At 39.4% G+C, this 121,896-nt stretch overlaps 3 protein-coding genes and 1 long non-coding RNA gene across 10 annotated transcripts; 2 read left to right on the plus strand and 2 right to left on the minus strand.

Moving 5' to 3' along the window:
- The first annotated feature begins 9,123 nt into the window (after positions 1-9,123).
- Positions 9,124-73,403, plus strand: CRYBG1 (crystallin beta-gamma domain containing 1). The gene is made up of 22 exons (XM_039379787.1): positions 9,124-9,226; positions 31,644-33,133; positions 37,373-38,834; positions 38,913-39,089; positions 41,563-41,610; positions 41,723-41,841; positions 43,202-43,364; positions 44,296-44,435; positions 47,591-47,717; positions 48,056-48,091; positions 48,501-48,643; positions 48,895-49,021; positions 49,111-49,256; positions 55,167-55,293; positions 55,472-55,504; positions 57,230-57,339; positions 57,565-57,694; positions 61,371-61,510; positions 63,807-63,930; positions 65,107-65,265; positions 68,139-68,301; positions 71,730-73,403. Exons 1-22 carry the CDS (start codon positions 9,191-9,193, stop codon positions 71,816-71,818), a joined length of 5,289 nt encoding a protein of 1,762 aa, XP_039235721.1. The 5' UTR covers positions 9,124-9,190; the 3' UTR covers positions 71,819-73,403.
- RTN4IP1 (reticulon 4 interacting protein 1) lies at positions 14,920-98,442 on the minus strand. Of its 6 annotated transcripts, none has more exons than XM_039379788.1 (11): positions 98,153-98,442; positions 96,326-96,477; positions 95,506-95,574; positions 95,143-95,267; positions 90,020-90,068; positions 88,382-88,518; positions 86,051-86,234; positions 84,598-84,690; positions 23,667-23,729; positions 20,177-20,344; positions 14,920-16,452 (listed from the first exon to the last, which is right to left on the minus strand). In XM_039379788.1, exons 1-10 carry the CDS (start codon positions 98,397-98,399, stop codon positions 20,180-20,182), a joined length of 1,284 nt encoding a protein of 427 aa, XP_039235722.1. In that variant the 5' UTR covers positions 98,400-98,442; the 3' UTR covers positions 14,920-16,452; positions 20,177-20,179. The 6 variants fall into 6 exon arrangements, 5 of the variants coding, with proteins under 5 accessions (XP_039235722.1, XP_039235723.1, XP_027587531.2 ...); XM_039379789.1 differs by having other exon boundaries at positions 14,920-16,455; XR_005562970.1 differs by lacking the exons at positions 14,920-16,452; positions 20,177-20,344; positions 23,667-23,729 and adding exons at positions 74,552-74,640; positions 82,650-82,755.
- A 114-nt stretch (positions 98,443-98,556) lies between these two features.
- On the plus strand, positions 98,557-113,820 carry QRSL1 (glutaminyl-tRNA amidotransferase subunit QRSL1). The gene is made up of 11 exons (XM_027731722.2): positions 98,557-98,658; positions 99,469-99,628; positions 100,765-100,863; positions 102,314-102,410; positions 104,029-104,205; positions 106,429-106,604; positions 106,712-106,824; positions 108,351-108,543; positions 108,940-109,057; positions 112,589-112,794; positions 113,285-113,820. Exons 1-11 carry the CDS (start codon positions 98,635-98,637, stop codon positions 113,494-113,496), a joined length of 1,575 nt encoding a protein of 524 aa, XP_027587523.1. The 5' UTR covers positions 98,557-98,634; the 3' UTR covers positions 113,497-113,820.
- Positions 113,821-114,621: 801 nt separating this feature from the next.
- On the minus strand, positions 114,622-117,659 carry LOC113993516. Of its 2 annotated transcripts, XR_005562982.1 has the most exons (3): positions 117,541-117,659; positions 117,344-117,406; positions 114,622-115,341 (listed from the first exon to the last, which is right to left on the minus strand). It is a non-coding gene; the product is annotated as an uncharacterized LOC113993516 (long non-coding RNA). The 2 variants fall into 2 exon arrangements; XR_005562983.1 differs by lacking the exon at positions 114,622-115,341 and having other exon boundaries at positions 117,283-117,406.
- Between the last annotated feature and the right edge of the window lie 4,237 nt (positions 117,660-121,896).

Here is a 121,896-nt window from a genome sequence, read left to right on the forward strand (position 1 = left end):
GTTGTGTCCCTGCCACGGGACCTAAAGGTCAGGTGTGTGTAGCAGTGCATCCCTCCCTGCTACCTCTGTTCCCATCCTGCACGAGCTTTCCTGCATTTGGCCAGTGGGAACTTGAGAGGCTTGTTTTGGTGTATGCAAACCTGTTTTATACCTTCTTCTGGGCAGAAACTGTTTTCCTAAGAATTAAAGGCTTTCCTAGGTGTTACTGGAATTGTGCTGTATTTAGAAACGTCGAGATGAATTGGACTTATTTGAAGTGGAACTTTAGTCTAGGGCAGATTACTGGATGCTCACAGCAGACTTTAAAGAATGAAGAGCACAAACTTTGCTAATTTTTTTCCAACTATCACTTTGAATCAAAATGTTAAAACTCACATAAAAGAGTGGGCGGGGGGGGAGTGGTGCAAGTGTGACTGTATATTCAGAAGTATTTCATGTCCCTAAATTTGTAAATATCCTTCTATATCTCTCCATGTAGCTGTAGAAAGGTGGAAAATTATGCCATAACATGATGTTTCTGTTCCTCAAGTCATGGTGAGTCAATATGAACAAAGGAAGACAAGCATGATGTGTTTAAAGAAATGACTGGTGCTGGCTTTGTGTCTCCTCAGTCAAACAGCTTCATCTGGTTCTTTGAGCTTCTTACTATATAAAATGAGATACTACCTTTGTTAGGTAAGTCAGTATGATGATTATTGTTTATACAATGCTTTAAAGCTAGGCCAGAGTATACATATCAAGACGAGCTTTTCACTCACATGAGACAGTCCAGTGCAACGCAGTTAAAACTGACCTTAGGGTGCAAGGATATTACTAGCGTGTACTTATTCATTGCCCACCAAAAGTGGAATTTAACCCTGCTTGGGCTTGCTGGATGCTGCTACAATATTAGACATGATTTATTTTGTATTACTACAAAGCAACAAAGTTTTTTATGTATCTTCTCTGGCACATCTGTCAAATCAATGTCAGATGCTCTGAAAAGTGCCAATACACATATATTTGAAGAATCAGGTTTCCCCTGATAGGTTTCTTCTATACTACTTCATTTTTCTCCAAAATTAGAAGTTGAAAAATTACAGTGGAAAATTTCAGGAATATTTTTCAAAGCCATTTTTTAGTAACCAACTTTAGCTGTCTCCCAAACATGGCTGCATACACGAAGCTGATGTAATGTCAACACTTGGCTGTGGGAGGAATGGAGTGTTTATCGCAAGCAACTTGGGTTTGTTGGGACACACTGGCATCTATGTAGAGGTGCCACCCAGTGGTTAGATGGTAATAGTTTTTCTGATGAATTAAAAAAAAAAGGCAAAAAGAAAAAAAAAGCACGCTTAAAGGAGTACATCTTACATTAATATTTATCTCAGTTTTAGGGTGTTTTTTAAAGTTCATGATCAGCACATGGGGTTCAGGAAGATACGAAATGAAATCTATTACAGATAATGCCTTAGTTGAGATTATCAGGAGGCAGAAGAGTGGAAGAGTGAAGAGCATCTGGTACAAGCCAGCTGTAGATCATGCTCTATGCTACTATTCATGAAGATTTTATCTAGCTAGTGGCATGGTTTCTGGTGCAGCTAAACCCATTATACACTGAGTTTCCAGATTACTTAGGAGATAACCTTATAATTTAACTCCAACTATTCTCAGTCAGAATTGTCTGTATTGGATTTTTTTCCCCAGTAGTAGAGGTGCTAAAGAAGTTAACTTTAAACATAATGAATAACTACCATAATTGCTATGACAGAGGGGCTTTTTGATTTTATAGAATGGAAAAGAATCACTTGAAATAAGAAACCAGAAGCTGCAGTGTATTGAAGATCTGGCTGCAGAGCAAAACTGTGTCTGTGTTAGGACTCAGAAAAATGTGTTTTGAAGGCCTAATGACTATAGTATTTCCAGTATATTGCATGCTGTTTGAAATGCAAGAAAGCCAGAAGCTTGAAGCCATTTCATCTCATGAGCAGTTGCTCAGAGCTTCAACAAACTGCCAAATGAAAACAAATACATTTAATAACCTGAAATTAATATATGGTACTGGGAAGGCAGTAGAAAGAAAAAACAAATACATGTAGGAATGGAAATGGACAACAAGTATGACAAGTTTGTGGTATTCGAGTGGCTCAGGCAAAGCTCTGTGCAGTTTTTGTGTGTGCAAATATATCGTGGAACAAAGCGACAAGGTAGCACACCTGCTCTTTGTGATTTTTTGTGTGGCTGGAGCAGCACATTGTGTCCAGCTCTGGACATATCTTTGCTGGAGAGGTGTTGTGAGAAGGAAACAGAGAGGAGAACGTGGGAATTCATTTACAGAAGGGAAGATAATGCTAAATCATAGCTGAGTGAGAGATGCAGCTGAAGCCTGCAAGTATTTAAATGGTGTAAATTTGCCAAACAAAGAAAGGAATTATTTAGGCTGACTTAGTAAGGCAGATTGGAGTAACTATAACAAAGGGTACTTTTAGGTGAAGTATTAACCCTGTTATTAAGATGTATGACAAAACACTTCGAAGTAAGCCAGTAGGAATACTTCTGTGCTGACAAGATGTGACCTAAGGTAGTTTAAACATACTTTTCTATCTCTAGGATCTGTAAAGGTGGAGGCAGAAAGGTAAAACTTGATTCACCTGTGAATCTGAAGCCTGGCCATTAGATGGCAGGGTGCTGGCACGAGAGGGTGCTTGCCTCCCCATCACTTCTTAATGCCATGCCCAGGGAAGAGCTGAGAGCCATTCATCAGTCCCAAGGCCTGGGAGAAGTTTGAGATGCTCAGTTTCCGTGTGAAAATGACACACACGCATCCTGTCGCTCCTACAACAGAAAGTCATATAGCAGCTGTCCCCCAAGCACATGTCCCTTCAAGGACATGTGTGTCTGCTCTGGATTTTAACTCCTCGAAACTCTTTGTGAGTAGGTAGGTACGTGCAAGAGGAGCTCCAGCATAACAACCAATTGCTATAGGAGCTGAAGTCAGCTCTTCTATAACCAGAGATACAGTAATGGGACTGCTGAGGCAGTGGGAAGAGGTGATGTAAATGTGGTACATAGCTTGCTGCAGACTGTTCAGGAAGTCCACATACTGGTTTTGTGGAAGAGATGACAGAAAGAATAACAAGCACTAGCTTTGTGTAGAAAACTTCAGCCCAGAGCAGGCTGTTTGAAATGCTCAAAAGATATTAGGACTGTAATGACAGCAACTCAAATAATGCACGACTAAAAAACCCTTGTTTAAAATAGTCTACAGTGCTAAAGGATCTGCCTCAGGGAGTGATCCTTATATATGTATCCACACCTCTTACATCTCTGAAGTGAACTGTTTGTGTTTGTGCTGCCTAACATTTGACCCGGGTCTGATGCCCCCATGGCTCTAAGATCATAATTATATTTTTGTGGCTTCAGTTCAAAGTGTCTAAAGTAATGTGAAGGCTGCTTTGCTGCCTGCAAGACTGGTGTTTTTATGCCAAAGGTATGCTGCATGCTGTGGGGTGTGGGGCATGCAGAGGATATCTGAGGGCAGGAGGCTAGTTGGGATGGTGCAGGGCAGGAGAAGCCACAGCTGGTCTAGTTCCATCCTTGCTGTGACATCCTTAAGGCAGTCCATCCACAGAGCTGCACCTTGACTTTTCCTTGGAGGGAAGTAGTTGGTCTCCTCCAGAGGAGAGTCCAAGCACACAGTGATGCATGTGTGGTACGGAGGACAAGGCGACCAGGACCAGAGAGTGAACCAGGGAGGTAAATTATTTGACAGTGTAGGTGCACTGATCATAGTGATGCCTTAAGCCCCTAATGGTTTTTTTATTTTTCTAATATTTGTAAGACTGGTAAGAATTGTAGGTTTTAAAAAGCAGAAACCCCTTTGTGCCTTGTTCCTTTCCCTTGTTTACACATTCCCTAACCCTTTTACCCCATTCTATGTTCCCATATCAAACCTACCCCTGAATTCAGTAGCAGTGTTTAGTCTTTTGTCAAGGCAAAGGCCTAGACTGTTTGGAGAACAGCGTATCAGGGCCTAAACCACAGAATACGGTCAAAAATTAGGTAAATATGTACCCTTTGTACTCTGATGAAGTTGAAGATGATGAAGTAAGTGGTCCCAAAAAGACCCCAGACTCAATTCTCAGGGGGAGGGCCCGGGGCGGACCAGAGGAAGGGCCAAAGGGTGGACACATCTGGGATTGGATGGATAATGCTATAAAATGTAACCTCTCGGGCACGGCCGGCGCGCGCGTCTATATCACCTACTGCCTTGGCAAATAAACCCTTTCTTATCTCACCCCTAATTAACTGCTCCGGAGATTTTTTCAGCACCAAAATACACAGGCAACAATAGTCACGAGCACTGAGGTGGTGACTGAACCGGGGAGAAGACTCTTACTGCTCTTCATCTTGTTCTCTGTTCTGTAGTAAATCTTTAGTCAGGTATTTTGTTGATCATATTGATATTTGCTGTTCCCAGGGAAAAATTCAAGTGCTGATAATGGTGTGGGAGGGGGAAGACTGGGCAGAGGATCTGAATAAACAAACAAAATGTCTTTCCATTTTAATCAAGCTGCTCTTGTTCATACATGCTCTCTCTCTCTTCTAAAAAATTATCTCATCGTATGTTGATTGAAAAATGGGAATTAATAGACAAGAACTCTCTACTGGGTATGGGCTGAAGACTGTTGTGAAAAATAGCAGGCTGGAAATGGATCTCAGGGCTTAATATGATTAATTATGAGGGAAGTCATGGCTGTAAAATTATAAGGATGCCAGTTTAGTAAGCATTATTAGTTTAAAATCTATGGCAATCTCCTCTTTTCTTCTTTTTCTTTGTGAGTTGTTTTCTTATTGGTCCTGTCTTACTGTTTTCATGTATTTATGTCTGCAGGTTCATTCCCTTCGAAATGATTTCTAATTGTCATATTTTAAGTCAGTATATTATGATGGGGCTGAACTGTGTGGTCTGCAACATAAAAAGAGCACTCCCCAGTTCAATTCCTATCTGATGATTTCCTTTCCCAGTCAGTGGTTCTACTGTAAATCAATATCTCTGTACAGGCGAAGAGAAGATGTGTATACCTACAGAACTTCACCTTCCTCCTCTTAGTGCCTCATGCTCTCTCCAAAAGCTTAGTAATTTCCAAGGCCTCCTACCTGCTCTGCCTTTGCTTCACTGTAAAATTAGTTATTGTTTTAACTAAAAGCTGTATGAAAACGTGTGCAGGTTTTGGCTGGGATAGAGTGAATTTTCTTCATGGTAGCTGGTATGGGGGTATGGTTTGGATTTGTGCTGGAAACAGTGTTGTTAACACAAGGATACTTTAGCTACTGCTGAGAGGTGCTTGCACAGTCAAGGCCTTTTCTGCCTCTCACGCCACCCTGCCGGAGAGGATGCTGGAGGTGCACAGGGAGCTGGGAGGGGATGCAGCTGGGACAGCTGACCCCAATTGACCACTGGGATTTTCCATATCCTATGGCATCATGCTTAGCATATAAGCTGGCAAAGAAGGAGAAAGGGGGGATGTTCGGAGTGATGATGTTTGTCTTCCCAGGTCACCGTTACAGGTGATGGAGACCTGCTTTACTGGGGATGGCTGAACACTTGCCTGCCCGTGGAAAGTTCTGCTTTGCTTGCATACACAGCTTTTACTTTACCTGTTAAACTGTGTCTATCTCAACCCATGAGTTTTCTCACTTTTCCAATGCTCTCCCCCCAGCCCCCCTGGGGGGAAAGTGAACAAGCAGCTACATGAGGCTGAGTTGTCAGCTGGGGTTAAACAATCACAACATGCCAGACACGCATTGCTGTAGACCAGGTAAACATACTCTGACCATTTTTGACATAATCAGTTGAACTATTTAGTAGTCAAACATGTAGTCTATGATAAATACTCACCCCTCAATATTTCCTGATTTAAAAATTCTTACCTCCACAGACAAAGCTCCTCTCCAATTACTTCTGACAATTGATGGGCCTTGCAAAATGTCTGAGAGGGTTTCATAATGTGCTTAGCATGTTGCAAGCACCCGTCTCCCCCCGGCCCTCAGGGCTCTGAGCGAGTGGGTATGGTTACACAAACAACTCTGGGTGAGAAAAGCAAGGGTGTGGGTTGGCAGTGCCTCAGCTTCTCTATGACAACTGTCCCCCCACCTGCCCTGGCCCCACGGTGAGTTCCTTCACCATGAGTTGGGGTGAGCTGCTCCACATTTGGGCTGGAAGGAGAAATTGGCTGGGCAGCTAGGGCAGAGGATGTACAGCCCTGTGCCTTCACACCTTGTCCTGCCCTCAGGAGCTTGTGTGCGTGCCCATGCTTTCAGGCAGGAAGCATACTGCAGCATTTCCCTGGAAAACTGCCTGATGCCATAAAGTAAAACTTCTAGGAGGCTCTGGTGAGCTCAGCTCATCAGCAGATTGTTGGGAGGATAGACGTTAAACTGTGAAGAAATTCAAAGACTGCCTTTTCTCACCTGTTTGGAAATTTGGAGTTGGCTCTTTTCCAGCAGAACGTCTTCAGGTTGAAACGTTTTATGCTGCTTCTGTGAGCTCTAGTTTTTCCAACTGCGAAGTTGTGTCCTTTAAAAAAAAGTGTCTGAAAGAATCAATGCTGCTTCATTATATGTGAAAGCAGCAGCTTCCTGGCTATTGCACCATGCCCTGAAGTCTGACGGTGTCTCCTGGAGTGGGCACCACAGTGTGAGGATGCCCCAGAGAAGGACCTGCCTTCATTGCTGGAAAGGAGCCAGCAGCTGCCTCCCAGGTGGATGTTGCTAGCTTGCCTGGGGACCAGCACAGCCCCCTTCTGCAGCAGGACACAGGGTATCCTGGGGAAACATCATGACTTCCTATCTAGGAAGTGTTTACTTCTGGAGCTTCCTCTTTTTGACATTTTGGTGGCATTTGGGATTGGTGGCATTTTATTTTCTGACATATGTTTCATTATATAGCACTTGGGGTGCAGATGCCTGGCACCAGCCCAGCAGCACCATTGTGAGTGGTGGCCTCTTGCAGAGTGTTAGTGTCACCTTAACACTTGACACCTCTTCCATCCACTTCCCATGGTGTGCCATTATTTTCTTCCTCCTTACCCTGACTTCTCATCCAGACTTCAACCAAGTACCTTCCCAGTCTCCTGCCCATACCATGTCACTTGTTCCATTGCTTTCAGTCACAGAGTTGATAGTCCTCAGCCTACTGTTACTCCCTCCTACAGAGGCCTCTGGTATCAACCTCAGACAGGGTAGGGTGCCACAGGATCTTTCAGCACTAGCTGAGCAGCTTTTTAATGTGATTTTTGAATTTTCTTGTATGCAACATGTGGAACCACCCCAAAAGCAACCTCTATCGGTGGAGGCAGAACATGAAAATCAAGATGGACAGCTCAAAGTCAGCTTTGTCTTGGGGAAGGTAGTCAGCTATTAAGAGTTTCTTCCTTAGAAATAGGTAAATAAACAAAATAATTGCACATGTTTATTGGGATATGTGTTAAAATGTCAAAACATTTTCACCACAATTATGCAATAAACTGAGCAACTCTATAAATATGCCTGAGGCTTTTCTGCTCACTTATTTACTCTTTGAAAACTCTATATGAAAGGCAGTTATAAAACTGAATTTGCAACTAAAGCTGTACAAACAGAGCTGGATTTGGGACAATGGGATGAGTCTGGAAAAGAAGCCTGTGGGAAAGGGGAGTTTTGATTCAACCAAAATGGAAAATATGCATATTTTAAGGACAAAACAAAACTAGAACATTTTCAGACTTTTTTTTTCTGCTGAAAGCAAAATACTTGATGAGGGTATTTTCTACCTAAAGATCTGTCAGTGTTTCAGACTGGGTGGGTTCCTCAAATGGCTACCAGTATGGTGGTTGCCTGTGAGACTCTGCTTACCCTGTGAGGAGAGTATGGAGACTTGGGCCTCGTTCAGTTTGGGAGAGGAGGCAGCTTTAGAGGGTGATGGAGACAGATCCAGACTTTTCACAGTGGTGCATGGTGGGAGGACAAGAGACAACAGTCAAAAGTTGATAAAGAAGGAATTCAGACTGGATGTAAGAGAAAACATTTTCACGGTTGTCGAGAGAGGTTGTGGTGTCTCTGTCCTTGCATGTTTTCAAGAGTTGTTTGGGTAAAGCCCCAGGCAACCTGCTGTGATCCCATAGCTGACCCCAATTCAGGCAGGACAGTGGACCAGAGGCCTCCTGGGGTCCCTCCCAAACTGATTTGTTCTATGATCCTCTGAAAAATACAGTCCAATTTTGAAATAAAAATATCAAAATACACATATTTTTTAAAAAGCTGAATTCTAACTCATTGTTGAATCATCTAAAGGACTAAATATATAAACTGTCATATTTATCAACCTTTTAATTAAACTGTATCTTCAGAAAACTGTATTCTTGCTACTTTGATTTTTCAGACAGTGAATTGAAAGAGATTATATAAATTGGTCAGTTTTTACTATTTTCTTTCTCTCTTAGGGGGAGGCTAAGTAAACTTTTTCACATTCTTTGGATTCAGAATTTCAAAATTGACACTGCAGAATAAACATAAGCAAAATTAGGTCCCTTAAGCTTTAGAACTGACTTGCTAAAAATTAATGTATTGTTTTAAAGATTGTGTGCACTTTCATTGTGACAGCGTTTTCCCACTAAGTGACCTGTTTTGAAAATTCAACTGACTCTTTTCTGCGAAAGCTTCCAGAAGGAAGGTGAACAGAACATGATGTAATGTAGAACTGTAAACCCCAAATGTTGTAATCTGCTGTCTCTGAAGAGGTGGAAGGACAGAAGATAAGACGACTAATTTTTTTGCCTTGTGGCTCTGATGTGGTTATCCTGCTGAGTATTGTATTTGGTTTTTGGTTGTTTTATTATCGGGAAAAAGCTGACAGCTTAGTCTCAGATAGCTAAAGAAGGTGGGATGAATTAATGTCTAATAAGAGGAACAACTAGTTTGGCTAAAATGAAGCAGTAAACTTCAGAAGTACCAGAGGCCTGGAACCACTACAACGGGAGAAAACATCTTAGTGTTTTGTCAGAAGTACAGCAGATAAGAGTTCAGACTTTATTTTGCTAGGGTGCATTAATTGAACAGTGTTTACTCTCCTTTCAGGTACTATGATGTATCGAGCAGACGCTACACTGTTCAAGAAAACCAAATACCATCAGTAATCTGTCCACACTCTTATGTTCTTCCAGCAATATCAATGTCTACTGCCTCATTACCAGCAGCACTTAGAAAGGTAAGAAAAAACTAAATACGTATGTCTATATTAAAAAATATGTATACAAACACACATCATAAAGATGACTATTCTGGAAACAGAATTTAACACTAGATATAATTGTAATCTTCCTTTAAAAGAGCTGTGTTTGAAGTACTGGAAAATTTTCAAATTAATATCGTATACGGAAATAAGGAAGGTACATAATGACTATAGCTGTCATGAAGAGACAACAAAGAAAATGGCTCAAGGGGATCTTCACATGCTCCCACAAACCATATGGCTTTTTCCTTTTGTTCATAAAAAATATATAAGCCAAAATAAAAAAAGAACAGCACCTACACTTCTACAGTTTCTCCCTTAACCCATACTGTTTTCTGTTAAGTTTTTTTTTCCCAGAGAAGGAGAAATGGCTACATGTTTGTTTTGAGTGTTCATTTAGCTCATGTAGTGTTACTCATTTGCTTGGCAGCAGTATTACTGCATGGAAGCAAGCTAGGGAAAATGCTAATTACTTCTGTTCTAATGTGAGAACTTAATTTCAGATTGCAGACAAAGTTGTGCAATCCCATTCTTGTCTTTATTGTCATCTTTCCATGGAAAGAGAAATACTGTTTTTCCACATTAACAAAAGTACTCAGCAGGCCAGTAATTGAAAAAGTTGCTTTCTTCTTAGTTGAGGAACTAATATTCCTCTAATATATTTGACGAAGGCTTAAAATATTCTGTCTTTAAAACAAATAAATTTATTTTCTGGTCTTCTCAAGCCAGCAAATCCCATGTACTAATTTCTGTATGAAGCGTTTGTAAAAGACTCATTGGTCTTTAGTTGAATACGCAAATAATACAAACCCCGAACATCCTTTGTGGTCTCACTCAGCATCTTAGTTCTATCGATACTGTTGAAACATCCAACAAAAAGGTATCAGTTCTTCACAAAACAGCAAAATGGCACACTACTGTGATGGGATGACATTTTCATTGTAGTAGAGCTAGCTGGGGAATTAGCTTTCCAACAGAAAAAAAATGCTGTTCACCATATTGTGGTCTTGGATGGACTTCCAAGGACTTTTAGAAAAGCAAGTAGATATTTGATATTTTGCAGTGAAAATTTAAGAATGGCAGAATTCAGCTGTTACTTAGTGAGCTCTGAGTTGGCATTTTGTTCTTCTTTTGGAATAATTTGTTCATACTTACAGCTAAATTAAACTGTTGGGGTGTCAGTTCTCTAACTTGGAACCAATCCATTTGTACTAAGAACATTTACAACCTTTTAAATGAAGCCTCTAAAAGTGTATGAGACCAGGCCACATAATTTTATACTTTGATGTATAACACAAAGGTCTGATTGTTGGATAAATCATAAAAATCAAGGAATTTGCGTGTGGTGTGTGTGTGTGAATTCAGCAGTTTCTTCTGTATTAGGATAATCTGCTGCTGTGTGTAATAACATAGTCACCTGCTGATGACAGATGGTTTATGGGGATTGGGATTTAATGAAGCCCTGCCTTCCCTCAGCATTTCTTGTGGGAGAGCGGTAGAAAATGGTGCATTACAAAACATAAGCTGTTTGCATCAGGCTCCTCTCTGTTACAGTTCTCTCTAGGGAAATCTGCTCATAAGCCTTTCAAAGGTAAATGAACTAAGTAAGAGTCTTGCAGACTAATGTACACAGCCTAATTTGTTTTATCCTCTGTTTTTGCCTAATTCATATTATTCCCTTTACCTTGGGTGATTAAGAGCTGACTCCAGCAATGACTAAGACAGGCTTTCGTACATTCTTGTATTAATTAAACAGTCCTCCTAAGAAACCTTGCTTATCAGTCTCTGGAGCTTGTAACATTTGGTTTTGTTTTCTGGGAAATAAAAAGGTAATTTTATGTTGCTTCTTTCCTTTTTCTTTTTGTAGTAGTGATTATTAAATGATGGAGTTCACTGTCACCTAGATTGCCTTCCTCTCTCAGCCAGTTCATGCCTGCTAGTCAGCAGAAGATCTAAAATAGCCACTCCCTTAATGGTTTTCTTCACCTTCTGAAGAAAAAGCTGTCTCCAGCATATTCTAAGAACTTGTTGGACTGTCTCCTTTTTGTATTTATTTTCCAACAGAAAAAAATACAGGAAGTAATTAAAGCCATCAGGTTCTGTCCTTTTGGATGCTTCCTTTGCTTGATCAAAACCCAGACTTCTCTCCACCCAATTAACTAGTGTATAATAAGCTTCTATCATAATATACCCTGTTTTTCCCTTTTCATCTTCTTCCAGGATTGTTTCACAGATCTTCATTGTACCTATTCCTGTACTTCGCAGCAACTGTTCTTGACATACAGTGCAACTTTATTTCTCTTTCTTTTGGTTTGACTTCTGTAAATACTGGTGATAAAACAGCAGGAAATTAAATAATGATTAAATCAATTGCTTGATAGTGTTGCTCAGGGAATAAATGTTGTGTTGCCCAAATTATAAGGCAAAATACTTCCTCTCACCACGTAATTTTTTAGGAAAAGAGTGACATCCTTCTATAACAATATTGTTTTCTTGTCAGATGTCTCTGATGTTGATTCAGATGTACTTCTAGTTTTGTACAAATATTTCCACTTTTTCCCTTTGCAAGGTTATCTGGAATTTATAATTTTGTTTATGGTGAGCTTCCGATTTAAACAACCAAAAATGTCAGCTATATAACAATGAAAGAGAGATGTTCTTATCAAATATATAAATAGCATATGTTTATTAAATCACTGGAGGTAACTGAGTCTTTGAAAAATTAAAAATCATACAAATTTTGAGTATACATTTCATTTTCGGGTTCAATTCACTCGATGATCCTTGTGGGCCCATTCAAACTCAGAATATTCTGTGATTCTATGAGATTCTTGACTTTTCTAGTCCTGTACTATTTAATGTGCAAAACATTTGTTTTACGAAAATGAAGGTTAGCAGTTTCTCTTTTGGAATTTTGGCAAATAGATGTTTGATAACACACTATTAAATATTAAAAAGCCCTCTGAAATAATTTCTGGATGAATAATTTCTAGATCCGCAAAATACACTATTTCTAGATTTCTAAAACTCATTTCTTATCCCTTTCCCAAATAATGCATTGCATCCCTGGTTGCATTTGCACAATCCAGTTTTGCTCAGTGGAGCTAAATAGGAGTATTTGGTGTCCTTGGATTTGTTTGCAACTGAGAGGAAAATAGCTTGATTAGATTCCTGTTTATATTTAGAATGTCTTTGTGGATTCACACTGAAGATTATTTGAGCTGTCATATAGCCTGTACTGCATGAAGTAGATATCTTTTAGACTGTTTAATTAATAAAACAATGTGGCCAGTGTTCTCACTATGAATGAAGAAACAACTTCCTGAATGTTTGATTTATTCCATTCACTTTGGATAAGTAATAATTCAATTCGAGGACCAAATCACAGGTAAATATATATTTTGCAGTCATACAGCTTCAATAGTGACAAAATACTAATACCAAGGGAGAAGGAGTCCTACCTGTGATATGGCAAACTCAAATGACCTTAAATTATGTAGTTAAAGACAAATAGGTGTTAGAGGCATTTATTCCCTTAGAGAATAATTTCAGATTTAGACTGGCTTCTGCTGATAGTAAAATGAGTGAATGAAAAGAAAGTTCTTAATGCTTCATTATTTGTACATTTCCTTTGCATTAGGAATAACGATCACAAAAATCTAGACTTTAAAATTCCATGCAAGATAATTAGGCCTAAACTTTTTTTTACACATCTGTGTACTGTAATGCTGTCTCTCCTCTTATATTCAGGTGTTGATTAGTCACATTTTCAGATTTATTAGCAGGTACCTGTCTAAAGGTTTCTCAGGATTCTCCATCTAGATAAGAGTTCTCACACCTACTTGCTCCCTGAACACAGTCACTGCCTTTCACACAAAGATTCAGTTCTGTGACATGAATATTTATCGAAGGAAACTGGGTGGAGTACTTCTAACACCCAGGTGTGGCTGTGGAAGCCCATTTTGATTCTGTGTCAAATTACTGGATTAAATGAGTTTATTCTATCACTGCCTTTGCCATATTCCTGACACAGCAGATATGCAGATGCCTAATTCCTTCTGCTCTTCTAACTCATGTTTGAAGATGATAGTTCATCAAGGTGTAGGATATTTTCATTTTAGGATTCCTCTTCTGCTTCTTCAATTTCATTGCTACCTTGCTCAGAGAAATGTTAGCAAGACATCCAGCCCAGGTCCTCATACACTTTTCCTTACAGTGGTTTATTTTCTCAAGAAATAGCAAAACCTAAAGTCTATTTGGGATCCATGGGGTTACTAAATTACTGATGTTTAAATGGTAGAAACAAAGCATTTTATATTGTCATTTGATAATCTTCAATACCAAGTAAGTGAGAAAGCAGGTGAGCCAATTTCCAAAGTAACAGACAACAAAGTTACCAGTTCGTGGATAGGTGAGAGGAGCCTGCCCTGAGGAAAGCAAGTCATTGCCTTAAGGTTCACCACAGTTTTTAGTAGATAAGGCCTTTCAGTGGTTAACCAATCTCCTCCCAAAACTTGAGACCGAAAGAAGAGAAGGCATCCTTCTCCATCTTGGAATCAGGAAGCTAAAAAAAACCTTTTAGCCAAGGTCCTATGAAGTAAGTCATACAGGGGCTGAGAATATTTCCTGGTGTTGGTGTTCGCAAAGGAGAAAAACCCCCACAATCTCAGAGCACAAACCTGACTTGTGCAAAGACTGAAGGGGGAAAGGGAAATCATATGACTGAAGCATTTTTTTTCTTTTGAGGTCAAGGGCAGGTATAGCAAGGCAGTCACCTGAGAGGGGCCTGGGTGAGGCAGGGGGCTGGGCTTCTTCCTCGTTTGGTTTTGTTTTCTTTTACAGTCTAGATACGTCCTCCCTATACTGCTCAAAATTGTTGCAGCAGGACAAAGTTTTACTGTATTACCTGAAAAAAAACTGGGGAAAAAGCCAGCTCAGTGCTGTGCTGGATATCTGGATTCTTGCCATAGTTTTTCTCTGCTTAACTACACTTATGTTCAACTTTGGTATAAAATGAGGCACTGTGATCTGTTGTGATTTTTTTTTTCTCTTCTTCAGTATAACTATTGTGTTCTTTACCTGGTAAAATTACTATTATTCCCTGTGTGGTAAATATAGCAGGGGTCACTCAGATTGGGTTGTAATCCTCACTGAGAGCATGTGTTCAGTGCAGACAGTTCATTTGCTACTGTATGATGGTTCCAGCCACCACCCTTCTCCAAGTGTACCTTGTTTCCCTGAAATAATGGTCAAACTTTCCACGTCCCTCCCAGGCTTAACAGGTTGAATAATTTTCCTTTTTTCTTTCTTTTTTTTTTTTAATCATACTAGTTGTTCCCCCTTGTTAGTAGATGCATAGATTCAAAATCCCTTGGATAATCCCCACAAAAAGCTGGCCTTCACTTACTCCCTTTTCAGTTAGTCATGTTTATGCTCACTCTGCTAGGGCTAGTTTTTAGTCATGTTGCTCCCCATAGTCATTCCTACAGATAAGAGAGAGTAGCCTCCCAGGTTTTAAATTTAAAGTGTAACTGTTAAATTTTTTATATAGCCAGGTCTGCCTATGAGAGCCACCTATATGTTATGTGCTTCTAGTGCACTAACTTATGGGAAATCTGGATAAATACATTTCTTTGATTTAAATCAATCAAAAAATACAGCAATAAAGATTTTTATAAGCTAAAATATATATAGCAATTTTATTTACATTTATATATTTACATGTGTACAGATACATATGTTTGGATGTATATTTAAATGTATATGTGAACTGAAGGATTTTTGGGGAATCTTATTCATAAGCCATGGCTTTGGGATTGCTCTTTTGATGTAGTTGTGCGAATTGAAGAGAATGGTATATAAACAGAATGGAAAAAAATCAGATATGGTGAAGCATGGATCACATAAGAGCTTTTGATAACACTCAGAACAGCTACATTATTCATTGTCTGTATGTCTTGTAACAGGATGTTATAGTGATGCCCAGCACAGTAATTCCTTATTGTGGTTTAAAATGTGTAGGAAAACATGAGAACGTTGTTATAATTTATCCAAGTTGTTGTGGTTTTTTTCCTTCTATCCTTTCTATACAATTTGTTCCTATTGTTGGGCTGCAACCATGACGAGAAGAACATTGAAGTCTTTCCTTCAAAATTCATGGAGGGGAAGTAATCAAATTTTTAAACCAAACCAGTTGAGTAGGGTGGAGAAATGTGGGAAGGGAAAAAGAATACTTCATTTTGCCCTGGCCATGCCAGCATTTCTTATGGGCTTGACGAAGGATTTATAAAATTAGCAAATATTTAATTTGTTCTGTTCTTTAAACTTTTGGAGTTTTTAAAGATGTTTAGCTCTGAGTCTTGCTGTGTTTTGCAATAATTTGAGATGATTAATACAGAAGTATTTTTTCAGAATCATTTAGCTGATAAATATGCAGTTCATAATTAAAAACATGACAACACCACAACCATTAAGAAACAAACAGAATCTAAATAGTACTAAATAGTAATCATTGTGGAAGCCAGAAAATACAGAACTGGGACAGAATTTAAATGCTGACAATTTAAGTCACAGTAATGTCTCCCACAAACACTTGTGTTCCAAGAAGCCCCTGTATCTTAAATTACTTGTCCACAGTATTTGGTAAGTAGTGTCATAAACCAGTAAACTGAAATGACATGGTAACTATTCAACCTCACAAAGTACAGGGGGAATAATATGAAGATAGCTTCTATCAAAGCATTTTCCACTGAGAGAATATTTAAGAGCATGGTCTAGAGACATAAGGACAGTGTTAGCTACCGTAAGTAACATTTACCATTTCACAGAAAAAGGTGCTCAGAATCATGGAAACAAAGCAAAATTGACCCCATATGATCTTTGTGTAATACCACCTGCTAGCAAGATCCCACATGTAGGTGAGCTCTTCCTAAAGAACAGTGCTAAATAAGAGTGGAAGACTGAACTACATTTTTGTTAATTCTTTCAGTTTTAATAACATATGGTACTGTCTTTTAACATAAATATTTCTCAACATTAACACTAAAAACTGTAGAAGTACAGAACCCTTATACAACCAATTTACTTTTAATAGTGCATGGGTACTGTTGTACCTGTAGGAATGCTGAATCAGGACACTTGGACAGCTAGCTGTAGTTGTAAGTCACCATTAGGGAAGCTTCTCGGGCTGATACATATCATGTCTGCTTTAAAGAAAAAAGGAAAGATAAATGTAAAATGAATTTGTGTTCATCAAGCCCATTTGCTTTTGGGCTGCAATAATTGTACGTCCATTGCTTTATCCATGTCTGTTTTTTGTTACGGCCTCGATAGGAGAAGGAGAGGGGACAAGAGGGATACCAGAGAGGAGAGACCAAAAAGATTGCACCAGAGCAAGGCAAAACCCCAAGGCAAGAACAATTAATTATTTATAGATTAAATTCACAGCAGATAGGAAAAGAAAGCTAACCCAAATACGTAATTAGAAGTGTTTAGAAGACTGAATAAGCAGTTTCTGTAATTTACAGTTACATGATAAAATGTTTGTTCTTTTCTAGGATTCTGCTGTAAGTCAGGTTTATTTTATGTCTTTCAAAGAACTACAATTCTGCTAATCGCATCCCCAGAAGAGTAAGCAATTCATAGTAGAATTGTCTTTCTAACGTGATTGATCTGTCTGAGACACATGGCAGAATTAAGAATTCCTTAGTTAAGTGTATCCATAATGATATAAACCCTTGGTTAAGTGTCATTCTTCCCAGGTTTCCCAGGACATAGCAAGCATTTATGAGACTGCAGCAGTTGGTCTATATGCAAAACCATAATTCTTTAATAGAAGAAAATGACAGGTGCCCTCAATTCAGCCATATTTGCTAATATTGAAGACAGAAGAACCAAGCAACTAGTTATACATGCAGTGTTGTACTTACTGTGTAGGCAGAGACCAAAATTCTGAGAAATCCCAATGTCAAAAAACTCAGGCATCAAGTCCACTATAAAACTATCTGATTATTATGATTTGGCTTTGTAACACAGCTCACCAAAGACCTGCTTGTCCTTTTGTCTTCCAAAAAGTCTGGAAATTTATGGCTTATTACAGCACAAGAGACATTCTCAGCTATCCATGACAAAACCTCTCTGAGTATTGCTCAACAAAATTACTCCTCTGCTTAATAAAATACCTGGCTGCTGACTAGACTGATGGCATCATGGCAGTTCCCTTGTCGGTCCACTTTTTTTCCATATTCCCAGCTCATTATTCCTCTTATCCCCGTTTGAACCACAAATTCATTTCAGTATTAACTTATAAAGGTTTTCATTTTGCTGTTTCCAGTATGGCTTAGGACACCAACTCTCTTATTTCCTAAAAATAGCACCTACTTTATGTCCAATTCATTTGGCTGGTTCTGAGAGACCTTGAAAACATCCTTTCCTCTTGTATTTCTGCTGCTTTTCAGTGAGTTCAATAGAAGAGCATTTATGCTATGGTTGATTGTAGGTATACAGGACCACAGCTGACAACGAACATGGGCCTTAGAGAAGTGCAAAAGACAGGAGGGATGATGGCATGGAGTTACTTGTCATAGAAGGAACATAGGTCCTGGAATATTGGTGCAAGAGGAATCTGTCTTGTAGTCTAACACTTTGGCACTCAAGATGGCAGTGGATGAACTGAGTTTAGAAGGTTCCCTTCACCCGTTTAGAACATATTTGAAGGCAGAATAGGAATACCAGTAAATTCTTACTCTGATAGACATCTTTCAAGTACTCACAAAGTTTACTGAGGAGATTGTTGGGGTTTTATATAGAGAGTTAAAAAAAAAACCCAAACCAAAAAACTGTAACTTGTGTCAGATAGCCTATGTGTATTTACTGTTGGCTGGTAACCTTAATACAGTTGTCACTTGGACAAGTCTCCTTCTAAGCAGTTCAGTACATTTGCCTTGATGCAAGTGAAGTATAAAAACGTTATGTTCAACTTTACATTGGACTTGAATCCTGAATAGTCTTCATGTTGAGCTATGTCTGGAATCAAATTTCATCTTAATTATTGCATGCTCCATATAATGCTCTGAACAAATTTAGTGGAAGCAATGGATGAAAATTTGTTTCTGTTTGAGAGGGTTAGGCTTTAAGTCATGTGAGCAGTGTTCCTGGACTGTGATAGTGCTGAGGTCTTCAGGACTGGATTGCTGAATAAACTACAGTCTCCCAAGCAGTGCCAAAATAAAAAGTCTGTCAAACTGGCACACTACTGCACTTTGCATGAGTGAGATAATGTGGATAGCCACATCCTCAGTGTGGTATTGCCCAGGGAAGGCAATGAACCATTCACGCATTGCAAATTATTAAGGAGATCTGTCATCAGTGATCAAGTGTGGACAGTACCTAATGGCTCTGGTAATGATGACATGGGAGTGTGCACCAGGCAGTTTAATAGTATCAGTGACCATCCTTTATCTGCCCCACCTTTATGTATCATCATGCCAAACACCGAGCTGCATAGCATTTCAACATTTCACAGGTGTTGCTTACGCTAGTATGTAACTCTTCTGTAGGATGACACTAGGCGCTTCACTGCCTTCTTCCCAAAGGGCATAATCCTCCCTTCTCTTTTCCTTGGTGGATATAGTCCTGTGAAGTTGCTCTTTGAATCACCAGGGGTTGTGTTTCTGTCCTCCACACTGGGCTAGTGTGGAGTGATCTTTGTGGAGAGCTGACACTGTTTTGCATCATGCTTTTCTTGTACCACTTCCACACTTGTGCAATGCGTTGGAATGGTTTTCAGGACCTTGGCAGCTAGCTCTGCTCTCTCCTTGGGTGTGACCCTATTACCATTTTGCTATGCTATGTGACCAGGTGGCTCAGCATATGCACGGTACATCTGAGCACCCTCAGATCTGAGAAGGTTGCAACACAAAGCTTTTACTAATAGTTCATTCCTCCTGACCAGATTTTTGCCACTCTACAAGCTATATAATGCATATGAAAATTAGGAATGTGTATATGTATACATATATGTGTAATTTATTGCTCTGTAGTTCCAGCTGCATATAATCATCATCATGGCTAGGCTTTGCGAACGAAGATTTGGGACTGCATATAATAATGGGTTTGCAAAAGGGTACTCAGGAAAAACTTCACCTTTCTGGTTTTATTGTCTCAAGAACTGAATTACAGTGAATCAGCTGGAATGCTCCTTCACTTATCCGCTTAAAACAAGCACTCAATCAGCCATAGCTCAAGATCTGCAAAAGCAAAGCATGATCCACTTAAAAAAAAATGCCCAAACTACTGTTTGAGTAAGATTTAGAGATTGTAAAAGAAATCTACCATTCCTACAAACTAGCATTGTTCATATAATTTTCAAAATCACAGTGGGTAATTTTTTACCAGGTAAGTTTTGAGTTTATTTTGGTGCAAGCAATATCTAAAGATTTAAATGGAATGCAATGTTTTGCACTACAAACATTGCTTTTTTTATAATGGAACTCTGACATCATAATTTCCTCTGAATCATACATTATGACATGCAAATAAAAATATATCCTCTTTTCCTCTCCTGTCTTTACAATTCCCCTCCCCTTTTTTTTTTTTTTAATTGTCTAGGAGGAAAATAGGGATTTAAAAGTGTAGCTTTTAAAAAGTCTGAAAAATCTGACAAACTACACCATAAATGTTTAGCAACCAGAATTTAAATAAAAAGAACATCAAGATCTGTATAGTTTTTTTGTATTTCATCTGGGGAAACTTGTGATTTTAAAAGGCTTATCAGTAGTAATTCTGGATATTCCCCTTCCTTCTTCTTCAGGGGAGTTTTGATTGTTTTGCTTCTGGAAACACTGAAGGTATGTTTTTTGTTTGGCCTGTAAGACTTAGTTTTTATCAGATAAATTTCTGACTCTTGGACCTGAAAAAGAAACTCACTTTTTAAACATGAAAATGGATAGACGGTTTGTAAGGGTTTTCTCCCAAGTGGGTGCCCGGCAAAACAGAAGCTCCCCCTGCTTGTTGGAGGCTGCTCTCCAGAGTCCTGTGCACAGCTGGGAAACTGAAGAGACTTGTCAGGTTCATCATATGGCCGGCTGGGAAAGCCTGAGTTGCAGAAGAGACAAAAAGATGGAGTCATTTGCAGACAAAAAGGGTGGGTAGCTAAAACAAAATCATACAGAGTAGGAGAGATTTGTCTTCCCACCCTTTCCCACCAGGTGCCAAGAAGGCATGGGAGGAACGCGGTAGGTTAGGAACAAAAGAGAGAAGGTTCATGCCTACTTTCTACTTACAGAAAACACTTGTTGTGTACCAGGTTTTTATGGCTGATGACCAGCTCCCTCCTACATGCCAAAGCACCAACAAATAATGGAGTAAGTTTATGCAAAGGGGAGCCCAAAAGTTTCTAATGGAGTGTTTTTACCATAATTTATTTAGAAAGTACCTAAAATAGTTTGAGCCCAACACTAGAACTGTTGTAGCTAAAACTGTGTTTGGTTAATCATGATGTTTTTAAGGGTTAGCTTTAGACGTACCTTTGTCATGATTTTTTTCTAAGCCACAGGCATCAAAGCCAATCATAAAGCATGTTGGATTGGCCTTTGCACAAACTAATATCTTCAGAAATTCAAGTGGGGAATCAATAGTTCTGTGTATTTCTTGGCATTTCCTGGAAATCTGATATTTCCGAACTGTACAATTTCATCCAGTTTGATCCAATTCCCTCTTGCATTATTGCTAATCAACGAAATATATTTTTAGAGGTAAGACCTGGAGACTTAGAACTTAGGAATAAGAATTTTGATCCAATCATCCACAAATAATAGTAGTGAGATATAAATGCTGTTGTAGTTATATCTCTTTAGCAGCTAACATTTAGTAGTTTGAGTGCTCAGTGGTGTAATGTGATGTGTCTCTAATAACAGATATGTAATAGCAGAAAAATATATATCTTTTTCTTCAGAACAATAATGTATCTGGTTTTTGGACAAACGTATTAATTATTTTAATGTTTTTTATAATTATTAGTTTTGTTTGGAGCCTAAAATAAACACACCTGAGAATGTAAATGCATTTCATTAAAACATTTCCTCTTAGAAGTTTCTCTTGGTTAATGGAGAATATTGCGATATGGATGTAATTGTGGGATTATTAGTAAAGAGTTTGAGGGACTATGCCACTTGATTTAGGTTTTGCCTGCAGCACTGCAGGGAACCAGTGGGTCTGGAGTCATTCTCACCTTCTTTATCCTGGTTTTATAAACTTTATTCTAACCAATATTAAGGCAATTCTCTGTAATAATTGTTATAAGAAATAATTTTAGTGAATTCTGGAAGCCTTAGGTGAACACTGTTATTTAGAATAAAGGCTAAATTATGGCATTAATTCAAATGTAAAATGAGGTGTCCAGCCAATTTTTATGAGGTCAGGATAAGGTATTTTAATAATAATAGTTCCTTGTACTTTAAACTCTTCATCTGTACATGATGAAAAATCCGTATATCAAAGAAGTTATCAAGGAGTGTAAACACTTCATACATTTCATAAAAGGGCTCTTTGAAGCACATAGACTATCAAACCAAAATTTTCCAAAGCAGCTGCTATGTTGGGTACCTTCATATTGGGGGGTTGACTTGAGACATATTTAAGTTGAAAGGTTCAGTGTATTTAAAGGTACAAAATGGTACCCTGGCATAATGTCTAATAGGAGTTACATTGCATGATTTTTATCTATTTAATGAGAACTTCTATGGAGAAGAGATTCTATTAATTTCATTTTAAAATACACTTTGACTAAATATTGTCATTTTTCATCCTGCTAAATGGTTTTCAGAGTCATAAGCATAAGGTAATTTTTTTTCTGTCACAAGACTATCACATCAGCTTTTCAAAGCAAGCATGTCAAATATGCAGTTCACTGCAATTGTTTATGAAATTTTGCTTTGGTCAGACTAGTAGTCCAATTTGCAGTTTGTTTACTGGTTTTATGCTTCTATACCTTTACCTCCTCACCTTAGTAACACAGTGCTGAGAATGGTGGCTTTCTGCCTCTTGCCCTGTATGCCTGTGACAGCCTGTATTCTACTGCACCCGACGTGGGGAAAGTCCTTGAGCTGCTAGCAAAAGGCTTTTAGTTTTCCATTTATAGCTGCATACTATCTGCTTTACTCAATGAAAAGATCTCAAGTTTTGTAAATTTTGAATTACATAACATGTTACATATATGGAGCTAGAGCTGCTGAAGGACACTTTGGTGTTTTAGTCACTTAAACTAATTCAGAGGCATATGTTCCCTAGACTGAATTAAAACTGCAGATAAGACCTAGGTTTCCTACTTAGTGCAAGCAAACAGTGAGGTGGTCAGTATCCTTCATCTGCTGAGCACTTAGAGCTAGCTGACCAGAAACACTGGGCATGGGAGCATATTAGAAATCCCACCTTGCTCTTAAGCTACATAGAATCATAGAATATCATGAGTTGGAAGGGACACACATGGATCATGGAAGTCCATCTTCTGGGCCTGCAGAGGACAGTCCCAAGAATCACATCATGTGCCTGTGACAGCATTGTCCAAACACTTCTTGAACAGTGGCAGGCTTGGTGCTGTGACCACTTCCCTGGGGAGCCTGTTCCAATGCCCAACCACCCTGTAAGTGAAGAACCTTTTCCTAACCTAACCTAAACCTCCCCTGGCACAGCCTCATGCTGTTCTCTCAGGTCCTGTCACTGGTCACCAGAGAGAAGAAATCAGTGCCTGCCCCTCTGCTTCCCCTCATAAGGAAGTTGTAGAATGTGATGAGGTCTCTCCTCAGTCTCCTCTTCTTCAGGCTGAACAAGTCAAGTGACCTCAGCTGCTCCTTATAAGTCTTCCCTTCTGGTCCCTTCACTATCTTTGTAGCCCTCCTTTAGATGCTTTCTAGTGGCTTTATATCCTTCTTATATTGTGGCACCCAAAACTGCACACAGGACTTGAGGTGAGGCCACGTGCAGCATCATGTAGAGATGCCCAGGAAAAGCCAGCTCAGATAGCCAGCACAGAGTAGCCATATCAGTGCTATGTTTGGCAAAGACTGAAAATATATGTGTCTCCTTAGGATTATTTCCTCTTTGTCTCATAATCATTTATTGTAATGCTGCAAGACTTTTTCAAATGTCATATACTTCGAAGACTGCGGAGCTCCTATTGACAGCAATTTTGTGTGAAAGCATTGGAAAGAGATCAAGATTGATTATGCTTAGGAAAGAGCTGATTTCCAGTGATTGACAGCTTAGTCTCTCATACATACACTCTCAGATGTGCAGGAAAAAAAAATCCTATTTCCTGTCTCTGGTAATTATACATAAATACTTAATCTAAAAGGAATTGGGAAGTGTTACAGTAAATTTTAGATCTAAATTAGGCAATTTATGTTAAATCTATACTTACCAGGATACGCCATTTAGAGTTAGTGACAGGACACTGTACACTTTCACAAAACAGAAGAGAGACCTACAAATGAAGAAGGAAGCAATCTTGTGAATCAAAACCACTTATGGAACAGATTCTTTATCATTCTGAATTGCATTCAGAATTAAAAAAAGGGAAGGAGTTACATTTATTAGTTGTGGCTTATGGTTTGAGGAGACCTAAAATACTTCCAATCCCCTCTCTTCCCCTCCAAAGTGCTTTTGCCATTTATCCTTTATTGCTCAACAGAAAGAGTACTTTTAAGATCCTCTCTCTCTTCGAACAAAACACATATAGTATGTGTTTATTTTCACTGTTTACTTTGAACGAGGTGGTCTTGCTGAATCTTTACACTGAGAAGATTATCTAATGATACAGCTCTGACCCAGCAGCAAGACTCAAAATCCTGAAAGGGAAGATGTGAGGCTAACTCATATCAAACTTCCTCACTTTCACTTATATTGAAACACAAAGAGTTACAAGGGCAATAATTTATGTTAATGCTATTTTTTTACATATAATAATATTTCTGAGAGTTTTCCAAGTTCGGGAGAGCTTAAGTATTCTCTCTGTTCTTCACTGTTGAATAATCCCCACTCCTACTTTTGGTGCTAGTTCTTTTCTGCTTTTTCAAGTTCCTTTTTAGGATCATTTAGGTAGCTAGAAAAATACTGGCTTAATATACCAACCCAGGACAGTGAAGAACCAAGGATACCTATATAAATCAGTCTCTTTCTAAATAACAGCACAAGTGATTTTTTTTTCCTTTGGCCTTCTTAAATGTGGATCAGAAAACAGTAACCAGGTCTGTGAGAACCAACGTGTGTGGTATATTTTTTCCTACTGTTGCATATCTGTGCTCTAGTATTGCATGTTAATTAATGCACGTAAGGCGTTTGCCCAACACTAACTTCATAGTTCTTTGCCACAGGTTCTCTGCTTCTGTAGAGGTGCTTACTGAACGACTTGCTGCCAGCCTTCTGCAGTTCTTTCTCCTATCCTCTAATTGAGCCCCTTTCTTAGTTATAATTTGTCTGCCAAATGACTTATCAGTTGGAAAGGCTCAAGTCAGATACTGCTTCCTTTTTTTGCTTGTTTTTACCTGAGTGCTGCCAGAAGAAAGAAGGGGTTAAAGCGTGGGAGGATAGCTAAGAAAAAGGGTTTGGTTAGTGACACACAGGGCTGCATCTCACACACCATAGTTTGTTTATTCTTCTGTAAACGGCAGAAAGAATTATCATCATCATCATGGTAAGGCAAACAACACTCTTTTTTTCCTGTTTTTAAACACCAGAAATCTTTAGGTTAATACACAATTTCTTTTTTTAAGTCATAAAATTAACTGATCTCCATTAGCTTTATAGAGCGTCTCTTTAACTGACAGATGCTCCTGTTGACAGAAGGGGAGGGGGGAAACATTTTAGTATATGGAAATAACTAGCTCTGGGGAAGAGCAGATGGGAGCAGGCATGCCTTTTCTGACATGCCTGTTCTTTATTATCTCACTAATTTCCTAAATAGTCATGTAAGGATCTGTTCAATTTTTATGCTTCTTTGTCTTTCCTGAGCTTTTTCAAAAGATTTCCATTCATTTGCTTCTGCATTATTTGTTTCTTTCAATTTTGCTGTTCTTTTTTAATACATACAATATCTAAATGTCTGTGTTTGTCACCTAAGAAATAATATGGGATTTATACTTACTTATTTTTACTTACTTATATTTATCTGTACTTTTTCAGTTAATTATTTCCTTTTAAAAAATTCGTTGAAAATGCAGACTCAGTATTATCGTTAATCTATATGCTGTTGCAAAAATGGTCAATTTTCAGTGTACACTTGAACTAAAAATTTGTTTTATGGTTAAAAAAATAAATTCAAAGCAGGCAGGTCCTGTTTTCTTGAAGACATGAACTGCTTTGCTAAAATGTTGTGACTTAAGAGAAAATATATTTTCTGGAAAAATATGACTATTAACAGTCTCACTTTTATAGCCCCTTGGTTATTCAGGTAAATTCCCCAGTCTATATAAATGTATTCCCTTCATAGAGAGTTTAGGTAAAGCTGAAATTTTTTAGAACCCAGGTATTGCTGTTTATATCCTCTATATGCATAGCAGGCAAAGAGCTAGGAGAGGCAGGGAGAGAATTCCATGCTAGAGTGGACTTGTTAAATTTAAAGTGTGTTTCTTTCTCTCACTCTGAAGAGGACACAGTCAACCTGGAATGTAATATATTTAAAAGAAATGCTAAAAAAAAAGTTTAAAGAGTATATGCCAAACTCCTGGTGTTCGAAGAAGGCAGTGTGGGAGTTAAAGTAACGTAAGTTGTACTTTCTTAATAGTAACCCCTGCTTTTGTGGCTTTGTGAAGGGTCAACATAAACAAGGAAGAAGTATTATAGTGAATTGAAGTAATTCGAGTCTGTTTGACTGTCAGCAAGATAAGTGGTTAATTCAGAAATTGTTTAGGTTAAAATATAACTGTTTTTTTCCCCTCAGTTAATCACGAAAAAAAATTAAGGTCAAATTTTTTAAAGTATATTTTTTCCCATGCTTTTAAAAGATGAACACAAGCAAAAGCAGCAAGCCTTTATTTCCATCTGCAACTCCCTCCCTTCCCGTCCTTCTCCTTGTCCTTGTCCTTCTTCTCTTTCTCTTTCTCTCCGTCAGTAGCTATGGCACTCACCTGTAGGAAAGTGGTATGAAATCCCTCTGTAGGACTTCAAACAGAGACCTGAGTGGGTCCTGTACTTCTCAGACTTTTCTCTCTCTTGCTTTGATTTGTACATTGTTCTTTCCAGTTTTTCTACTAATATTTTTACAGTACATTGTGCCAGCAATAGTCCAGCAATATAAATTTTCCACCTAAGAAAGCCTGGCACTGCTAGTGTTAGATATTTGAGCCTCAGTCTGCAGAATGCTAAAGCCTGAAGAGTAATAGGTAATTTATTTAAATGTTTTTGGCTAATGCACTTTTTGGGATGGCATGTGACTGCTAGAACTCCGAGGCTTTCTGTTTCTCATGATTGGGTGAATTATGATACTGTGATTTAAAGATACTCAAAGTTACTGGCATTCCAGCATGATCTTTTAGGGATCCTACTTTATTAGAATTGTTGAAGACAGAACAGTCTCAGAGGTCTTCATATTACTTGAAATCCAGTTATTTATGACCTTCTAGTGAAGCTCCAACTTACTCTTCACTAACTGGTTTGTTGCTTTTTTCCCCCCTCTGAAGGTGAACATGTGCTAAAAATAAATGTTTAAATTAAAGAACTGTCTACACCAGATATTACCACCTATTAGTTACCACAAAGTTGCTAATGACTAGTAAAAATACTACTTTTTTCTGTAATGTGTGCTCTAAGAAGTGTTTTCATTTATATTCAGCTGACTCAGATGAACTCATCTAAGAAAATAACATCCAATTGATCCCTCAAGACACAGCCCAAAGTTCTGATTCAACAAATCACAGTAGCTCTCTCTCCACTGGAGATCAGCAAAGCACATGTTTAATTACATTGTTAAATTAGGGGTTTGGCTGTGGCAACTTACAATAGCTAATGAGAAAAAACCCCAGCCAAAAACAGAGGAAATATTTTAATGCTAACATAAACAGATATGAATATAAATACAAACAAGATTTACATTTCTTGGTTAAGAGGGCGGCATTTTGCTTTCAGATTAGACCACGGCTTTAAGGATTCATGCAGTGTGGTTGAAACAAGGTTCCTCCACGCTATCCAAGTAATGGATAGGCAAGTCCTCTAGTTTTTTCAGTTGCCGATGCCTTTGATCAGGGATTTCTCAAACAGCTAATGTCTCAGCAGTAAGAATGCTCAAGCCGAGAACACTTGAAGAAGCCTGATCTGCAGAGCAAGGATACAGAATTCTTGCCTTCTGAAATCAAACATTTCTGTGCAGTGCTCTGGAAGTCAAGCATTCTTGTGCTGTGCTCTGTCAGGCTGGGCCCCACTTTGCAGTCTCTTGAGAAGCTCGGTCTCTGTGCCCTCTTGCACTGGCAATACTGGCTCACCTGCATTTATCTGAGTTAAAATACAAGCTCTTCAGGGCAAGTACCCAGCCTTTCATGTGTTTGGAAAGAGCTGTATATAATTAAGGTACTTTGTATGAAGAAATTACTTCAAAACAGTTTACATAGGGCAGCTATTTCATGATCAAGAAAAAATCTTTAGCCTTGTTCCCTGAGGAAACAAGGCTTATGTGACTGGACTGGCTGGCTGTCCCTCCTCACTTCCAACACCTTTTGAACTTGTTGGACAGTTTAAACTATATTTGAAAGGGGTAGACGTCTCGAAGATAATTAAGTTCCCATGGACTTTATGAAAATCAGTGGCTGGGAATAGAGAAAATCAGATCCATAGTTCAAATAACTAATTTTTCCAAGTGTAATCTTGCAAACCCAAAAACTTGACTGCAAGTGTAATAATGGCTGTCAGGCTGATAATGTAATCCCAACTACTTTAGAAGGCTGACAGCTATTTCACACTCAACTATTAATATGGTTAGATGTAAATATATATAAATAGATTGACACCATAATGAAGTTAAATTTCCCCTATTTTGGTGTTTCATGAGTTTTTAATATGAACAATATAGACAACATCCTCACACTTGTAGTTATTATAAATTTTCAGACAAATTAGCATCACTCATTCCTTATTGGCTTATATTAAGTGTAAAAATTTTTCTTTTTGCCTTTTTTTAACTAGCAGTGTTCATTATTGTGTTATCCTTTCCCTATAATGAGTTATGACTGGCAATAGATACATAGAATAAGAAATTAGATAGTAATTTGACTGGATTACTCATGATTGTTGCATCTGATAGAGAAATTTATAGTTGGTTTTGTTATCACTAAAGCACTTTACCTGTCTGAGCTGTATGAACTTAATGCAGCCCTCAATGTTGCTCTTTACTTAATTGTTTTGGTTCTACTCGTTGAAAGAAGTTATCAAAGGGATGGAAAAAACAGACATCAAGCTTTCTCATTTACAGATTATTTCACTATCTCAAAAAAAAAAAAAATCCCCAACAGCCCAAAAACTTAATCTCAAGGTCATGATCATAGACTTGCCTATATAGAAGGCTGCTGATGTGTGAGGACGCAGCACTTAGTTGGTAGTATATTTGCATATCAGTTGAATGAGTAACACTGTTTAAGAAACATAGACAAAGACAGGGGTTCCCATGGATTTTTGTTTGGTTGCAGTATGATAAACCAGCTCTTCTTATTCCCCAATTTAGGGTTTTCTGTGTTTTTCACGTTTTTTAGTATTTATTGTGTGCTTAGGGAAGCCTCGCTGGCATTAAGTAGGCTCTGTGGGGGTCTCCTAAGCCAAGACCTTATTTCACAACTTATGTTTGGGGGAGTTTTAGAACAGGGGTCAAACGTTAGTCTATTGATGAAGCAAAAAGAACTAACTTAACGCTTTTTCATCCAGAGGAGGAAGTGACTGTGTAAAAAAAGGTTCTTATTTTCTTCAGTAGCCGGAGGGCCAGACACACCACAAGCCGGGCTGCCCGGCCAGCTGCAGGCAGCTTGACCCGATGTCTCCCCCGCCTCCGCACTGGGCCCTTTAGAAGCACCGAAGTGAGACTTGCATGGTCCTTCCTGTTGAAGCTGTTCCACTTCATATAAGTAATTAAGCGTTAATTAGAAGAGGACTAGTTGAGCATTCATTAAACATTAAATACTAATTGAGCGCCTGGGGAGAGCGCCGGCACCATTTGGCCGCGGAGTCATTCTCACGCCGCCCCAGCCGGGGACGGGGACAGCCGCCGCGGCCCCCTGCAGTCGTTTCCCCGGCCCGCGGGCGGTGTGCCCGGGGCAGGCGGCGGGGACAGGCAGGCACAGACGGCAGGCACAGACGGCAGGCAGCCGCGCCCGCCGCGGCGAGGTGGAAAATGGGGGTTCATCTCCTTGCAGGGCTTTGAACCCAGATCTCTCACGAGGGCCCCGGCGGCCGGGCGGTACCGGCCCCAGAACTACCTGGGGCTGGAGGGAGCCACGCCAGCTCCCGGAGCTCGGCACCTTCGAGAGTCTGGGTCGGGGGGCGGCCGGATCGCCGCCACCCCAGACGCCCCCCTGCTCCGCATCCGTCGCAGGAGGCGGCGGCGACACCGCGCCCGCAGCCACCGTGCCGGGAGGGGGTAAACCGGTGCTCTTGGGCCGCGCTGTCCCTTCCCCAAGCACTGTCCGTGTCCCGGCCCAGGCGCTGGCTCACGCCGGGCAGCCCGCACTGCAGCCCGCCGGGGCGGCGGCAGCGCGAACCGCCCGCCTCCGCCCCTCGGTGCTTTTCCTTCAACATCAAAGGGCGTCGGTTTTGCCCGGGGCGGCGTTTTGCCCTCAATAACAAGGCGGCAGCCGCAGCGCGGGCTGCTGGGGCACGTACGGGGCGCGGCGCCCACTCGCGCCCCGCCGCCCCCTCGACGGCCTCGCCCGTGGCCGAGGGCGCCCGCGTTTCCCGCTGCTCCGCAGCCCTCGCTGGGGGCCGGTCCAGCGCCACCACCCCTCCCTCCGCGGCCGAGGGAGGTGGCCAGGCCAGGTAGAGCCGCTGCCGGCGGCCGGGGCGGTGGCGGGGGCGGGCCGGGCCGGGCCGGGGCGGGGCGGAGCCGAGCGCACAGACGGCCGGCGCCGGGGCAGCCGCGCGGGTAGCGGTGGGGGTCGTCGAACTGAGCCGGGCTGGGCGGTGAGTGTCGGGCCGTCGGTGGGATTCCTCGCTCGGCGGGGACGGGAGGTGAGGCAAGGCGCCCGCACCTGCGGAGCCGGGCGAGGATGCGGCGCGGCCAGGGCCGGGTAAAGTCCTCCGTGGTTCCTGCCTCCCGCTTGTCCCGTCGTGGGACGGGGAAGGACGGCGGCGTCCTCGGGAGGCTTCGCCCTCCTGGTAACGCGCGGGCCAGGCGTCGTGACTCCTGCGGCTGGGTGATGCCAGGCTAGTTCTCCGCAGCCGCACTTGCGGGCAAGAAAACTGGGGCTGCGCGGAGGGCGCGGGGACTTCAGCGCCGGCCGGCCTTCGCTCGGCCCCGGGGGCACGCCGGGCAGTGCCAGGCGGTCTCGGCGTCTGCAGCAAGAAAGAAGTGTGAAACGCGCCGAAGCAGCCTCGGTGCTGTCGAGGGGACCCGCTCTCCTCGGGAGATCTGGTCCGCCAGCGTAGAAAATACTCGCGGTGTTTTGAAACAGACGTCTCAAAACAAGTATTCATCGTACCGGCATGTAAAAAGGGCTAGTATATTAAAATATAAATATGCATGTGTACTCGGCGATGCTGTTGCGTGTTTCCTGTTTACCATGTTAATTAGAAGTTGTAAGGCAAAACTTCACCACGAGTAATCCAGGGCAGTATTTGACCCAGTAATGCTCCTTGGATGATGCAGTGGCTTTTATAGTTCTGGGTTTTCTAGCCCAAAACACAACCAAGTATTTATTGAACTTCATTAATGAGAAATATATGAATTGTAATACAATTTATGCCTTTGAAACTATTCTTTGCTAGCACAAGTGTCAAAACTGACTCAGCCGGTATGGAGAGGAAAGTTAAACTTCCCGCTCTTGTTTTTTTAAGGAAAATTTTGACCAAGCGGAATTGACCAAAAAGATACTGGTTTTGCAGACACCAGGATGCTTTTCTGTATTATTTTGAGTGACTTTAAGTAATTGTGAAAAAGTTTGAGACTTGAGGCATATAGTGCTGCTGTCATAAGGCAAGATGAGTTTATTTGTAAACCCAGGCAAAAAGATGCAGAAAGATCTTGAAATTTTAATTGTTTTTCAAGCATTTTGTTTTTCTTGTTCTTTTTTGAGAGCTGGTATTGTTCAGCAAGCTGTTTTGTTTCCACTACTGTGTCCTTTTAATTTATAGGTGGTGTTAATACAAACAAATATATTATAGAAACAGTTTTGACATTAACCAAATGTTTGTTTGTTTGTTTTTATAGTCCACCTCACACCTTCCAGATTCTTCCAGAGAAGAGAATAAAAAGAAACCAGTTTTGGAAAGACTTGGAAATTTGTTTGGTACAGGGAAAAGGAAAAACGTCAAAAGTTCATTAGAACACACTTCACATCATAGAGGGGAGAGGTCAGTTTCTCCTCACAGAGCGCAGCCAATATACTGTAGGCACCTAAAGGAAGGACATGAAGCTCCTCAAGTACACAGCCAAGTGAGAAACGTAAGTGCTGTTTCTGAGGCACAGGAATATAATTTCAGTGGGGAAGTAAGACCGCTGTATCACGATACCATTTCAGAATGGAGTAGTAGGGGAGTCTCTTCTGACAGTGAGTGGTCAGCAGATTGGAGCGGTAGCAGTGAAACTATTAAAAACTCCTTCTGTGAGAGTAACCTGAATGTGGAAACCCTGGGACTGGAGAAAGAGTCTGTCACAGATATAAATAATTCCACAACTCCAGATTTCATAAAGAGCTTGAGAAATTTGTCTAGTGAAGACTTGGAAAAGAGTATCTTAAGCCACAAGCAGCTTGTGAACACGTGGGTGTCTGAGGAGCCTGGGCATGCAAAACCAAAGGATTTGCCATACGAGTTGGAATCTGCAGCCAGTGAACACCCATATTCTGCTAGAGTGTTAACAGTTGATATCTATCTAAGAAAAACAGACGAGCTCCTTAATGAACCTGTGACTCTTCAATCAGAAGAAAATTGTAGTGATTTGGACACAATGGATAAAAAATCTGCTAGTAAAAGATCTGGAAAAAGGAGAAAGTCTCAGTCATCTAACGACATTCCAAATGGAGAGAGAAACCAGACTGAGACTACTGCAAGAGAAGAATCTGGTTTTGAGGATGATATCTCTTCTGAGGTGTTTTCAGACAAGATAATAAACTCTGAAAGAAAAGTGAGGTCTCCTCAACAGACTCCTGAAAGGAGTTCCTCTTCATCAGGTAATAATCAGGACCTGAAAGTTGGATCAGCTCACAAAGGGGCATCTAAAGGTGAAACTGACAAAGGCAAGCAGCAGGTCTCAAACACAACCTCTGCAAGGAGAAGATCATATAAAAAGAATCAGTCAGATGCTGTACCCATTTCCCCTACTGGTTTGAAGGGTCAGGTAAAAGATTACTCTTCAAAAAGGCAACCTTTAGCATTGCCAGAGAATAACTCAGTGACAAAAAGAACTTCGGTGGAAAAAGGAGCTGTTCCTGTGGCTTTTGGAGAAGACAGCTTGGAGTGTCCCAAAGTTATTCTGGCTGCTAAGACAGAAGACAATGCCTTGGTGTTCGCTGAAGGCAGAAATGAGACCAAGGCTGTAAAGCATGGTAGTGGTTCGGATGGAAGAACTTTCTTGCATACTGATGGGATTAAAAATGGAGACCTGTGTCTGTCAGCTGAGAGACAGACAAATTTGGATTTAGACAACTCGAAGCTGAAGAGTCTGGATGCTGCCAGAACAGTCATGACAAAGATTAGCCTGTAAGTAGCAAACTAGCTTACCTTGTCCCTGTAGCTGTAATTTTGGTTGCATCTGTGTTTAGAATTCTATAGAAACTCTAGCTATATGTCTGTTGCCTATCTGGATTCTTTTCAGTTAAGAACTGCCTCTAAAAAAAAACCCCTTAATTAGAGCTACCACTTAACAAGCACTGTAATTTATATGAATTAGAAAAATAATTCATTTTTCCATTTTTTACATGGCTAGGGAATGTCTCTGTCAATTCCATTATATGGAATGATTTAATGTACATAAAAGCTACTTTGTCATCATTGTTGCTCAGATTAGCTTGTCTGTCTTTGACCTTAATGTCATTTTGCTGTCTGTAACCAGCTTAGTATGTGATTTGAAGATTTCATATGTGAAAATCTTTGAATAAGGAATGCGTTAAATTGTTCTTCGAAACAGCCTAAATTCTGCTAGTATTTTATGAAGAAACGTAGGATGCAATGTAGAACTTATTTGTTCAAGTGATATGATAAATCATACTCCAGAAATTTGAATACATATGGTTGCTTTCTGAAGTATGTGCAGGATGAATCATATGAATTTTTATGCATGTGAATGACATCAGGTATTCGCAGAATTATGCATCTATTAATTTGCAGGTTTTGGTTTTACACTTGAAGAAATTGTCATCTGTCGAACAGAGGTGATCAGTGTTTTCCTTAAGATTATAAAGAAGTGGATGTGTTTATAAATTTTACTGTAATCACTAGAATAAGCCCAGTGACTGATTTTCTGGATTCTGTTACATTCTCATCCACAGGGATTGATTTTATTACATTATTCGTTTCCATTGTTTGGTTGTCATGACTATATACTGTGTGTGGTTGCACTCCTTATTCTAGTACATTCATTTATAGGTGTCAGAGTACATTGAATCCTGTAGGCCCACCAGAGGCACCTTGAGTGTTCATAACTGTCAAAGGGATGTGAAGGTTCAACATAATGGTTAAAGACACACATCTGTTTCCAATTATGCTTCCCACATCTGAGAAGCATTAGGAGCTTCACAGTTTGTAATACTCCGTATCTGACTTGATAATTTGTAACTAAATGTAAAACTCCCTGTACTGAAAGTTGAACTGTGCCATTTTTGTACATGGTGATGCTTTGCTCTCTGGCAATATAGGTAACAAATCTTAAACTCTGAAGTTGTACCTTCACAGCTTCAGAGGAAAGGTAGCTTTCATGTTGTTCTCTTTGTGTCATTGTCATTAGTGATGACAGTGTGTGTGTGACACTGTGTCTTGGCCTTATCTGCAGCTATAGGAACTTTAGCCCTGGGTGGGGACTGCTGTGTTGCCTGTAAGGTTCCTGATGCGTCTCGTGGCCATCACTGCATGGTACCACACCATTTCTTCAGCCAAGCAGAATTATGTGCTCAGATTACCTGGTATAATTTGTAGTCATTCATCAGAACATGTGAACTATAAACCTGGATGTGGATTAAGATGCTGTAAAATGGGAAAGGAAAAGATGGTGCCATTACTAGAAGAAGGTGTGGTTTTATTCTCTAGTTATTGCTTTGAATGAGAGAACGGATAACTTGTCCATTTTCAAAGGTTAAAAATTTATTGTTAGATAGTTCACATGAATCCCTTTCAGATTGAAAAATACTCATTTACTCACAGACTCATTTGCTTCCTATAAGATAGATTTATTTTTTTTAATAATCCAAGTAGTTTTCCCTCAAAAGTGCACAGAGTCTCTTACTAATGACATTGTGCCAATTCTAGGAATTAAGTTTCTTTAGAAACAATTTTAAAACAGGTCAGTTCCTTCAGTCACCTCCAGAAGTGCACATTCCCTGTAATGACAGCATTTTCTGTCTTTTTTTACTTTTATGTATGTGTACTGGATAACTTGAAAGTCACAGGATACTTCACTTCTAGCTGTTAAAAGGGAAACGAATTAGATTTGAAACTAAACTGAGGTTGATGGTACATCTTAATCAGCAAATAAAACCTCAGGCAGTAGTTACTTTGATATGCTTAGTGGAAAATTTGGTTTCATTTGTCGTATTTTATGTTCAGACATGGTTTTGCAGTTGCCTTTACATTTATGCCCACTTGTTGAATTATTCTGCTCTTTTCACATGCCATTTTTCTTTGCTCACTTCAGTCTGATGTTTTGGCTTCAGTGTTTTTTGGCACCAGTTACATGCTTGATGTGTGACTCACCTTCCATTTATGACTGTATTGGGAGAGGTCTAACTGCTTGCTTCCACAGTTTAGCTGCAAGGTCTAGCCAAAGAGAAGGACACTGGTATTTCTCTTGTGCCTGCTTGTTCCTGGCATTGCAGATCAGGAATGGGGAGTAGGAATCAGCCACACTGGCCTGTTTCTAAGAAAGTATTTGCAATGTTAAGTGAATCCATCTTCCATCTTTCAGTGCTTTTACCCCATAGTAAATGGGAGGCTTAAAAGATACTCAAACATCATCTCCTTTTAAACAAGCTTAGAAACTCAGTTCTTGCAACAAGATGCATCTTTTGACTATACTTAAAATCAGTATTTCTTAGTGTGGAAAAAGGTTGAAAAGATTAGTAAGAGGAAGCCAGTTGTACTGGACGGAGCTCCAGGGTTGAGCTTTCTATTGCTTTTTGGTTGTACTAGTTTGGCTGCTGCTGTGCAAAAATACTGCAGAATATCAAAATGTTGAAGTGGTTGTTTCTGCATAAATTTGCAAAGCTTGAAACTATACCTTTGAGGGGTTAGCTGTTCATTTAAAATAGGTTTTAGGTGTGGCTGATAAGTATCACTGTTAACCATTAAACTTGCTTATGTCAGGGCATACAGGGAGACACAGATTTTATGGAGAAGATATGTGTTGTTAAGTTGAAATAAATACATGTAGTAGTGCAAGCGACAGGCTGACAAAAGGGTGGTATGGGAATGAGTTTATTAAGGTAATTAGGCTGTTAGTGATTCCTCTTAAAAATACAGGTAGAAGAAGAGGACAGAGGAGGGATGGATCGCTTGAGGAAGAGAAAGGAGTGATCACAGTTTTTGGGTTGTTCATGTTAACTCACTTGAATCTCATTTTTCTTTCTTGGGCTAAAAAACTGCCTGAGAGCTCAGTGAACAGAGTTTGTGTAGGTAAAAAAAAAAAAAGAAGAAAGCACTTCAATACCAGAATCATCTATTGATTGGTAGACCATTTGAGGCCCTAGAGATCATTGCTGCAAGCTAGTTTCTTTTATCTCCCACCTTTGTCAGTTTTCATGTAGGGCAGTTTCTGCCGGTTCTCCCACCGCTGTGTCCCCAGATTCCTTTTTGGAGAACAGGTCTCCCTTTGAGGTGATGGGGGGTCCTTGACACTCCTTATATCTGACTGATAAATTTTGAAGACATCTGCCCTGCATCTTCACAGCTCTTCATACTGTTTCTGCAGTAGGAAATGATACGAACAAACGATTTTTCCTGGTTGTAGGTATTCAGAAGAAGGAGGCTTGAAACCCTCAGCTGTGTATCATTAGCCTTCTGCCATACTGTGTGCTGTGTACTTGTACATGCTTCTTTAGCCACTCTGATGGAGAAGTTTTCTAAGGGTTTCAGAATTCAATTCTTGTAAAATAAAGTTTAAACTATTAGCTAACTTTACCTGAAGGAAGTGAAAGAGTTCCTCACATGTGGTGTTTCCTTAGCCACACCACATGTGATGCAGTGACTGGGGACAGTTAACCTTTTCCCACAGCACTAATGAGGCCAGAAGATGTCTTTCACTCAATTTAAGGTTGCAGTGTAAGTGTAAAGGCTGCAAAGAATCTAGGCAGATGTCTTCAAAATTCATTGGAGAGGTATATGCAAATATTAACCAACTCATTATCACCTTAATGAATTGGGATTTGTTTTCTAAACTCTGTAGGGAATTGCATGCATATAATTTATTCTGCCTATTCACTGTTAAATTTTAATGTCTGTCAGTCATAAGTAGTTAAGTTCTTTGCCTCAATTGCAGATGCTGTAGGCTGCTGTATTTTCTGTTTTACTGAACATTAAAGAACTAAGTACATGTTTGAAATGTATTCTCCCTATGTAGTGTCTATTTGTTTTCATTTGTATAGTTACTCCTTTTTTAGTTGATTCCTTTTGAGATACCAAAATTTAAACTATAATTGTATTATAATGCTACGTTTTATTGTTCTGAAAAATGGTACAAGTCTGTTCAAGATTAACTAAACATGTCACTTTGTATCACTTTTCTTCCTGTAGTCCAGCCAAACCGAAGAATATAGAGCTGAATTTTAAAACACCTACAAATCAAGACAGTTTAGAAAATGAGCAGGATACTCTTGAAAAACCAGTTAATAAAACTAACAGCAACATTGCCAACAAAATTTCCTTATTTGAAAATAAATGTGCTAACCAGAGCCAGAGGCCTACTGACATCCCTGCTTCCAAAAATAGTACTGTACCAAGCACATTTGTTGGCAGAGCAAAGCTGAAATTTGGAAAACAGGCTAAAGAAAATGAACAACCTGATAAAATGTTAAATAAGCAAAGCAGTCGCCAAAAGTTATTTGAGAATGGCACACTAGAGAAAGAAAGCACTGCGGAGTTAAAAGGCAAAAACGAAGAAGGCTTGGCCTCTTATGAGGATATTGGGAAACCAACAGAACTTAAAGTAAAAGCTGCAATATCCCTTTTTAACCAAGGCAGCAAAAGTGATGCTAGTAGTGTCTCTCTGAAGCAAACAGAATCAGAATTAACCACAGGAAAAAAAGAAAGCTCACCTTTTAAACTGTCCTTGCACTCACCCATTAAAAGTGAAAATGCTCAAGATACTTTCTACCAAAGAAATTACACAAGCTCAGAATTCCACAGAAATGAAGAAAAGATACTGCCAAACACAGAGGTTTTATCACCTTGCAATAATGATAAATATCCTCTACCATCTCATCAGGTTTCTAGATCAGAATTTAAGAAGATGGAAAATGGAGATAAAAAGGCAAAGCCAGGAGATTTGAATTTTGCAGCACTGCGGTATGATGACAGCAATCAAGAAAGTATATTGGTATCAGAGCACAATGTCAATACAGAAAAGAGCCCAGACAAAGCCTGTAACGGATCTGCTGAAGACGATAGCATTTTTGATTCTCCATCTGACATGAAGAAGTTTGCCGAAACAATAAAAAACTTGGAAAGCTCAGTTTGTTTACCCCAGAAAAAGAAGAGGTCAAAGCTTCCAAAGTCCCCAGCACCCCACTTTGCAATGCCTCCCATTCATGAAGACAACTTAGAGAAAGTATTCGATCCTAGTGTATTTACTTTTGGTTTGGGATTGAGAAGGGAAAAAACACAGGATCTGTTACCAGCCCAGCAAATTAAAATGCAGAGCCTGGAAACAATAGCCAGAGTCAGGCCCAAGCGTGCATCAACAGAACAAAGTATCATATTCAAAGCTCTGCAGTCATGTAGAGAGGAACCTGTCTTTACTCATGAAATAAATGGAAAAGAGAACATTGATGGCACAGATGGTGAAATTAAGAGATCACGGCTTGAAAAAAGCTCCCTCTTCTCAAGCTTGCTGTCTTCTACACCTAAAGACAAGTTTTTTAATCCCTCTGTCACCTCAGTAAATAACGCTACAACAGCTTTTGCAACTGACTCATCAGGGATGCCTCCTTTACAAGTGGATGCTTCCGGGCCATTTGGCATGGCTCAAATATCTGAGGTAATAAAGAACATTCCAGAAATGAAACAATGTTTGTCTACCTGCTGAATGACTGTTAATTTTGATTTTGCAATTCAGTCTCTTTCAGATTTGAAGTTTCCAAATTTTGTGGAGAAATACATGCAAGCAGATAGTGCAAAAAAAGAACTAAGCTTACCAATGCCCAGCTATGGCAACCCTGAGAAAAGTTTTTCCAGCTGGCTAGGGACAAGCAGATATGAATCAAATGTCCCCCCTGGTTTATTAGATGTGGATGTAAGTATTGTGCAGTTTAAAATCTGCCTGCAAAGTTATTCAGCTTTTATATTTTCTGTAGGCAATATGCATACGTTGTTTTGTTTCCCCTCTTAGGGATATACATAGATTACAAATACACAGAGGTGCACTTAGGTGTGGTACCAGTTTCATCTGATGGGCTAAGGCATGAAAATGAGATGGCATCTGTTAACATGATTAAGGTTCTTCATGGTGCCCTTACTTTGGGACTTTGCAAAAATGAATTGAAAGCGTATGTCTGAATATGTCTTCATCCTTGATTTTTGTATTACAGTGAAACAAATCTCGTGCTAGCTTTATTTTTTATTGTTAATTAGTAGAATGCTTTCTGTGAACTTCAGGAAATGTCTGTTGACAGTAATCTCTCTCTCCTCTTCCAGCAAGACATTGAGCCGTTGAACTGTTAAATAAGCAACAGAGCAGAGTTTTTTATTTTTGTTCTCTGTTGTTTTTCCCAATATTCTCATGCATTTGATAGAAACATATATATTCTTTAAGAATACTTTAAGAACTGGATAGTAGTGATTATTGAAAGTGCTGCTATGGTGGAGGGCTGTCCCTTGGTCTCATTACAAGCATCTGATCCTCATGAGTGAAGACAGACCTACATTTTCCCTTGGAAGCAACTTAATGTGGAATATCTTTGTATTTTCTGTTTTAAAAATTATGAATTAATGTCCTTATTGTCACCCAAGAGGAAAACTATAATCAAATCTAAGAACTGTGGGAAGAAATATGTTCTCTGAGGTTTAATAGCCACATGAATGTGACCTGTGGAATAGAAGCAGTGTGTAAAAGTTCGAGAGATACTTTGCAAAGCTAATGGTTATGTGCTGTAATGGTTCTACTAAAAGGGGTGAGGTAGCAGAAATAGCTCCCCTCTTCTTCTTCGCTTTGCAGGAGGAAATCATCCATGGTACCTTGCAGTTTTGAGAATGTAGATTTTTCTCTCATGGGAAGTTTTTTAATTAGTGCGGGGATGAAAATTAGGGGGTGAAAATTGCAGTGGTGTAGATTTATGCTGGCAGTTAAACAAGCTTTCTTACTCTGATGCTCCTGCTTGGATTTAAAAACTTGAATTTAAAGCTAAATGACTAGTTTTGTTTTGGTTTTTTGCTGCTTAAAATGTTGTTCTTGGGTGAGTTTCAATTTTGCAGTGGAGTGTGGAGGCCTGATATGGCAATGGAGTGTGTATGCACCTAAGACTGCACTTGAGAGAATCCCTTTAGGCTCCAAAGGGTTTCTGGAGTTCTGTGGCACTGTTGCTGACTCTGAATTGTCTTTGTCAAGTTATACAGGAACCAAAAATGTTTATATGATGTGTACCTACTGTGCATCTTCCACTGACTAAGAAAATGATGATGCAGTGGCTAGTGGGTAATGTGAAGGAAAGAGTAAGGGCGGCCCAAAACAATGGCTTTGGTGTTCCTTAAAACACAGGGCAAGTTTTAACTGGAATTGAAGCACGGGCTAAAAAACCAGTCATGCTTCAATGTGTCTTCAGTGTGTCTACAGAAATCTGATGGTGGTTAAGAACTCTGTCCTGAGACCACTGTCTGCTCTGTGTGTTAACTAATATGATCTCATTAATTCCTTGCATGTGTTGCTGGTTATCTTAGGCTGCCACTGATTTAGGGGCATAATCTGTTTCTGTCCTTTTGTTTGTTTCTGTTCCTAGAAGAGTGAGACTCTGTCCTGGAAAGAGCACTCCTGTCCTTGCTAGGAAGCCAAATGCGTCATTGCAGTGCTCGCTTTATTTAAGATGACGTGATGCAACCACAGCTTTCCCATATATTTTATATCATATAACTTACTGCTGACTTCAGCATTATTTTAAATTTTGTATAACTCAATGTGTTTTGTTTGTTCTGAATCTTTTTAAGTTTATCACTTGTTGTACAGCCTCATGCTTTTTGAGGAAACTTACCTTGGTACGAGCTGTTAGTCACAAAACTGATTATGCTAGTTAGCTCATACATATATATGCCATCATGCCCCCTCAGTCTTTTCATATATTCCTTCAAAATTATTTCATGCTTTATGGCTTGACGTTTTTAAACATTTAAGATTTCATTTATATCTTTATCATTGTAGAACATGTACTTTTATCAATGCCAGTTTTTAAAGCAGTCTCATGGCATGAAAGTTCTGGAATATATAGGAAGCTGATCCAGAAGGATTTGAGGCTAGTTAACTTCAGTGAGATGATAATTCAAAGTTTAAAAAGTGTGTAAATTTATATATTTATATAGCAGAGATACTGCTCTTCAAGAGGAAGAAGAGATGGAAGCAATAAGTAGGTATAGCTGAAATGTTAGTAGCTTTTTACTATTCAGACTAGTTTTTCTTTTGGTCTACTAGCCTTATTTTTTTATGGCTGAGCATCTTTATTGAATATCTTTCTGGTTTTGTTTGTTTTTTTGGTGATTTTTCTCTCCCCACTGCCTATTAGACACTTTCAAGAAATGGACAAAGTAAAATCAATCCCAGACCTGGCAAGGTAAGATCAATTTTAATATTTATACTGTTCCTTTCTATACTTAAAGCATAGGAAGATAGAACTATATATTGTTGCTGTGTGTTTTTCTGTTTGTTTGTTTTTTTAAACACAGCTGGTGATATACTGTGACTCAGACTGTCAAAAAACTAGTATTGAAGTTTTCCATGATGTTCTGGATTGCAGTTCTTGGGTTCTGTCACCAACAATTTTTATTAAAGTCATCAGAGGATGGTAAGAGATGAATTTTTGCTCTTTATCATTGGTCTGTCTAAAAAAGTTTTGATACAGAGGTGGCATGTAATTCACATTAAGTCTGCCTTGTAAATGGCAATGTAACATCAACACCTATGAGCAAGAAATATGGCATTTTACCTCTGCAAGAGGAAGTTCTGGGCTGGGAAACCTATTTCACTGACTAATTGAATGAGTGTTACCGTCTGGAGGGGTGCAAGATTTCACCAGGCATAGGTGTGGGATGAAATAACAGCTTCTGTCCGGCTATGCTGGTCTTTGACTCCTCTGCCCATTAGGGGTTCTTGCATAGTATTTGGATTGGGCTAAAAGGCTAGCAGATAAGTTTAACGCCAGGTCTAACATGATTAATTTCATGTCCAAAGGAATAAGATGGTGCTGTAGAAATAACTGACCGTTTTTCTGAGAAATCCAGAGGGATTTTGCTCTAAAAGTTACATTGCCTAAGAGTAATTCAAAACAAGTTCATCTTTGACTTTCTTCATAGCATCAGCACAATGGCCTTTAGTAGTGTGGCTAGCATGGCAAGTTATGTTGTGGCCAGGCTATCATGCAGTCAAATAGCAGGTTCTCAGAAGTAATGATCTGATAGTAAGCTGCAAAAACAAATGCTAGCTGCAGTAGGAGGTACTGGGAAGCATACTGATTGCTGTTTAACTTCAGAAAACTGGAATGAAAGCCTTTTGATCTGTGTAGACCAGGTCGTATTTTCCAGCATGGACTAGAGGGACTGGGCTTGTTTCCCCCCTCCCTTCAGTTGCGAACATAAGGGAGGGGTTTGTATTTGCAGATGGATAAAGTTTTTGTCTAGTTATATCTTCCAACCTGGTGTTAAAAATGAAGTTTGTACTTTTGTGCACTTGTGTACTTGAAACTGTACTTGAGCAGTCTTTGGCACATCTACACCAGCCACTCTGGAACTCCAGGCTGTTGTTCACAGGATCCAAGTAGTTTGTCTGTTTATACATGATGCAGCGTCTTGCAGTGTCAGTGTTTTCTGACTGACCTACAAATTGGTTCTGATTAGTATCTCATACAGAAGTCTGGTATTCATAGACAGTGGTCTTTGGTGCCCAAAATCACCAGTTTAAAAAGATGGAGGAGTTTTTGATGAAATTACAGTTCAGCAGTAGACATCTTTGTTTTTATCATTGCTTTTAAAAGTATCAGAGACTGGGAATGACTTGCATCAGCAGTGTTGAGCAAATAAGCTGTACTGGGGAAATGGTAAGGGACTGGAAATAGTACTTCTTATTAAAGGATTTGTTAAATAGGAGCATGATTTTTGCAAATGACACTTGATAAACCACCATTAAAAATCAGAATTTTTTATTTTAAGCTGGATACTCTACGAGAAACCAAATTTTGAAGGCCCATCTATTCCATTGGAAGAAGGAGAGCTGGAACTCCCTGATATTTGGGGTGCAGGTACTTCTGAAGAACAAAATGACTGCAAATCTGTAAAGCCTGCAGTGATTGGTTCAATAAGACATGTTGTTAAGGCAAGTAATATAGGTAAAAAAAATTTTGTATGGATCTTAAGTGATGTCTGATACTGATACAAAGTGTGATTGGTGTCTTAGGTCACAAGTGTAATGTGAGTTACAAATGCATGAAACAACTTTCCATGTTGAATTTCTCGTTTAATCACAAAATGCATGTGGGGGCTTTTGCACAACGGGAATTATGGTAACATCCACTGGAAAGATAGGGCAGGAAACTGTATTTTATTGGAATAGCTACATACAGCATACACTTTGTACCCTGATCAGGCACAAGAAAAGCATCGCAGAAAACCATCAATAATTCTGTACCTGTATGTGGCTTCCCCCCCCCCAGTATAAACCAAGCTTATACTCAGTACAAACTTCAGGGTCAAACACCAAACCTTGCTTGATAATCAAGAAATAGCCCTGTATGTGCAGACTTACCAGTGAGTTTCACACATGGTGGAACACCTTTCTGCATGCACTTTTAACCTACCATTAAGCAGTTACTTATGCAGGTTGCCAAAACAAGCATGAGCTATAAAGTTATTTGACTAGGAAGGGAAAAAGGAGGACTATATATTGCTTGTAACTACAATTCCTGTTTAAATTGAAGTTCTCTTCAAGGATGGCTTGCTTAGTGTTATCTTAGGATTTAATTTGCTGGGGGAGATGTTAACTGATGAAAGAAGACGCATTCCTGCCTAGATGGCAGAAAGTAAACAATGTAAATGCTGATTAGAGATTGACTGACTGTCTTGGTCCAAACAGAGACAGGCAAACTGGCTTAGCTATACTTTTATTATAGGCATCTAATAGCAGTAGTAATTGACGAGGGGGAAAACAATTTAAAATAAGCAGGTGTTTCAAAACTGATTAAGTTATCCACAATAATTACAGAACTCACAGCACAGATTAAGTGATTATGGCAATCTTCATTTTTCAGGATTACAGGGTTTGCCGAATTGATTTGTATACAGAGCCTGAAGGGTTAGGAATCGTGACTTCCTTTTTTGATGACACTGAAGAAACTGGGGTGTTTGGCACCACTCAGAAGACTTGTTCTATTAAAGTACATTGGGGCATGTAAGTACGTAGTTCTCTATGAATGTGTAATGCTATGAAAGGAATTTGTTTTAAACCATTGGTTACACCTGTCAGACATACAAGCAGGCTATATTTATTCTAGTCCTGTATTTTGGTAGTATTTTGTTGACAGTAGCATTAATGCATCAGTGTAATGCTTCACTCTTGGAGAGGCTGACCTCTTAGAATGTTTTGTTAGTTTTTATTCTGTTTGCATGTAGTAAATACCAAATAACCCCTGTGTATTTGCAGCAAAGGAATGAGTTTGCCTCTCTTGCTCTTTCTCATTCAGGCACACTTACCATAACTGTTATGATAAGATCACATTTCCTACTTTCTTTCTTCTGAACTTGAAATCATCGTACTAAAAGAAGAAAAATAATTAAGTCCTTCTGTTAAGAAGTAAGGCTTAATGCTTTACAGAGTCGACATATGACATTCCTGTATTTCACAGGGCATTTTCATCCGTGTTTTTATCGTGATGTTTAGGACATGTATTATGTCACCTGAAAATATCTCACCATATGAGTTAGGAGGGTAATGTCATGAACCAAGAAAGCTTTTACAAGAAAGGAGACCTCTAAGGAACAATGCAGGTGCTGTACTAATGTTAGTTGTGATGACTTATTAAACAAACTTGTAAATCATTATGGAAGATATGCCTCAAAGTGGTACTGATGGTACGCAGAAGAGGGAGGCTGTTTTCAGAAAAAGTGAGACTGGAACCACTTTCCATGATGTTGGGTCCTGCTGAACAGGGTCTATAGACCTCAGTTGTTACCTGATAGCCATGTTCTGTTTGGGCACTGATAGCACTTGCTGCAGATGGTCTAACTATCAAAAACTGCCCAGCTAAAGACAGGTGTTACATACCATTGCAAAGATGTATTCAAATATGCCACATGATATATAGGACATTTTAGTTGTTAACAAAGGGTATTTTATCTAATTAAATAGTTACGCCTTGATTTCTGGAAAAAAAATGAAGCATTTTGGTATATAGGCAAAATTTAAGATGTCCAAGTAGTTGGTTCTCTGACAGGAAGTTACTTCTGGTGAACTGCAAGCTTAATCCAAATTACGTGTCTCCCAAGAATAATGAAATCGGATGTGTTATTTGGAGGTTGATTATTAATTCACTTCATCAACCTCTCAACTTTATTCCTGTCTCTCACTTAAAAGCTATCTGTGACTGGTAAAATTAAAAAAAATTTTGAAAGGACACAGAGCCTACGCACATCTCTGACTTGTCTGTCTTTTGCATCAGTGTGACAGCATTTTTTGTACTAAATCAGTGTAAACCTTTGTAGTCTTAATCTCTCTTTGTTGCATTTGGATCGCTCGAGGGAAAGCACCAGAAAGCAAAGTAGATTATTTTTCAACTGTCTTTCTCAGATGTCTGTTCATTAGTCCAGTTTAGAAAGAAGTCACTTGCATGAGAAAGTCTGTAAGTTGCTGCTGCTTTTTTGGATGTTGCAGGGTTTTGGCTTGGGTTTTTTTTGCCTTTAGTTTATAGGCATGGCAAGTTCACTGTATTGGCCGTGAGGGAGGCTCTGATTCTGAGTCACCTTGCCATGTGGGTGTGGTTGTATCTTCTTAAAGTTTCCCAGTGTTCATGCTTAATTGCTGTTTGTTAAAAGCTGCCAACAAAAATGAGTCAATGCACCTTTATCTTCTGACTGTACTCTTCCTTGGTCTTTCATGTGTTTCAGTTCTTGGAGTGAAGTTAGAATCATAGAATCATTTAGGCTGGAAAAGACCTTTTAAGATGATCCAGTCCAACCATTAACCCAGCATTGCCAAGTCCAGCATTAAACCATGTCCCTAAAAGCCATATCTACACATCTTTTAAATATCTCCAGGGATGTTGATTCCACCACTCCCCTGGGCAGCCCATTCCAATGCTTGACGGCCCTTTCAGTGAATAATTTTTTCCTAATATCCAGTCTAAACCTCCCCTGGTGCAACTTGTGGTCATTTCCTCTTGTCCAATCCCTTGTTACTTGTGAGAAGAGGCCAACCCCCACCTGGTTACAATCTCCTTTCAGGTAGTCGTAGAGAGAGGTGAGATCTCCCCAGAGTCTCCTTTTCTCCACACTAGACAACCCCAGTTCCCTCAGACACTCCTCAAAAGACTTGTGACCAGCCACAAGTTGAGGGCTCGCTGAGCAGTGTGAATACAGGGCACACAATATACCAAACGTTCACCTACAGGCAGTAGTAAAACTGAAGCACCTTGTTTGTTTCTTGGAACTGTGTATCTGCAACGAAACTATACCAACCTGTGCAAGTTTACATCAGGTTGGAATTTGTCTTTTAAGCATGATAAAGTGATGCGTTATTTTAATATCTTTTCGATATCACCAGATTTATACATTATGATCCTTACATGAATTAAAGGGTTGGCTGCATAAAGTGTTCCTGTTTATGTGTGTTTTACACTGTTCCATGCTGTACTTCTCAGAGATCAGTACATTTAAATTGAAGAAATACTTTGACATCCTTATGCAGAGATCAGCACTATGATTCTTTGTTTCCAGCAAGTGATTACTGCCTAAGATTTTCTTGAAAAAGCTTTGAAACACTACTCTTGCTGTCCCTATCAGGAATTCTGGAAGTTATGTCATTCAAAGCAGATTTGTTAGCAGATACAAACTGTAAGGAAGTAGATTTCTAAGGAGTTGTCAGGTTTTTCTGTGTATTAGTAAATAACATAAGTTTAGAATTTTTTCCTGAATAGATTTGCTATCAAATCCAAAGTCTAGGTTAGTAAAGTTCTTTAAGTTCTTGCAAATTGCTTCTGCATTTTAAAAGTGTTCTAAAAATAATAGAATAACCCTAAATCTTGATATTTCAGCCTAAAACATGGGTTGCCTTCAGATAAAACAGAGTCAAATTTTTAACTGTTCATTGTGCTGGTTTGTTTTGGGGTTTTTTGCCTGTTCAAACAAAACATGTGTTGGTTCCTGCACAGGCAGAGAATTTTGTCAGTGTGCCAGCTTGTAATTGGCAATTTTAATGGTAAAGAAACAAAGTTTTGTTACGGATACAATGATGTCTTTCCTAAAGTAAGCATATTGTCTTGTTCTTTACTGTTCAGAAATGCTTTGGGGTTTTTATCTTTTGCTTTTCTCCCTCTACCCCCTCTACTTTAGATGGCTTCTTTATGAAGAACCTGGTTTCCAGGGAGTCCCTCTAATGTTGGAGCCTGGTGAATATCCTAATTTAGCATTTTGGGAGAAGAAGGAAGCCTACGTTAGGTCAATGAGGCCCTTGAAAATGGTAAAATACTGTTCTTACTTGCAAGTTAAATGACCTATGTTTACGTGTTAGAAATAATGTGTTAATGTGGCTAGATTTTTCAAGATTTACATAAATGTAACTCTTTAAAAGCCCCAAAATTTTTAGTCTATAAAATTCTTGAACATTCAACATTTGATTGCATCCGTTTCTGCCATTAATCTGCTTCTTATTTTTGCTTCTGCTCTGCAAGGAAGATTTATCTTAATCCTGCCTTTTTGTAAAGAATCGACAACTCTTAGAGATGCCTATAAATTGTCTAAGTATAGACAGCTTATTTTTTCTTCTTTTTTTTTTTTTTTTTTTTTTTTTTTTTGCAGGGTGGTCGCAAAGTTGAATTCAGTGGAGAGCCAAAGGTAAAAGTCAGCGTTTGAGTGTCTAAAGCTATTTTACAACACATGAACTGCAAAAACTATGTACGGGTAGATAAGTATGTCTTGATTGTGTACCAGCTACTGATGGCTTAGTGGCTAGTCCCTTTGTGTGTGACCACACCATGAAATTGCAATTTCTGTCAGGTTTATGCATCCATCGCATACATATATGACAGTATTAACAGCAGTCTGGATAATGCAGATTGGTAATGAATATTCAAGCCCCCAAGTTGCATCTCTAAAGGAAAGACCTCTTATGGAGAATAGAGAGATCCCACTAGTTGGTTTCATCATCTTGCTTTCTCCCTGTGTGCCCATGCAAAAAAACCTGTTTGTTGTCAGAATTTATCGTGCTCTCTGCAACTTTTCTTTTACTTTATTTCCACTACAGATAATTGTTTATGAGAAGCCTTTCTTTGAAGGGAAACATGTGGAAGTAGAATCTGAGATCTTTATGCTTGATGACAAGGAATCAGAAGAAAAGACGAGACTTCCACTTACATCAGTGGGATCCATGAAAGTACTGGGAGGAGTGTAAGTCTGGAAAAAACGGTATTTCCCCTTCAGCTGAAATAGTAACTCCATAGGCTGGAAATTGCAGTGGATAAATTCAATACTTGTTTATTTTATCTGTTTTCCTAGTTTTTGGGTTGAGGTATATTCCTGGGTTAAATTTGAAAATACTCACAGTGAAGGAACAAATATCACACATCTGTATCTGCTTCATAAAAACACGGAGTGGCTCTTGTCCATTTTCACATGCGGACTCTGCTGTTGTTGTTTAGTTGGGTCGCTTATGAGAAGCCTGGATTTGAAGGCCATCAGTACTTGCTGGAAGAAGGAGCGTATCGGGATTGGACAGATTGGGGTGGCTATGATGAGGAGGTGCAGTCACTGCGACCAATTGTTGGCGTAAGTTCCAAGAACTCGTTGTAGGCATCCACTGAGTGCTCTGAGATGTCGTGGCATTTTCCTTATGGTGCTTCTCTTTGTTTTAACAGGACTTCACAAGCTCCCATATGATAATGTACAGTGAAAAAGACTTTGGATCAAAGGGTTCCAATATTAATGTGTTAGGAATTATTTCCAATTTGAAAGACACTGGATATGGGCTGAGGACACAGTCTATAAATGTGTTAAGTGGCATGTAAGTGATATTTTTAATCACTGTTTAATTTTGGATGTGCTATTCTTTTTAGAATTTGATAGTATTTGCAGATATTTTTCAACACTGACTTCTAATGTCTATGTCTCCAGGTAAAATTTTCTGCCCTGGACTGCAGAATATGAAAAGTAAAGTTTTTGTGAATGTGTACAGTAAATCATCTTTCTTCTCATGATAAGATGGTCCCAGGAAACGCTGACTTATTGATACCCAAAGTATGAAAGTATGAGATGACATTTCATCAGAGAGGGAGAAATAACTTGTTCTTGTGACTGTATTTCATTTTAAGCATTTCAACAGCAAAATTGCTATGAAAATAATTGCTAGTGTTGGAACTAATTTCCAGGCTTCTTGCATTTAACCACAGGCAGATTCCTTGCTCTTTCTCTCACTTGTGTGTAAAATGGAGATAACTCTTACCATGCTCACTTATACATTCTGATATTAAGGAGAGTAACTGCTGTGAAAATTAACATTGCTTTTGAATTGAATGCTCTAGGTTAGGGGTGGTTTAGTGCTGTGGTGTTGTTTTTGTTGTTTGTTTGAGTTTTTTTTAACACAGTTGTTCCCAAAATGTTGCATTGGCCATGGCCATTAACAAATCCAACTCTTCAACTCTTTGTGCCATGAGCGCTATCACATGCCATTGATAAACCGATAGACTTTGTTGTTTGATTTGTCTAGTACATCAGTTGCAAATTGAGTTGCAGAGCCTTGCAGACTGTATCAAATTATTTTGGAAATACAGACAAGTATTAGCAATCATGGTTGCAAATACACAAAATTAAGTAAAGTAGTAGAACCAAAAGAGTGTGAGACGTGTAGTCTGTCTCCCTGCCTAGTGTGCATGCAGGTTACTTGCTGAAAGTTCTGCTTACCGAGCCGCTCCCTAAATCTTTCTGTGTGTTATCTGTGCAATATCTCTGCAAGTTTTGTCTGGATAAAGGTTGCAGAATCAAGCTCAGTGCATTCCAGAGGAATGCTTTTAATTTGTATATGAATATGGTGCAACAGCAGGGTTTTTTTCTGCCTGGTGACCTTTGAAGCCGCTGTGGTCTTTTGTCTTCTGTAATATGCAAGGGAGATTAATGGGAAAGAGTCACCTCAGAAGGTTGGGAAACAAATTGTGGGTTACCTATCATGCCCTTTGTGCAGTTGTTCTAGTAAATGTGTCTGTTGCTGCTGAGGTAGAAATCATACTTGAGTTTGAGTATTGTAGTAATTAAGAGTGACTCTAATACTCTGATGGCAAAGGTGGATAGAAGTCATTATGAACTAAACTTGTCCCACAGACTCTGCCACTGCTCCTGTAGTCTTCACCTTGTAGTCTCTGAAAGATGTAATTTGTAGCAATAAGCTTTTTAAAAATTTAGATGCATTGTTCATAACAGGTGGTTATGAACCTTTTCTTTCTTTCCAGAGAGGTTATGAGTATTTGGGGGTTTTGTGGTGGTGTTCTTACTAAATGTTAATGTGTCAGAAAGCTTGAATGATTCGTGTTAAGTCATGTTTGGTAATACAGTGCTTTATTTTAAGTGTTAACCATCTGTTCAGGTAGAAGATTTTTTTATATCCTTCTTTCCAAGAAATCTGTCATAGAGCAGTGAATAATCCACTGAGCAATTTACTGAGCTGTTTAGACTGTAATGCAGACGATGACATAGTGAATTGTGACAGATTCAGTAAAAGCTTGTCATAATATTTCGAAGTAACCTTCCTGGTATCGTATTGAAAGTACTTCATTAAAATAAAAAGTCAAAAATATAAGAAGCCCTGAACCTTTCATTGCAGTTTTTTAACTACAGGTGTCTGGGGTAAGCAGTTAGAGCAGTAACAGATGTAACAGATGATCTGTATTTCCCACATAATTAAAATTAATCAAATGATTGCTCTGTAATTTAAAGGGTATATCAAAGAAAAGAAAGCCTGACACTGCAGTGCACAGATACTGCTGAACAAGTTCTGAGCTCAACTGCAGCTCTAAACAGTATGCTGAAGACAGCCCAGCTCTGCATCTGGGGAGTGAATATTCTGTTTTGGCGTAATTGAGCACTAGCTGTATTAAAATTTTCAGCTATTGTGTTTCTAAACTATGTTTCTAAGCAATATTTTAATGTCTTTGCTAAATCCATTGTAAAGGCAGCCTGAAAAAATTATCCTAAGGTTATGAGTATTGACTTCTTTAAAAATGAAAATGTTTTGCTTTTGAGCATTCTTCAGAGACTGGACAAACATAAAATCCAAAAATTATTTTTCTGCCATTAGGGTGAGAGTAAGTAATCCAAAGTGCCTGAAAATAGGAGAGGCTTTTCTTCTTTTAAATAGGGTTTGATCTTTACTTCTAAATTGGCAGAATGTGAAGTGGCGGAAAATGGAAGTATTTACTAGCAACAGGTAACACCCTTTACAAGTTCAAGCAAGTACTAAAACCAACTGTTGTACAATTTTGATTTCCTCTCTGCTTAAAAGCTCTTCAAAATTATACTTAATAGTGATCAAAATCACAGGAATTGTACACTTGCAATGTGCCTTTTCTTTATCCATAAACACAGCAAACTTTTGCCAGAACTCCTGAAGAAGCCTCTATGTTTTAGTTAATTGTTTTAGAACTTGCTGGAAGAACTTTTCCGGATTTTTTTTTTTTTTTTTAATGTAGGCATTTGTTTACTGTAGTTGTGTAATCAGCCTGGTTTTCCCCTAGTTATCAAGTAATTAGTCCACAGTGTAAATTTGGCTGCTTCTAGTGTACCTATGGATAGTGATATTAAGGAAATAATTAGGTGTTGAGTAGTTCATACACCAGAAGAAACCAGAAGGTAGTAAATTTAATTGAGATGCAGTCAGGGAGGTAACATGAGTGAAACTAAAGAGACACAAGGTACAAGAGCAAACCTCCACTGGGTGTAGAAAAGGGCAAGAGCCCTTCAAACAAAGCATCCATTTCTCCCTATCTCTGGACTGATGTTTGGCAAAAACCTTAAAAGGAGTCACAAAATGAAAGTTCGCAGGTCCCTTGGATACTAGGAATCACAGTCACAAAGGGGTATGATGAACCTGTTTTCTCTCTTTCCTATAAACAAAATTTTATTCCCTCATCCTCTCTGTTAATCATGCTACAAATCTGCAAGTGCCGGTCAACTTTTTGGTGCCCCCTCCCCGCTTCCTCCCAAAGTTAGAGAAGGTGAATACTGGGCTAACCATGGGCAAAGCTGATTTTTAGTGAGTTACCTATGTCTGGATTATTTTATTGGCTGTTCTTCCTGACCCTGTTTGGAGCTGCACGTCCTTGACATCATACGTAGAGGGATTTGGAGAAAGATTCTCTGTGTGTAATAGTATTAACAGTTGGTTTCAGGGGCATGGATGGTGCAGAGGAGTCTCCAGCACCATCCTGCCAGCCACCTGGGATGAAGCTGTTGCTCAGCCTCGCCAAGGCAATTTGTACAGCTAGGGGTTACAAAATCTGTTGTGTTAGGAGAACTCGCTCCCTGTGGGGCAGGGTGGTTGTTGCCACGCTGCAGAGCAGTACTTCGGTTTTTGTCGTGCCTGGCAGCTGGAATGTTGCTCTCCTGCTCAGATATGGAGGCAGTGTCTTGCTCTCCAGGCCTTTCACTTAAGTCAGAAGTTGGATTAAGGCAGTGCTCCATCCTAGGGTTAGTCTTGAAGTCTGACAGGTTTGGCTGGTACTGAATTCAGCTGCCTGTCCTTCATGTTGTTATTACTAATTTCAACAGCTTGTACGGACTTCTGAATGAAGTGGAGAAGCTCAGGTATTTCACCATTAAGGCCTGACTCTAGAAACTCCCTAAGTAACTTCATGGAAGGAGGGTACTTATTTAAATTCCATTTATCTTAAAGTAAACATGTGCAGCTCAGATTTGTTGATTACTTCTACATTCAAGCTTCTTTTCAGATGGGGGAAACTAAACTGCTATCAAGAGATTTTTAGGAGGCGTCTGATGTGTTTTATAATTCACTTAATATCAGAAACACTTGCTTTCATAGATGTCAATCAAGTTAAACTGTCATGCACCGTAGTTGTACCCTGACATTTGTGCATTGGAAAATCTAATGAATGTCTGCTGAAGGAATTATTTAAGGAACCCTCATTTTCACTGCTTTTGGTATATGTGGTATACAGGTATAGACACACCTGAGACATTTGAACTGTCTGCTCAATTTATTGTACATACCAATGTCTCTTTGATGAATTACTCTGAGGTGATTTTGAAATGGGCCTTGAAATATGCCGTAAGTAATTAGCGTGTAACAAGTTAGAATAATTGATTATATCTGAGGCAAACCAAGAGATGTGAATAGTGATGTATGTGAATCATCATTTGAGTGTTTGCCATGGACAAGTAATACAAAGTTCATACTCTCAGCACATACATGTTGATGCAGCTTTATTTCAGTTTGAGGTTATCCCCCATCGTATATCTGCAGATACTCTGGCATTTGTACTTGGAATAAACTTGCAGCTTAGTAGAATCCAATTGCTCGACACACATAGATCATTTTATGGTGAATTTAGGTGGTGAGAGTTATCTTCCACTGCAAATTATAAGTTCCATACCATTTTACTGCTTTATGATATGAAATTTTTTGTTAGTGTTGAAACTCAGTAAGTTTCTGAAGCCACTGAAAGTGGGTTTTGGCATAACCTAGTGTATGCTCATTATGCACCACACTGGCTAAAATTGAAAGTTGGTTGACTATTAGTGGAAGATTTTCTTGTAGAACCAGGAACCAGCAAGAGGTCCTGATCCCTGCATAAATATAATGAATGAAATTCAGCTGCTACTGTGGCCTGTTCTCATATGGGCACAAAAAACAACCAATCAGAAAAAGACTGTAAATGTAATTATGGGAAAGGGAGTCTAGCAGTGAAAGGTAAGAGAAGTTATGCAGGTTATCACAAAATCAAAGGTAGTACCGATTGAGGGAGTGCTCTTTCTGGGCTTTCAGTATGGAACCAGGGTTAGAAGAACACCATAGCAGAAGGTTCATTGAATGATTGAATGTAGTAGACTTTGCATAGCAAGGCTATAACTGACAGCAGATACTTCAGACTGGACCTAAAGCACTGCAGGGGTAGTTGAACATTGGAGAGAGATATGTAGTGATTTGGTTGCTTTTTAAGTGTCATCTCAAAAGCTGAATGTCTTTCAAAAAGGCATATTCTGACTGATGCAGAACTCTTGAGTTTGTGGCCTCTGTCAGGCATGAGATCTGACTAAGTAGTTATAATAATGGCTTTGAATTTAAATACAGAAATCTGGTCAAATTTGTGATGGTTTTGATGCTTAACTTTCAAGGGTGTTCTTTCTGCTGATGTCTCTGATTCCTAGCAGGGAACAGCCTGCTCTCGTTGGTATTTATGCCTGTTGTTGCAGCTCAGCTTTCTATTTGGGTGTGTATTTGCTTACACACAACTGAACTGTTGCTACAGGCAACATTAAAAGCCACTATTCCCATCTTTACTGCCCAGATGACTCTGAAAGTTAGTTTTATCCAAAAAACTGTATTCTGTTATGTCTAGTTTTGTGTTTTAGAGAAGAACTTGTTCTAGGTGAAATAATAGAATTGTAAAACATCTCAAAATACTCTCACTGTAGACAGCTTTTAGGATATCTAGCAGATGTCTGAACTTGTGATCTGCTTCAGCTAATTCACTTTGATTTGTATTGACACAGTAGCACTAATGGAAGTTAAATTTACATGGAGTGTGCAGTATTAGATGCACTGGTTTGTTTAGGGTTTTAATAGCATCAGTTTGGCACTTAAGAAATTTTTTATTTGTTCTTACATTAAGACAGTAATGAATATACACATTTGTGTTTTGGAAATGTAGTGTGACTCCTGATCACCCTCCTCTTCTCTCTCTTTTAGATGGGTGGCTTATGAGAATCCTGAGTTTACGGGGGAGCAGTATATACTGGCTAAAGGGCTATATCCCAGCATTGAGGCATGGGGGGGAAAGAATTGCAAAATATCTTCAGTTCAACCCATTGTCATGGTAAGGACCTAATTTTATACTTCTTTTGCAAGTTTCTCTTAAGTGTTTGAAACTATACTTTTTCTACCAAATTCAGTTTATTTACATTCTTTAAACAATAGTTGATAGTAAACTTTGGTATGTTATTTTATCACTATTGAAAATGTTTTTCCCTTTTTTTCCCTCAAAACTTTTGCAGGATTTTGTTGGAAGTGAAAGGCGCAAAGTTAAGGTAAGATACTTGTCTAAGTGCATGAAACATACTGTATAGTGACATGTAGGTAAAGAAAGGGATTTTTGTCCAGTGTAACACCCAGGTATTTGCATAGATAGCTACTAGTCAGACAAAGAGTGAGAACTGCAGGTGAAGGAAGGCTGCTTTCTAAACCTCTTGAGTAAGGCATTAAGAGCCAAGGAAAGTGGGATTTAATAAACAATTGCCATCAGAACTTCCTTAGGGCACTGGCAATGTCTTGGTTCAGCAAGTGAGCTCTTTCAGGGCATCAGTGATTGTTTTGAGGAGCTGCAGCCTGCAGCCCTCTATGCAGAGGTGCAGGTACCTGAAGTCTGTTGCTGAGGCGAGTGTCTACAAGATAGATGTTGTTTTTTGTGGTACATTTGTGGCTTAATTACTTTTGGACCTCTTATTTAGTTAACAGTTCTGCTAATTCAAGGGAGTCTTGTTCACTCACAACTGCTGAGTTGGGCTTAAAAGTGCCATCTTTGCCAATAACTTAAGAGAAGGAAATGGCAGGCAAACTTGTCTCTTCAGCGACTTAACATATTTCTACATTGGACTGTCTCCTGTGGGAAAGTACTAATATGTAGTTTTGACTACATGAGGCTAGTGGGTGTCTTTTTTTCATCCTTTCTTAATTCTGAACCTTTTCGGGTTTTTCCCTGTACAAAGTTATTTTTTATTTTCATTTCAGTCAAAATGGTGAGTGTATATCATAGAACTAAAAAGTAGGGAGAAATACATTAGCTGACTTCTTTTGCACTCCTGATTAGTAGCATGCCTCACTGGAATCTCTCACGTAGGGATAATATATGAACTATGGGGAATAAAAATCTCAGCTACATGCGTGAAAAATTATTTGCATCTCTATATTAAGTGCCTATTAAGACCCTATCCTAGGGAAGACCTTTTCCTAAGGAAGCAAAGAAGTAATGCCTTTCAGTCAATATTTTGCATCCATCGTCAGTATGTTGTTCTTTGAAGAACGCTGTACATGCCCACACTCGTATCTCTATTAAGAGTGAATAAAGCTGGTAGGCATGTGATAATGTGAATGACTTCTGGGTGATCATGGTTAATTATCCTCTAACCAAATTAGCAAGTTTGCTGCTTAGAATTTTTTTTTTTTTTTTTAAACAAGGACAAAAGAACTCTGGGTGACATACCCTCTCTTATCCTCTGAGCAGAGAAAGAATCAACATGACTGTATCTATAGCAGTTAACAGGCACATAAAGCCCATCTACCCTGGGAATATATACCATGCCTGTTGGCATGCTGAGTACTTTGCCAAGATTATGCACACTTTGAGTTGTGAGAGGCAGAGAGTTTTCATTTACTGGGAAGAGTATGTATTTTGGAGATTAAGTGGATTGATAATAGAAAACTTTTTATGGCCATTTACTAAATGTATGCCTACCCTGGCCATTCTGTGGGAATTAAAAAATTTTTCCAGCAGGTACACCGAGGAGCTATTTTCACTAGTGTTGTTTTAATTATTTTGTTTGTTACTGAGTGATTTACAGCCAGAAGTAATTTTTAGAATTGTTACCTTGCTGTCTAGAACAAGGATTGCAAGACTGAAGAGGTAACAAAAAATATATGTAAGTGAGGAAATCTGTGTGTTTTAAGTATGTTTTAATCTAATTATAGTAGTGGTAGAGACGTTACTGAAGGTAGAAGAATGAATTGTTTTTAAATATGTTTATAACTTTTTAAAGGTCCAGTTATTTTCAGAGCCTGAATTCAAGGGTAATTGCCAAATATTTGAAAGAAACACGAGATGTATTGATTCATTTGCTGTGAAGTCTTCAAAAATTTTAGATGGCAGGTAAGTTATACTGAATGGATACTACAAAATTGCTAAGATAGTATAAGTTTTAGAAAAGCAACCAGCTTTCTAACACTTGAAGTGGTTTCACATATGGGGACTTACAGAAGACAATACTTTGCAGTTTGCACATCAGTCTTTCAGGACAAAACGCTGTAAATAATGTTTCTGCATTTTACTTGCACAGATGTCTTAAGAGGCAATTTCTTCTCCTTCCTCCTGCAGCTGCATAGTGTATGACCAGGAAGAATTCTCTGGTAACCAGTATGTGTTAGAAGAAGGAACCTATCCTGATCTAACAGCGATGGGTTGTTCACCCCAAGCAATTCTAAAATCTTTACGGATTATAAATATTGTAAGTAAAGCTATTAGAAATATTGTAAAGTAAAGGTTAATACAGTGATGATTTTGACCTCTGTATTTTTTGCAACAGTAAAAATTCTAAGGTACACAGACAACAGAGTAGGCATGGGGGTTTTTTGGTGTTGGTTTTTTTTGTTGTGTGTGTGTTTTTGTTTTTTTTTTTCTTCTATGCAGTAGCAGTTACATGTCCTAGCTGCAGTCAGTCACGTTGGTTTTGACCTCTGTGCAGTTTTTGCAAGGAAGACATCACAGAAGCAGCTGCCAGGGATTCCTGTTCTTAATAACAGCTTATAAAAGAACTTGTAAAGAGTCAAGAATATGTCAGACTATTTCCCAGTAGGAGAGACCACTTAGAGTGGGTTGAGAAAGTGGTAGAACAGTGTGCAGAAATATCTGTACTGTGGACCTTGTTTTTGATGCATATTAAAAAAGCAGACATAACTAAGCAACTTTGCATGAAATACATGTAATTATAAAACACTGTTGGTATCATCAGGGAAATGCACACTTCTAGATGAAGAAAAGCAACACCCAATGCCATTTGGCAAAATTAGGCAGTGTTGTGTGTGGTGGATACAAATTAAACTACATTTACATGTTTTGTAACTCACCAGTGGTGAGGAACACGTTTGCTCAAGCCTATAACCAATCATTATGATGGATCACTTATGGAATCTGCAAATATCTTTTAAGATCAAAGTAATTACTAGAAAAATGTGGTCAAGATTCCAGGAACTTAACAGCAATATGAGGAGGTGGTACTCATTTTTAAAAAGGAGGAGTTCACTATTCACTCTCTTCTTTGAATTTGGCAACCTTATTGCACTCCACTGTAATTTTTGTAACCTGTCAGTGGCATAGCAGTTGACAGAGAACTAAAATGTGTCATCCTCTTTCATGTCTTGAGCATTTTGATGTACCCTGTAAACAAACACGTGCAGCAAGTATGTCTGCCTTCTGAACTCTTTGGCTGTCTAGTAGACAGATCCTATTAAAAACAATAGAATTGTTTCTAGCCAAGCTTGGTGGGTGATCACCATGAATTAAAATAGGCTCTTCTGTAAATGTCAGGAATTCTTGGGTTCAAAATGCTTACTTTGGAAAGATTTATTATTTGTGACAGAGACTGTTGTCTTAAAACAGCCAAATGCCAGTTCTGTGCCTCTTTTAAGTTCTTTTCACTTGTGAAACTTGTACTAGTCCTACAGTTTATCACACTCAGACAGTAGCACAGAGCTGCATCTGTCTGCAAATCATGTGCTGCTGCTTCCTTTTCCAGAGGCTTCCTAGTTGCAGAGAAAAGGAAAATAGCTTGCTTTGCTCAGTGGTTTATTAGCAAACCAAAACAGAAAGAATAAGCGGTTAGACAGAAATGGTCATATTGTTCATCTTTGATGATTTTCCAAAAGCTCGAACCTTATTATTCTAGCTACCTGTCAGACTAATTTTGGAACTGTTTTTTTGGCAGTGCCAATCTTAATTCCTCCCCACCATCTGCCCTTTCTATAACTTTCCTCATGATTTTTCTGTGACATTTCTATACAAGAAGCACCTTTGGTGTTTTAATATGTCACATTACTGTACTTATCTAATTAAACTCCCTTTTGCTGGGATTCATTTATGGGGACCATAAAAAAAAAAAAAAAGGAAATTAAAGGGATATTTGATAAACTTGTAAGTGAAAGTTAAAAGGGCTTTTGTTTATAAGCTTGAGGTTTTTGGGGTTTTTATGCCACTATATCTTTGCTTGGTTGTGCTTGCTTTGTGTGCTCCACATGGTTGTGCTGCAGATGGAAAACAGCATTTTTCCTTCTTGAATTTGATACATGTTCTGTTTCCTGAACGTATTATAAAAAAACCTGTGAACGTGGTTTATGCTTGAACAGTCATGCTGAAAATACCTCTTTTTAACAAGCAACTCTGTGGAATAACTAAATGTAGGAACACCAACTTCATACAGTGCAGTACATGGGAAGTACTGAAAGAAAAATTCATGAGCTGATCTTGCACTTCTCTCTTCAGGGAACGCTTTATCTAACAGTGTTGCTGCTGAATCCAGAGAATGCCCAGAGTGTAAGGTGTGGCAGAAGATTGGAGGATTTCCTTTTCTGTCTCATGTTTTCTTTGGAAGTAGATTATTTCTAAAGCACTGTATGTGGCTGAAGGGCTGCTGCCTGAGCAGTTGCATGTGTCAGAGTACAGCTGCTGTTCTGTAAAAGGGCTGAGTGGTCAGAGGTACTGGGACATCAGTGTGGTGTGACTGTTCCTGTTAGGCTCTTTACCTGTGGTGATGTGTGACAGTCTAACTGGTGTTAGCCTTTCACACTCAGTGGTGGGGATGAGCATGCTCTAATTTTGGAGTAAGCTAAAAGGCCTCTCCTGGCATTTTCCACAGCTTAGCAGCATGTGTACCATATGAAAGCAGAGCTCTGCTGCTGTGCGATAACCTGGACTGCTGTGCAGATAATGGTGATGCTCATGTATCATCTGAGCCCTTAAACATCTAGAGGAAAACTAAAGAGGAATTTAAGCACTGTCTAGAAATTGGTAGATGTGAGGTCTTACTTAACAAAGTCACATGGAAGCATGCATATATGAGCTGCCACGCATGTATGGAGCCAGGTCTGCCTTGGAGGGCCTGTTTCCATGCCTGAGGCCAGATGGGAGTCTGTCGAGACTTTGTGTCATGTCAGGCGTTCCCGATCCAGTTGATGTGTTTGAGTATGCTGAACACATGCCAGAAGGAAGGAACTCTTCTGGCTAAGGCATTGCTTTTATGCAGTCGTTGCTGGAAGACTTGTGAGAAAGGGAGTGGCAGTGTCATTTCTGTCTATGAGTGTACACTGTAACACCGAGACACTCAGGCTTAAATGACTTTACCCTGGGGGATTTCAAACCCTACTTCCCAGCTTCCACAGGAAGGCCTAAATTGTGAGAGGTTATTTCCAGTCCACTACAGATACCTTTCCCCACAGAAAAGAGTCCGAGGTTTGTTATCCAGAACACATTTAAATTGGATACAGTGATGCAGGGAGTTTCATGTAGGCAGAATTCCTTTGATACCAGAAGCATTTTGACAGAGGGGGAGAAGAGTCATTTCCCCATTTTGGAGGATTCAGATTTTACAGTTTTCACTTGTTGTGAATTTCACCTCAGAAGTATGAATTTTGCAGCTTTTGTCTAGTCAGAGATTGATGTTGCCATAACCTACTGTAAAAGCAGTAAGTGATAAGCAGTACTGACAGGGCTGTCATCATTTGAAGCTGTAGAAAATCAATATTATCTTACCATGTGTTTGGGTCTGAAGATGAAAATTCCTACAATGAGTGGGGTTTGGCGCAATGGAAAAGGGATTTGGCATTGATTAAAATGTATTTTAAAACATACTTAAAGATATCATGCAAGAATCAACCACAGAGATGTTTGTGTGTGCCTTAAGATAAGGAAGTTTTATGTTCCATGCAAGAAGATCTCGTGTGTTTTGAATAACAGGTTTTTATGACTTTTTAAATTTCTTTTAAATAACTGGTTGTAGAGCAAAAACATTGTCTTTGGTCTTAAACAGTCAAGAAACCTCTGAAATAAAAGGGTTGTGTGGAGTAATGATGTTCACAGTCACTATCTGGAGCTCTAACATCCTATAAAAAGTGCTCATCTTCCCTTTGCAGGAGCTGTCTGAACCCTGCATAGCTCTTTTTGAAAAGACGGGTTTCCAAGGAAAGAAAATTGAATTCAGTACAGAAATCTTAAATCTCCAGTTCCTGGGATACAGTCCTCGAATAGCTTCAGTTCAAGTCCTTGGTGGCATGTAAGTTTAAAATTACTTTTTGATTCTGTAGAATGATGTACTTATTCAACAGAAACATTACAGGTGCTAAGAACCAAGGAATGTAAAATTAGAATATCATAATGTGCGTAGTGCATTTTCTTCTTGCAGAGCAGTTTCTTCTTACAGAGCATTTTCACTTCATTTCATTTTCCTGTTTCAACAGTGTTTTCCCTGACTGGTGTCCTGTGCTAGAAGTTGAAATGAATTTGAATAAAGCTCACAAGGAAACTAGTGTCATCTCTCATGCCATATTATGAAAGTCAGCTCGTATAGCATCCAACTTCTGTGCTCTTGGTTTAGATCTCAGTCATAAAAAAATCATTCACTTTGTGATCTGTGTCATAAGTTCAAAATTTTCATCCTTTAACCTTGTTATGGACACAGTGTTACAATCAGATCATTATCTGGCCCCCTCTGGCATTAGCAATCATCCCTTTTTTCTTCAGGAATTGGATGATACCCTGGGTTGTAAATCTAACAGTTAAATTTGTTAGCTGTTTTTAAGAAGTTTTGTTCTCTAAATGTACTCTTGAAAAGAATGTAAAAAAATAGTCTGTGATGAAGTTTAAAAGTTGTTTGGAAGAATTTTTAAAATTACTGTGCTATCTTCTAGGGTTCCAGTAGATCTGTTACATTTCTCTTTTTGTTTTTTTTCTCTGTTTTTAACCTCTAAGATATTTGTCTCAAGTATATGTTCTTATTTTTCTTTCTAAGTTAAAGAATGCAACTTTTTTTAAACAATAGATCCACATTACTGTTGCTTTGCATTTAAATGTGTTCTTTTGAAGAGGTAAATTTCCAAGGAGTGTGTTAGAGAGATGCTGTTGGAAAGCTTAAGGCTGCCCTCAAGTGGATAGCTAATACCAGATCTGTAGAGCAAACCATTTCCTCCATCTGGATAAGCTGGTCAAAGGATTTCCTTAGCTCATTGAACTGAACTTTTGAAACAAAGGTTATAAGAAAAGGTACATGTTCTGTATTCTGAAGCCTCCTGAGATTTCAGTATCTTTCATCCTAACCACAGTATAGCTGATTCTCACTTTCCATAACATAAAGTCAAACATCAAGTTACTTCTTTGCCAATAACATGGTTACCATGATTCCAGGTAATGGAGTGGGTGTTTCCTGTCCAATGCATATATGTGGGGTTTTTTCAGGTGAATCGCTGGAAACATATAGAACACGATTTGAAAATTCTGATTTTATTACAGCAGTGTCAGCTGCTGAAATGTGTCAAAATACAAGGTTTAGTTTCCTTGCCCCTACTGCCTCCGTTATTGAAGGGGGGTTTCATCTTCTCATCCTTTGCTAAGAGACCTCCATTTATAATTCTCCTAATTTCATACCCAGGATAGATATGTATTAGGCTGTGAAAAACACCAAAATTAAGATGAGTGTGCTTCTAGTTATAGATGTTTGCTGACAAACCAGTCAGAGGAAGGAGGTAACAGGAAAATGTGCATATTGAGTGTTCATGTACTCAAAAACCCATGGCTGTTTGACAGTTCCAGCAAATCAGTGTGAGAAAACTCTACAGATTGCACCACATTGTAGCCTACTTTGAAGCCTCGTTGTAATTCACTGGCTGTGCCAATAGTAGAGAATCAGAAGTTGGGTTCTGCCAGATTACACTCAGTGTGTGATTGTAAATGTAGTTGGATGTGTGCTAGAGAACGCTAAACAAAATTTTTCCGTATGCACTCTTTCTCTCTCTTTGTCTCTTCCCTGCCCCCCTTTCAGGTATTTGGAAAGAAGAAAGGTGTTCTGAAATAAACCTCTATCAAAACACCCAAGAGCTTCACCCTGTTGAAGTTTTCAGTATTTCCCTGTTGCAGTCTGAATCCAGAGCAATTCTTTCCCACATGCCTCGGGACAAATTTAGATACACGAAACTTTAGGTTCTGCACCTGCAGCCATCTAGCATATATGGCATATGCAGCATATAGATCTGTGCTCCCTGAGGAGTCAGTGCCTCCTGAAAACAGATGATATTTAAAAGTTTGGTTCTCCCAAGAAAATGCTTTGTTTCCTTCAGCTTCTAATTTTTAAATAACAGGACTTTAAAATTTGAACTCCAGTGTATTCATCTTAATGAGTTGGTCTAAATCAGGACACGATTTTATTATTTTTCAAAGCCTCTTACAAAGAAGGTCATTGACTTTGCAAAGCTAAACACTACTCCTTTGTGGGACAGATTCTGTTAAACCCATTTATTGATTCCAAAGAAGGATTTGGCAGTAAAAATATTCTTTTTTTTTTTTTTTTTCACTTGTAGATGGATAATTTATGAACATAGTAATTACAGGGGCCGTCAGATGTTGTTAACACCGAATGAAATTCCAGACTGGTATAAAGCAAGTGGCTATTGTCAGATAGGTTCTCTGAGACCTTTACTGCAGGTGAGTAGGCTTTGACATGAGCTTATGTTAAAGTACTAATTTATATTTTGTAGTGAGGTTGGGAAGATATACAGTTGAAAGCAGCATTACAGCCTTGATGCATGTCACAAGCTTCAGTAATGGCAATTGTGTAAAGAAATCACGCTACAGTTTCACTTGTAATAAAAGCTATTTGATTATGCTACATGGCTTTGCAGTTATAATGCTTAAACTGTTCATTAATCAAACTTTAAACCAAAGTATAGAAGACAGCATATAAGGATTAACTAAGGATTAACAAATAATGGCTATAACTACTATATATGAATTATTTGAAATTGTTTCATAATTAGCACCCAGACTGGTTACTGGCATATTGTCTGTACTATCTGCATTATTTTTCTAACAACAAGAAAATTGGTCAAAAAAAAAAGATACTTCAATTAGTAGTGATTTTTGTGTTGATTTAGGAGGGAAGGTCTCTCCCTGCTTATTACTTGGCAGAATAATTTGCAAATCTAATGCAAAATTTATTCTTGTGGTGCCCTTTTCATTTTGTTCTCTAAGTAAGGACCAGGTGACTTTGTCCAATGGTGGGGCAGTCCTGGGAGCTTTAACATTTGAGATTCTTCTTGAGCTATATTTTATTGAAGAAACAGCTTTTTCTAATTCACAGTTTACTTGTACCTGCAACCAAATATATTTGCTTGCTGTCATAGTGTTGTCTTTGTATAGTCATAAGCAAAGTTAGGAATAATATATTTTGACTGCCCTGCTGAGAGCTTGTCTAAACAGAAATGTAAATTAACAGGCCACAGCATGAATGTGCAGTGAAATACTTGCTGCCAGTGAAATAAGCAGCACTGCAGAAGTGCACCCTTAATGGAAGCTAAGAGGATCTGTACAAGGAGGTAGCAGAGAGAAGTTAGTGTTGCTCTCAACTAAAAATTCTTAGCTTTCCTCTGTGTGCTAATTTCAGCGCATAGGTGAGCCTAAAACTCTCCATGCAGAATAGCGAGTTCTCAAAGCTTGTCCAAAATGTTTATGGGCTTTCAAATTTAAATTCTCAAATAAAAAAGCGAAGCTTTCTGAAAGAAAGAGGGAGGCATGGGGCTCAGCACTGACAGTAATTGTTCTGAAGTTAACCAAGAGCAAGATGTGTTCTCTGTGGTTAAAGAATTCTTCTGTTTTCTGCAGAAACGTGTGTACTTCAGGCTTCGAAACAAGGAAACAGGAAAATTCATGTCAGCTGATGGAAACTTAGATAATCTGAATCTTCTCAGAATACAGGTTGCAGAAGATACAGACTCAGATGATCAAATCTGGGTTTATCAGGATGGATTCATAAGGTGCCGGGTAAGGTTCAGTGTGCATCTTCTCTTTTCCTCTCTAGTAGTAGGGATTTCTGAATTTAATTCCTACTACATCATCTTAATTTATTTTATAGGCATATTCTGTTTCATCTGTAATATAATCTTGCTGTAGGGGGGTGTTTTTAGTGAGGTTTTATTTTAATTGAACTCTGGCTTTTTCTGGTGACACTAACTAGTAGTGTGATTTTTTTTTTTAATATATATAATTGAAATTTCGAGAAATTATAGTTATGATTTATTGTCTTCTAAAGAATAGTAGCCTCAGAAGTACAATCAACACCAGAAGACCATTGTCTTCATTTCATGAGCTCTTTTCATGTACATGCCCTCTTTCTCCACAGTGAAAATATCACAAAAGTGTCAAAGCAGGAGAGACCTTTTAAAATAGACCCTTCCTGATAATGTTTGAAAGATGCATACCTTGTGGTAGGTCAATTAGTGTAATGTAGGTTGTATACTCTTCTGCATTCAGGCAAGCTTAAAGATAAAATCCCATTCTTTTGTGGGGTGGGTTGTTTTGTTGAATTTTGTTTCGTTTTGTGGTTTTTTGTTTGTTTTCTGTTTATCCCTGTATTTGTCAAATTCATCCTTTTCCTTTCCTCTGTACAAGTTTCCAAATCACACCCTACTTTTCTCACAGTCCATAAAACTAATCACGTGCAAATTGTCATTGAGGTGAGCAGAGGTATGTGCAATTCATATAATGTTTAAGCTTGAAAAGTCTTAGGTAGGGATGCCAGCCAAAAGAAAATTAAGTTACTTTAATACTGTTAAATAGCTGGACTGCAAAGAATCATGTGAACTTTGCTGTAGGATTGTATAACTTCAAAGGAGCCATTTAGAACTATGTCATCTATGCTGGAGGGAAGAATCTTACTGTTAATAAGCTAAGGCATTGTTCGGACATGTTTACAGGACACGTGCAGTTGTAAAAGGGATTTACGCAGACAGCAAAATGATGCAAAGTAAGCTAAAAGCTTTAATATTGCATACAGAAGGCTTATCTTTTGATGGTGCCTCTCAAACGTCACTGAAAGTATTCATACTGAGACAGCGTGGTATTATATGGCTTTAGATAAATGCTCCTGGTTTTTGTCCCTGTTTCTGTATCTCATAAAGCAATTTTTCTGTGCACAAAAAATACACAGCTCGTGCTGTATAGCAGTCAGGTAGTTTATGTGGAGTGCAAGCTGGCAACACTGATCTTAAGTGACTGAAATCTTACAGAGCTCTGCCATCTTTATGTTGAATGGTAGTAAATCTACTTCACACAAAACAAAAATTGGTTTTTACCACATAGTAAGAAGAAAATTGAGAAATTGAGCTCCTGGGTGGGTAGGCATGTAGGCAGACATAGGTCATTGGAAGAACTTGTGCCTTTCTTCTTGTAAGCTTGGGTCATCTCACTGAGTCACAGTACCTTGAGGTATGCCTGAGGTTTTCAAGGAAGGCCTGTTTAAGTACGTGGGATAACCAGTAAGCAGGATATGAAAGTCATTCTGCTCATTTCGTCAGAAACAGATATGAATAGCAGATAAAAATTCAGGTCTCCTCACTCTTCATGTGTTTCCTGGAGATAGATGCAGTACTATAGTGGACGTAACATGTAAGACTGGAGTCTTTGTAGTCCCACTAGAGAATGTTTTAGATACAGATTTCAGAACTGTTTTAGATACAGATTTCAGAACTGCAGAACTAAATCGACTTACCTGAATTCTGGGTTATGATAGTCAGAAGTACTAGTTTTTCAAAAAGTAGTGCTTTGAAAAATACTGGCAAAAAATAGTTTAAGGGCATATCAACAATGACAGATGGGCATTTAATCTGCCACAGAAGTGCATTCAGTAGTTAAAAGGTGCAGCTTATGGTGATCTATTGAAAATCACTGTTCATCTAGAAGAATTAACTGCTATTTACTACAGCCTTAATAATCTTTTGAAGTAAGCTTGATTTTTGCCAGTTCTTTTTTTAACCAAGAAGACATTTGCAGAGTTTTAAAATCAAATAATAGGAATTACTAGGAAAAGAGTAGAACAAAGAAGCAAATATTATTGTGATACACTGTGAAATTCGTACACTTGATACTGTGTAGCTACATCCTTTATCTCAAAAGGTTACTGCAGAACTAGAAACGACTGAACAAAAAAAATTGTGCAGAGGAGATGGAGGGCTTCTATGTAAGGAAGAGACAAAAGAACTAGGACTTTCTAGCCTGTAAAGGGGACACTTTGAGGGATGATAACATTTGAAGTGTCTGCAAGCAGCTTGGACAAGACATCCCTTAAAAAAAGGGAGGGGTGAGGAAAGCATCAAATAAAACTAGTAGTTGCCTATCATTTTTTTTTTTTTAAATACTAGGCAAGATTTGGAACTTCTTGCCACAGAAGGGTTATGATACAGAAGGGTGTTCATGTAAAAGGGTTACACTGATCTTGGTGGGTAGTGACAGAGAACAAGCATTAGAGGTATTGGGTCTGCATGGAAAAGCCCGGGCTGGCAATTGTTGTAGACTTGGTGAGATAACCAGGAACATACTGCATACAAGAGTAGAGTGCATGTAGTCTTCCTCAGCATCTGTTATTAGCTACTGCTAGAGAGAGGTGTTAACTGTACCTTTTGATCTGATACAGCATGGTTATTTTAATCTTCCTGTGTAGTGGAGAGTCTCAGCAGAAACAGGTACAAAAGAAAAATGAGTAGTCTTGTGTTCAGGTCAAAAATATGTTCCTTGAGGGAAAGTAATTCCTGAATTCTCTTCTTATCTGATGACATTTCTCCTATCCGATAAAAAAAAAACAGTGGATACTAGAAATAAGGCCATTTTGAATAATTGCTGTTGCCTTTCTGATGATACAGATGGCAGAGGATTGCTGCTTGACAATTGTTGGAAATCTTATAACTCCTGGCTCTAAACTTGGTCTGTCATTTGAGCGGAATGAAGACAAACAGTATTGGCATATTAGTCCCGATGGCAGGATTTATAGCAAGATGAAACCCAAGCTGGTTTTAGATGTCAAAGGTAAGCAAATATTATCTTATTTATCTTATTACATTGGGTCTTAATTACACGGTATTTACAGTGGGATAGGCAGTAAATGTGCCTATAAATTAAGGATGGTGCTTTAGTTACTTTAATCTAGAAGCAAAAAAGACCCGATCAGCTTGTTTGACCTCCTGAATTATACAGGCCCTAGGACTTAATTTCATTTTTCCTATATACAATTTAGTAACTCACAGTACTTGCTTATCTTGTATTCTCAGTGTCCACTCACTGTAGATATCCTCAGTTAATTTTTGGGTGATGTGAATATGATTATTTAAAATGCTGACGCAAGAACAACCTAACTTCTCATTAACTTTAATTTGAATAGAGCAAATTTTCTTATATAGTAGCTGTAGATGCAATAGCCAAAGGATATTAGGAAAGCAAAGGCAGGCTTTACACTGATATGATTAGATGCAAAAAGTTTTTTCATTGGTTTATTAATGGCTATACCTTTATTGCAAGCATGAGAATCTGCCATAGTAGTTGAAGGTCTCTGCACAATTGATGTGTGTTTTGGAGTCAATTTTGTCATAGTAATTTGATTCGTGTAGATACTGTTTCTGAACTTTGTTTTTATAGCTTCATAGAAGGTCTGAAAAACCAGCAAATGGAATGATTAGCAGAATTAGCGTAATCATTATATAACTGCCTTTTTGGGTGAGGGGAACAATCATTTTCTATAGCTGTTAATTCTTTTTAGCTGTTTTAAAATTAATTTTGTATGATGCCGTGGCATTATGTACATCACTTACAAATACCACCACCACACCACCCAAAAAAACCCAACCAAAAAAAAATAAAACACCAAGGAAAACCTCAAAACCAAAAAAAAACCCAAAACCACCCAACCAGAAAGATATCAGAGTCAACAATTCAGAACTAAAAAGGGCAAGACTCATAGAATCATAGAATATCCTGAGTTGGAAGGGACCCACAAGGATCATCCAAGTCCAACTCCTTGCCCTGCACAGACACCCCAGGAATCCCACCATGTGCCTAAGAGCATTGTCCAAACACTTCCTGAACTCAGACAGGCTTGGTGCTGTGACAGCTTTCTTGGGGAGCCTCTTCCAGTGCACAGCCACCCTCTGGGTGAAGAACCTTTTCCTACTATCCCACTTAAATCTCCCCTGGCACAGCTTCATGCCATTCCCTTGGGTCCTGTCACTGGTCACCAGAGAGGAGAGATCAGTGCCTGCTTCTGCACCTACCCTCATGAGGAAGTTGTGAACTGCAGTGAGGTCTCCCCTCAGTCTCCTCTTCTCCAGGATGAACAGACCGAGTGACCTCAGCCACTTCTCATATGGCTTCCCCTCAAGGTCCTTCACCATTCTCGTGGCCCTCCTTTGGAAATTCTCTAATAGTTTTATATCCTTCTTATATTGTGCCCCCCAAAACTGCACACAGGACTCAAGCCGAGGCTGTACCAGAGCAGAGCAGGACAATCACCTGCCTCAACTGGGTAGGACTATCAGAACCGTGAGAAAAGGGTTACCTGATGTCTGACCACAACACAACAGTAGCACAAATAGTCAAAAATTCTCTTTACTGCCATAAAAAGCTAGTGATGATTAATTATAAACTTATCAAGAAGACTCCAGTTCAAGGAACCTTTAGTCACAATGACTGCCATGCCTTTTCCTAAAGTCAGTTCTTAGTTGCATCAAACAAGCAGAAATACTATTGCATGGCCTTTTCTTCAGTTCATCATGTTAAAAACAATTATGTATTCTGCATTTATAATTGAAGAACTTTACAATGGATAGGTCTGGTGGTGAAAGTATAGATGCACTCTTAGCTTTAAAAAAAAAAAGTAGATCTGTACAGTAAATTCGAAAGAGTAGGTACTTTTAGCTTTTACTGGAGAAAACCTAGTAGGAAAAATACCTGTTTCTGCCAATTCTCCTGATCCATTCTGGACCACAAATTGAGTGTTAAAAGAATTCTTCAGCAAATGAATGCAGTTGTTCAACTGTGCAGTTACCAATGCCACCTTGTGGATATACTGGCATAGCACAAAGCCTTGTCCAGAGCACCACCCTACCAAAGTAAAATGTCTCTTTATCCACTGTAAAAAATATCCCATCTTCTTCCATTTTAACATGTTTACATTCTATCAGATACTGCTGAAAATTATTTTTGCACTCACCGTGATAACTGAGCTATGTAGCCAATGTTATTGACTTTTTCCCCCCTTTCTGAAGAATTTTGCAAGTTGTATATCTCTACTGCTTTTTAGTAATTGCCTGGCACTGGCAAGGAGAGAAATCATGTTTGTTAGCCTTCTGATTTGGGACAGTGGCACCAGAAAGCATCCCCCAAATTCCTGAAGTGGAGAACAGCTGAGCTTGAGTCAGTATTTCCCTAGTACAGAAGAGCGGTTCTTAAATGTGCCTGCCCATGCAGGACTCCAGGTGCACAGTATATTTCTTTATGAGGTCTGCTAGAATCCATATTTGTTACTGATCATAAGCTTTCAGCTGTCAGGCTTGTCTTTTGCTCATTCAGGGAGGGTGAGGCAGTTGGTGTGCAGAACAAAAAGACAGTGTCTGTGGGAATATACTGGCATGCTTTGTATAAATGGTTGGCTCACATGGGTGTGCTTCCGATGGGAATACTACCTCCTGTTGCAGGTGTGTTGTACTACAGGAGATGCATGTGTCCTACACTTCTACAGTACACAGCAGATCTGAGAAAAAAATGTCAATCCTGACTTTCAGCTCTAGTCAAAGTTTTCTTTGCTTCTGAGTTTAAGTCAGAATATTAATGGTACTCTTCTTATGGGAACATGTTTGGCATTGCATCACGTAATTAAATTAAGCTCCTCTAAGAAAGGGTTCTGTTTTGCATTCAGATATGTTTAGCTGCCAGTGGAAACAGCTGAACGTTGGGTGATATTCTGTGTATGCAGCTGGTCAAATAAAGGATTATAATGGCAAAGAGTAAATGAGTGGTAGACCTTGTCGCTGACGTGATCACACGTGTATTGTCTGTTAGCAGCAGGACTTACCTTCATCATGTAAACATCATTTTTAGAGTGGAGTTACAACTGAGGACTGTTGTGGGGAAACTAAATAGCCAAGTATGACTTCTGGGAAGTGACAGCCTTAAAGGAGCTACACCTGGCTGCATTGCAGTGTTTCTTTCCTTTCCCACCCAGGCTGAAAAAGCCAAGGAACTGAATTACTGAAGGGGTGGAGAGGATCAGGCAGGCTGATCCTGATTAATTCAAAAATTGTTTCAAAATTAATTCCAAAAGCAGGCAGTGATGAAAACATGTCTATCATTTCAGTGTCTTGAGGTGAAGAGAAACTGTCTACACCAGCTCTTGCTAGATTTTCTCTGAAACACAGAGTATTTGTCTCTAATTCTAAAGACAAATTTGAAATTTCTCTTTACAGGAGGCACACAGTATGATTGTGACCATGTTGTTGTCAACACAGTCAACGAGGAAAAGTTAACACAGTGTTGGGAACCACTAGTTGTATAAACCCAAAGAAGCAAAGATGATGTTTCAACTGGCCACTACTCTGGACACTGGAATCGGCACTGCCATCTCTGAAGGATACAGGATCAACAATGAAAATTTTGTCTTTTATTCACAATTTTAAAAAGGAAGAGCAACAGAATTGTTTCACCTCCCTATCCAAGATTATTATCCCTACAAAAGCTTGAGTATATCTAATTTTTTTTTTTAAATCAGCACAATTCAGTGTTGGCTAGAGAGTGACAGTATGCCTTGGGCTAGAATGGAACAACTAAAGGTGGGAGAGATCCCGTGGAGTTACAGTTTTGTCAGTGAGTAACCCAGAATAGTCAATAAGTGTAACTTTAAATTATTTTTAAAAGATTTTTTTTAACTGAGAGAGAGGCTAAAAATATTAAAGCTTATTTTATAAAGGACAGGAGTGCAATAGTGTATGTGGTCATAGCAATTTGGACCTATGGGCTGTAGTATAGAGAAATATTCACTATGGAAAATTAATATATTTCACTGGAATAAACTTATGTTTACTGAAAGTTGAAAGACTGCTAGCACAGCACATCCAAAGAATTTTTAACATGTGGCTTCAAGTGTATAGTTAGTATGCTAATATAGTAACTCCTAAATTAAGAAAAAATTCTAGATTTTCTCATGTGTAGACAATGTAAAGGATCAGACATTTGTTAGAAAAGAATGTATTGGAATGTGAAGAATTTTTGCCTATTTTGTAGGCTGCCTAACTTTTTTGAGTTATGGGTATTTTTCTTCTTTGCCAAGTCAAATTTGTACCTTTTAAAATAGTTTCAGTAAGTATAGTCTTCCTGAACTCCAAAATCATATAGACAACTAGAATTCTTAGGGAAAGTATCACTAAAGATGACTGCAACAGCACGTAAGTGCTGTGGTTACTGAGTTTTTCAGCCTGTTGGGCTTACAGTGGAGAATGCCAGAGTCCCCACTATTTCTGGTGGTGTTGGAGAGCAGTGTCTGTGGTGGATTGCTGGCTTCTGGTTGGACAGAAGTGTCTGACTGCTCTAGGAAGGTGCATAGCCAAGCCTGGATACGTGCCCAGCCACAAGGGCTGTGCCCACTCAGTGTAAGTGTTACTGGTTTAGCGAAGAGCTTGTGACAGGTAGGATGTCCTGATGACTGCAGGAGGTCCTTCTGTTGCCCTGCTTTGAACCCGGTTATGTTAGTTTTCCTTAATAATATTGACAAAAAGGTAAAATACAAACTAAGTCTTAAACTATGCTGCTGTGTTTTGTTCTGGCTTAGACCAGTGTTATTACAAGCTGCTCCTAGGAGCATCCAGGCCTTTGTCTTGCATAGTAAGTCTGTTTAACATTTTTGTTATTATCGTATTGCCCCAGAGGATACTGCTGCTTTTACCATTACCACTCTAGAGGAAGTGCCTTACTAATTTTCCTCCTTTTGTAAAGAAGCACTGAAGTTTTGTTGCTCTGAAATGTGCTGCTTATAGTTCTTTGTAGAAAATATGTTGTTAGTGGTTCCAAACAGTGGTACTTTGTTATATTGATGTGCTCTTGCTATATATAATATAGCATTTTACAAATAAATTTAAGTTAGGTAACTTTTTATTGAAATTATTTTTAAAGTAGAAAGCTGGCATTTTATGGTTAGTTTTGTTCCATCTTGTGCCTGTTTCTGTCAGTGACAGCTAGCTAATGAGGAGGGAATACATGGTGTGGAATAGCTGCAGGTTCTTGAGGAATGGACAATTCTTCTATACCAGCATGTGTTCAGTGCCGTTTGTGCACAGGGCCACAGTTCACACCACAGCCGCTTCTTTCCTCTGGTGTAAGTGTTGCGTGACATGGTCTGTCTGCCACCATAGCTGCCCAACAGTTAATGTGCAGCTCTCAATTAAGAGGTTGCCACTTCCCTTCAATCTACCTGCATAATTGCAGGGGAAGTTACTCCACTGCCCATCACTGGCAAAACAGCAAGTTTATAAACAGACCACCAGACACACACCCCCAGAAGCACTTCACCCACACCAGGGAATAACAGGGCATGACAGGAACAGAGGCTCCCAACTACTGACAAAATCATCTGTAGCCTACCTGCATAAACACTGCAGTCAGATGAATCTGAGCCAGGAGTTGGGCTATTAGGATAATTATCAGTTACAGATTGATTTTGTTGCATGCTTCTATTTGGATTAGTTATGCCATGAGAGAGTTGCCATATCAAGATTAAACTGTCAGTCTTGAGAGAGTGATGTGACCACTTAGTTCTGAGAATCAACTAGATTGAGGAATAATATATACTAACAGAGGTGAACAGAACTAGGAAAGGCCGAGGAAAACCACCACATGTTTCACATGGACAATTACATAAGAGTGTGCCTCACCATTTCCAGACTTAGCTAAAACATCTGAAAAATAAAAGCTCCAAGAGCTACAATCCAAAAATGCTGCAGGCTGTTCCTCCTATCCCAGGAGTGAAGGGTGTTCTGCAAAAGTCACAACTACATACTTAAAATAGTTTTCATGTAGAAACGCCTAAGGGACATTAGTATGTCTTGTCTGCCTATTAACAGGCAGCGTATAAACAAATCAGAGTCTTTTCTAAAACAAGACTTTTTTATAAGTTATGCATCCTGTATGAGCTTTTAAAGAAGAAACAGTTGCTATACACCAGTTTATGTTCAAGGACTGACTGCAGGCAGAATAATGATTAGAGATACTTTATTGTCTATTAATTACATTGATCACCGTTTTTCCACGTGCATGTCCTCCTTCCAATTTCAGAAAGGCCTTTGGAACTTCAGAAAAAGAGAAGACTTCATCAATAACTGGTTGAATCTACAGAATAAAGAAAAAGTGTCACTATATGGGGAATAAACTAATGTATCAGCCTTACACTTCAATATTGTATGAAGAAAAGGGAGGAAGTTTGTTTCAAGTATTTAGTGCAGAAATTACCAAATACTGTAGTCACTAACTTTTAGCATTTCTCAGGGCTACCTCTGCATGCAGAAGGTGGTGTTCTGCTGCTCTTCGCCCAAGTTTTGAAACACCTCTACTAGCAGAGTTCAGAGCTCAGAACTCTACCACTAAAGTCACCATGCATGGCTCTTTTAAGTCCTTTCAAAAGCTGCCACTGTGGTTTACCTTTTTGTTGTCCACAATGACATACTGACAAAAAGAACATTTTTTTCTCATATTTCTCTATGCTTTTCTTGTTAAACACAAGGATTCTCACAAGGTCAGGTATTTCAAAGATACCTATAAATCTGGTGGCTATTTGCATCATTACATACCTAAGTACCCTTAAAAGACCACAGATAAAGTACAAAAAAAATCCACAAACATTTGTTGCTGAATCATTTAGCTACACTTGAAAATTCAGCCACTGTGTATTCCAGTAGGCATACATCATTAAGCCCAGCTTGCATCAACTGCTGTTTTGGTGTTAATTATGTGGAGTGGCCTTCTGGATTGTTTTAGACTCATTTCTAACAACAGTGAAGCTACTTATTCATTGTCCCCATTATTAACTAAGGAGCCTGAAAACCCTATAAGCATTTTCTTTAGACATCATAAGTGTACTGACAGAGGTACAGAAGAAATCCCAGCTCTTATGGAAAATACTCATCACTGCTGGTCCAAGGGAAGAGGTTTTTTCCTACTGTCAGTTTCTGAGTCAGCCTTCCAAAGGGCAAAATGAGATCTGTGTACCAAAGTACCTCCCACACCTCCTACCAAAGATCCTTCCTCACTCAGGAGGATTGTTCCTTTACCTTGCATCCCTTACACCAGCCCAGTGCATGTTCTTGCACTGATGAACTAATCCTAATTCTCTCATTAGAGGCAAACATGAACAGTAGATGAGTCTGCAGCTAGCTCTTGCAGTGATGAAGATTTGAAGTACCAAAGATCCAAACACACTATTTACGGTGCTAGAAAAAGATCCTTGTTACGTGTGTCAGAGAAAAAATATCTTCAGGCATTTTCCGCACAGTTACAAACATGCATGCTATCTTGTTGAATACTCCAGAACTGATAACGTCCCTGTCCTGGCAGGACATGCATCTTGCTAGATGGAAAAGGAATACAACAGCAATAAGGACCCAAACAATTTGCCAGCATTGGAACAGTGCTGTCTTTCAAAAGGTTTGCTTGCTTTTACCACAAGACAAGGGCTGTACATTCAGATGTGCTGCTTAGGAGGTGAGCCTGCAGCACTACCAAGGAAAGGTTTTCATATACACACATTTTCCAAGCAGAAGCACTGACCACGCAGCAACACAACAAATGCAATCTGGTAGTGGTCTGTGCTCATGGAGGGTCTTTTCTCAGCTCTTAATTTTCTCTTTATTCAGACTGTGCCTTACCTTGACATTCATTCCTTGCACTGAAATTATTACTGGTTTTGCTTATAAGAGATCAGTAATCCAAGACATCAGTAATGTAACTATTACACTGCAGTATCTCCTAATCTTATCACTAGATTTTTCCTTTTTATTTTGTCAAGGCAAGCTTACTGTAAGCGTGACACTTTACATGGCAGAAAAGCAGGAATGAGTGAACCCCCCCCCTGACAAATTTTACTTTAGAATTAGCAGCCAAATCACTATGAGAGCAACTGTGCAAATAAATATATTCACCAAGTGCCTCAAGTGGGGTATTTCTTCCCCTTGTTCTGCCAGGACAGTCCCTGTAAACCAACCTCTAGCAAAATGAGAACTAACACACAGTAGAGGAGCCACAGAGATACCTCAACTGAGGAAAAAATGTGGGGTTTAAAGGAGCATGTTCCAAGACAAACTCACGTCTGCTCAGGATCCAGCACAGAATGGAAGTGTTGTCTCTGACATAGCAAAGTCAGGAACGTGGACCCAGGGCAGCAAAAACACTGGATTAGACAATGGCTTTGGGTAAACTGAGCATCTGGGTGCAGCTGCAGCTGCTGTGACTATCAGCAGGAGGAATGTGCTACTGGTCAGTAGTGACTGTTTTGAGGAAGACCAGTCCTTGCTTTCATAGCAGAAGCTTGGGGAAAAACAATTCAGGAACCTTGTTGAGCCAAGCACAAGTGCAGCCCTTGTACAGTACTTATTGTTAATGGCAGTTGCATACAAAGCTGTGCTTCAACTAATGAAAAAAAAAAAAGATACAGAAATTCAGCCTGCTGGAGCATGGACACAGATGACCCCAACAAGACAAGAGGCAAGGAGGAGGGGAAGGGTATCTGGGGACAAAAGCAGCGCAGCAGCACAAGTGATGTGAAGTGCAAGGGGTTTTAGGGAAAGGCAGAAGTTAATTTCAGACACCTGCAGCAACTGAGGAGACATGAACAAGATACTGCATTGTCGTGCTACCTGCAGTCACTTATTGTAGGTTGCAACTTATAACCCTGACAGAAAGAGGTATGTTGCATCCTCAGCCTGTTGGGTAAAGTTTATTGCATTTGAAAAGTGGTGACACAGTGATTCAGAGGAACCCTGAATTCGGCCTCACAGTTCAAAACACCGTGTGTATTGCAGCCACCACATGCTCAAAGCCCAGCTGCTACATTGATGTAACCTCTAGCTCCATTTAAATGCTGGCTTTAGGCAGTGCTATAGAGAGACATGAATACTAAATTGATGATTCTGACAATCTAGAGCATTAAACATTTTATCTGGCTGGCTGGTCAGTCCCATTGTTTGAATAACCCTGAAAGGGCTGACCGTGTTGCTGCACAGTGATTCACTCAGCCTTTACCATAATCCACTGACTAAGATAAAATTTCTTCCTGTGAACAGACAAACAAGTAGGGGAGTCTGCTGTTTGTTGAATGTGTGATAATAAATGGAGATTAACTGGATAATAAAAACACTGCCTATTTACAGCCACGCATCAGTTCCTTGCCAGAGGACACCTATTTGTTCAGGGAAAAGGGATTAAACTAAAGTCTGGGAGAGAAAGGATTACACATACCCTCATTGAAATGTTTATCTGAAAACATTTTTGAAAGGTACTTTCTTCCTCTTCATTCTCTCCAACACAGGACATACTATAGAAATGAATCTCAGGTCTCTTGAAATGAACTCATGTGTTTGGAAAAATAAAAAGAGTAATTGCTGATGCTGATTAAGGCTATCCTACATACAGCACAGAGGTGATATCCCAGCCATTCTAGCCCTGAAAGCAGCAGGCAGTGAACAGGCACTGGCAGGAGTTGACTGGTCAGCAGGAATACACTCCCAATAACGGCAAATTCAGGCCCACCCTTGGAGGTCCCAGTTTCTGTGGTAGCAAGGATGCAGTCTGAATTTCTCAGGAGGGGACAAGTGAGAAAACGTGACAGGAATGAAGATGGCTTTGACCCTCACAGCAGCAGCAAGTCGCTCTAGTGAGTGTGGAGCTGCTTCCTGCCGCTGGAGGGAGAGCAAGAGCCTCAAAAATCTCAGGAGAGAGACAAACTGAGAGCAAGCCTAGTTCAAAGCACAAAAGAAAAAAGTGCCCTCGCTCAAAGGACAGTGACAGTGCACTGGCTCTCCCCCAGGTCTGCAAAGGATGGCCGTGTCAGAGCTGCCGGGCAGCCTTGCTTGGGAAGTGCCTCCCTCCCAACTGCTGCCTCCCGCGGCACACACCCTACCTCTGCCTTGGTGAGGCTGCTCTTTGGGAAAGATACTCTTTGGGAAAGATACTTGCACGTGCACAGAACAAAAGCTGTCATGTGCTCCGTCAGACATCAGGCTTGCTGTAATGGAAAAGACCTGCTTGCTGTTCTGAGTTATAAAGGCTGTCTTCCTCCAGAAATTACCACGGTGCCAAATGTGGTGTATGAGCACAAATGCAGAGCTTGATGGTCTCCTTGGGCCTTCAGGGAGTTCCCATCAATGTTAACAAGAATCTTGAACAGAAATTATTAAGAAGAACAGTTCTTTTCCTAGAACTAAACAATTAGTTATCCATTTGTTACTTTATTGTCATCCCATGGAAGAAAAAATGCTGCTTTGGGACACTGCTGTTTCTGTCGTTTCTTCCCTTTAGCTGAGCATCTTCTCTGCTGTACTGCAGTTCCATGCTCACTGGGTCTTAATCCCACCCCTTTCTTCATCCTTCCTTCCCCTTAAAATGTCATGCAACAGTGTATGCTGAGCTTCATATTGCTTGCCGACAGTAGGTTCTAGGATCAGCCCTCACTGAAGACAAAGTTCTTCCCATCTGGAACAGGTGGCTCTGGTCACAAGTTGTATGGGTAGCTTTGCAACTGCATAGAATCATGGAATGGTTTGGGTTGGAAAGGACCTTTAGAGGCCATTCAGTCCAACCCCCCCCTCCCATGGGCAGGGATACCTTCCACTAGACCAGGTTGCTCAGAGCCCCATCTTTGAATGTTTTGTAAAAAACTTTTTCCTTGCTATGTTTTTTATTAACTTGTATTTCAGACAATATGCACTTTCATACAAGAGCACACTAAAGGATATCACGTATGTGATATTTCTGTCTGAACTGCCTAACAGAAGTAAAAATGATCCAATGATACACCCATAAGAAAAATGGTGCTGCAGTGGTTAAGACATGGGAATGAAAGGCAAGTGTCCTGCGGTTTACTCCCAGAGCCATCTTACCAACAACTGTATTACCAGCTCTTATTTGTTTGCTTATTAAGCCAAGGTACCTTCTTTCATATCCAACTTCTATCAGCAGCCCACAGGAACTCATGTGTATCATCTAGAATTTGTAAAATACTAGAAAATTAATCCCACTTAAGCAGGCTATCAGGGTATGGTTCAGAATGTGGAAAAGGCTTCAAAAATCTCTAGCTCGTTAATTAGCCCTGGCAGAACAGCTTCTAAACAACACAATGCAGAGCAGTAAGAAACTGGAACAAGTCCAGAATTGCAGTGTGTGCCATCCTAGCCCAAGCTTAAATCAGTAGAAATGAGGAAGATCCTGGGGGTTTAGTTACCTACTGGACCATGCTGAAAAACTGTTAACTAAAGGAAAGAGCAGCTCTCTTTTCTGGAATCCCCTGTCAGTCACATTCATGGAAGTTGTCCTGATATTTATGCTGGTAATGAAAGCAATCTGGGGCAATGTCACCATATACTTTGAACAAACTTTATTACAGTTACATAAAAATACATATTTGCATATGAAAGCATATCATATATATAGATTGTAACAACAGTCCTGCATGATCTGCATCTCCCTGGATCTCAGCAAATTAAACTCACAACAGACAAGAGCTGTCTTGTTGACCCCACACTTCACTGCTGTGCTAGACACAATTCCCTCCTACACTAGGGGACTAGAGCTCAGAACACCAGGATTGACTTTATACAGAATATACAATGACATCAGGTTGAGGGAACATTTGATTAAGTCCCTGGTAGATGATGAAATTTTTCAAGACCTCATCATGGTGTATGCCAATTCACATATTCAAGTCCTATCCCCCCATGCAAAATTTCCATTGGTGCTCTTCACAGACACTTTAAGATGTAACCAGACAGCACCTTCATACAGAACATAAGCTACCATGTCCTGGAGGAACAGGAGCAGACTGTTTTAATAAAAATCACAGTCGCTTTTCTTTGGTGGCTGTGACAAAATGCAGATAGAGGTTCTTTTTGGAAGAGAAAGGGCTGAGGCTGAACAGAGCTTTTGGCAACCTCTCCTTGATCAACATCTCTGGCTTTAGCCAATCAACCTGGCAAGCAAATGCAGTGCAACAAGAAAACACAAAGTTTGAAAAAAAAAAAAAAGGTGCAGGCTTTGCAATTTAGGATGGAGAAACACAGTCCTCAAAACAAGTGTGAGTGACTAAAAAGAGTGGAGAAGAATGACTGATCTCTAGCTAATTTAGACATTTAGATTCTACATTTAAATGTAGAATCCCTATATTTAGGCATCTTAGAGCCTTTTCTAAGAGAGAGTAAAGCAAGCACCACCCAAGAGCAAGTCATCTCAGGTACCTTAAGATATTGTAGCACAGCCATAAAGACTGGTGAGAATGCAGAGAAGGCCACATCTATAGATGCCAGGTTGGAGAACATTCAAGGACTCAATGTTAAATTCACTGTTTAATATTCATACAGATGAGAGAAATGGCAACAATTGTGCAACAAGGGCCAGGGAAAAAGTTACTTGCAGAACTGTAACAAGATGAATTGGAAGCAAATTAATACACACAGGTTAGGATACAGAGTCCAGAAGCTGCAATAACGTGTGGTAGCGGGAGGAACGTAAGCCATCTTAAATCATAGACATCCCAACAACTTCAAAACCCACGTAATGGCAAAGTGGATGACCATATCCATTTGTGTTATTTACTTCCTGAGTAGCAAGGACCAGCAATAGAAAACAACTGAATTCCACATTTTAACAGGGTATCTCAGAGCAAATCATGACAGGTGGACTAGCCCTCGTTAGTAGATTGAGAAATAATAGTAGCAAAAGGTTATGTGATTTGTTCAGCACTGCACAAGCAGACAGCAGCAGGGCCAAAGAACAGTCAGTATCTGTCCTCCAAACCACAACAACAGGTGCTAAGTCCAAAGCATCTAATGTCTTTAGCAAAATGTATAATCAACACTACTCACAAATTAAATTAATATAGGCATGCAATTGTTTTTCCTATTGGTGCCTGTGTTGGAACATTTATCTAGAAAGCAAACATCACAGAGAATGGTCTGTTAATTTCATGATTGGAGACTCCACTTGCCCTTTAGCCTTCCTTCTGCAAAAACAACTTTCATCCATCAGCCCATCTGATGCAACTATGCCCTGAAGGAAAGAGTATTAAGTCACCAGAAACACTGCACACACACTTGTACTGCATTTAAATAGCACTGAATTAAAATGAAAATGTCACATTTCTGTAGGTCTGCATGTTAACCCACATCCTATCATGGTCCTGCAGGAACATACAACATACTTAGTACTCCCCCTTACTAAGGAGTCTTCTGAGACTGCCTTCCTCCATCAGGCTTTATAAAAGGCAAAGTAAGTGCTCAGTTGTAAGTTAGAGGCTTTCTCCAACTTGAGTAGTTACGCAAATTTGGTCTAATTTCACCAAGGACATGTCCTTAGGAGGAAACTGTTAGGCAAGCAGAAAAAACCAAGACTGTCAATGTAAAATGCACGACACTGGCCACAAATATATCAAATTAATTCCTAACAAGCTTTTCAGTGACAATGCTTCAGCAAACAGTGTGCCAGCAGACCTGTGTCCTGAATTAAAGGCTCTGTTGATTTCAGTTGTGTTTAGATGAGAACCTTGTAATTCATGAGGAACATCTGCCATGGAAAGAGATACAGTAGCTTCTGACATGCCCTGGTGGAGCCCACATTAAGCCAGTCCTTACTGGGTCATAATTGCTGCAGTTTCAAACCATAACAGGGATTTCCCAGCAATTTATTAAGTAGCCAGTATCTCTAAATTTGTCAAGGAAATAAAACTTGATTTTTTCCGTGCCCATTACTGTTGCAGGAGCCTCCCAGCCCCTCAGTCTCTTTGCAAGATGTCCAGCTGCAAGGCAGAGAAAACGGCTCGTAAACTGAAAATGATTTTGCGGTTTCCAGAACTGAGCTGACGTGCAGGTAAATTACACAAGGAAAATTATTCTCCGTCTTTGCACTACCAGCTCATCATACTTCATACAATCTCAAAATTAAGACGTCTGTAACAGAAAAGACTGAAATTTCAAAATAACTAAAATCTGCATTACTCAAATCTGTTCACTCAAAACTAACAGGTTCAACTACAGAACTCAATTTGCTGGCTTCCCCAAACCTTCTCGATACGCTTCATTGCTTTGTGTCTTTTTAATTTATTCTCTCCTATTCAAACATAAACATTTATTTTCACTTACTTATAGGAAATTGCAGTACAATTCCTCCAGTAATTCTCTCCTGTCTTTTTTCCAAACACCTACTCTTCTGAATGGATGGTCTGTCCATTTAAGAGAACTCTTGTGTCTAGACAATAAAGGTCATAGTCTTATTAATATCTGTCTAAATGGAACACATATGGGTCTTACAAAATACTGATGACAGCACAGATGTTTACAACATTGTATGAAATAGAGTAAAATGCTGCTAGAATGATGACTGCAGACAGTATGACATTAGGACAGAAAATAAAAGACCAAGCAAACATCTTTGTCCTCATGATCATCTTACAACCAAAAGTACATCAGGACATTCATATATGTATGACGTACATTTTAACTGGCATTGCAATTCACCTGTCCAGGTTATTAGACAGAGAACACCGATTAAGCCCTATCTCTATTGCATAAACAGGTGTTTCCCAAGAGGCTTTCATGGGCATATTCTGCATTTGTTTTGCATACAAGGTAAAAACAGAACACAAAACAAATTATGACTGAGGTGAGAATCAGGACAAGTGGTAAGAGCAAAGACAAGGGCATTTCTTTTTCTTAGACACTTAAAATTTAGTAGTGTGACTGAGTGCAATCACAGCATGAGAATCATCTCCTATGGTTTCTTTCTTGACCATAGGATAATGCCTACAGCACTGGACATAATGCAAAGCAGAGAGCTGCAAAGCTGTAGCCAGGAACATACTTCCCCACAGCTTATTTGTTGCTGCAACCTCTGTTTATGAGTAGGTAAGTTTTTAGGAAATAGTGACTTTCCACTGGTTGTTTCAACAGCACACTGTTCATGAGAGAGGAATAGAAGTGGCTGAATTCAGGAAGGTTTTTATTCTTAGCAGCAACAGCACTGAGGTGGCAAATAGAAGCAATCAGGTCTAAAGTACAACAGCAGTTTCTTTACTCTTCTCCAAACTCTGGAACACATTGCATACCGAAAAAAAAGGGATCAACACTCAAAACTTTGAGAGATCTAAGTTTTACTAATATTGACAAATTTTGAGCACAAGATGGCTTGGCAGTTCACAGACTGGAATTACCAGCAGTCATGGCAGACTCTGCTTACTCTCCTGCTTCGGTACCACATAGAAAGCTTAACAGCAGTTGTCCGTATTGTCTACTCCTGGATAATTTCACATTGCCAAAATTCCCAAAGAGAACACTGCCAGAATCTACAGCACCACACAATCCAAGAGACAGGAAATCAACTGTTCACTCCCACATACATTTTGTAACAAGCTCATAAACCTGAAAAGACCACAAAAGCAGACCACAATCTATCTGGCACTTTGTGCTTTTCCCCCAAGTGCACTGGGATTCCCTGCAAGCTTATGAATGCTGACAATATTCCGAGTCACTGTGCTGAATTAGCACAAACATCATACTCTGAAGGACTGAAATAATGAAACACAAGATTCTTGTCACCACTCTACTAATGCAGATCATCTATGACTTGCAATAACCAGAATATTCTAGTTCTGGGCATATAATGGGTAGGATGCCCGACCATCCAGGCTAAGCAATTCTGCATATGCAGGGCCACGCTCATATTTATTCTGACAAAATAAACCAAATGAGACCTCTTAAAACTTAATTTTCAATACCAGACAGAGTTCATGCTAAATAATTCCCACTGGCAAAAATAAACATTCACTGGGCATTACTTCCTTATACCTTTGTAAGCTTTGTGTTTTTGAAAACACACGCTCGAGAGGAGAAGGCAGAACAGTCTTAAGGATTATGAACTCCTAAATTTGATGCAAAAGACAGAAGTTAGAAACTGGAGCAAGTCGATTCTTAACTAGTTTTCCTCACTGTGAATCTCATAAAATTTTATTCCCCAATAGTGAACCTACATAATTTCTGAGTCAAAGCAGCATCTCTTTCAGCATAAATACCCAAATAACCATTACTGACATACCTTTCCAGAATCAACTAGTTCTGCTATTTCATCCAAACTTGGGCCACTTGGCATGAAAAAAGCCCACCGATAATGGACTCCTTTAAGAAGATGCTGCAAGAAAGATCACAAATATAGTAACAAATCATGAGAGCAAACTGAAATGGGAACTAAAATTAATGACAGAATACCTAGAGAAGTAAATTAAGGAAAAGACATGGAAATATGTTAATGTCCGAAAAAAAGGTCACCTAAGCAGGTGGATGAAATGTACAGACTGGGATGTTTTGTTACCACAACAGGAGCAGGACGAATTTTGTGTCCAATTGCACAAGTCAGCTAGTAAAGAAAAACAACTACCTAGTTTCTACAACTAGAAACGGTATTAGGTGTTACATAAGAAAGAAGTGGTACTATATGTTTATGCACACTCACAAAGGGGGTGAAATAATCCCAGCAATGTGGCATTTAGAACCTTCCACTTCAGTGTTAGTGATTGTATTTTTCCATTGTCATATCTGCCAAAATCATCACTGCACAATGACAGATGGCAGCTCACATGAAAAACATTTTGGGAAGATCTCACAAGCACAAGTCAAGAGCACCTCTTCTGAGTAAGTCACTAATAAAAAAGAGCCATCCTCTGCTAAAGAGAGATGATTTTTAATACATGGCATAGAATCCTCCTCATCACTGAAATATGCACACTGAGAAATATATTACATTATTTCTTCAATGCCTTTTCATTTTGTTTTTGGGCTTTACTGTGAAAGTATTTGTGCAGGACTTAGAATCTCATTAGGTCAAGTCATCCCAGGAATACCATAGCAACTGCTTGAAAAGCATTCATCTGGAGAGCAAGTACACAAGTGGAGAGAAGAGAAAGTTCTAAAAAGCCCCACTGATCAGAATGCCCCACTGGCAGAATGTTTTAAGATCCACTTATGAAAACTAGAAAAATCAGTATCACCATCCAGACACACGAACATGAAAGAGATGAAAGACTTCCTAGCCACCCTCAATCACTTTTATTACTCTCTGGTGCTGGAACAGGATGAAGAGAATTAGTCAGGGAACAACGTTTTGAGAGAAAGCCTGACCGGCCCAAAGCAAGTAGCAAAACTGCTCTCATTTCAATGAGGCAGGGATTTGCTCTGTTTACTATGAAACGCTGGCTGTCAGCAGGACTCACTAGGGAGGCCATATGGAAAAGGCCACAGCGGAAAGCACAATAAGGAATCAAAACTTCAAAGCTCCCCAAACTACCACATACACCCAACAGCACCAGCCCACCACATTTCTTTTCAGTGCAAGAAAGAAGGAAAGAATAATAGTGCATCTCAAGTATACTTAATGACATATAAGGACAATGCACCAGCTGCCTCTACATGAGCCACATGACTAGCATCCAAGCTACAAAAGCAGTCACTAGAGTAATACAAAATATGAAAGTATATAGGATTTTGTCAAATACCTTTAGAGTTTTGGAACCAACAGTGACTCCTGTTTGTAACATGCCGTCAGCCACTCCAAGTTTGTCCATATTGATCAGGAAAGGTGTCACTAAGGTAACATATGTTGCTCCTGACCATTTCTTCAAGAGATCTAATGCCCACTTCTCAGTGGATCCACCAACATTATCTAGGATAAAATCGAATCTGCAGACATTAAGAACAGGTTTAAAGTTATGATATGGAAAAAATAATTTCACCATAATTAAGCTAATTAATAGCAGAAATTTGCTACACTTCACATTTTTATGTGTCGCTGCAATGCAAAAAAATAATCAGCCTGCAAGATAGTAGCAAGAAAGTCCCAAGACTTCAGCTAAATCCCAGCTTTACTGTACAACGGGATTTAAACTTACAGGTTATTGCCCATTCACTGTGCAGCGGACACAGACTATTTAAATAACTTAAATGGCACTTAAACTCCAAAAAGCAGACATAGATGCACAGTTACATTCTCTACTTGCTTAAAGCCTTCTAGAGCTCTGTCTCCTCAGCCCTCCCACAGAGACCACTGGAACAGTCTTGAGGTCTGGTCCTAGCACTGAACAATATGGTACGTGCATGTAAAAACTAGTCTGGACTCATGCCCTCACTAGGAACATCTCTTGTACATCACATGTACTCACGTGAAAGTCAGTTCCAGTGGCTAAAATTACATAAACAAATTATTCTACTAATCCTTATCTCCTCACCCACTTCTCAGCTGTGACCCGATTCTCAGCTTCACTTCTAAAAGTCTTTTTTTTAACCTCCTTATTTGTTTGGGGGCCATTTTACCTCTCCTGGCAGCTCTTTCATTCACATCTACCTATTTAACGTTGAACCTAACAATGCAATGGGTCTAAAACTTTCCCCCCATGGAATGGGTATATGCAGCCTCTGGCAACAAGCCAGGTTCAGCGTTCCTTCTCATTATCCCAGCATGTGAGCCTGTAAAGGCTGAATAGAGCAACAGGGAGCTATGCACCTGTTCTGTTAGATGCATAACTCATTCTCATTTTCATCTGTAAACTTCCAGCAATCTCCATATTTCCATATATATGTGTATACGCATACCTCTAATCCAAATAACCCACAAATAAGAGGGAAAATACTTTATGCAAATTAAATAGAAAAGTTCCTATGTCTGGAATGGCAGTTTTCCTGCCTCATCTTCCAAGGATGTGATTTCATGTTTAGAGTTCAGTCAATTTAACAGCTGTCAACAGGAACAGATCATGAAAACTAATGCTCCTGGTAAAAAGTAGTTCACTATGGGTTCTGAAGTCAGTACAACTGAAAAGGGGAGGGAAGTAGGAACACCCCTCTCAGTATAGCTGACTGATCAGCCTAGTTGTATCATAAAACTGCACCCTAGGACACTGCTGTTGATATGTCTTAACAAGGGTCACTTGCTAGAATGAGTGTTTAGCATTAAAGTGTTGAATTGCAAAAAGGCAAATTTAGCACTGATTGCAAACTGCAAAATCAGTTGCTGCATGTCCTGCCCATACAGTGTCAGTACCCTCGCAGTTGCCCTCAGGCCTGCTGACAATCACACTGCAGTTAAAGGGCATGTGGCTTCTTAGCAGAGTTATCAGTAAAATTCTTTCAGAGACTGAGCAGCTTCTATTTCCCCTCCCAGAAAGTTAGCTCAATCTACCTAAAAAGAGCAGTGTAAATACCATATTCAAATACAAGTCACAGTAGACTAAGTTTAAACAGATGGAAAGATTACAAAAGCAAAAAATACTTCTGTTCTAGAGAAAATTCCCAAGTTAGTTTAAACATAACTGCTGTGACAAGATAAGTGTAATTGTTTATGAGAGGCAGCTGTACTCAATGTTACAGAAGAGAAATTTACTCCCAATTGAGTTGCACAGTGGCAAGTCAATTCACTGCTTCACGACATAGTTCTCTACAAGATCAATTTTACTATTTACCAACCTCACACAGGATTTTGGAAACCTATTTTAATTTATTCATGCATTGCATATGCTCCAAGATCCTTGGATGGAAGCTGACAAAACTGTTCAAATCACAGTCATTGAAGAGAAGCACGTGGAAATGAGCTTGCCACCACAAGCCCAATTAACTGGCTTAGTCTTACAATGAAATCTGTGCTGGGGATACTCACTTGGCAAACTGCATTCACAAAGGGTTGTGGTGAATTTGCTTTACAAAATAATGCTTTAAAAATGGGAAAAGAAAAATAAAAATGAGCGAGTTCTGATAGACTGGAGTCAAGCAATCAAAAGACGGACAGTCTGACCACTAACTCCTTCATCTCAGTATTAAGCAACACAAACACGTACAAGGGTAATGTTTTAAGTTGCTCTTCCAGATTTCCAGATTTGTAATCAATCACATCATCCGCTCCAAGCTTTTTCACCAGTGTGCTGGCATCATGAGAACAAACTGCTGTCACGTGAGCACCCCAGGCCTTCACTAGCTAAAAACAAGTATAAAAAAAAGGAGAAGTCCAAAGATTAAAATTTAGTGAAACATTGAGAACAACTTAAAAAGCCAAAGTCTCATTATATTTATATAACAAATGAGGACCTTTAATAGGGAGTGAGAGACTGTGTTCCAGTACAGAATAATCTCTCACACATCCCACAGACAAAATAATGACTGGAATTTATCAATATTTAAGGTGGTTTTGGGGACAGAGGAGTTGGTAGGAAGATAAAAGGGTGGGTTTTTTATGCCACTTAAAGATACCAGGTCTCACAACAAATAAGGCTCCAAATGAAATACTCAGTTTGCCATCTGAATCTGCCAGCTAAATGTACATTAAGAGGTACTGTCCAAGTTGTCAATCTACAAAACTGTCACCAGATCAACCACTGAATATTTTTAAATATGCCCTTTAAGTATTTCATATATCTATCTTACTGTAAATAGGTTAAATACTAGTAACAAGAAAAAGAAGTAAGTCATCTCTGATTTACCACAGGGACAATATCAGGTTATCTTATACTCCAAAAGCTATAGCAAAGTAAAGGATTTTTGCTAGTTATTTCTCTCTATTGGCATTTCATTTTTTCATTCACACTAATATTTTTTACCTTTATTCCAGATTAATTAATGTAGTTTAACCAGGATTAATCAGTTACAAATTGCAACTAGTCAGTGGTTGGTCAGCCTTTTGTACTGAAGGTAGTCACCTGCTTTATCATGGATCAGGCAAACAGCATACCACAAAAACTTCTCCTGTAAGCCTCTTTAAAACCACTGTGTTTATGGCCTAGTAGCATGGAACGCAGTGATGCAATCACCCAACTGCTGTATTTTTTTCATGTTCTTGAGAGAAAGATGTTTCAGGATGAGACAACAGTGATTAGAATCAAAATACCCAAATTAACTGAGAGCATGAAAAGAGGATGTTCCACAACTAATGGATCAACAAAAGAGCATGTTGACTCTCCAAAATTTAGAGCTACTGGAATAGACAGACAAAAGGGCAGCAGGGCAAAGACAGTGAAGGAAAGTTAATCTAAGCCACTGCACATAAAAGCCTGGTGGCCTCCCACATCATTTGACCAGCTATAACAGTTGTAGTAGATGATACTCCATCAGTTTTTCTACTCATACACCAAGTTCTGTTTGTATTTATAGAGCAGAGCTGAGTGAAAGGTGATGAGAACAGGCTACATATTTCAAGTTACAACAATCAGAAACTTCCTGCACCCAAATTTTGAAATGCAGTCTTAGATACAATTCCTTTCTTTGAAAGTCCCCGCTTCCTACTTTAAATTAATACAATGTAACAGATGGAAAGCAATAAATCTGAAAATATTTCACTTTTGGAAATATTAATCAGCTTGATCAGACAGATTAATCAGTAGCTTGATATTTCTCTATTCCTTCTCTCAACTCCCTTCTGTTACTTTTTTTTCTCCACACTGAATCGTTTGAAGATGCATCCTGGGTATGCTGGTTTATATTACCTGTACAGCAAATGTACCAACTCCTCCTGAAGCTCCTAATATTAATACTCTGTAAGAGAAAATTAAAATGTATTAAACAGTTTTTTAAACAAACTCTACAGTAACTATGTATTCTAATGCTCCTTATACATCTCTGACACCAAACTACTTTAAGCAAAAGATTGTATTTGTCACTAAATGTTATTCAAGAGTGGTTAACTCTTCAGATAGCTGATAATGTGCCTTAACATTGCTGATCTTATGTCGTGTGCCAAAAGCATTATCTCAGCATAGCCAAAGAGACTTACTCAGATGTGCTTTCCACTAAATGCAAGCAGTGGAGCTGTCAGGCTATAACATTTATCACCCAAAACCCCTGTACCTGTCCTCACTTTCCCAAACATCATTGTTTAGTTTGGGACAAAGTCAGTTAAGAATGCTTTCTGTCTCCCAGACTCCGCTGTCCTATCTCCTAAGGAAAAAAATCTGATTCACCAACATTTTACACAAATTGGTCTCATCTAAGAGAAAAAATAGTTTAATATCACATTATTTAAGGAGACTGTGAACTTCAGAATATATGGAACATAATTTTCCCATACTGCATAATATTTCTCTAAAAGACAAAAATATAATGAAGTACCCTCACCATGAACAAGCTTGATTTCTATTAAATTATCTGTCTTTCTCTTTAGAAGAAAGGCAGTAGAATTTTTCTAGTTCATCTCAAAAAAAATTGTAAATGTCAGGTTGTGGAAACTGCCACACAAGCAAGAAAATGAAAAATTACCAAATTATTAGCAATTGAGAGTTCATTTTAACTGAATTTATCAGTCTAAATTAAAAAAAAAATTAATGCAAGTTTACTCATGTGAAGATCTTACTGCTAGCAGCCGAATCACTGTTCAAAAATTTCATCCAGATATTTTATTAAGTAACTAAACATTAGAAAATTGATTAGTAGAAAACCTTGTAGCTCAAGTTACAGACACTGCGAGGACTTTGGGCCTATTTGCTAATTCTAGGACAAAAGGAAGATTCAAGATGAAGTCCTGGCATAGGATTGGCAATCAAGTTTCTCACAACTTCTGTCTGCCAGGAAAATTTCAGAATCTTCAGAAGCTGGTTTAAAACATTCCTGTTTTAAATGTCAGTGTGCTGGATGTTGAATGAAATTGCTTTTTACAGTACAAAACTGTACTATACAATTTAGAGTCTCAGTTTACAAAAATTCTTTGAAGTAACCTAAGAGACTTGGCTTTGGTCACAGTATCCATTTTAAAATGCTTCCTCTTTTGTAACTGATCAGATTCTGTTCCCTCCTGTTTCACTGATCCAAGCTGCAAAATTCAGATTAAGAATATGAAACCATAATGCCTGAAGCTTTTAAATCTGCCACAATGTACTTATCCACAGAACTAGGCTTCTAACAACAGATGCCTGAAGTAACATGCATATTTTTACTTTATTATACTTGAAAAGGCTCAAGGATGCTACACTCAAGATACTGGGTTAAGCCCATCTTTATCCTTAAAAACGACAGTCACAATTAAATCCTTTCAAAATAACCTTTATAAGTCACCCTTACAATTTTACTCCTTGCTTAAAAGGCATGTCTTCCACTACACATTTTGGGGAATGTTGTCATCTTAAAATGTACATTTTGCTCAAAAGATTTAGGTAACATTTTCAGTTTGGGGAGCTGCTTGGCTGGGACTTTTTTTTATTTTCCCCTTCAATAAAAGCCCTTAAGATTCTTCAGGTAGAAATACTTTCCAGATTCAGTTTGTTCCTATGTTACGGGGCTATTTTCTACCTCAGGAAATTTTCTACCTGCACTGCCTCAGGAAAACACAGAAAGGAGAAAAAATATCGTAGAAACTACCTGTTTTCACTGCAAAGGGAAGCTAGTAGTAAACTAATAGAGTATGTGTACAAGGGAACAAACTAACAAATCACTTAACCCTACAGAGATCAAAAGAACAAAATGAACATTCGCACCCCAGGGTTTCCTCCCTTCTGACAGAGACACAACATTCACCAAGTCCCATATGAGGGACTCTAGGAGTTCAACTGATCAGGAAGTCAGCAGATCTCTCCAGATAAGCATACCATGAGATGAGAGTTTCGCCCTTCTCCCTGGGCCCTGCTTGAAACTATGGTGTGATCAGAAACTAGCATCAGAGAGCCAGGACCTGTTTCAGCTGTGTGTCCCCTCCAGCAAAACACACATAGGGTGGGGAGTGGGTGTACAGATCAAGGACTAACATTTTCTCTGGATTATAAACAACTAACAATTTTCAGTGACTCAGGTACATGCAAAATAAAAATATATGTATTGAATAAATACATAAATTTTATATTGGCATAAAATTAATGTATTCATTGAATAAACATATCAACTTTATTTAGATATAAAATTAAATTTCATTTAATTATGCCAACAAAATGTCCCCAAGAGACTTATTCCTGGATCAAAAAGTGTTTACCTTATCAGGAATTTTTAAAACCTACACTCAATTTGTACTTCTCAACAGATAAAATGACAAAATAACATATAGACATGGAAAAAATATTTTCTTGGGGTATTATACCGTTCAAATTTTCATTGTAACAATATAAACCAGGAGTGTATGTTTAATAGCTTACAGTAAAACAATCCAGCATCTCTCCCCAGCATACTTAAAAGTATAAAATATTGCCTCTATATTTATAAAAAGATCTTTACTTAACAGTATATGCAAACTTTCAAGAACTTGTCAAACTGTAAGGTTTGTTTTTATCATGCATTCTGTGAATACAGCAAGTAAGATATTTAACAGCTAGTGTTGAAGAAGCTCTCCAGGTATTCACAGCAAACTTCAAAACAACAGAGTAATTTTGAACATTTAGTACAGTACGAACATTCACTTTTAGCTCGTACAAGAATATTGACATTAATTACAGTCATAGAGAATAAAAGTTATGGAGAAACGAGTGGAATTACAGTGAAGCAGGAGGCTTCACAAACAGTGTGAGCACATTTCAGGTAACTTGTAAAAAAAAGATCTGTGAAAGCGTGTGCAGATCAGCAGAGATTCCTGTCAGATCAAAGTACAGTCAGACATTGGGCTGTTAGCAAGTACTTCTGGTTAGCCCACCCTTCCACCTTAAAAGAGGCAAAGAAAACAACACACACCAGCAGAAAAATCTCATCTTTTTAAGATGTCTTAACACTGCAATAAAGTATTAGTGAAGTCACTTTCATCAAGGAATACAGCTGCTCTGTCAAAATAAGACACACTCTTGGGTGTGCATACACCCTTCTACATAGCTATTTATATACACCTGCAGGAGACAAAAAGACCAACATAAAATCATGTATGTAGGTAAGTCCTTACCAAATATATTATTTAAAGGAATCAAGAAACATTGTATAAATTTTTGTATTTTTAAATTATTGTCTTGAGAGTTCAGGAATACAATTTTGCACAGCCCCTTCAATGCGCTTCATATATTTTCCTACAAGAAATTCTGCAGGGGGAAAAAGTACCATCACATAAGTAATTTGCTGCTAGTTTTACAGTTCAAAATGTCTAGGTAGGAATAATATTTTATAATTACAATAATTTTTTTCTGACAGAGTACTTAAATATTTATTTGGAGCATAAAAGTAAATATTAAATGTAAAGACACTTTATAAATACAATTTGAATTTTACTTTTAACAATCTGAACACTTACCTGAAGATTGGAAAGAAACTTTAAATAAGGCTAGCCTATCAACATATCTTTAGATTAATTCTACTTACATGTAAAAGTTAAGATAATAAAAAAAGTCTAAATACTGAAAAATAAAAAGTAAGGCAATGTTATCTAGAATTTTACTACTAGCTGGAAGTTAATTTCAGTGACGTCTCTTCGAAACTCCTTTAAATTTTGCAATTTAATTTTCTCAAAACATTGTTTATCTCTTGAACAAACAATTGCTCAGTATTTTCATGATGAAATTTACTGTGACATATCTTCTAAAGATGTGAGTGAAGAATTTCAGTAGATCTAGTGTTTTTTGCAATGTGTTGCGTTACAAAGTATCAGCCAAGATAAGAGGAGGGTCAGGCATCTAGACTCCTACTGCCCAATAATTACTTTATGACCTAAATTTTTGGTATAGCATAGTAAGTTTAATTATTATTTTTTCAACTCCAGTATTTTTACTTCTGCCCTTATTTCCATTCTGAAGGTCTTGCTATCTATTTACTCAAACATCTAAAGGTCAAAATAACTGCAAAGTTCAATTATCAGAAGAAAAATGGTATTTGCTCAAATCTTTCAATGCATTTTTCCTCATCTGCCACTGTCAGATTAAAAGGCTGATAAACAAAGCCAATTTTTCTCTTTGATTGGCTGTTTGTCTTGCATGTTCTCCTCTTCTTGTCTGCATTCCTGATTTCATCAAAGTTCTGGCCTGCAGGTCAAATAAGACTCGGTCACCTACTCATTTTCCTCTAAAATGCTGGAAAACCAGTCTGTTCCAAATGGTCCACGCATGCAGAAAGTGAGTGAACCATATCTCTGTGATTGAGAGGGCTTTTTGTGAGTTGCCAAATAACTGAGAGGATACTACATTTGGCTAACTGTCCCAACAGGACAGGCAAACAGAAAGGCAAAGTCCCTATAAATTTCTAGAGATAACATCCTTAAATTCTCTATATAGTCTGTACATTAGATATACATTGGATTATCATAGAATGGCCTGGGTTGGAAGGGACCTCAAAGATCATCTAGTTCCAAATCAACCCCCTGTTGTGGACAGGGACACCTTTCACTAGACCAGGTTGCCCAGAGCTCCATCCAACCTGGCCTTACACACTTCCATGAATGGGGCATCCACAACTTCTCTGGGCATTTCCTACCTTTATACAGTCACTACATAGAGGAAGTGAGCAGCAAGTGATTCAGTAAACACTTCAGTTATGGACCTCATCTGAGCCTCCCTTAAAGAAGCCTCTCTCAGCAGCTGGGTAGGTTGAACTAAACATCTTCAGGCATCGGTCTTTGTGAATGTCAGGGTGTAACAGTCTTCATCACTGCTGGACATGTCTTAGCAGCTCATCAATATAAAAACGAACAACTTTAATTTTAGCACCAAAATTATTCACTTACCTTTTCCCACTACAATTACTTTTGTTCAGTCCTCCTACTTGGTTAAGTGCAGACCATGCAGTGAGACCAACATATGGTAAGGCAGCAGCTTCTATGTGACTGAGACACTTTGGCTTAAAAGACACCTGAAATAAAATCATATGTAAGTCACACAGCAGATCCTATGAGGCACTGAAATACTTAAGCAAGCTTTACTGAATTGCAGATTGTGTACTGCACTTTTTCAACCATCTTCATAACTAGCTGGAGTACAAATGAATCCGAGCACTAAGAAATGAACAGTTACTTAGACACTCAAGAAGAAAAATGCCAGTCTTTACAACTTTGGGGGTTCGTCTGTTAGCCACAGTTTTTAAAGTTTACCTCGTTTCCACTAGCTACCACAAACTCTGACAGAGTGCCCTGTTTCCATGGAGGAATTGCTGCCCACACCTAAAACCAAACAGAAAACAAATATCAATTTTTTTAATTTTGCACACGATTGTATGTACACAGAAAAGCTTCCTTCCTTAAAAATATCTTTTTTCCAATTTGCAGAATGTCTTCATTGTTTATCAGAAACCAGTTTTAGCTTAACCATCACAAAACTGATGACTGTGTGACTGTACCACTGCACTACGTATAACACATAATTTTCCAAACCCCCCAAACTAGTCCCACACCAGGAAAGCCCAGATTATAGGGGTGGGGGTGGTGCAGAATCAGAATTTGCTATACTAAAACTGCTGAAATATGAAAGCAACCAATGAAGGTGAAAGCAAATAGTATTTGTGTCGGGACACGTGAAGTGGTTTTTGAGTTAAGCCAAAGTTCCTATCCTAAATTACTCATGAAAAAAACAACTAATCCCTTCCTGTCATAATTCTATCTTCAGTGAAAAAGGAAGCAACATTTTAAGTGTGCACTTAAAAATAAATAAATTCCACTCTTGCTACCAATGAAATGGGCCAAAAACTAAAAAACAGAAGGGTAATTAACTTGCAGAAGCAAGTCTCTGGAAGACCATATTTTTCAGACGAAAAAATGAAGGGAAGAAAGCATTCTAGGAATTTATTGCCAGATAGGCCTCCTTAAGAGTGCACCAATATTAAAGAAAATAAAGAGGAAAATGAAAGCTGAACATCTTATAGTATATTTTAACTATACATGTTAGAAAAAAAAAAAAAGAGATTGGTAGTACCACCTCATCTCCAGGTTTGAAATAAGACACACTCAGTCCACATTCCATAACAACACCAGAGACATCTCGACCAAGTGTTAGTGGAAATTCAGTCTCCTCGGTTTTGAGTTTCAGGGGATCTCGCTTCATATTTAAGGCGGTTGCACCATAACCACCTGCAAAACAGGAAATTAACCATGACATACCATACTGAGTTATCATTTATTAACTGGACAATTCCAATTAGAAAGCATTGTCGGTACAAAATGTGCCTCAATTCTGTTATAACTCAAGCATGCAAAAAATCTGCAATATTTTGTATTTTTACAGATTTAATAAATAAAGAGCAAACCTCATTCTGGCTTATTTATCCATAAGATGACTCTCCATTATAAAAATATTTAGCATGTGATAACACTGTCAGAAATTCTAAGTCCACTTAAAATACTGGAAATGTCCTATTTTCCAATAGCATCACACAGATAGAAATCTAAAAGAACTCCAAGCTTTCCATCTGTCTTTCCAAATAAAGTACTGTAAAAAGCAACATGAACATCATTGTAAAAAAATATTACAGCACATCTCCTAAGATGAGTAATCTGAACTTCTATTCAGTAAGTAACACATAAATGCTTTTAAGTCTCAGAATTACCCATCTAATAACTATGCTCAGCCTAAAAGAAGTCTGCATTGAGGCACATACACCCATTCAAGTATGTGGACAAGACTGCCTAGGTGGCCTATCATGATAGAAAGCGTCTTAATACTGAAAAGAGACAAAAACAAAAGCAGGCAGCCTGAAAGAAGGATGAAAACATAGTTTCTTTCAAACACTTTTATAACTGACTCAAAATACTACTTGCAGCCCCGCAGATAAAGTGGGTCATTTAACAGAAATCCTCAGGTAGCAAATGTCTCATAATGAAAGCCCCAACTATATACAAAGATTTTTTTGAATGCATTTATTAGAGACTCAAAACACAGATTACAGCTCTGTCAGCAGGCTTCCTAAAGATATATTTGCATATTCTACTGAATCTGATTTGATATGTAAGATCACTTCTCAACATGAAATATAAAGTATTCTACTACCACAACTTCCTTCTGTTTTGAACCTTGAAATTGTGGAAAAAAATCTGATTAAATGTTTCAAATACAAAGAGCTGGACAGGAAAAGATACAGATTTCCTGGGTGAGATGACAGCAAGTACTCAGTGCCAATTCAGGATGGGCATGGCAATATACAACAGGGGGACAGTAGTAGGTCACACATGTTGACTTGACCAACTTTGACCTTCAGCCTCATTCACCTCAAAGAGATAGGAAAATCCAGCTCCTCTCAGGGGGAACGCTGGATGGGCAAGTCTCCAGGCCAGGAGAGTAGCACCACCCAGACGGTGGGGAGAGGGGAAGAGACTTGGAGAGAAAATCCCACCATGGTTATGCTGCTGATAGAAGGATAATGGCTTGTGAGGCGCAAGCCTGCAGGGCACCGCAGCTGGTCACTCGATTAAAGCTTACCCCAGCAACACACACACACTCCCCTCAGTGGATTTTTGTATCATTCTTCACTAAGAACTTGAAAAGAACTTTTCGTACCGTCCTTCCCTGAGAACCTGACAAAAGTTAAGTTTCCAGGGGGCGGCGGTGTCCCACGGGGCTCGGGGCAACACGTGCTTTGAGGCAGCCCCTGGACACTGTCCAGACGGGCGTGTGCCGGGGAAGGACGGTGCTCAGGTACCACTCCGCGCGCCGGGGGCCATGGGAGCCGGGGGCCATGGGAGCCGCAGCCCCAGCACAGTCCCTGCCATCCCGGCAGCCCGGCCAAGAGCGCCCGGGGTCGGCACTTACTTCTCATGCTGAGGTCGATGGGGTTCAGGCTCGCAGCGTGAACCCTAATGATGACCTCGTTCGGGAAGTGTATGATGGGGAACACCATGTCCCTGGTGAAGCGCAGCACCTCGTTACTGCCGTACCGGTCTATGACCCAGCTGGGCATGGCGCTCCAAGCCCGCGGAGAGGCGCGGAGCCCACGAGCCCGCGGCCGCCTGCCCGCCCAGCGCAGCGCCCGCCAGCCCGCCGCTCCCCGCGACAGCATGGTCGGGGCAGCCGGGATGGGCCGCGGGACCGGCACCGGGACCGGGAGGCGCCTCTCCCGCTCGCCTGCGCGCTCAGCCCCGGCGGCACCGCAGCCAATGGGCGGCCGCCTTCTTGACGGACCTGCCAATGGCGCCGCTGCGTGTTGCGGCAAGATGGCGGCTTGCGGCCGGCGCGCTGGGAAAAGGGTCGTGACGATCGGGCGGGCGTGAGGAGGCGGCGGGATATGGGCAGTCATGTTGCGCGCCTCTCTCCGCCAGGTGAGGGGGGATGGTCCGCCCGGAGGGGGGTGCCGAGGCGTGGGGAGGAGGTGCTGAGGAGCGGGGCAGGCTGAAGAGCGGGGCAGACTCACCCAGGTGACCTGGGTCCCCTCGCGCCCCTGTTCTCCGGGGCGGCGGGTCTCTTGGGAGCACTCCGTGAGCTCCTTTCCTCAGCGGGGATCGCACTTTATCCCCGTACCGCCCCCGCGCCGGCTCTGTCACCTGTCTGTCCTGAAAGGGGGGTTGCGCTTTTGTTGGAAATTACGTAACTTTCCTAAAATATTAATTAGTGGTAGCAGGTAGCTAGGTTCCGTTTTTTTCCTTACACACTGTTGTTGGTTTGATCTTTAAATCACCGAAGCTTTGAGTTTCTCTGGACTAGCTCTGATATGCTTCAATAAAAAAAGCTTGAGGGAATTGAAGGTTGGTCATCTGGGATCTTAAATTTATGGTCCTTCTGAGACATGTTGGAGTAACCAGAAGACAGAGGGCATTAACAAAGTCGGAGACTCTCTGTCTTAAGCAAGAATGATAAGTGAAGCAAAGAATACGGACCAAAGTAGCCGGTAACAGATAGAATAGTAATTAAATTAAGAGAATTGTGTAATTTAGAACCAATGAATGTTCATTTCTTTTTTTTTTTGCTAAAGTGTATAAATACATGTGAATAGTCTTGAAAGGGACATATGTGGCTGGGATGATTCGCTAAGTCTCTCTGGCCAGAATAAAGAAATGCCTGGCTCACTAGCACTTAAAAGGTGGTGTTGGAGTGTTTTCTTTCTTCCCAACTATTTTTGGTGACACTTTCAGGTGTCAGCAGCGTTGAAGGAAGGTCGTGTCACTCCCACGGAGCTCTGCCAGCAATGCCTGTCGCTCATCAAAGGCACCAAGTTTCTTAATGCCTATATTACCATAGCAGAAGAAACCGCTTTGAAGCAGGCTGAAGCATCAGAGGAAAGATACAAAAGAGGTGTGTCTCTGTAACTCATATCAGCCCTTAAAAGGGTGCTGCGGAGGAGCTCTTTGTGTTAGATGAAGGACCTTTGCTGTGTGTGTGCTGCCTGATTGACTACTGGGGGATGAGAGTTGTGGTTGAGGTTTCTGTGAGTGTACACTTGGCACTCAGGAGAGTATTTAGTTCAGAAATGAGCGGCAAAACCTGGACCAAATGAGGCACTGCAGGTTAAACAGGCTCTGTGCCTCTCTGACAGCACTGCTACTGGGCGCCTCTTTCTTCCCTCAGCAGGTTATTTTAGATGTGTAGCCAGCAGCAGGTACCACAAACAGGCAGATTCAGTGGTCCTTCACGGGCCTGTTGATGGGGGTAGGCAAACACCTGGCTCAGCCTATCAGGTTTTTAATTAAGAAGGCAAATTAAAATAAAGCAGCTTCGTTAATTGCAATTATTAATTGATGAACAGAACAGCTTTCAGTTCTGTTATCTGCAGCATTTAGAGGCTGACCATCCTCATTTTCCTTTGCATTTCAAAAAAGACAGGAAAGGTAAATTTTCACATAATAGGGTACCTTTTTCCTTCCTGGGTGACACTTGCTGCCCTCTAGCAGCTTAAGACATTTTTGATTCCTGACACAGGCCTTTCAAATTTTTTTTTTTTTTTTTTTTTTGCTGGATGATTGATAATCAGTCACTTAGGAAAGATTTACTCTGCTTTAGTAATTTTTTAGGTGATCTCTACTGTGTATGCCAGGTAGGCAGAGTTTATGGCTCCCAGCCTAGTGATGGATTTAGCAGCACCTATGGCTGAAATAAGCACTGCGTGGTCACATTGGAAGAGCTATGTGGGATAGCTAACGTCTATGGAAGCAGCTGCCTGTCTTGCAGGCTTAGGCGAATCTGCAGAGCTCTTAGACACATCTGCAGAGCCAGGTCTGGTCTGGGCAGAATGAATGCTCAATGCCAGAGTTGGAATGGAAGATGGTTCTTGGAAATGCAACAGACAACCATCAAATGCCAAGTGGATAGCACTCTTGCTTCCAAAAACCACCCACAGGGACATGTAAAGTAAACTGTAATTGATGAGAAAGCTATACATATAGCACACTTTGCTTTAATCTGTGTTGTCTTTGCAATCATTCCTAATGCAGGTCAGCCGCTGGGTGTTCTAGATGGCATTCCTATTGCAGTAAAAGACAACTTTAATACAGCTGGCATTGAGACAACATGTGCATCAAACATGCTAAGAGGTACGGTAAAGCTTTTAAAGTAAAATCAGATCTCCTTTCAGAACTTTTGCTCTTTAGACGGTTTATGGAGAGGGGTCTTCCAGATATCTGAATATTTTCAAAAAATGAGCTGGACTCATTTGAGGAAATACACTTAGCAAATTTCACCGTCCAAATTCATCTGGTATCACAGATGCATCTTTTTATTCTTCTAAGGACATTATCTCTTTATTAACTACAGTTAACTTTATTATTAATAAAGTTAACTACAGTTAACTTTATTAACTGCTTTTAACAACGCGGTTTTTATTATAACATATATACTAAAATAGAATTGTTCTAAAATTTACATTTTACTTCACATTACTTTTAGGTCTAGAGGACAGCAGTCAGTACTGTTCTGCCTAGCAAAATCCAAAGACAGTCCTTTTTTTGTTGTTGTTCTGTTGATTATTGTTGACTTAAGTAGTTTTTTCATATGGCTATAGGAAGACTAGCCATTAACAATCCCGACATACAAACATGTTGTATAATGCTTTTTTTTTTAATTTCCTAAACTCATTGTTTCTATTAACGTCATGAACATTTTCAAGGCATTACAGTGCTTTTTTATTATAAAAGCAAAAGTAGAAAATAGTACTTATATCTATTTTATTCTGCATAAAGTAAAACTCTATAAAGTTTTGTGGAAGATAACGCAAGTAAATTAGCAGAATCCTAATCTGATTATGGGACTTTTAGTAGCAGTAGAAACAAAACATGACTTGGCTATTTTAAAAACTGTTATATTACCTGAGATGCTTTTCATTAAAGCACATTATCAGACCTGTTGTGATTTTTTGCAGTGAGTATTAGGAGTGATGTCCTTGTTCCTGTTGAAGGTGGGGGTGGAGAAACCCCTGTCAATATTTGCAAGATTAGTTGGTTATTACCTGAGATCTCATGTCACTGTCATGATTCTCATCCTATGTTATGTGAGGTCTAAGTGGCAAAGGGTGCACGTTTGACCACAGTATAGCCAGTTAGTATTTCACCCTGTGGTTAACCATATGCTCCTTTATCTCATGGTAATGGGAGATAATTTAGGATAGATTAGCACTTTCCTGTAAAGAGCTGTTTCTCATTTCTTCTCATTTTAGACAGTTCCTGCAAATTCGCTGAATGCAGTAATTTGCTACCCTTGTGGTGTCTTGTTTATGTGAAGTCTTAGCTCCACACTCTAGGCATGTATAATCCAGAATTACTGGATTGTAATTTGTGGAGGAAAAGAAAGGATGTTGCAAACTAAACAGCGTTTGGTTTACTTTTGTTAAATTTTGAAAATTATTCATTTTACCTTGAAGCAAAACGCTGTCACTGTGAACTGACAGTTCTTATGCACAGGTAATGACAATTCTGAAATGTTCAGAGTGGCTACTTGTAAAAATAATTTGTATCTCATAAATCACTCAATTGTTCTGATTGTTTTCAGGTTATATTTCTCCTTACAATGCTACAGTAGTTCAGAAATTACTGGATCAGGGAGCTGTGCTTTTAGGCAAAACAAACCTAGATGAATTTGCAATGGGGTGAGTGTTTATTATTTTTAATGTGTGATTGTACATAAAAAGGAATACACACCATCTGTTCCAGTGTACCTGTAATCCTTAATTCCTGTTTCTGTGAGGCTGAACAATAATGAATACTTACCTGTGAAGAGTATATAGAGTTGCATGAACTTCTCCCTGAGCATTTATACTGTTGTGTAAATGATTCAGATGCTGAGGTTTATGAACATAGTGTTCAACTGTAGCTGTACTTGAGAGGGAGGAAGTGGTCCAGCCTTTGCAGAAGGCCGAGGATAAGCAGCCTTCTTCCAGGTCCAGTAGTGTGTTTGTAGAATTGGTTACAACATAGTTATTTGTTGCCTTTTTCTCCCTCCTTGCTGGTGATTTTTGCCCATAGCTAATTATTATCATGCCCCCAGTGGCAGCCACTGCCTCTGCCAGTCAGCCACTGCAGTAATTAGTATGAGTAGTCCCTGATTTGCTGCAAAAAGGCTAATTAGAGCAACACTTTTAAGTTACCTACACTAATGCTGGTGACTTTTTGTCAGGAGCACATTGAAAAATGCTCTTAAAAATTGATTCTCCAGCAAATCAGTGAAGGCAGCCAAACTGTAGCAGGGAACAGAATCAGGCCATTAGGGATGAGTATCTCTGTCACACCAACTGCTGGGTCTGGAAGGGAATATCTGGAACTTAGTTACCTGTGAGAAACAACTAAATGCTGTGTTTTGGTTTTATTTTTATTTTGCTTAAACTGAAGACAGAGGTTTGATTGGGAATTCATATGGATGGGGTGGAAATACTTTGACTCTATTGTTTTGAATAAAGTAATTTCTATGTAAAAGAGATATTCCTCAGGAAGAGCAGGCAAAAAGCACGGCAAAAATCTGATTATGCAATATTGCAACTTGTCTAAGCTCATTAAAGCACAGGATTCTCCTGAAAAGGCTTATCCCAACACTGGCTTCTCATTTCTGGTCTGAGTGTTTGCATGGTCTCTTATGCTAATACCAGCATAGCTGCACCATGAGCTTGATCAGGGAGCGGATCCAGCTCTAATGATGTCTCAATGAGGTTAGTTCTCAACTGCTGTCATCTGCCTGCTCTGTCTGATGATTTGGCTAGTAACATGGGCACCTTGGAGTCGGGGAACATGAGGTGGTGGTTGTGAGGAAGAAGGCAAGTACCCTCTGCCCCTGCTTCTGGTAGCAGCTCACACTTAAGTGACCACAAGGTGACTGAAGCCAGTTTCTGAGAAGCCAGTTTAGCGCTCTGAACCAGGGACTCATGGCCTCAGCAGAGGGCTACAGAGTGAGTAACAGTGTGTCATTTACAGAGAAGAGCTTGTTCCTGCTGTTGTGGAGCTTGTTCCCCACCGCTAGCAGAATGGTTTTCCCCACGACTGTGGTCTTGCATCAAATGCAAGGGTAGAAAAACAGAATGCCTTTGTTTTGAAGCAGATGTGCACCTTTACTTTTACATAGCTTAAATCAGTTTTATATCTTTGTGATTATGTTCTTTTGTGTTGAAATTGAATTTGCTAGAATGAAGGATGAGGAATTGGATGAAAAAAGAATAAAATTGGTAAATACTCTGTGTCATCTGTCACTTCTGTTTGTATTTGTCCTTTCTGTCTTAGATCTGGGAGTACGGATGGAGTATTTGGACCAGTCAGAAATCCCTGGAGTTATTCAAGACAATACAAGGAAAAATCTGTCCCAAAATCCCATTCTGAGGACAAAGAGTCTAACTGGGTAATAACAGGAGGGAGCTCAGGAGGCAGCGCGGCTGCTGTGTCGTCTTTCACGTGTTTTGCGTAAGAGGCTTTTAGAATTGTTTTTCAATAAATGTCTCAAAATATGTTAGAAGGTCTTATAATTGTAGTTTTCTCATAAGCTAGTATGAAATGGGAGGGTTATTGGCACTGGCATGCAAGATTTTATTTCAGCATCCCTAGGTTATTTGTGGCATGTCATGAAGCCAGAATTAATCCATGCAGGCGAATTTAGGCTTATTCACTTCAAGCATTATTCAGTGTACTGATATGACCACTTTGCACTGTGTGAGATATAATAGTAAAGGAGTGACAGTTTTATTCTTATTCCCACATAATCTCTTAAAAGTCTTACGAGGTTTGTGACACATTCTCTTCCTTAGTAAGTGTCTTACACAAACGTGCTTAAAATGTAATTCAGCAAATTAGGAGATCCCTTAATTTGTAACAGTATAATAATCGCTCCTCCCCACCTTTGTTTTTATAGCATAGTTACATAATAATACATGAACTTTGGGATTTAAAAGCTGTCAAATCTCTGATTTAACAAAAGGGCACACAGTACTTACTACACAGATACTTAAAAACTTGTCTGTTTCAATGTTTGAGGTTTTTTTGGCAGGTGTGTGTTTTGGGTTGTTTCGTGGTTATTTTTCCTAAAGGAAGCTGGATTTTTTTTTAATGGTAATTATTAACTGTATGGAATAGCAACACTCTATTTAGCAAATCAGGTGTCTATACTCTCTTCCCCATCTGACCGTTAAAAGAAAACTGATCCTTAAAATTTTACACCTTGCATTTTATGAAATTTCTAGAACTACGTTTGAGCATGTTTTATAGAATATTATTTCAAGTGTACTCTTATTTGGAAGGTGTTTGAGAATGCTCTTTAATTACTTTGTCCTTGTTTACCCATAGACTACATAACAATCATCTATTTTATTGTTAAAATTTTTTTGCTAATGTTGATTACTTTTTTTAGCTTTTTTAATTATTTTTTTTAAATTATACATCTCATTGCCCTTTGCTAGGATATAGTCTACTCAACATTTTACTACTGTTGAAACTGAACTTGGTGCAGCCATTCCCAAGAACTGCTGGTCCTTGTCATGATCCTGATAGGGTCTGGCACCTTTTCTTACATTGCTGGCTGTACTGCACTCCCATTTTGCGCTGCTCAGCACGTTGTCAGATCAGGGAGATTTTTTTGTCCAGCTATTTTATAGCCTATAACCTATTGTATATCCACTCTATTAATGTCTTTCAAGTATTGAGAACGCTGCCAGTCTTTGTCTTTTCAATTTGAGATTTGGATGTACAAAAATGCTACAAAACTGAGGATGTTTTATATCAACACATACGCTTTGAAAAAAAGTTCCACTTCAGCAAAGTCAATTGAATTGGTTCAGCCATTTCAGAAGCAGATGCCTATGGGAAAAGTCATATACTAACTTCAGTAAAAATTGTACCTACTTCTTTAGTTTAATTTGGTTTTGGCAAATATTTGAATGAAAGCTGCTCTATTTTTTTAATGGTGCTTGAGTTAAATTTACTAAAAACAAGAGAAGAGCGTGTTTCATTTTACTATGAATTTCCAATTCCATTACAGTTTTTGAAATAAAAATTTCAATTTAGAAAGAAGAAGGTTTCACCTGTGAACAAAAAAGGAATAAAAAAAAAATAAAAAAATAATAAAAAAACACCACATCCTATTTGTACCTAAGCTATTGTAAACTGGGAGTTCTGATGCTATGCTTTGTAGGTTTGGAAACAGGAAAAACGTCCTAGACTTTCCAAAGTATGCCTTCTTGTTAGGGATAAGAAGTGTCACTATTCATTTGTATACTGGAAGATGCTGATTCATAGTGCATTGGCTACTGAATAACTAAGACATCAGTGTTGAAAATTGTGCTCTAGATCACATGAGATGTATCTTTTGGAGTCCAAAGTATTGGAACAGATCAACAGAGAAGGCAGAAGAAGGTATTTGGGGCCACCTTCAGATGGTCTGAATTCTACCTATTTGCCTCTGCTTTGTGAAGAGACTTGGGCTCTCCTGATGGCTAATTCAGGGACCCTAATAAAAATCAAAGAACAGATAAAAAGTAGAATAGGGAGCAGACTGAAATTTAGGCTGTGTGTTTATGACTTCTAATCTGGAAGAATTCACAGAGTTTTAACGCCATGCATCTTAAAGCCACACGTTCTTATTATTTGGAAATGTTCTGAATTATTTTACTAATGATGATCCTTTTAAAACCATAGAGCCTTAGGGTCAGACACAGGAGGATCTACCCGAAACCCTGCTGCTCACTGTGGTGTAGTAGGTTTAAAGCCAACATATGGACTGATCTCTCGCCATGGTCTCATTCCTCTAGTGAACTCCATGGATGTGCCAGGAATCCTAACCAGATGTGTGGATGACGCAGCAGTTGTGTTAGGTATTACTTTGTCATTTGTCTTTGTTTACAGCATTGTCTCAAAACAAACTGAATTCTGGGTAACTAATGTGCATTTTCCTTTTCTTCATTGTCATGTCGTATTTCAGGTTCACTTGCTGGACATGATCCTAAAGACTCTACCACAATTCAGGACAACTTTAAGCCATTTGAACTACCCAATTTGACTGATGTCAGCAAGCTCTCAATAGGAATTCCCAAGGTAACATTTAAATCCTGTCAACAGTTGTGGACAGGAACAACAAATAGGACACCTAAAAAAAAGTATTTGTGTCTTGCCCACCTCCTCCCAATCTCTCATGATTTAAAACTGTGAAGACAATACAAGCAGCTCCTGGAAAAAAAAGCAGTATTTGTTCTGTTGCCTTTTACGGCAATTTGGAGTAAGCATATGCTAACGTGTCATCTAAAACATTTTGTCGTCATTGTGGGAAGCACTGTCAGGAACGTCAGGGGAAATGGGGAACTTCAGTTCTTGTTTCTCTCTGTTGCTCTTTCATTAGTAACCTCTGTAACCTCAAACAAGTTGCTCTTGGTGCCTTCTCACACAGTGAGGTTGGTACTGGTTTGTGCAGTGCTTTGAGATACTTGTCTAAATGGCACTGTGTTAATACAAAGCAGAATTTTAAAGGCAATTGAATGGCGCAAGGAGCTGTGACTTGCAGAGGATGGAAAGAGAGCTGTAATCTGGCATCAGTTGTATGCAATTGAATGATGTTTGTAACTATAGGGGTCCTTACAATTTAGGAACAATATTTGGGACTCCAGCCTATTTTTAATTTCATAAAGGCTCTGCCTTCGAAGTGACAATGTGAATAACATCTATGGGTTTGATTCTCAGCTATTGAACCTGTGCTAGAACAGACATACCCGAAGATTTAAATAGGTAAGCAGGGATGTCCACTGACCAATTATTCAGGATCTGTGAAGTGCAAAAATTATATACCTAGAAAATTAATTAGCTGCATACTGTTTAGATTTTGATAAATCTAAAATGGTGGCATTGATTAATTATTTATAACCTTTGGACAGATGTTTTCTGCTGCTACAGATAGATTGTCCTAAACAGATGCATGCATACATGAAACATGAGTCATAGCTACTCAGAAATCAGACAGTACTATGCCTCTTTTTGTGGGTTAGAACTGAAGCAAAAATAGAGAATTTTAATGGAGTATCTTTAACTTAGCTCTTTAACAGCAATGTAGCTTATTTAAGTCTTCTCCCAACTCCTTGATTGTAGTTACTCTTTGGTGGGGGTTGCCTGCTTTGTTTCACTGAGGCGTGTCAGTTGCCACTGATACATTGTGGCCGTAATTTCTTTTTATCTTTCCTACTCACAGCAACCCTAGTTTCAGGATTTCGACCTGATGAATTTCTACTTGTGACTGCAGAACAGTTCAGTACAGTCTCAGTGAACAGATAAATAAGGGAATAACTGGGTAATTTGTCCTTCAGGAGAAACTGCTGAAATTCCATGATTGCGATATGTAGGTTGATCCTACCAAGATGAACATAATACTCTTAAGAAGACTGAATCCTGTTAATTTAATACTGCTTGATTGTGTAATATTTAGTAGATGCAAAAAGCTTTTAATAAGTACTTTAAATCATATTGTGGTAAGATAATGGTTTCAATGTATTTTTAGCAAGGATTATTTGCATTTTGGTCTCTACTAGAAGTAAACCAGCATGTAAAATCACTCCCCTTCTTGTTTTTCCTCTAAGGAATATCATGTACCAGGGCTGTCTGGTGAAATTCTGGCTCTCTGGTCAAAGGCTGCTGACCTCTTTCAGAATGCAGGTGCTAAAGTGGTTGAAGTGACTCTACCACACACTCGTTACTCAATTGTCTGCTATCACGTGCTGTGCACAGCAGAAGTGGCATCAAATATGGCCAGGTTTGATGGACTGGAATATGGTAAGGCCTTTGAAAAAACTTTTTTCTGAGACAGTAGAAACATTGCTGGATGCTGTGAAAAAGTGTTAGTTTTTATAGATGTACTTTTCGTGGTTCTATACCTGGTGTTATTTCTCCACAATGGAATAGAGCAAAAAACCTGGTCCAGATAAAAATATGTGAGTAAGTGCATATTTTAATATATTTCACTACTACTAGACATGTGAGTGGGCTCAAAATCTGGTTTAGTATTTCTCTAATAAAACAGGAATGCGTTTTGTTGTTTTTCCGGAATAGTAGCGTGTCAGATGGCAGCAAACAGTGGCCTATTGGATCACTGTGTATAACATTACCTAATGTTGTTAAATCTTAAGGACTACAAGAAGTATTAATATCCAAAATGCTTTTTCTTTTCAGGACACCGTTCTGACATGAATGAGTCCACAGAAAGTATGTATGCTGCAACGCGACGAGAAGGTTTTAATGATGTTGTAAGAGGAAGAATTCTATCAGGAAGCTATTTCTTGTTGAAACAGTAAGCAGAACCTCTTGAAATTCAAATTTGCCACGTTGGCAGATTTTTAAGCAAATGGTTCATGGAAAAAAAATTATTTTTAACTAGTGGCTCCTTACATTTTTATTATTGCTTTAGCTATACAATATGTAGTGAACTGTTAATAATGAATGAAAATGTTTTCCCTGAGTCTTAACAGTGAGCCTCCTAAATTAAATAAGTAAAACAACTTAGTGATAGATTTTTCCCTACCAGAGTATTATTGGCTTCCATTAGTTAAATTAAGCAAAAATCTCTACCCTGTGCTATGACGTTGAAATCATACTGAAGCCATTAATGTTGTTGTGTTAAAAGTTCTGTAGTTGTCGATCTCATTAAAACTGCACAGAAAAACTGCTAGTACATTCTAGCACGGTCTTCTAGAGAAAGCCAAAGATACGTCAATTAAATTAACTGTAGCTCTTTGCCTCAGTGTGTAGGGAAAGAGAGTCGCTGGCAGAGGTACTGAACTGATGTCTTTACAGAAGACAGGGTTTTATGCAGCTCACAAATAGAAGCTGGTCCGTGGATCTGTTTTACATTTTTAGCTTTCAGTACTTACCAACAGGCCCAAATTGTTTTAGTAAAAGTGCTGGTTTTCTCTGTCTGAATTTGTTCAGATACTAACAAAAATATTAATCCTGTAATCAGTCTCTGTAGTGCACTTGCTTTGAAGGAGCTCTGTCAGCATGAGTATTCATCAGATGTGACTTCTTAATTGCTCTCAGAGACAGGAATGTTGTCAGTTAATCTGTAACAACCAGCTTTTATGGAATGACAATATTCCTGCCAAGGGTGCTCCTTCTGCTTACGACTGCCCAGATCAGCTTTCCTAAGGCTGCTTTAAAATTCACATAGTTAACTCTTTGGTGAAGGAATATACAATTGGCTCCCATTGAGATTGAACAGGAGAGTTGTGTACTTGTCCACAGTAAATTACTTTTGAAGACCACAGGGTTCAGAAAGCATTCTTAGAATAAGTAGTAAGGAAAACCCATCTGTGTCTCCTGCAAATGTTGCCTTTTACAATTTATATTTATCTTGCTTTTGAAATCTTTAAAATAACTAAGTGATTGTTCAGGAAGTTCTGTTTAACATCTTTAGAGATGACATGGACAAGGGGATCGAGTCCTCCCTCAGCAAGTTTGCAGACGACACCAAGCTGGGTGGGAGTGTTGATCTGCTGGAGGGTAGGACAGCTTTGCAGAGGGATCTGGACAAACTGGATCAATGGGCCAAGTCCAACTGTAAGAGGTTCAACAAGGCCGAGTGCTGGGTCTTGCCCTTGGCTCCCAACAACCCCCTGCAGTGTTTCAGGCTGAGGGAAGAGTGGCTGGAAAGCTGCTTGGTGGAAAAGGACCTGGTAGTGCTGGTCAACAGCAGCTGAACATGAGCCAGCAGTGTGCCCAGGTGGCCAAGAAAACCAATGGCATCCTGGCTTGTGTCAGGAATAGTGTGGCCAGCAGGACAAGGGCAGTGATTTTTCCCTTGTACTTTGCACTGGTGAGGCCGCACCACGAATCCTGTGTTCAGTTTTGGGCCCCTCACTACAATAAGGACATTGAGGTGCTGGAGTGAGTCCAGAGGAGGGCAATGGAGCTGGTGAAGGATCTGGAGCACAATTCTTACAAGAAGTTGAGGAGGGAGCTGGGGTTGTTTAGCCTGGAGAAAAGGAGGGACCTTATCACTCTCTCTACAGCTACCTGAAAGGAGGTTGTAGCAAGGTGGGGATCAGTCTCTTCTCCAGGTAACAAGTGAAAGGACAAGAGGAGACAACCCTGTGTTGCACCAGGGGGAGATCTAGATTGGATATTAGGAAAAATTTCTTCCCTAAAAGAGTTGTCAAGCATTGGAACAGGCTGCCCAGTGAAGTGGTGGAGTCACCATCCCTGGAGATATTTAAAAGATGTGTGGGTGTGACACTTAGGTACTTTCTGAAGTTAACAGCTAGGCTGATTTCACAAATTATTGTAGAAGAAGATCTAATTCCCATGATATAACTACTTAACTTGAATCTGCTGTTTATTATTGATTATAACCATTTTCATTGCATTTTTTTCAGAATCTTAAATCTTTAGATTAACAAGTAGCATTTGGGCAGTTTAAGTTCTTTTTATTTATAAACACTGTCATGTAGCAGTTGTTAACACATCCTTATCTTTTTTTTTCCCCTTTTTTCTTCCTTCTTCCTTTTTCTTCCTCTTTTTTTTCTTTCTTTTCCCCCCCCTTCCCCCCCCCCCTTTCTGCCCCCCCCCTTTGCCCCCATCTGCCCCCCCCTTTTCTGCCCCCCCTTTCTGCCCCCCCCCCCCCCCCCTTTCCCCCCTTTCTGCCCCCCCTTTCTGCCCCCCCCTTTCTGCCCCCCCCTTTGCCCTCCCTTTCGCCCCCCTTTTCCCTCTCTTTTCTGCCTTCTTTTCCCCACCCTTTTGTCCCCAGTCTCTTTCCCCCCCCTTTTTTCTCGTCTTTCTTTCCTCCTTTCATTCCACTTTTTCTATTTTCTTTTTTTCTTGTTTTACTTCCTCCTCCTCCTTTTTTCTAATTTTTTTCCTTTCCCAAGTAGTTGTGGGTTTAGATGGCAGTTACTTTTGAAATGGAACTTTCCTGATTTTGAGGATTCCACATTTACCAGTTCTGCATATGAAGTTAGAAGAAACAATAGACATAAAGCTGGCTAATGTGTTTCTGCTTCAGAGTTGTGTAAAGATGGAAATCCTTAGACCACATGTTTATGTGAGGGACAAAAAAAAGGGTTAGGGAAAAATAAGGTCTTTATAGTATTCTACAGAGAATTATACTACAAACACATACATAGTTTTAAGTCCATTTAGAATCCTCCACCAATGAAGGGACTTTTTCATATGCTTCAGGTATCTTGCTGGATTGAATCCTAAATGATTACTTCCTATTTTTCAGACGTGTTTAGTTCTTTATTGTTTCTAGGTTTTGCTGTGTTGCCCTGCAGTGAAATTAGGTTGGGTATCAGGAAAAGGTTTTTCACCAAGAGGGTGGTTGAGCACTGGAATGGGCTCCCCAGGGAAGTGGTCACAGCATCAAGCCTGACAGAGTTCAAGAAGCATTTAGACAACACTTTCAGACACATTTTTGGGTTGTCCTGTGTGGGGCCAGGAGTCGGACTAGATAATCCTAAGGGTCCCTTCCAGCTCAGGATATTCTGATTCTATGAAATTTAATATACAGTTTAGTTTCCAAATGGTCATAAAAGTTTGTTTTGATTTTGTAACGGTTGTTTTGATTTGTAAGGGTTTTGTTTTCCCTTCACTTGTCTTTAGCTGAATGCCCTCATCTCTTCCTTCTCTGACAACTTTGCTGCTATGAGAGCATAAACACCATGTATGGTGACTAAGCATACAGTATATCAAAAACTTAAGTACCAGTGTGAGTCAGAATTTTATCCAAAAGGAATACTGGGCTTGTCTTTTCTACAGTACCTAAGAAATTAGGTTCCATATTTTAGGAATTAAAGTGTCATGCCCTCATGTCCATATTTCTTTCTAGGAACTATGAGAAGTACTTTGTCAAGGCACAGAAAGTCAGACGTCTCATTGCCAATGACTTTGTGAAGGTTTTCAGGAGCGGTGTTGATGTTTTACTCACTCCTACCACTCTGAGTGATGCAGCACCATATAAGGAATTCATCAAAGAAGACAACAGAACCCGCAGTGCACAAAATGACATCCTGACACAGGCTGCAAACATGGCTGGTGAGTAGGGACAAGAATTAAACTATGTTTTCCCCTGCCTAGTAATTTTTAATGTCTGGTCCCTTTAGCTATTTCACCTCTTCTTTAGAATCAAGATATTTCACTCCCATGTTGTAATTCTTACAGTGATAACCAAGTGTAAGGATGGTTTATTAAATGCTTGAAAATGTAAGACTAGATTTTAAAGTGAGGCACTCTGGAGCTGAGTGTGGGCTGCAGGTAAGATGAATCCATTCAAGTTCTGGAGACAAAACTTGAATCTCTTTCTAAGGAGAACTGACTATCTTTTCAGAGATGATGGCTCCTTAAATCAGTCTAACTAGTTTCTTGTGATCACCTAGTAGTATCCTTAGTTCATTGACTCAAATTATTTTAGCTAGTCGTTCTCCACTACATAATTTTTCTTCCGGTTCTCTTAGAATTGTTACAAAAATTACTCCAACTACTGTTTAATAGTAAGTCTTTGTATGTGTATCTTTTTTTCCTTCAGGACTGCCAGCCATAAATGTTCCTACAGCTCTTTCAGAGAGAGGCTTGCCAGTTGGGCTTCAGTTCATAGGACGTTCATTCCAGGAGCAGCAGCTTCTCACAGTAGCCAAATGGTTTGAAAAACAAGTACAGTTCCCAATGATCCAGCTAGAAGAAGTAAAGGGGCATGACCGTGATGTTTTTCAGCATAAGAAATCTGCTTCTTTTTCATAACACAGGACTTGCTAGTCAGCTAAAGCAAGAAAGCTGTGGGGATGGTCTAAAGATGTATTCTTGCAGTTAATTATCCTTTGCAGAAATAATAATCTGTTTTAAGAAGACCTTATGCAATGATGCAGGATGGAATCACGACACTTGGTACTCTGTAATTAAGGCAAAGTGAATCATTAAGTAAACATGTTTATGTTATTAAGAACCATTTTTAAATGATATTAAAACCACCAAGTTGAAATTATGTATCTTATGCCTGTGGAACTGATTTTTTTTACATCCCCAGAGTGCGTGTAAGGTATCTGACCCATTAAAGAACTAACCTGAGCTTTTGTGTGAAAATTTCATGGTTGCCAAAGGGTTTGGTTTCCTTCTGGAGTGTAGACTTTTGTAATGGCAACAACCAGACAAGCTTTGTTGGAGCAAATGTATTAAGGATCTGTTCACTAAGAGTTAAATACAAAAGGAAACAAGGGAATAACAAAGAATCATAGCATCGTTTAGGTTGGAAAAGACTTTTAAGATCATTGAGTCCAACCCAGCACTGCAAAGTCCACCACTCAGCTGTGTCCCTAGTGCCACATCTACACATCTTTTGTGTGATGCTTATTAAGGTCACTGTGAGAAAACTAAATCAGGCCTGCATTTAGATCCCTATTTTATCAAAATTTCAAGATGTGGAAATATTAGTTCATTTAAAAGCATAAAAATATTCCCTACTTCTAGCTAACTCTCATGCAGGAGGTGAAAATAACCTCCAGGTTTACAAATCATGCAGATTACTCTGGTTACATCCATGTAAAAATGATGAATTCCAGATTTCTTCTGGGAAAAGATGCCTAGTGGTCTTGAGTAATTGTTTTCCTCTTTCTTCATCACTGTTCTTTATAATCAGCACTAGAAATTAATACTTACTAAGAAAGAGATCGTCTCAGTGTAACTCTCCATAAGAATACTACTACCTATTTCTTTGTGGGCAGTCATTCAACACAATAGTAATTTGAACTGAATTTCCAAACGATCAAGTTGTAGACTGGAAGACTTACTAAACAGCTAATAACCTGTTTTGAATGTTGCAGTTTCCATTTCTTGAAAGTTAGAAAAATATGAAGGACGAAGCTTGTGGATTTGTTTTTGCATCAGATTCATTTTCAGTTGTAGTCTACAGCATGCACAGGTGCAAATAGTGTAGGGTGGGGAAAATGACTGAGATGTGGTCCCATATGGAAACGTATGGAATCTTCCTGAATTATGTCTTGTCATAGCCTATATTGCCACCCATATAAAACAATAACAACCTTATTTCTAAAAATTGCACAATTGGTGAATTTTCCATACCCCAAGGTGAGTTATATCAATACCTTTCCAACATGATTAAAATGGTACACAATTAAAAATCCTACATGACAAAAATTCTAAAAGTGAAATTAAATTCTTCAACACTAAAAGTCAAGATACAGCCTGTTTTCAGCCTGATTCTGTCTGAATTTTTCCACAGAACAGTCTTCAGGGAAATTGCTTTTCTGTCAGTGGGTGATGATGAATTGAAGATCTCAACAGACTTTTTTCGCTGTTGTCTTGTTCAGTAATTTAGATATGCTGTAATCATGCATCTTGTCTTATAGCAGCTTGCTGACCAGAGCTCTTGGTGAGGTTATCCATTATCCAAGTTGATATACATGGATATATACTTGCAATAGCTGCTCTTTGATCTGTAGTCACGTCCCAAACCAAGACCTACCACTTGCTGTTTCTGAAAGTAAGTCAGTGTCTTTTTCTCAGAGTTTGAGATAAAATTGGGGCTGTGGAGAGCATTCCTGGATGGACATGGAGCAGCTTGGAGTGTTACTGACAAAAGAGAACAAGCAGAGAATTGTGCTTATGCTTGGCAGTCTTTCTCTTAAAACTTCTCTGATACAAAGAGAAATCTGATGGAAAAACTGGATCAAGGCAAAGATCCCACTCCATGTTTCCCAAGCAGCTCGAGGAGGGGTAGGTGAAGGGGAACTGTTCCTATATCTGAACTGCTTTTTCTTAAAGCAGGGCTCTGATTTCAGACTCCAGAATCCTCTAAACAGGCATTCAGATGATAAAAGCAATTGATTGCTCTGAGACAGGTCCTTCAGAGTTTTTTCTCCTGGCAGATTTCTGAACGTACAATAACTGCAGTGAAATACACAGTGGAGAAGGTACAAACCAGACAAACAGACATCCATTCTGCATGGTCTTTCTGTTAGTAGTTGAGACCCGTCTTTGAATTAAAGATAGTAGAGACTCGAAAACCAAACTCCTGGGTAAATACTTAAATTTCTGGGCTATCAGATTTCAAAGCAGCCCCAACAACAGTTCTACCCTGCTCCCACTCCTAGCTGATTTGCATTTTTGGGGACCATATGCTTAATGCTCTTTCTTCCCTTCATTTTCTAAGGCTGGAACTTCACCAAACCCGAGGTAAGAACTTAGGAACCAGCATAGTCAAGCAGCTTCAGGATGTAAGCAAGAGTTCCTTATGTTGTGCAAGAGAATAGCTAAGAGACTTCTGCTGTTTTCATATTAGAAAAACTGTTCAAAGTAGTTCACTCTCAGCCCCTCAGCAGTTCCTGAAGGAGCTTAACACCCCAGCTTACCTGTAAGTGTAAGCGGTTGTGAGGGGTATATTAGAGCAGAGCTTTGTGCAGCTGCTCCCAGTTCATAGTTATGTCTCCGGAGTTATGAACAGAAAAGTTTCTATGCCAGATAATTAGACTCTTAAAACTCCTTGTTACAGGAATTCCAAGGAGCAGGAAGGTCTGGGTATAAAAAAAAACCAAACAAAAAAACCAAAACCAAAACAAAAAAAACCACCTGCCTATACACACATTTTGTACAGCTGCCTTGAAAAACGATTCACTGAAATAATAGAGTTGGAAGTTCCATGCCACGAGCAGCACGAGTCACAGCAGGGGATAAGGTGTAACCTTAGCACACAGTGAGCCCAGATAATTCCAGTGTTTCCTGAAGGAAACAAAAGCTAGAGCTTTAGCAAACAAGCAATCTGCTCTTAGGTGCAAATTGTTTTTTCTTCAGGTAATGAGAAACTGTAAGAACATTGTATAGTGGAAAAGTAATTTTTGAGAAGAAAATTATCAAGAGGTTTTGCTTAAGATGATTTTAAATGCAATTGCAATTTGATATTGCAGTTTATGTGGTTTCCACATACATGTTTTTCCCTCAACCTCCTTAAGGGCACTCAAAATAAGGAGAAATTCAAAGCAAAATTTAACCTGACTGCTGCTACTTCTCTGTTCCCCCATTTCTCAGTTTTTAGCCATTAGGCACTTGTAGTAACTGCAACTTCATTGTAGCTTCTCCTTACATAGTGCTGGTCACTTCTCCGTTACTTTTATGATTCACCTAGGAACTAATCTATCTGTAAAGCTGCAATAGGGAATGGGCTTTGTAGCCTAGTTGGGGTGTCCCACGGGCCTTCCCCTCAGCTCTGCCCCCCAGAATACTGAGAGCAGTACCACTGGACTCGCACACAGATGGGCAACTGAAAAGGAAGGAAGAGGTGTGCACAGCATATCTAAAAATCTCTGCTGGGGTTACATGGCAGTCATACTTCATGTTAAATTGATGCCCATAATGCCACCAGAGAGGGCAAGGAAATCAGCAAAAAAGTCAGAGAAGCAAAAGAGGTTTATCTAATTTTGTTATTTTTCAGTCTGTCTCTAAAAAAAAAAAGGAGATATTCGGTTACAGGAATGTTAGAAAGAGGCAGCAAATGAAAAATACTCCCAAGCTTCTTAATTAGCTCACCACACCTTCAATTTACTAATGTCCAGACGCAATTAAGCAATTCCATGCTAACCTTCTTTCGTAAGCAGAAGAAAGGATTTTTTTCCCGCCCAGCACAGGCATCTTCGTGTACTCACTGTTGAACAGCAATGAAAAGTGTCTTTAGATCAGGGGAGCAGGGCACTCAGGGAAAGAAGCAGGAACCCATCCAGGGGGCTTTGCCAGGCCCCGAGTAGCATTTTATAGCCCATGCTATGGTCTGATACCCACACAATAAGGGTCTAAGTGCTGTAGAGAGTCACAAGCCAATGCTGTGGCACAATATGTGATGAAATGGACTTCAAAGAGCTGGGAACTGAATCTTTTTCAGCTAAAGAGACTGTTCTTTGTGTCACAGCCCGTGGTGTATGGATTTGTGTGTCCTGCCTTGCTGCACTGATTGTGACGTATGGTGCACATGTTGCTGTCGTGTGTCAGCTCAGACTCCTGGGGCAGCAACAGAGACTCCTGGGTTAGAGGCCTCTTTTCAGGGGATGGTGCATTACGGTGGGAGAGGAAAGGGGCTTGGAGTTACAGGGCAGAGGACAGACTGTCTGAAAGGCTGCTGCAGGAGTGTGTAAGAGGCTGTGATAAGGGGGAGGGGGCAGAGGTAGTAGGTGATCAGTACCGGCTGGCAGCAACTGGGCACCTGCCTGTACTGTGAAGTGGGGCAGCTGTTATCTGATAACATCAATCCCAAAGGGGAGACAAATGCCTGCACTGCAGCGTATGGAATAAAAGCCCTAGGCACTTCACTGTGCCACCCAGGAGGGGACGTTTCAGCTTGGGAAGTGACACGGAGAAGCACAGAAAGGTTGTCTAGGCAAGCTTGAAACACTAGGAGATAAAAAAACACACAAAAGAGGGGAAGTATTAAGTGTCATAGAAGCTGGTAACTCACTTGAGAAGCCAGAGACTTGCGAGAGGAAGATTGAAGAGATAAAGGACATGGGTTTGAGGAAGCACAGAGAATCACAGAATATTCTGAGGTGGACGGGATCCACAAGGATCATCAGAAGTATTCTGATGAAGGAGGGGCCCTGACTTCATGTTCCTAAGTTGCATTCTTTGAAGGTGGGTAGCTTTGAGAACAGAGAGTCTGCTTGATTTAGCCCAAGACCAGAGCATTTAAGACTTGCATTTGCAAGCTTTTAGTGCCAAAGTGAGTGCTACTCAGGCACATATAGTACCTGGCACAGACACACAAAATACATGCTTAACAAAGACCAAAACCAAAACATGTTATTAACGAAATACTTCAGGAAGCCTAGCAACACACTGCAAAAGGGACTTTGTGGGCTTGGTTTCTCTTCATAGATAGCTATTTCATAGTCATGTCCATAAATTTTTTAAAATCTAAGGAGTATTTTTGATTTCTTCCTCCTATTAATATTCCAGAATCTTTTGTTTAGAAACTTAAACTATGGCCAAACCACACGCACACACCTATTTGCTCAAGGCATTATTGTTCTTTTGTTTAAATATGCCTTCTCACTCCTTGTGTTTAATTCACTCTCGTATTGATAGAGTACAGTTGCATTGTTCCTTAGCCTTTATTCTGCTCAAACAGTTTACTCCTGTGTATTAGAGTGCCCTGTGCTAATCTCTGTAGCCGTTCACCGCACCTGCTCCAGCTGAATCCACGTCTTCCAACATAGGTGGCAAGTATTGTAAATGGAATTCCAGGTGCAGTTTTACAAGTACAACACCATTAATATTTCCCTGTCACTCCTGAAAAATTCTTCTGCAGAACGCTCTGGAATCACACTTGTGTTTTACTGAGCCACATTACACCATACCAATAGCTCAGAGCCAATTTATGATTAACCAATGCACTCAGGGCTTGCTCTGCCTCTTTTGCTTTCAATGGATAAGCATTTCCCGTATGAGCTGGAGCTCATTATTAAGCCTCTAGGTTCATGACCCTGCACTCCTTCTCGTCACTGCTATTCAAATTATCGAAGTTTTCCAGTTTTTCCTGTAGAGTCCAACTCTCCACTGTTTTGACGGTAACTCTCAGTTTCATGTCATCAGAAACAAAGAATGTGTCCTTCAAATAACTTTCCTTATCACCATAGCTTTACCCTCATTGCAATCATTTTCCAAGCCATTGCTGCTAATGGAATTAGAGCAAAATAAAATCCAGTTTCTCCTGTATGGCCTCTGTAAGCCTCACCTGTGCCTTGATGAATCGTGATGATGCACCCATCTATTGACAACAGCAAATACAGGCTGAGGAGCTGCAGCCAGCCTTAACAAAAACTTGGAGGTTTGGCCCTCGCTCTAATCCACGATTGGCTTGCTTGGAAAGCTAAAAACAAACAGAGGCCCATTGCAATAAACACTGTGCAAGGATATCAAGAAAAGAACTTGCCCCTGAAAAGAGCTTGCATCTATTGTGCATCTATCCAAAACCCCCATAAAAACCCCAACAAAAAAGCCACCCTAGGATAATGAGCTATTGTATCCACAGCACTGGAAACGCAAGAGCCTGAATGATCCACTCTCAATTGTGAACAATGGAAACACGCTGAATCACTAAAACCAAACCTTCAATAGGCAAAATGCAGCCTTGTCACTAAGACAAACTGCTAATAACAACAATGAGGCTTGGAACAGCTTGTATGGAGCCCAACTGGCTCTCATACTTCAGCTGAAGTTCATCCAAAGTTGAACAGGGAGGTCTCCAGATGGTCACTGCAACTGGGGTTAGAAGGAGGTGCCATTATGTTACCTTCTTGTTCATACACAAAGTGTAGAATTTTGTTCAGTGATGAAAATTAAGACTTACCCCAGAGGAGTGGACAGGACAAGCCGTGAAGGAAAATGACATCACTTACACTGGGAAGATACTACTTTAAAAGGATATTCTAGTCATAGCACTTTGACAATTATTAACTTGAAAAACAGGGGGGCAAAAGTACAATTGTGTTTCAAAGTTTGTGCTGTGCTTTTTTCTCACAGCATGTAAATTAAAGGTATTTTATGTAAAACAATTTCTTTTAGAGAAGAAAACATCTAACTTCACAGTATTTAAACAGATAAAAAACAAAATTCTCTATCGAAGCCCCAGTCAGGGATGCAACAGGCAGAGGGACGTCCACATCGCTGAACTGAGCTGTAAGCTACATTTCCTTCCAGGTCTTCCATTTAGGGTTATATTTGTGTCTGTTCCCTGTGCTTTGCAACCACACTGACAATATGGACTTTGCCAATACAGCCTGCTTCAGGGAGAGCACAAAATACCTCAAAAATTCCTTCAGGGAGAAGCATCATCTCTGAGTCAATCTGCCTGCTCCCAGGGACACCAGCTTGCCTGCTTGCAGACAAGTGGAGGTGGGAAAGTGCTGGACTCCACTTGCTTGGTTACAGAACAAGTCAGAGAATATATTTAGGAGGAATAGCTGTCCCTGAGAGGACTGTCCATTACAACAGGGCAAAGACTGTCTTTGGGAGATTTGAGGGCAGACCTGATGCCTCTCCAGAAGTGTTGGCTTCCAAGGGCTCAAGGAGAAATTTGTGTTTCTTCATTTCTCATGCCAGTCTTGAATCTTAAACTGATCACAAGGTTCTCAGAGTACTCTTAGTAGCATGTACATGGTGAGTGTGAGGAACATATAAAAGCCACAAGGGTTATGTGAAATACCGACTATGCAGTTAAAATGATAACATATCCCAAAGTCTGCCACAGAGAATGTGCTTAAACATTCTCAGATGGGAACAAATGCAGCTCTGCTCATTCCTGTTTGATTTGGGTCATAAAGCAGCCATCTGACAGAATCACCCTCTAAGCCAAGAAAAAACATTCACCCTGTGTTGTAACCAACACTGCTGCACCTCTTTGCCATGAGACCATCTCACATAAGCACCCTTATGTGGCCCAGCAGGACCACAGCACATTCTGTCAGAAGGGACTTCCTCACAGAGCAAACAAAGAAGCTGTACTATCTTCAGCCAAAGAGAGGGGAGATTACACCTCCTAGTATCTCTCTTGGGGGAGGAACTCAGTGAAACACGCTATTCTTAAACAAAAATACTCTTTGTTTTGTATCCAGATTATATACTGAGACATTGCAGGTTCAAAGTGTATTTCTCCCACTCTGTATGTTTTTCTTGAAAATCAAATTCCCCTTTTCTAGTACATACCACAGGAGGGAAGGGTGGTAGTGGGGAGTTTGTAACATGCCTTAAGAAATGAGGGGAGGCAAATGGAATACCAAAGGAGGAAATAATTTTTGCAAGCAAGTCAGCAAAATATTCTAATACATTTGGTCTTCAAGCACAGTTACATTTACAAACAGCCTGATGAAAGGAAGGTGTGTTGCTCCAGTTCCACTGCCTCAGCAAGACTGGATTGGAGCAATGAAAGATTAGGACTAGATCTAACATGCTTTGAACCTGGTAAAAACCAGGCTTCAGCTGAACCTGCACTGAACTAGCACCCTAACTGAAAATAAAGAAGATAATTTTTCTCTTTCTGCATTGAAAGTGAGACCCTAAGACAAATTATGGCATAGAAGAACTTTAGGAAACTACTGCTCTTCTCAGCACAACCTTTGCACTTGTCGTGTAGAGTATTTCTGAATC

Source organism: Pipra filicauda, unplaced genomic scaffold, assembly GCF_003945595.2.
Source record: "Pipra filicauda isolate LSUMZ 115617 unplaced genomic scaffold, ASM394559v2 scaffold176_size3548034_pilon, whole genome shotgun sequence".
Lineage (NCBI taxonomy): Eukaryota > Metazoa > Chordata > Aves > Passeriformes > Pipridae > Pipra > Pipra filicauda.

Coding starts and splice junctions, on each gene's coding strand:
- CRYBG1 (XM_039379787.1), top strand. CDS start 9,191: ATGTCTACTGCCTCATTACCAGCAGCACTTAGAAAG. Junction 57,340..57,564: donor TCAAAAATTTTAGATGGCAG/GTAAGTTATACT, acceptor TTCCTCCTGCAG/CTGCATAGTGTATGACCAGG. Junction 57,695..61,370: donor CTTTACGGATTATAAATATT/GTAAGTAAAGCT, acceptor TTCCCTTTGCAG/GAGCTGTCTGAACCCTGCAT.
- RTN4IP1 (XM_039379788.1), bottom strand. CDS start 98,399: ATGCTGTCGCGGGGAGCGGCGGGCTGGCGGGCGCTGCGCTGGGCGGGC. Junction 86,235..88,381: donor CAACTTAAAACATTACCCTT/GTACGTGTTTGT, acceptor TAATGTCTGCAG/ATTCGATTTTATCCTAGATA. Junction 23,730..84,597: donor AACTAGTTGATTCTGGAAAG/GTATGTCAGTAA, acceptor CTTCATTTGTAG/GTCTCTCTTCTGTTTTGTGA.
- QRSL1 (XM_027731722.2), top strand. CDS start 98,635: ATGTTGCGCGCCTCTCTCCGCCAG. Junction 99,629..100,764: donor AGAGGAAAGATACAAAAGAG/GTGTGTCTCTGT, acceptor TTCCTAATGCAG/GTCAGCCGCTGGGTGTTCTA. Junction 104,206..106,428: donor TCGTCTTTCACGTGTTTTGC/GTAAGAGGCTTT, acceptor TTAAAACCATAG/AGCCTTAGGGTCAGACACAG.